At 47.5% G+C, this 144,179-nt stretch overlaps 3 protein-coding genes across 3 annotated transcripts; 1 reads left to right on the top strand and 2 right to left on the bottom strand.

The window, feature by feature from the left end:
* Positions 1-30,667: 30,667 nt before the first annotated feature.
* Positions 30,668-80,333, bottom strand: LOC137443486 (GDNF-inducible zinc finger protein 1-like). The gene is made up of 6 exons (XM_068143251.1): positions 80,294-80,333; positions 39,473-40,848; positions 38,232-38,326; positions 36,381-36,548; positions 34,847-35,004; positions 30,668-32,973 (listed from the first exon to the last, which is right to left on the bottom strand). Exons 2-6 carry the CDS (start codon positions 40,825-40,827, stop codon positions 32,638-32,640), a joined length of 2,112 nt encoding a protein of 703 aa, XP_067999352.1. The 5' UTR covers positions 40,828-40,848; positions 80,294-80,333; the 3' UTR covers positions 30,668-32,637.
* Positions 80,334-104,254: 23,921 nt separating this feature from the next.
* LOC137443487 (GDNF-inducible zinc finger protein 1-like) lies at positions 104,255-135,258 on the bottom strand. Its single transcript, XM_068143252.1, has 2 exons — positions 135,221-135,258; positions 104,255-104,930 (listed from the first exon to the last, which is right to left on the bottom strand). The coding sequence occupies exon 2, from the start codon at positions 104,927-104,929 to the stop codon at positions 104,369-104,371; it is 561 nt and encodes a 186-aa protein (XP_067999353.1). The 5' UTR covers position 104,930; positions 135,221-135,258; the 3' UTR covers positions 104,255-104,368.
* LOC137443485 (uncharacterized) lies at positions 128,242-133,065 on the top strand. The gene is made up of 2 exons (XM_068143250.1): positions 128,242-128,555; positions 129,082-133,065. The coding sequence occupies exon 2, from the start codon at positions 129,330-129,332 to the stop codon at positions 130,260-130,262; it is 933 nt and encodes a 310-aa protein (XP_067999351.1). The 5' UTR covers positions 128,242-128,555; positions 129,082-129,329; the 3' UTR covers positions 130,263-133,065.
* Positions 135,259-144,179: the final 8,921 nt, after the last annotated feature.

Genomic DNA, 144,179 nt, shown 5'->3' with positions numbered 1-144,179 from the left:
CCATTCAGAATCTGATTCGTCAGTTGGAAAGTCAGAAAGTCATCAGCAAAACTCATTCACCTTTCAACAGTCCAGTGTGGCCTGTGCGGAAGCAGAATGGAGACTGGCGTCTGACGGTAGACTACCGAGCCCTGAATGAAGTAACACCACCTATGAGTGCAGCAGTGCCAGACATGATGGAACTGCAGTATGAGCTGGAATCCAAAGAGGCTAAATGGTATGCTACCATAGACATTGCTAATGCATTTTTCTCTATTCCCATAGCAGAGGAATGCAGGCCTCAGTTTGCTTTCACCTGGAGAGGAATCCAGTACACTTTCAACAGGCTGCCAATGGGCTGGATCCACAGCTCAAGCATCTGTCATGCAGTGATCCATGATGCTCTGGAGAAAGGAGGTGCTCCAGAACACATCCAGTTCATCGATGATATCATCGTCTGGGGTAAAACTGCTGAGGAAGTCTTCAAGAAAGGTAACAAAATCATTGACATTCTTCTGAATGCAGGTTTTGCCATCAAGCGAGACAAGGTGAAAGGACCTACCACAGAGATTCAATTTCTGGGAGTGAAGTGGCAAGATGGACGCCGACACATTCCAGTGGATGTGGTAAATAGAGTCTCTACCATGGCAAGTCCCACAAACAAGCAAGAGACCCTACGTTTCTTGGGGATAGTGGGATTTTGGAGACTGCACATTCCTGGATACAGTCAGATTGTGAAACCTCTGTATGATGTGACTCGAAAGAGGAACCATTTCCAATGGGGACCTGAGCAACAAGCAGCCTTTGACCAGATAAAGCAAGAGGTAATTCAAGCAATGGGTCTGGGTCCTGTCCGAGATGGTCCAGACATTAAGAACATTTTGTACACGGCTGCAAGTGACAATGGTCCAACCTGGTGCTTGTGGCAAAAAGCTCCAGGAGAGACACGTGGACGACCTCTTGGTTTCTGGAGTCGAGGTTACAGAGGTTCAGAGGCTAATTATACTCCAACAGAGAAAGAAATTTTAGCTGCCTATGAAGGAGTGAAAGCATCTTCTGAAGTGATTGGAACTGAATCACAACTTCTCTTAGCTCCCAGATTACCAGTTTTGAATTGGATGTTCAAAGGCAAAGTCTCCACACCACATCATGCCACAGACTCAACCTGGTCTAAGTGTATGGCTCTGATAACACAGAGAGCTCGAATGAGAAATCTTGAAAGACCTGGTCTAGTGGAGGTGATCTCAAGTTGGCCTGAAGGTATCAACTGTGCTAAACCTCCAGAGGAGAAAGTAACTCGTGCTGAGGAAGCTCCTCCTTACAATGACCTTTCTGATGATGAAAAGAAATATGCTTTGTTCACAGACGGTTCCTGTCGTCTTGTTGGAAACAAGCGAAGGTGGAAGTCTGCAGTGTGGAGTCCAACACGCCGAGTTGCAGAGGCGAAAGATGGAGAAGGAGAATCCAGTCAGTTCGCAGAGGTAAAAGCTGTCCAGCTAGCTCTCGACGTAGCTGAACGTGAGAGATGGCCAAAGCTTTATCTCTACACCGACTCGTGGATGGTAGCCAATGCTCTATGGGGTTGGCTAAAGAACTGGAAGAAGAGTGGTTGGCAGAGAAAAGGAAAACCCATTTGGGCGGCCAACCTATGGCAGGACATTGCTGATCGAATCGAGAGAATTCCAGTGAAAGTGAGACATATCGATGCTCACATTCCTAAGAGCAAAGCTACTGAGGAACAGCAACACAACCATCAGGCAGATCTAGCTGCAAGAGTTTCTCAAGTAGACATGGACTCTAATCTTGATCTCGACTGGAAACACCGAGGTGAGATATTCTTAGCTCGGTGGGCTCACGATTCATCAGGACATCAAGGCAGCGATGCAACATACCAATGGGCTCGTGACAGATCCATAGACATTTCCATGGATGCTATCACACAAGTCATCCATGACTGTGACATTTGTGCTGCTATTAAGCAGGCAAAACGACTTAAGCCCTTGTGGTATGGTGACAGATGGTCCAAGTACAAGTATGGTGAAGCTTGGCAGATTGACTACATCACTCTACCACGTTCTCGTTCTGGTAAGCAATACGTGCTTACTATGGTAGAGGCAAACACTGGATGGTTGGAAACTTATCCAGTTCCACATGCAACTGCACGCAACACCATTCTCGGTCTGGAGAGACAAGTCCTGTGGAGACACGGAACTCCAGAGAGGATTGAGTCCGACAACGGAACTCACTTCAAGAACAACCTTGTAAAGAACTGGGCAAAAGAGCACGGTATTGAGTGGATATTCCACATTCCCTACTATGCACCGGCTTCAGGGAAGATTGAACGCTACAATGGTTTGTTGAAGACCACTCTCAAAGCCATGGGAGGTGGATCTTTGAAAAACTGGGAAAAACATTTAGCACAAGCAACCTGGCTGGTAAATAGTAGAGGTTCAGTGAACCGAGCTGGACCTGCACATTCAGATTTGCTACGGAAAGTAGAAGGTGATAGAGTTCCTGTTGTTAGAGAAAAGAATCTGTTAGGTAAAACTGTTTGGGTATTTTCACCCTCAGGAGAGGTTAAGCCTGTCCGAGGGGTGGTTTCAGCTGAAGGTCTGGGTCACACTTATTGGGTAATGCAAGAGAATGGTGAGATTCAGTGTATTCCACAAAGAAATTTAACTTTAGCTGAAAGAGGTTAATTTCGAACCACTGCACAGCTACATCGCGTCCAAAGGAAGAATCAACGAGGAATCTACGGTGCACGAACCCTGAGATCCCTGAGAGCCCTGAGTCAACTAAGAGACCCTGAGAAATCCCTGTTTCCCTTTTCTTCGCTTCGTCCGCGAAGAAATGAACTGTTTTCCATTTTTCTCATTTTCTGATTTTCTTGGACTTTTTAATCATCTACATCTGAGCATAGCCGGAATGGACTATGAACTTTACTCACGAACTGTAAATATCGTTTTGGATTGGATGGACAGTATGAACAGCCAATGAAATTGTTTAGAAGGGGTGGACTGTGGCCGGTTGACGTTGCCCCCTTAAGAAAGGGAACATGGTGGACGGAAGTTGGTAAACGGAAGGAATAGTCTAAACTAATTTCATTGGACGAGTGGGAGGAAGCACCTTCTGAAGTGGGAGTGAAGTGGACATTTCCAGCACTTCTCAGTCAGTCTTGCTTCCGCCTTTCTACGGTGCGGCTGCTCTTTGTCCCTGTGCTGGGCTTTCTGCCAAGGCTCCGGCCTTGAGAGAAAAACTGATAAGGCCTGTATTAACTCCTTTCCAATTAACACAAAACTGCTTTTAACTTCTTTCTTTCGCTCTCTCTCTCTTCTAACCTAATCTGGGGAAAGGGGGGAAAGAGGGGAAAGAGGAGGTGGGGAACCCCCCTCTCTGCCGAGAGGGGTTCACTCTCATTTCTGTGTTACTCTGTTGTATATCTTTGTATATATTGTAGATATTGTAAATTTGTAAATATCTCCCTGCAAACCCTACATCGCTTTGTAAATATAGCTCCACTGCTTTGCTAATTCAGCTTGCGAGGTTTTTTTCTTTTCCCTTCAATTTTTTTTTCCCTTTTACTTTACAAGGGGGAAGGGAGGAGGCTTCTTGGCCTTGCCCTTCCACCCACCACAGAGTCACTGGTGGATCTCAATAGTTAAGTAAGGTAGAAGTTAATATAAGTTTAACTGGTAAACAAGGGAGGAAACATGCAGTTGTGACCGGACCTGATGCACCTTGTATTTTGGGAATTGATTTTCTGAGAGAAGGGCGTTTCAAAGACCCTAGAGGTTACAAATGGGCTTTTGGAGTAGCTTCTATAGAAATTGATGGACAAAAATTGAAGCTGTCTATTAGACCTGAGCTTTCTGATGAATCTGCAGTTGTGGGACAACATAAGATACAGGACATTAAATTGCCAGTTGCTTCTCAGACTGTGCAGACAATACAGAACCAACCGTGACTCTTTGTTGCCCATTCAGAATTTGATTCGTCAGTTCGAGAGCCAGAAAGTCATCAGCAAAACTCATTCACCTTTCAACAGTCCAGTGTGGCCTGTGAGGAAGCAGAATGGAGACTGGCATCTGACAGTAGACTACCGAGCCCTGAATGAAGTAACACCACCTATGAGTGCAGCAGTACCAGACATGATGGAGCTACAGTATGAGTAGGAATCCAAAGAGGACAAATGGTATGCTACCATAGACATTGCTAATGCATTTTTCTCTATTCCCATAGCAGAGGAATGCAGGCCTCAGTTTGCTTTCACCTGGAGAGGAATCCAGTACACTTTCAACAGATTGCCAATGGGCTGGATCCACAGCTCAAGCATCTGTCATGCAGTGATCCATGATGCTCTGGAGAAAGGCGGTGCTCCAGAACACATCCAGTTCATCGATGATATCATCGTCTGGGGTAAAACTGCTGAGGAAGTCTTCGAGAAAGGTAACAAAATCATTGACATTCTTCTGAATGCAGGTTTTGCCATCAAACGAGACAAGGTGAAAGGACCTACCACAGAGATTCAGTTTCTGGGTGTGCGGTGGCAGGATGGACGCAGACACATTCGGGAGGATGTGGTAAATAGAGTCTCTACCATGGCAAGTCTCACAAACAAGCAAGAGACCCTACGTTTCTTGGGGATAGTTGGATTTTGGAGACTGCACATTCCTGGATACAGTCAGATTGTGAAACCTCTGTATGATGTGACTCGAAAGAGAAACAATTTCCACTGGGGACCTGAACAACAAGCAGCCTTTGACCAGATAAAGCAAGAGGTGATTCAAGCAATGGGTCTGGGACCTGTCCGAGATGGTCCAGACATTAAGAACATTTTGTACACGGCTGCAAGTGACAATGGTCCAACCTGGTGATTGTGGCAAAAAGCTCCAGGTGAGACACGTGGACGACCTCTTGGTTTCTGGAGTCGAGGTTTGTGATACAATGGGCAAAGGAAAGAGGCCTGCAGGACCATCTGGCCTTCTGATAAGATAAGGGATACCTGCAGGACTGCCTGGCGCCCTGCCAAGATAAGGAATGCCACAGAACATGATGGATGTAGCTGAATTATCACGAAGTGTCACAAGGGCACTGTAGTCATGTAATCGTGAGGGTCGTAAAACAAGTAGGGGGCTTATCCAAACAAGATGTGTGTGGCTAGCTGAAGTAGGATGCTAAAACCGCAAGAGGTGGGGTTGACATGTAATCTGTAGCCAATAGTATGTTACCAAGTAGGCATAATTATAGTAAACTGTATATAAGATGTGTCTGATGCTCAATAAAGTTGGATTCCGCTGATCACATTGGTCGTTGTAGCGGCCCCTTCTTGCAACAAATGGTGGAGAATGCGGGCAAGCTAATGAAGACAAAGGCTGGGGTCTAAGAAGTTCTTTGGGACTTGGGAGATTCGGAGTAAGCCTGGAGGCAAGAAGAAGGCCGGCCCGGGATAGCAGTACCGGAGGCTGCAAGAAAAGGGAAGACAGCCTTGAAGCCGAAGACGCTGTAGAGCCGGGAGCTGCTTAAACGAGGACTGTGCGCACAGGTATTAACGTTTAAATACGGATATGGATAGGCAGGCAGAGTATGAATTATTTAAATGCTTTTTAGAAAAGCGACAGTGTAAGTTAAATTTTTTAAAAAAAGGGAGTTAGTACCCATGTTAGAATATGCAGAGGAGGAATTTCCTCCATCGCCTCACTCTTCTGAATTGCCGAAGGGTGAAGAAGTTGTGGAGACAAAGGAAGTAAAAAGGGAAGAGGTTAACGATGATTTAGGACAAAGAAACAGAGATTATTGGAGAAGGGTTGCAGAGCATTTACACGAGGAGGGAGATGAAGAAGGAGAATGGTGTAAGTTAGGAGATAAGCTTTTTGACAAACTGTGGGACTGGGTTACCATCAAGCTGCAAAAGCCGTGGCGAGAATGCATGAACTGTGTTAAAACCTATGAACTGGAACAGCGAATGGCTGCTGCAGTTAGAGCAACTTTGTCAGGACGAGATGCAGCGCCAGGTGTATCTAAGTTGCGGCTGAAAGATGTGTCTGAGAACTATCGACTGATCGACCGGGGCCGCCCCCAATACATCTTGCGGCGACCACACTGCGTTTACCAGCCGTCACCACTGCCGTTTGCACACAGCGGGGAAAAAGCCGAAAAAAGGCAGCTCAGTGTGTTCGACCCCTTTTATCAACACCTTCCTCTGACATCGCCAGCGACGGCTCGGATTTGGAAGACAACACCGGCAGCGAGGAATTCAAACAGCGCCGACTTTGCTTTACGGCCCCTCTTAGAAAAAATGGAGCGCTTGGAGGCTCGCAATTACGGCTTTCTTATGGCCGCACTCCTCCCGCGAGCCCTGCCGGCCCCCGCGGATACCGACGGCTCCGACCAAGGCGGTACCGGCTGACGCACCACCGACACCGACAGCACCGACAGGAGCAGCAACCCAGCCACGGCCACGGCAGCAGCCCCCGCCCCTTTCCCCCGCAGCGGCTTTAGCCGCACTACTCTGCTCTGATTTAAAGCAACAGTACTCATTTTGTCATTTCTGATTGTAATGTCTTTCAGAGATTTGTTATTTACGAGTTTTGTTAAGTTTTTCTAATAAGCATAATGAATAAGTAAGCATTTGGTATTTACAGGTACTTGGTACATAGTAATTGCAGTAAGGTGTAAGTACTTTGTAATGAGTTTATATTGTATGATTTTCTTTTGGTTCGAACCTTTTTTAATTGTGTGCCTATAGGCTTTTCAAAGGAGCTCCATGTAATATAGTTAAGGACTGTGTAAACAGGTTTTAATTTTTGGAAAGTGTTTTTTAGTTAATGTAACAATTTTATTTCTTTTTAGACACTGATTTGATGGATTAATTTTAACATAGTTTTTTAAGGTTTTAAGGATTTTTGGTATTAGCATAAGTTAAGGGTTTGTTATAGGTATATTATGGAATGAGATTTTTGGTCTTATTTTGTATTTGTAATAGTTTTTTTTAAGGATTATATATATATAATGGTATCAATAAGAGATTAGCATTATTAGGATGAGCAAAAAGGCTATTAGGCAAAGCAATAAAGCTCTTTTGCTCTTGCTGTTTGCCTGCAAGTTTTCTGTCTGTGAAGCTAGAGCCTGGCCAGATCTACCTTTACAGATTAAAGAAATCTTGCTACTATTAAACAATTTATGATTTTTGACTATCCTAGAGAAAATAAAAATGCAACATACCCCTAAAGCAGATTGTAAAACAGTGTTAAGGATTGCATTTACGTTTTAATCTTTGCAATGTGTTCAGGCATAATCAAGTATTTTTTGTTAATAAGAGGAGTGAAATGCAAAGATCGAAACTATTAAGATCTAAATTTCTTTTTTACAATGTCTGTTATCTTTGACCAGGTATTATGCCAGCTTTTTTAAAACATTGTTATTAGTTCAACTTAAGCCTTGTACCTTGTTGGACAATAGACCACAAAAGATTTTAACTGATGTAAAAGGTCCCATTAAGATTAATGGACAACCGGTTGGAGCATGCTGTGACGCATGTTGAAATCAAGGCCATAACTAGCAAAAGGGTTTATGTCCTATATTATTGTTTTAATTGTGTTGTATGAATCTGTTAGATCACTTAGTCTCAATGCATAAGCATGTTCAAGAACTGGAATAGAGAGTAACACATTTGCAGATTGATAATAATGATTAGTTTAAAGAATTGTTTAACACTTAGGGCTGTATATCATAATTGTTCAATGATTGTATGATTAGAGAAAATGTTTATATGGATTTAAATGTTAACTCATCAGTTTGTTGTAATTTTAAATAGTTACAGGAAAAGTCAAAATCAATTATAGCACAAAATACATTTTAATGTTAGGTTATAAAAACAAAAGAGGGGAATTCAGGTATTATGTTATAAGAAAGAATAGTTAAAGCATACTATGTTCTCAAATTTTCATTTTATATGTGATTTAACAAAATTTAGAGAGGATGTAAGGATGTAAGAATTATGGAAGTTTTAGCTAGGAGAAACTTGAAATAAAAAGAAACAGCATTAGGCCAACGGTGAGCATTAATAGGACCCAGTACCTTTCCTTAGCAGAAACAAAACACCTTACGGGGTCCTTGACTCAAGCTTTAAAGAAAACGGGGGAAAAGAGGTCAGGAGAGTGTACAGACCTGAGTATTGGAATGGGTCTTTCCATCCTTACAACCACAACATACCATTTTTCAAACAATTTTTGAAGGTGCTCTCATTAAGACTGCACCTTTGCAAGATAAGATTTTAGGCTGGATGTCGCAGCAATCGTGGATTGGTATACCAAAATATAAGGAGTAACCAATTGTGGGTGCTCTGACAGTATTTACAGATGCAGGGAAGCGTTCCCGAAAAGCTGCAGTGACTTGGCAAGACAAGAGTATTAGCCAGAGGAGACATGTGATGTTAGAGGCAGAACCACAGGACTCACTTCAAACTTTGGAATTGTTGGCAGTGTTGTGGGAATTACAGCATTGGATGAGCCAACCTCTTAATAATAGTGTCAGATTCCATGGATGTTACAGGGGTTGTACAACAGATAGAGGATGCCCTGATTAAAGATGTAACAAATAAGATTATATTAGTTGATGTTGAGGTTACAACAAGCCCTAAGATGTGGGTCAGCATCATATTGTATTTTGCATATTAGAAGTCATAAGTTTGATGTTGGCCTGGGAGAAGGAAACGCTCGAGCAGATAAGTTGGTATCCTTATCTGTACCAGTCTCAGCCTCAGTAAAGGCCTGAGAAGCACATATGACCTTTCATCAAAATGCGAAAGGGTTGGCCAAGGAAGCATTGCGCTTTTTGTTTATTGTTATTATTATTATTATAGCTGCACGAATAATATTTAGATGTGTAATGAAACAGTTTGATCGTTTTACTGAATCTTTTGTAGTTGTTAAAGAAAACAGGGGAATTGTGGTACAATGGGCAAAGGAAAGAGGCCTGCAGGACCATCTGGCCTTCTGATAAGATAAGGGATACCTGCAGGACTGCCTGGCGCCCTGCCAAGATAAGGAATGCCACAGAACATGATGGATGTAGCTGAATTATCACGAAGTGTCACAAGGGCACTGTAGTCGTGTAATCGTGAGGGTCGTAAAACAAGTAGGGGGCTTATCCAAACAAGATGTGTGTGGCTAGCTGAAGTAGGATGCTAAAACCGCAAGAGGTGGGGTTGACATGTAATCTGTAGCCAATAGTATGTTACCAAGTAGGCATAATTATAGTAAACTGTATATAAGATGTGTCTGATGCTCAATAAAGTTGGATTCCGCTGATCACATTGGTCGTTGTAGCGGCCCCTTCTTGCAACAGAGGTTACAGAGGTTCAGAGGCTAATTATACTCCAACTGAGAAAGAAATTTTAGCTGCCTATGAAGGAGTAAAAGCATCTTCTGAAGTGATTGGAACTGAATCACAACTTCTCTTAGCTCCCAGATTACCAGTTTTGAATTGGATGTTCAAAGGCAAAGGCTCCACACCACATCATGCCACAGACTCAACATGGTCTAAATGGATGGCTCTGATAACACAGAGAGCTCAAATGGGAAATCTTGAAAGGCCTGGTCTAGTGGAGGTGATCTCAATTTGGCCTGAAGGTACCAACTGTGCTAAACCTCCAGAGGAGAAAGTAACTCGTGCTGAGGAAGCTCCTCATTACAATGACCTTTCTGATGATGAAAAGAAATATGCTTTGTTCACAGACGGTTCCTGCCGTCATGTTGGAAACAAGCGAAGGTGGAAGTCTGCAGTGTGGAGTCCAACATGCCGAGTTGCAGAGGTGAAAGATGGAGAAGGAGAATCCAGTCAGTTCACAGAGGTAAAAGCTGTCCAGCTAGCTCTCAACGTAGCTGAACGTGAGAGATGGCCAAAGCTTTATCTCTACACCGACTCATGGATGGTAGCCAATGCTCTATGGGGTTGGCTAAAGAAGTGGCAGATGAGGTTGCTAAACCCCTCTCTATTATATTTCAAAAGTCATGGCAATCTGGTGAAGTCCCCACAGACTGGAAAAGGGGAAACATTGCCCCCATCTTCAAAAAGGGCAAGAAGGAGGAACCAGGGAACTACAGGCCAGTCAGTCTCACCTCTGTGCCTGGAAAGATCATGGAACAGATCCTCCTGGAGTCACTACTCGCTCAAAAGAATAGTGAAGAGGTGATTGGGAGCAGTCAGCATGGCTTTGCCAAGGGCAAATCCTGCCTGACCAACCTGGTGGCCTTCTATGAGCAGGTGACAAAATTAATAGATGAGGGGTGAGCAACTGATGTCGTTTACCTGGACCTGAGCAAAGCCTTCGACACTGTCCCGCACCACATCCTGGTCTCCAAACTGGTGACACATGAGTTTGATGGGTGGACCACTAGATGGATAAGGAACTGGCTTGATGGCCGCACCCAAGGAGTGGCTGTCAATGGCTCCATGTCCCAGTGGAGGCCAGTGACAAGCGGAGTCCCTCAGGGATCAGTCCTGGAACCTGTCTTATTCAACATATTTGTGGGGCACATGGACAGTGGCATTGAGTGCACCCTCAGCAAGTTTGCTGATGACACCAAGCTGTGTGGTGCAGCAGACACACTGGAGGGAAGGGAGGCCATCCAGAGGGACCTTGACAGGCTGGAGAGGTGGGCACAAGCCAACCTCATGAAGTTCAATAAGAGCAAGTGCAGGGTCCTGCATCTGGGTCGAGGCAATCCCAGGCACAAATCCAGGCTGGGCAGTGACTGGCTGGAAAGTAGCGCTGAAGAGAGAGACTTGGGGGTGCTGGTGGACAAAAAGCTCAACATGAGCTCTCAATGTGCACTTGCAGCCCGCAAAGCCAATCAGATCCTGGGCCGCATCAGGAGAAGTGAGGCTAGCAGGTCGAGGGAGGTGATCCTCCCCCTCTACTCAGCCCTGGTGAGACCCCACCTGGAGTACTGTGTCCAGTTCTGGAGCCCCTATTACAAGAGGGATGTGGAGGTGCTGGAACGTGTCCAGAGAAGGGCCACGAGGATGATCAGAGGGCTGGAGCACCTCTCCTATGAGGACAGACTGAAGGAGTTGGGGCTGTTCAGTCTGCAGAAGAGAAGGCTCCGAGGTGACCTAATTGTGGCCTTCCAGTATCTGAAAGGGGCCTACAGGAAGGCTGGGGAGGGACTTCTCAGGATCTCAGGTAGTGATAGGACTAGGGGGAATGGAATGAAGCTGGAGGTGGGGAGATTCAGGCTAGATGTGAGGAGGAGGTTCTTCACCATGAGAGTGGTGAAACCCTGCAATGGGTTGTCCAGGGAGGTGGTCGAGGCCCCGTCCCTGGGGGTGTTTAAGAGCAGGCTGGATGAGGCTCTGTCCAGCCTGATCTAGTGTGGGGTGTCCCTGCTGTGACCAGTTGATGTTGCCCCCTTAAGAAAGGGAATATGGTGTACGGAAGTTGGCAAACAGAAAGAATAATCTGAACTAATTTCATTGGAAGAGTGGGAGGAAGCACCTTCTGAACTGGGAGTGAACTGGGCATTTCCAGCACTTCTCTGTCAGTCTTGCTTCCGCCTCTCCACGGTGCAGCAGCTCTATCTCTGCTCGGCTTTCTGCCAAGGCCTCAGCCTTGAAGACCAGATACAGGCCGGTATTAACTCCCTTCCAATTAACACGAACTGCTTCTAACATTTTTTTTTTTTCCCCTCTCTTTTCTTTCTCTTTCTATCCCATTCTGGGGAAAGGGGGGGGAGAGAGGGGAGAGCGGAGGTGGGGAACCCCCTCTGCCGAGGGGGGTTACTCTCATTTCTGTGTTACTCTGTTGTATATCTTTGTATATATTGTAGATATTGTAAATTTGTAAATATTCCCCTGCAAATCCTACACTGATTTGTAAATATAGCTCCACTGCCTTGCTAATTCGGCTTGTGAGTTTTTTTTTCCCTTCCCTTCAATTTTTTTTCCCTTTTACCTTACAAGGGGGAAGGGAGGAGGCTTCTTGGCCTTACCCTTCCACCCCACTACACCTGCCCATGGCAGGGGGGTTGGAACTAGATGATCCTTGTGGTCCCTTCCAACCCTGAATGAAACCATGAAACTATGAAACTATGAAACTGGAAGGAGAGTGGTTGGCAGAGGAAAGGAAAACCCATTTGGGCAGCCAACCCATGGCAGGACATTGCTGATCGAATCGAGAGAATTCCAGTGAAAGTGAGACACATCGATGCTCACATTCCTAAGAACAAAGCTACTGAGGAACAGCAACACAACCATCAGGCAGATCTAGCTGCAAGAGTTTCTCAAGTAGACATGGACTCTAATCTTGATCTCGACTGGAAACACCGAGGTGAGATATTCTTAGCTCGGTGGGCTCATGATTCGTCAGGACATCAAGGCAGAGATGCAACATACCAATGGGCTCGTGACAGATCCATAGACATTTCCATGGATGCTATCACACAAGTCATCCATGACTGTGACATTTGTGCTGCTATTAAGCAGGCAAAACGACTTAAGCCCTTGTGGTATGGTGACAGATGGTCCAAGTACAAGTATGGTGAAGCTTGGCAGATTGACTACATCACTCTACCACGTTCTCGTTCTGGTAAGGAATATGTGCTTACTATGGTAGAGGCAAACACTGGATGGTTGGAAACTTATCCAGTTCCACATGCAACTGCACGCAACACCATTCTCGGTCTGGAGAGACAGATCCTGTGGAGACACGGAACTCCAGAGAGGATTGAGTCAGACAACGGAACTCATTTCAAGAACAACCTTGTCAAGAGCTGGGCAAAAGAGCACGGTATTGGGTGGATATTCCACATTCCCTACTATGCACCAGCTTCAGGGAAGATTGAATGCTACAACGGTTTGTTGAAGACTACTCTTAAAGCCATGGGGGGTGGATCTTTGAAAAACTGGGAAAAACATTTAGCACAAGCAACCTGGCTGGTAAATAGTAGAGGTTCAGTGAACCGAGCTGGACCTGCACATTCAGATCTGCTACAGAAAGTAGAAGGTGATAGAGTTCCTGTTGTTAGAGAAAAGAATCTGTTAGGTAAAACTGTTTGGGTATTTTCACCCTCAGGAGAGGATAAACCTGTCCGAGGGGTGGTTTCAGCTGAAGGTCCAGGTCACACTTATTGGGTAATGCAAGAGAATGGTGAAATTCAGTGTCTTCCACAAAGAAATTTAACTTTAGCTGAAAGAGGTTAATTTCAGACTGTTGTACAGCTACATCGCGTCCAAAAGAAAAATCAACGAGGAAAATCTACGGTGCATGAACCCTGAGATCCCTGAGAGCCCTGAGTCAACTAAGAGACCCTGAGAATCCCTGTTTCCCTTTTCTTTGCTTCGTCCGCGAAGAAATGAACTGTTTTCCATTTTTCTCATTGTCTGATTTTCTTGGACTTTTGAATCATCTACATCTGAGCATAGCCGGAATGGACTATGAACTTTACTCACGAACTGTAAATGTCGTCTTGGATTGGATGGACAGTGTGAACAGCCAATGAAATTGTTTAGAAGGGGTGGATTGTGACCGTTTGACGTTGTCCCCTTAAGAAAGGGAATATGGTGGACGGAAGTTGGTAAATGAAAAGAACAATCTAAACTAATTTCATTGGTAGAGTGGGAGGAAGCACCTTCTGAACTGGGAGTGCAGAAGGGTATCCTGGGCATTCCAGCACTTTATCTTCAGTCTTGCTTCCGCTCCTCCGCAGGGCAGCAGCTCTCTGTGCTGGGCTTTCGGCCAAGGCTTTGGCCTTGAAACTGATAAGCTACCATGGCCTGTATTAACTGCTTTCCAATTAACACACAACTGCTTATAATTTTTTTTTTCTTTTCTCTCTCTTTTCTAACCTGCCCTGGGGAAAAGGGGGAGAGAGGGGGAGAGCGGAGGTGGGGAACCCCCTCAGCAGAGGGGGGGGAACTCTCATTTCTGTGCTACTTTATTGTATATCTTTGTATATATTGTAAATATTGTAAATTTGTATATATTTCCCTGCGTATCCTATATTGTTTTGTAAATATACAGCTCCACTGCTTTGCTAATTCAGCTGTGAGGTTTTTTTTCCCTTTCCCTTCAATTTCTCCTTCCCTTTACTTTACAGGGGGGAGGGAGGAGGCTTCTTGGCCTTACCCTTCCAACCCTACCACACAAAGGAAACCAATGCTGCCAGTACTGATAATGGGAATGCAGTGACATCTTCAGTGACTTAACTGCTGCACACTTTTTGCCATAGGCTGAGGTGGGGCCTCTGTCTCTGAGGAATTTCAAATGAAATAAAAAGCTACTCTTTGCCTAACTACAGGAAAGACATTGAGGTTCCACACAGGAGGTTCCACCTCTACATGAGGAGGAACTTCTTCCCAGTGAGGGTCACAGAGCACTGGAACAGGCTCCTCAGAGAGGTTGTGGAGTCTCCTTCTCTGGAGACTTTCCAGCCCTGTCTGGATGTGTTCCTGTGCAACCTGCACTGGATTCTGTGGTCCTGCTCTGGCAGGGGGATTGGACTTGATGATCTTTGAAGTCTTTTCTAACCTTATTGATTCTATGATTCTGTGATACATAGCACACTCACAGTACTCCTCTGTGGAGCTTTGAGTGCTGAGACCAGTCAAGCAAGACATTCTGTGCATGGAAGTCACTGAAATGGTCTCTGCTATGGCTGTGGCTTGTGGTTTCTGCTTTTAAAGCAGTCATGGAGGTGTTGGGTAGAAGGTTGGACTTGATGATCTTAGAGGTATTTTCCAACCTTAATGATTTAAATGTCTTTCGTGGAACACAGATTTAATCTATCACAGCAGTGGTGGAGCTTTAAAATGACCTCTGGGGACCATCTAGTCTAACCCCCCAGCTGGAGGTTGGTCCCCCACAGCAGATTTCCAGGATCACAAGAGCTGGAAATCTGGATGGGAAGGGAAGAGGATGGGAGGGGAAGAGGATGGAGCCAGACTCTTGTCAGTGGTGCCCTGTGGCAGGACAAGGGGCAGCAGGCAAAGGCTGGAACCCAGGAGGTTGTGTCTGAAGAGGAGGAGAAACTAGTTTAGTGTGATGGTATTGGAGCCCTGGAGCAGGCTGCCCAGAGAGGCTGTGGAGTCTTCTGGCCACCTGGCCATTGTGATCCTGGGCAAGCCTCTGTGGGTGCCCTCCTTTAGTGTGTGGGGGAGATGACACATTGGACTGGATGATCTCCAGAGGTCACTTCCAATCCCCACCATGATTCTTTGAAAATCCCAGTTCACAAAACATGTAGACATGGCACACCAGGATAGTCTGGCTGAAGGTAGTGCTGGGGGAAACTTCAACCCACCACAAGTTTAATGGCTTATGGTGGTGTTGGGTTGATGGCTGGACCTGATGACCTTAAAGGTCTTTTCCAACTGGAACAATCCTGTAATTCTTCTCTCTGCTGCCCACTGTCTCTTCTGGAGGTGCTATTTATTGCTTTGCAGCACAGACTAGGAAAGACAGACATCAGAGGAGGAAGAGAAGGGAGGAATGATGCCAAGCAGCCATTATTCTTCTTTTCATGCCAGAAGAAGAGGTAGGAAGAAATGCAGCTCACCTCTAGCATTGTGTTCACAGCTGTCAGCTTGGGAAAGTGAGAAAGGAGAGTTATTTTCTGCAAGCAGAGCATTGAAGACACCCTGGTTGGAGTCTGTTATAGACCACCCAACCAGGAGGAAGATGTTGACGAAGCATTCTATAGGCAGCTTAGGGCTGTCTCAAGATCTCCGGACCTTGTTCTCATAGGCGACTTCAACCTGCCTGACATCTGCTGGGATCTCAACACGGCAGAGAGGAGACAGTCTAGAAGGTTCTTAGAATGCATGGAGGACAGCTTCTTATCCCAGGTGCTGCGAGAGCCTACCAGGGGCAAGGCTATGCTTGACCTCCTCTTCACCAACAGGGAAGGACTGGTGGGCGATGTGGTGGTTGGAGGGTGTTTGGGGTCCAGTGACCACGAGATAATTGAATTCTCGGTTTTTGGTCAAGCCAAGAGGGGCGGCAAGAAGACCTCCACTCTGGACTTCCGGAGGGCAGACTTTGGGTTACTCAAGGAACTAATTCAGAGGGTTCCTTGGGATAAAGCCCTTAAAAACAAAGGGGTCCAGGAGAGCTGGACCTACTTCAATGAAGAATTGTTGAAGGCTCAGGGACAGGCTGTGCCAATGTGCCGGAAGATGAGCCGCCGGGGCAGACGGCCAGCCTGGATGGTTCATGAACTTTTAATGGAACTGAGGGAAAAAAAGAGGGTGTATCACCTTTGGAAGAGAGGGGAGGCAACCCACAGAATGTTTAAGCATGTTGCTAGGTCTTGTAGGAAGAGAATTAGGGAGGCAAAAGCACACTTGGAGCTTAAACTGGCCTCTACTGTGAAGGACAACAAAAAGTCCTTCTATAAATACATTAATAGTAAGAGGAAGGGGAAGGACAACCTCCACTCCTTGGTGGATACGGAGGGGAACATTGTAACAAAGGATAAGGAAAAGGCAGAGATACTTAACACCTTCTTTGCCTCAATTTTTACTAGAAGGGCAGAACATCTTCCTGACAGCTGGCCTGCAGAGCTGGCAGGAGCCAGGGAGCTGCACAGTTTCCCTATGTTCCATGAGGAGGTGGTTGGAACTCTCCTTAGCAGCTTGGATCCCCACAAGTCCATGGGACCAGATGGGATTCATCCTAGGGTGCTGAGAGAGCTGGCAGATGAGCTGGCCAAGCCACTCTCCATAATTTTCCAGCAGTCCTGGCTCACTGGCGAGGTCCCAGAGGACTGGAAGCTGGCCAACGTGGTGCCCATCCATAAGAAGGGCCGGTTGGATGAGCCAGGGAATTACAGGCCTGTCAGCCTGACCTCAGTGCCAGGCATGATCATGGAACAGGTCATCCTGAGTGCAATAACACAACACTTAGAGGATGGCCAAGGGATCAGGCCTAGCCAGCATGGATTTAGGAAGGGCAGGTCCTGCCTGACCAACCTGATCTCTTTCTATGATCAGGTGACCCGCCTGGTGGATGTGGGGAGGCCTGTTGATGTAGTCTACCTGGACCTCAGCAAGGCCTTTGACACCGTCCCCCATAGCAAACTGCTGGCCAAGCTGTCAGCCCATGGCTTGGACGGGAGCACACTGCGATGGGTTAGGAACTGGCTGGATGGCCGAGCCCAGAGAGTGGTGGTGAATGGTGCCACATCCAGCTGGCAGCCAGTCACTAGTGGTGTGCCCCAAGGATCAGTGCTGGGCCCCGTGCTCTTTAAAATCTTTATTGATGATCTGGATGTGGGCATTGAGTCCATCATCAGTAAATTTGCTGACGACACCAAGCTGGGGGCAAGAGTTGATCTGCTGGAGGGTAGAGAGGCTCTGCAGAGGGACCTCGACAGGCTGGACAGATGGGCAGAATCCAACGGCATGAGATTTAACACATCCAAGTGCCGGGTTCTGCACATTGGCCACAACAACCCCATGCAGTGCTACAGGCTGGGGTCAGAGTGGCTAGAGAGCAGCCAGGCAGAGAGGGACCTGGGGGTGCTGGTTGATGGTAGGCTGAACATGAGCCTGCAGTGTGCCCAGGCAGCCAAGAGGGCCAATGGCATCCTGGCCTGCATCAAGAACAGTGTGGCCAGCAGGAGCAGGGAAGTCATTCTGCCCCTGTACACTGCACTGGTTAGGCCACACCTCGAGTACTGTGTCCAGTTCTGGGCCCCTCAGTTTAGGAAGGATGTTGACTTGCTGGAACGAGTCCAGAGAAGAGCAACAAAGTTGGTGAGGGGTTTGGAACACAAGCCCTATGAGGAGAGGCTGAGGGAGCTGGGGCTGCTTAGCCTGGAGAAGAGGAGACTCAGGGGTGACCTTATCACTCTCTACAACTACCTGAAGGGAGGTTGTAGAAAGGCTGATGATGGTCTCTTCTCCCAGGCACCCAGTACCAGAACAAGAGGACACAGTCTCAGGCTGCGCCAGGGGAGGTTCAGGTTGGATGTTAGGAAGAAGTTCTATACAGAAAGAGTGATTGCCCATTGGAATGGGTTGCCCGGGGAGGTGGTGGAGTCGCCGTCATTGAAGGTGTTCAGAAGGAGACTTGATGGGGTGCTTGGTGCCATGGGTTAGCTGTTTGGGTGGGTTGGATTGGTTGATGGGTTGGACACGATGATCTTGAAGGTCTCTTCCAACCTGGTTTGGTTTATTCTAATAAAGGTTTATTCTAAAGTTTGCCTTGAGTGTGACTCATGAGTCAGGACCACCCTGGGCCCTGTGACAGAAGGAATCCACCACGTGACAAACCGTCACCCGTGGCAGGTTGCACTCCTCAAGTGGAGGTCACACATCTCTCACAGCCTTATAGAGCCTCTCTTCATCACCTTACATGGCAAGCACAGCTGGGCAGTGAGGGAGACAGGAGTGACACCTCTATATAATGAAGATTTGGGGGTGAATGCTCCTGAGATTTGCTGGGTGGGAGTCGTCTGCTCAGACAGAAGCGTTTGCATTTTGGCTTGTCACCTTGGTGTCACCTTAGGCCAATGGAAAGAAATGAGGAGTCAGAACAAGGAACATTCCACTCCCAAACTAAACATCTAAATTAGGACAGATGAATCATACCCTGAATGCACTTATTTCTCCCCAAAGACTAGAGAAGAGAGTGTGACTAGTTCAGATGCAGGTAGCTTCAGTGCTGATGTTTAAAACTACAGGAGACAACTCCCACCCAGCAAACCTGAGCAAGGGTTCTATCAAATCAGGAGTAGTTGGCGGAGGAAAAGAATTTGAACATCTCCATTTAGGAGTCTCCATTTAAGTGCTGATCTATGTGCACAGAGTGTAAGCTCCCACAGCCAGCATAAATCTGTCACAGCTGCCCAGAGCAGAGAGGCTGTGAAGCCTCCTCCTCTGAAAACTTTGAAGTCCCATCTGGATGCATTCCTGTGTGACCTGCCCTAGGTGATCCTGAATTGGCAGGGGGTTGAACTCAATGACCTCCAGAGATCCCTTCCAACTCATGATTGTAATAGTGGGTATGCCTCAGTACAGGCTGGTGTCACCAAACCCAGGCCATGCTTTGTCTGAACTATAGGGTCAGAGGACACCAACTTCTCATCTGTTAGCAACCAGCTTATTTCAACTCAAAATCCTGAAGCAGACTTGTCTCATGGGTCAGATTTGTTGATCTTGCACATCAAGAGCAAGTTCTTGACTCTGAGGGTGGTGAAACACTGGAACAGGTTGCCCACGGATGTGGTTGAGGACCCATCCCTGAAAACATTCAAGATCAGACTTGATGTGTCCCTGGGCATCCTGATCTAGGTGGAGGTGTCCCTGGTGAGTGCAGGGGGGTTGGACAAGACGACCTTTGAAGGTCCGTTCCAACCTGATACATTCTGTGAATCTCTGGTCCAGCTGGGGCTGTTCCTGCTTGCTGCAGGGAGGTTGGACCAGATGACCTTTAAAGCTCCCTTCCAACTCAGTGCTTCCTGTGAATCTATGATCTATGGAAAGTAACAGCTGTCTAAACTTAAAGGAGACTTGCTTAACTCATAGCATAAACTATTCATAGTGCCTCAGTGTGTCCAGCAGGTCTAGGGAGGTTGTCCTCCCCCTCTGCTCTGCCCTCATGAGACCAATCCTGGGATACTGTGTCCAGTTTGGGGCTCTCCAGTTCAAGACACAGGGATCTGCTGGAGAGGGCCCAGCAGAGAACTAGGAGGGTGACCGGGGGCTTGAACATCTCTGCTATGAAGGAAGGCTGAGAGCCCTGGGGCTATTTAGACTGGAGAAGTGAAGGCTGAGAGGGGATCTGATCAATGTCTATCAATATCTGAGAGGTGGGGGGCAAGATGAAGGGGCCAGGCTCTTTGCAGTGGTGCCCAGTGATAGGACAAGGAACAAGCTGGAACCCAGGAAGTTCCACCTCAACATGAAAAGCTTTTTTACTGTGAGGGTGCCAGAGTCCTGGATCAGGCTGCCCAGAGATGTTCTGGAGTCTGGTCTCCTTCTCTGGACACTTCCAAAACCCACCTAGATGCATTCCTGTGTGAGCTGCCCTCGGTGATCCTGCTTTGACAAGGGGGTTGGACTCGATCTCTGGAGGTTTCTTCCAACCCCTACCCTTCTATGATTCTATTTTCAAAGAATCCATTTCAATTGCCTGACTCAAAACCACAGCACAAGCAAACCACTTTCCAGGACAACACAGAATGGACTATTTAATAAAAATGCATCCTTAAGGGAGGTTGTAGCCAGGTGGGGGTTGGTCTCTTCTCCCAGGCAACCAGCACCAGAACAAGAGGACACAGTCTCAAGGTGTGTCAGGGGAGCTTTAGGGTCGAGGTGAGGAATAAATTCTTCACAGAGAGATTTGCCATTGCAATGTGCTGCCCAGGGAGGTGGTGGAGTCACCATCCCTGGAGGTGCTTAAAAAGAGCCTAGATGAGGCACTTGGTGCCATGGTTTAGTTGATGAGATGATGTTGGGTGATAGGTTGTACTCGATGATCTCTGAGGTCTTTTCCAACCTGGTTAATTCTGTAAATATTCATCTCACAAATTATTATAGACCAGAAATGTGTAGGAGAGAGGTGCCCATTACAGTAGCTCAGGCTTTGAATGACAGTGGTCAGAATGACAAGGCTAAGGAGCAGCAGTCCAGAAAGAGTAAGAGATAAAAGTGTTTGCATTGAAGACTTATTTTCTGCTCCAGGGCTTGATTCAGCCACCACCACCCCAAGTCATAGTTTCCCAGCATTAATACTTCATAGTTTTCATAATCAGGAAGAGTATCTCCTACTAAATGTTGCTCTTTCTGCTCCAGGACTTGATTCAGCCACTAACATCACAAGTCACAGACTTGTGAGACACCAGCACAGGTTGCACAGAAAGGTAGTGGAAGCCTCATCCCTGGAGGTTTTTGCAGCCAGGCTGGATGTGGCTCTGGGCAAACTGATCTATTGTGAGGTGTCTCTGCCCTTGGAAGGGGGCTGGAAGTGGATGATCCTTGAGGTCCCCTCCAACCCTGACAATTCCATGATTCTATAACTTTCTGTGCTGGGTTGAGGCAGCCCCCTTCCCCACCCCTGGCAACAATAAACACTCAGACAAACGGATTGCAAAAGTGATGGAAAGTTTAAATAGAAAGCAGTGAACTTTTACAGAAAAAGCAAAAGCACAGTGATAAAGAAAAATCCCAAAACAGACCCAGAGAGATCCCATCCCCACCTGAGGGTACACCCAAGACCCCCAGGGCTCCTCCTTCCCCCTCCCACTGCTAGGCTAGTCTCAGCTGGCCAGATCTGAGACTGTCCATCCCCCCGTGGCCTTGGGCCTAGCCAGGCCCAAAGCCAGGAGACATCTCCCCCAGTTACCGGCTGACGGAGGAGGAAGAAAAGAGAAAGTGCTAGACTCCGCACTGGATCTTATAGTGGTGCAAAGGATTGTGGTAGGAAATACTACCAACGTGGTCCCCATCCACAAGAAGGGTCGGATGGAGGAACCTGGAAACTACAGGCCAGTCAGCCTGACCTCAGTGCCAGGGAAAGTGATGGAGCAGATTATCCTGGCAGCAATAACTGCGCACCTGAAGGATGGCCAAGGGCTCAGGTCCAGCCAACATGGATTCAGGAAGGGCAGATCCTGCCTCTCCAACCTGATCTCTTTCTATGATCAGGTGACCCGCCTGGTGGATGTGGGGAGGCCTGTGGATGTGGTCTACCTAGACTTCAGCAAGGCCTTTGACACCGTCCCCCACAGCAAACTGCTGACTAAGCTGTCAGCCTGTGGATTGGACCACTACACTCTGTGCTGGGTTAGGAACTGGCTGGAGGGCCGGGCCCAGAGAGTGGTCGTGAACGGTGCCGCATCCAGCTGGAGGCCAGTCACCAGTGGTGTCCCCCAGGGATCAGTGCTGGGCCCTGTCCTCTTCAACATATTCGTTGATGATCTGGATGAAGGGGTAGAGTCAGTCATCAGCAAGTTTGCAGATGACACAAAGTTAGGGGCAGATGTTAGTCAATTAGAGGGTAGAAAGGCTCTGCAGAGGGACCTCGACCGACTGGAAAGATGGGCAGAGTCCAATGGGATGGCTTTCAACAAGTCCAAGTGCCGAGTGCTGCACTTTGGCTATGGCAATCCCATGCAGAGGTATAGGCTGGGGTCGGAGTGGCTGGAGAGCTCCCAGACAGAGAGGGACCTGGGGGTGCTGATCGACAGCCACCTGAATATGAGCCAGCAGTGTGCTCAGGTGGCCAGGAGGGCCAATAGCATTCTGGCCTGCATTAGGAATAGTGTGGCCAGCAGGAGCAGGGAGGTCATAGTGCCCCTGTACTCTGCTCTGGTTAGGCCGCACCTTGAGTACTGTGTCCAGTTCTGGGCTCCTCAGTTTAAGAAGGACATTGAGACACTTGAGCGTGTCCAGAGAAGGGCAACAAGGCTCGTGAGAGGCCTTGAACACAAGCCCTATGAGGAGAGGCTGAGGGAGCTGGGATTGTTTAGCCTGGAGAAGAGGAGGCTCAGGGGTGACCTTATTGCCCTCTACAACTACCTGAAGGGTGGTTGTAGCCAGGAGGGAGTTGGCCTCTTCTCCCAGGCAACCAGCACCAGAACAAGGGGACACAGTCTCAAGCTGCGCCAGGGGAGGTTCAGACTCGAGGTGAGGAGGAAGTTCTTCACCGAGCGAGTCATTCGGCATTGGAATGGGTTGCCCAGGGAGGTGGTTGAGTCATCGACCCTGGAGGCGTTCAAGGGGAGATTGGACGTGGCACTTGGTGCCATGGTCTAGTCATGGGGTCTGCGGTGTCAGGTTGGACTCGATGATCCTCGAGGTCCTTTCCAACCTAAGTGATACTGTGATACTGTGATACTGTGATACTACGTAATTTCCTGTGTCCACCCCTCTGGGCTGGACTTCTGGACACAGGAAGTAAACATTGCAGGGGGGCACCCAGCTCAAACTGCAACACGCCACCCCTTATTTCATACCACAATCTTTGCACCCAAACACATCATTAAATCAGAAATCTTCCAATGACGTGTTCGGCGAAGTCCATATCTTCATCTGGGCGTCCACCCAAACAGTCTCTCATTCGGGCTCTAGTGTCTGTCCATTCCAGTTCTTCTTCCCTCATCTAGTAGAACCTCTCAGCGATGTAGAGTTCACTCTTCTGTGGTGCAGGCTCTTCATGGATGCGTTGGACATCCTGGTCACCTGGAAAGAACCTCACAACTTCTCAACCAAACCTTTATTCCCATCTCTATTTACTCAGTGGCATATTTCCACCCCTGGGGCAAGCCAGTCAGAACAATCAGGCTCTAACTGCTTCTCCACCCCTCCAGGAAAACAGCACGCTGAGCCTTCCACAACCCTGCACGGACCTATCCCAAGCCCAGTGCTGACCGCTTCCAGCCACGGCCCAAAGCTCTACAGATGCATATCACAGTACACCGCCATCCCGCTAGGCATTCGCATACCAAAACGTGACAGCATCCAACAACTTAATCCTCCCCTGGCAGAGGGAGGGGCTGCACCACAACCTAGTGAGAAGAAGGGAGGTGGAGCCAGGTGCTCGGCGCCATTTTCGGAACTCGTCCGAAAAGGTCGGGGAAGAGACTAGGGCCGGCCCTGCCGCAGCCCGAGCGCACGGCCGTGCTCACCGCCGCCGCCGCTCCAAGCGCACGGCTATGCTCACCGCTGCCGCAGCTCGAGCGCATGGCCAGGACCGCCGTCGCCGCTCTGAGCGCATGGCCGTGCTCACCGCCGCCGCAGCCCGAGCACATGGCCGGTCCCGCCACCACCGCATCTCAAGTGGATGGCTGGGGGCCACCGGCGCCGCTCCAAGCACACAGACAGTCCCGCAGCCGCAGCCCAAGTGGACGGCCGGGGGCCACCGGCGCCGCTCCAAGCGCACGGCCGGGCCCGCCGCCGCCCAAGCATACAGGAGGGCTCCGGCCGTCTCTATCGCCATGGTACAGAATCAAAATCGCCTCCACCCCTCGGGCATTCAAACGCCTCCTCCAGCAAAAGCCATAAGCACGTCCTCAGGGCCCTTGAGAACAGCTTTCAGCTGGAGTCCCCGTTCGCCCATAGAGAGCCGAGCTCGCCCGCTCGCCGCGGCTGACCCTACCCCGCAGCGAGAACGGACCTGACTTTGATCTGCTCGCCGCTGCCCCTCCCCCACTTCACTCCCTGCCGCTTCTACCGCTCCGCAGAGAATAAAGGTGGAGGAAGGCAGGTCCCGCATTCTCAAGCGGTGCCTCCATTCCGATGGTTAAGAACCACCCCTGCTTGAAATAGTGGGAGGGACTCTGTGCCACCGGTCACGCACCAGGTGTCCCCCTGCAATCCACAAGAACTTAACACAATCACCCCAACACAACACATGAGCCCCCAACTGAAAAAAAACAAAACGATGCCCAGAACTAAATTTAAACTCCCTTATCTTTTGCAATCCGATCTGCAGAGTAGCCACAATAACCAACTCCTACTCCTGGCTGGCTCCGCCAGGAATGTAAAGGGGTTGGGGGCAGATCCTCTGCCCACCTTAACCATCCTCTGCTACCAAGAATGTGCTGGGTTGAGGCAGCCCCCTTCCCCACCACTGGCAACAATAAGCACTCAGACAAACGGATTGCAAAAGTGATGGAAAGTTTAAATAGAAAGCAGTGAACTTTTACAGAAAAAGCAAAATCACAGTGATAAAGAAAAATCCCAAAACAGACCCAGAGAGATCCCATCCCCACCTGAGGGTACACCCAAGACCCCCAGGGCTCCTCCTTCCCCCTCCCACTGCTAGGCTAGTCTCAGCTGGCCAGATCTGAGACTGCCCATCCCCCATGGCCTTGGGCCTAACCAGGCCCAAAGCCAGGAGACATCTCCCCCAGTTACTGGCTGACGGAGGAGGAAGAAAAGAGAAAGTGCTAGACTCCGCACTGGATCTTATAGTGGTGCAAAGGATTGTGGTAGGAAATACTACATAATTTCCTGTGTCCACCCCTCTGGGCTGGACTGTTGAGGATTGTTTTGAGCAAGAGGGGCCTTGGGTCCCAGGAACGCCTGTGCAATTCAGGCCTTGAAGAATTCTCTGTTGATAATATAGTGGCGCCGTAAGAGATGTGAGAAAGTGCTGATTGCTTGGTATGCTGAAGTCCAGCTGCCCCTGAGATGGGAGGCAAGCAAGATAAGGAGGAGGCGAGATCTGGGGAAGAGAGCAATTAGGCCGGATAGAAGAATTCCACAGAGTTGTGAAAACAATGATGTAACCTTTTAGAGAGCAACCAATAGTATGTTGCCAAGTGGGCATAATTATAGCAAACTGTATATAAGATGTGTCTGATGCTCAATAAAGTTGGATTCCGCTGATCAAATTGGTCGAATAGTGGCCCCTTCTTGCGGCAAATGGCGCTTGAACACGGGACCCTAATGAAGACAAAGGTTTAGGGTCTAAGAAGTTCTTCGGGACTTGGGAGATTCGCAGTAAGCCGGAGGCAAGAAGAAGGCCGGCCCGGGATTGCAGTACCGGAGGCTGCAAGAAAAGGGAAGACAGCCTTGAAGCCGAAGACGCTGTAGAGCCAGGAACTGCTTAAATGAGGACTGTGCACACAGGTATTAACGTTTAAATACGGACATGGATAGGCAGGCAGCGTATGATTTATTTATATGCTTTTTAGAAAAGCGACAGTGTAAGTTAAATTTTACAAAGGAGTTGGTGCCGCTGTTAAGCTATGCAGAAGAGTTAGGATATTTTAAGGATCCAAATGAGGTGTTTGAAAGATTGCAGTGGAAAAAGTCTGGACAAGACTTGTGGCTGCATGGGTTAGATGATGAAAAACGAGCAAAGAAGTGTGGAAAATGGTGGAAGATGGTTATGACAGCATTGGATCAGCATCATGCTGAGCAAATGGCAGCTTATCAAGCCAGGGTACGATTAGATCATACGGACCCAAATGGAGCAAGTGTTACACATGCTGGGTTGCCTTTGTCAGAAGAGGTTCAGGATTATTTAAGAAAGGAGAAGGCTGCGTGTGTAAAAGGGCTAGGTGGCAGAGTTGAATTACAATCTGTAACACAGGACTCTGCTGAGGAGCCTTCCCCGTCTCTTTTAGCTGAGCAAATTGTACAGGAGAAGAAAGTAGGTGAGGGAGAGGAGACAAACAGGGCGGTAGATCCATGAGGTGGTGTTAAAGATCATGCAAGAAAGCACGCAGAGTATTGGCGAAAGGTTGCAGAACACTTAAATGCCGAAGGAGATCAGGAAGGGCTTAGCCGGCTGGCTGCTTCACATCAAGCTTTTCCAGTAATGTATACACAGGTCCCTGGGGAGCAAAATGTTGTTCAGGCTGATGTAACTCAATTGCCATGGAAATTGTTATCTCAATTAAGACAGACTGCGAGTCAGTTTGGGGTTCAATCTGAACCAGCTAGACAGATGATTGATTTTATTTATATGAACTATAATATGTTACCTAGAGATTCTTATAATGTTATGAAGCTGATCCTAACAGCATCTCAATTTATGACATTTTTGAATGAGTGGGAACACCTAGCTAGACAATCAGCTGGAGTACAAAGACAGCAAAACGATCCATTATTTGGTGTAACAGTAGATCAGTTGTGTGGAACGGGACGGTATGAGAGACCAGAGTTACAGGCACTTTTACAGCCGCCTGTTTTGCAAGCATCAGCCCAGATAGCAAGGAGGGCTTTTGAAAAGCAGAAGGATGGAAATGCAAATCCTCACTATATGGGAATTAAGCAAGGTAGACAGGAACCTCTTGGTGAATTTGTAGATAAGTTGCTTGCCGCACTTAGAGCAGCAAGCGTAGGAGAAGGTATCCGAGAGGCAATTTTAAGGCAGTGTTTAATGCAGAATGGGAACCAGCAGACGCAACAGCTTATTACATCAGCAGATCCTAGATGGACGGTAGCCGAATTGTTGCAGAGGGCTCAGGACTTGCCAAGCAATCCGATGGCCATGTTGACGGAGGTGATTGATAAGGGATTACAAAAACAGGCTGAGGTGTTGTCAATGACAATGACAAAACAGCTTGAGCATAGTCAACAGGTTATGGCAGCCTTAGTACATTTGCGCACAAACTCCAAAGGGCAAGGCCGACCCTATAAGCAGTCATCAGACGAAATACAGTGTCATCGAAAAGCGTAAGGCGGAGATATCGTCTAAAGTAATGCCTGGACTTTTGGCCCATAGATCCGCTTTAGGGCATTTCCCTAACGGAGATAGTTATTTTGATGAAGCTTGTTGGAGAGAATACAGGAACAAGTTGTGGGACTTGGTTATAGATGGTGATAAAACTGCTATAAAGCTGCAAAAGTCGTGGCGAGAATGCATGAACTGTGTTAAAACCTATGAACTGAAACAGCGAATGGCTGCTGCAGTTAGAGCAACTTTGTCAGGACAAGATGCAGCGCCAGGTGTATCTGAGTTGCAGCTGAAAGATGTGTCTGAGAACTATCGACCGATCGACCGGGGCCGCCCCCGATACATCTTGCGGCGACCACACCGCGTTTACCAGCCGTCACCACTGCCGTTTGCACACAGCGGGGAAAAAGCCGGAAAAAGGCAGCTCAGTGTGTTCGACCCCTTTTTATCAACACCTTCCTCTGACATCGCCAGCGACAGCTCGGATTCGGAAGACAACACCGGCAGCGAGGAATTCCAACAGCGCCGACTTTGCTTTACGGCCCCTCTTAGAAAAAATGGAGCGCTTGGAGGCTCGCGGTTACAGCGTTCCTGCCACCGCACTCCTCCCGCGAGCCCTGCTGACCCCCGCGGATACCGACGGCTCCGACCAAGGCGGTACCGGCTGACGCACCACCGACACCGACAGCACCGACAGTAGCAGCGGAGCAGCTGCCACAGCAGCAGCCCCCACCCCTTTCCCCCGCAGCGGCTTTAGCCGCACTACTCTGTTTTGATTTAAAGCAACAGTACTCATTTTGTCACTTCTGATTGTAACGTCTTTCAGAGATTTGTTATTTAGAGTTTTGTTACGTTTTTCTAATAAGCATAATGAATAAGTAAGCATTTGGTATTTATAAGTACTTAGTACATAGTAATTGCAGTAAGGTGTATGCACTTAGTTAAGAGTTTAAATTGTAAGATTTTCTTTTGGTTCGAACCTTCTTAGTTGTCTGCCTAGGCATTTCAAAGGAGCTCCATGTAATATAGTTAAGGAATATATAAACAGGTTTTAATTTTGGAAAGTGTTTTTTAGTTAATGTAACAATTTTATTTCTTTTTAGACACTGATTTGATGGATTAATTTTAACATAGTTTTTTAAGGTTTTAAGGATTTTTTGGTATTAGCATAAGTTAAGGTTTGTAGTAAATAGGTATTAATTTTAACAACTATTCCTTCACTAATGTGCAGAAGAATCAAGACTAAGAGGAAACAGCATTTCCCATGAAGTCGAACATCGATCACAATAACTGTTATGATAATCTGGGGTCAAAAGCAGCAATCAAAAAAAATATTTTGTCCTGAATGCTGAATCTGAAAATAGGCAGTTTGGGCTGGTAAATACAGAAAACCTATTTTCTGGTGAGAAAAAGGATTTAAATCCCCATGGAAAATTATTGAAAGGGATTGGCATAAGTGGGAAATAAAGACTAGAGAAATTTTACTTGGGAAGTATCAGGAATAATTAAAAGGATTAGTAAAAGGAAAAGTAAGAGACATAAGATTTTGAAGGAAGAGGAATTGAAATAACAAAAGCACAATGGGAAATGGTAAACAAACTAACCAAGGAAGTAGAGAAGAGACTCCAAATGGAATTTTGAAGTGGGTTGAGGAGTTAAAATCTGTAGGGCTCCTGAAGAATGTAACTGCTGCCGAGAAGAAAAAACACCCGGCTGCTGGTTGCACCCCAGCAGGCCGAGGAGGCAGAGTTAACATATACTGGTGGAGCCTAATTTTGATCCTAACCCTATTTGCACATAAGGAGTCCAATCGAAATCAAAAACCACGTTCCCATGTGTGGAATCTTGATCAGACCGGAGAGAAAAGACTTGAACTTGAAAAAGCAATGGTAAATTTTTCTGCTACAGTTGAAATCATGGTAAATGCAAGCACAGATGCAATAAAAGCACAGCAAATTGAAATCAATAGTCTCTCGAAAATATCTACTCCGAATAGATTAGCTTTGGATTTTTTATATGTTAAGGAAGGGGGTGTATGTGTAGTCATAAATGTAAGTTATTATAGTTATGTTAATCTAGATAAACGAGTGGAAACAGATTTACAGGCGATTGTAAACCACAATCAGATATTACATCAGATTTCTTTAGATGATACTTCTTGTGGATTTAAAGAAATATGGGATAAATTAACTTTCTGGTTACCAAATCTAAATTGGCTTAAACATTTGTTTGTAATATTCGTTGGAATAATTGTAATATTGCTATGCATAATACTCTGCAATTGTTGTTACAAAATACTAAGACCTTTAAGTAAGATTGCTCATGTCAACGAGTTACAAGTAGAGAATTATGATCAGAATGTGATCAGAACAGATGAACTTAATTATGATCCAATTAAGAAGGTTCTGAAATATCTGGAAATTTTAACACAAATCAATGGTGACAAAAAAAAAAAAAAAAAAAAGGGGGGGAATTGTGATGAATATACTGGTGATTTGTGTCAAAATTGTAAGACTTAGAGTGCACTGGGATTAAGGGTCAGGATCTTGTGAGGCCTGTTTAGAGGGTAAAGGGAAAGAAACCTATCTTGCAGACTTGCAAGGACACTGTCTGGTTAATTGGAGACACCACGGCTGAGAAGGAGCTGTCTTAAAGATAAACATTCAGAACTAGGAATTTGTTTTCTTCAGATAAGAAGCCTGCACAATTGGGCATGCGTGAAAGTGGATGCTTTGACCCTTACCACACTAAATGTAGGGAGAAGGGATTTAAATGTTATCTCACCAGTTTGCTATAATTTTACACACCTAGAGGGAAAATCAAAATTCATAACAACACAACATGCATTTTCATTTTCGGTTGAAAACATCAACAAATGGTACCAACAAGAGATCAGTATTACTAGGATGAGCAAAAACACATTATTATGGGTAATTTTATATTGGGCAAAGCAATGAAGCTCTTTTGCTCTTGCTGATTGCCTGCAAGTTTTCTGTCTGTGAAGCTAGAGCCTGGCCAGATCTACCTTTACAGATTAAAGAAATCTTGCTACCATTAAACAAATTATGATTTTTGACCATCCTAGAGAAAATAAAGATGCAACATAACAGGTAATAATGAATTGATTAAACTTTTTCAGACGTGTCTGATAGGGATACCCAGACTTAATGTAAATATGTTTGTTAATTATAGTAGTAAGTTTTAAGGTTCTTAGGCATTATTGTACTCATTTTTGATTATTGTTAAACTTGTTTATAATTGTATTATGCAAAGTGTTCAAGGAATAACCTCCAAGGCCTTACTTGCACAAAAGAAGAACGGGGGAATTGTTGAGGATTGTTTTGAGCAAGAGGGGCCTTGGGTCCCAGGAACGCCTGTGCAATTCAGGCCTTGAAGAATTCTCTGTTGATAATATAGTGGCGCCGTAAGAGATGTGAGAAAGTGCTGATTGCTTGGTATGCTGAAGTCCAGCTGCCCCTGAGATGGGAGGCAAGCAAGATAAGGAGGAGGCGAGATCTGGGGAAGAGAGCAATTAGGCCAGATAGAAGAATTCCACAGAGTTGTGAAAACAATGATGCAACCTTTTAGAGAGCAACCAATAGTATGTTGCCAAGTGGGCATAATTATAGCAAACTGTATATAAGATGTGTCTGATGCTCAATAAAGTTGGATTCCGCTGATCAAATTGGTCGAATAGCGGCCCCTTCTTGCGGCACTGGACTTCTGGACACAGGAAGTAAACATTGCAGGGGGGCACCCAGCTCAAACTGCAACACTTTCCCAGCATTAATACTTCATCATTTTCATCATCAGGAAGAATATCTCCTACTAACTGTTGCTCAAACTCTCTACTGCTTTGTGTTCAGAGGGTTTAGTGTCCCAGCCATCCCAGAAAGAGAAATCAACTCTGGTGTCCAGCTTTTTTTTTTTGTATGGCAGCAAACCAACTAAATTCTCCCTCAGATCACTTTTTCCTCTTGGAAATTAAGACATAAAAATAGAATAGTTAGACTATATTAAGCATCACACTGCTGCTGACAGGATGTAAAACATTAACAATCATGTAAAAAAACAATTAAATCCCTTTGTGGGTCAAGATGAAGCTTCAGAAGTGAGGAAGAAACACCTTGGGGAAACAAAGATCTACTTCAGCACTGAGCTGCTTTGTCCATTCTGAACCTGCATCTGCATGGACAATAAATTCTTTTAGTATCACTGTAGGTCACTTTTCACCCCAAACTGTGACAAAGAAGCCCAAGCAGCTGCTATTTGATAATGCACATCTGAACTAGCATTTCCTGAGCTTATGAAAAATAGAGCACTCCAGTTTATTTATAGGACTAAAGATGCTTACAGCCCATACATAAATATTAATTTTTTTTTCTTTACACTTCTGTGACATAAACCAGTTGAAACCTCATAGCCAGGGAGTTCTGCTGCTTACCTGCAACCTGTCCTGACCCCATTTTGGGGGGGGTTTATCATATCAGCTGTCAGGGCACAGCAAGGACTGAGCTGATCTATGAGGGATGGTGAACCAGGAGCCAAGCAGGGTAACAAGACAGGGGGGAGCAGCAGCTCTTTTCACCATGGAGGCAGGATGTGGAATGACAAATCTGGGTGGCAACCAGGCTCAGACATCATCCAGTGCTCTCCTGAGATGTCCACAATGACACAGGGCTCCCACTGGCAAAATCCCCCTGGATTCAGCCAGCTAAACACTAACTTTGCTAACTCATCTTCCAGAAGAGGAATGCACCTCTGGCACTGACATCTCCCTGAAGGCTTTCAAGGCCAGCTTGGATGAGGCTTTGATCAACCTGGTCCAGTGGAAGGTGTCCCTGCCCATGGCAGGGGGGTTGAGACTGGATGATCTTTAAGGTCCCTTCCAATCCAAACCCTTCTATGAATCTGTGAATCCACCCAACACTTCAGTCAGCAGGAACACCTCCATCAGGCTGCCCAGGGACACATCAACTCTGACGTGGAATGTCTCTAAGGATGGGGCCTCAACTACATCCCTAGGCAACCTCTTCCAGTATTTCACCACTCCCATGGTAAAGAACTTCCTCCTGTTGTCCAACCTAGATCTCCCCTGCTCCACTTTGAAAGCATTGCCCCTCATCCTATCACTCCAAGCCCTTCTAAACAGACCTTCCCCAGCCTTCCTGTAGGTCCCCCTTCAGATACTGAAATGCAGCTCTAAGGTTTCCCTGGAGCCTTCTTTTCTCTAGGATACACAGCCCCAATTCTTTCAGCCTGTCTTTAATAGCAGAGGCTGCCAGTGACCTTCTGGGCTGCCAGTGCCCACTGCTGGCTCATGTCCAGCTTCTCATTCACCAGCACCCCAACCCCTTTTCTGCTCTCAATCCCATCATCTCCCAGCTTCTATTGGTATGGAGGACATGCTGGAAATTCCTTGCTGGAATCCAGTTCTAGAAATCACATCTAGTCCTCTTCCTTCTCCTAGCTCCCACCACAGGATATTGCCATAGGGCTGTACAAAGGGTGTATAAAGAACCAACTCATTCCATATTGACCAGGGCATGAAGCTGTGGCTGAACAGAGTTGCTCTGCATGTGCAGCACTGTCAGCTCGCTCAGAGTGGTAGCCATGAGAGCTTCCTGTGGTCGCGGTGTCCCAGTGGACTTGCAGTCTGTTCCTGTGGCAGAGCTGTGTTCATGCAGAGTGATGACACTGCCTGGGACAATAGCCAGGCTCTGGTAGTGGCCATTCTCTGGGAGTTTGGGTGACATGTCATACTCTTCATCAGGAAGCTCTGTTTTGTGACATTCATTGGTCTTAGCTGCTCCTTCGACGATGACGAGGAAGGACTTCCAGGGAGTGTTTTTGTCGTGTATCTGAAACAAAACCAGACAAGAAACAGGAGGCTGAAATCATGGTGACTTGTTTGGGCTTCAAGAGCTTGGATTCAGCTCGTGCTTGATGCTGGATCAGAGGGCTGGAGCACCTCTCCTATGAGGACAGACTGAAGGAGTTGGGGCTGTTCAGTCTGCAGAAGAGAAGGCTCCAAGGTGACCTCATTGTGGCCTTCCAGTATCTGAAGGGGGCCTACAAGAAGGCTGGGGAGGGACTTCTCAGGATCTCAGGTAGTGATAGGACTAGGGGGAATGGAATGAAGCTGGAGGTGGGGAGATTCAGGCTGGATGTGAGGAGGAGGTTCTTCACCATGAGAGTGGTGAAACCCTGGAATGGGTTGTCCAGGGAGGTGGTTGAGGCCCTGTCCCTGGAGGTGTTTAAGACCAGGCTGGACGAGGCTCTGGCCAGCCTGATCTAGTGTGGGGTGTCCCTGCCCATGGCAGTGGGTTTGGAACTAGATGATCCTTGTGGTCCCTTCCAACCCTGACTGATACTATGATACTGATACTATACTATACATCCCACATAATGTCCCTCATCTCTGCTCTGGTGAGACTCCACCTGGAACACTGAGTCCAGCTTTGGACACCTCAGCACAAGAACAAGAACCTGATGAAGCTGGCCCAGAAGAGGCCACAAAAATGATCTGAAGGCTGGAACCCCCTCTGCTGTGAGGACAGTGTGAAAGAGTTGGGGTTGTTCAGCTGGAGAAGAGAAGGGTGAGGTCCCTTCCCACCCTAACAATTCAATGATTCTATGATTCATTATGGCTCTGGGCAACTTGATCTACTGCAAGATGTCCCTGCCCATGGCAGGTGGGTGGAAGTGTGTGACCGTTTGAGGCTGTCCCCTTAAGAAAGGGAATATGGTGGTTGGATGTTTGTAAACGAAAAGGTGGATCTAAACTAATTTCATTGGTAGATTGGGAGGAAGCACCTTCTGAACTGGGAGTGCAGGAGGGTATCCTGGGCATTCCAGCACTTTATCTTCAGTCTTGCTTCCGCTCCTCCGCAGGGCAGCAGCTCTCTGTGCTGGGCTTTCGGCCAAGGTTTTGGCCTTGAAACTGATAAGCTACCATGGCCTGTATTAACTGCTTTCCAATTAACACATAACTGCTTCTAATTTTTTTCTCTTTTCTCTTTTTCTAACCCTCTCTGGGGAAAGGGGGAGAGAAGGGGGAGCAGAGGTGGGGAACCCCCTCAGCAGAGGGGGGGGGACTCTCATTTCTGTGCTACTTTATTGTATATTTTTGTATATATTGTAAATACTGTAAATTCTGTATATTCCCCTGCATATCCTATATTGCTTTGTAAATATACAGCACCCACTGCTTTGCTAATTCAGCTGTGAGGTTTTTTTTCCTTCACTTATCTGGGGGGAGAAGGTCTTTCTCTCCCAACCCCATGAAGTCCCTTCCAACCCTAACATTTCTATGATTCTCTGTGGCTCTGAGCAGCCTGATGTGGTGTGAGGTGTGTCTACCCCCAGCAGGGGGGTTGCAACTGGATGATCCTTGAGGCCCTTTCCTACCCTAACAATTCTATGATTCTATGTGGCTCTGAGCAGCCTGATGCACTGTGAGGTGTCCCTGCCCACAGCAGGGGGCTTGGAACTGGATTATCCTTGAGGTCCCTTCCAACCTTAACAATTCTATGATTCTATGATGTGGTTGGTGTGAAGTGTCCCTGCCCACAGCAGGGGGGTTGCAACTGGATCATCCTAGAGGTCCTTTCCAACCCTGACAATTCCATGAAACTCCACAAAAAACCCAGCCTGAAGGCCCCTTCCAGGCCTGAGACAGTTAACCCAGGGGTAGGAGGGTGGCTGCCGGGCCAGGAGGGGAGAGGCTCTCACCGAGGTGTGGCGCCGCAGGGTGGACTTGTCGGTGAAGGTCCTGCCACAGGCGTTGCACATGAAGGGCTTCTCGCCGGTGTGGATGCGGTGGTGCCGCTGCAGCGCGTTCAGCTGGGTGAACTGCTTCCCACACTGGTCACAGCAGTAGGGACGCTCCCCTGCAAGCACAGCACCACGGGGGGCATGCACCAGCAAAGTCATTCTGCCCCTTTGCTCTGCCCTCTCCTGAGACCCCATCCCAAGCACTGAGTCCAGCTCTGCTGTCCCCAGCTGGGGAGGGGTTTGGAGCACAGCCCTGTGAGGAGAGGCTGAGGGAGCTGGGGTTGCTTAGCCTGGAGAAGAGGAGGCTCAGGGGAGACATTTAGGCTGGAGATCTGAAAGAAATTCTTTCCTGTAAGGGTGGGAAGACACTGGAATGGGTTGTCCAGGCAGGTCATGGATGCCCTCTCCCTGAAGGTGTTCAAGGCCACGTTGGATAAGGCCCTGAGCAGCCTGGGCTAGTGGAAGGTGTTCCTGTCTATGGCAGGGGGGTCAGAACTAGATGATCTTTAAGACCTCTTCCAACCCAAACCATTCTATGAATCTATGTTGGGCTGTTAGAGGTGCTGCTCACTGAGGAACCTCAGGTAAGCCTTCTGCTTCATGGAACAATGAGGCACACACAAACCTTCACAGAAAAAAATCTCTCACAGCCAATTTTGACAGGCTTGAAGCAAGCAGGTACTGCATAAATGTGAGCAGCCACTGAAGCCTCCCCATCTTTTCAATGTATTTTCCACCAGCACCCAAAACCCTGTCCCACAACAGAAGTTTTCCCCATTACCAGGTGAGCATGTACCACAAGGCTCTCCCCAAACACATCACCAACTGCCTTGCTGCAGTCACTGTATTGAGTTCTCCTTGAAACAACCACTTGGCTGAGATGGAATCATTTGGGTTGAAAAAGGCCTTGAAGATGATACAATCACAGAATGGTAGGGATTGGAATGGACCTCTGAAGATCACCCCCTGCCAAAGCAGGACCACCTAGGGCAGGTCACACAGGATGGGTCTTGAAAGTCTCCAGAGAAGGAGTCTCCACAATCTCTCTGGGCAGCCTGCTCCAGGGCTCCAGCACCCTAACAGTAAAGTCTTTCCTCATGATGAGGTGGAGCTTCCTATGTTCCAGTTTGTATCTGCTGCCCTTGTCCTATCCCAGGGCACCACTGAAAAGAGCCTGGTCCCTTCTTCTTGACACCCACCCTTCAGATACTTATAAACATTCATAAGATCTCCTCTCAGTCTTCTCTTTTAAGCAGCCCCAGGTCTCTCAGCCTTTCCTCAGACAGATGTTCCAGTCCCTTCATCATCCTCACAGCCCTCCCAGCACAGCACAGCCAGGTCACCACTAAACCACATCCCCCAGCACCACATCTACACATAACCATAGAACCCATCCCAAAGAGAGACACCCACTGGAGGAATCCCTTGTCTGCATAAATGGAGCTGTGAGATCCACAGCTTTCCAATCCTGAGACACAAAAGCACCTCCCACCTGTGTGGACTTTAATGTGCTGGTAAAGGGAGTTCCTCTGGGCAAATGTTCTGAAGCAAACTTCACATTTGAAGGGTTTAGATCCGGTGTGGATTCTGTTGTGGTGTTTCAGGTACTCCTTAGAGGCAAAGCTCTTCCCACAGGTTTCACACATAAAAGGTCTTTCCCCTGCAGCAAGGGTGAGGAGGAGGAGAAGAAGAATTAAACATCACATGAATATAATCAGAGAATGCACTGGTTTGGAAGGGACCTTTAAAGCTCACCTAGTCCAACCCTCCTGCAGTAAGCTGGAAGTGTTTAAGAGGGGACTGGATGAGGCACTTGGTGCGATGGTTTAGTTGATCAGATGGTGTTGGGTGATAGGTTGGACATGATGATCTCCAAGGTCTTTTCCAACCTGGTTAACTCTATTCTATTCTGATCAGGTTTTGCTCAGAGCCCCATCAAGCCTCACCTTGAATGTCTCCAGGGATGGGGCCTGCACCACCCACGCTGTAAAAAACTTCTTCCTAATGTCTTACCTAAATCTATCCTTCTCTAGTTCCAAACCACTGCCTCTTGTGCTATCACAACCAGCCCTTGCAAAATGCCTTTCCCCAGCTTTCCTGTAGGCCCCCTTTAGAATAGAATAGAATTAACCAGGTTGGAAAAGACCTTGGAGATCATCGAGTCCAACCTATCACCCAACACCATCTAATCAACTAAACCATGGTACCAAGTACCTCATCCAGTCTCTTCCTAAACACCTCCAGTGATGGTGACTCCACCACCTCCCTGGGCAGCACATTCCAATGGCCAATTACTCTTTCTGGGAAGAATTTCTTCCTAACATCCAGCCTAAACCTCGGCTGCTCTAAGGTCTTCCCAGAGCCTTCTCTTCTCCAGGCTGAACAACCCCTACTCTCTCAGCCTGTCCTCACAGGGGAGGTTTTCCATTCTGATCATTTTTGTGGCCCTCTGTAAATCCAGACTACTGCTGTGTACAGCTCTGATGAAAGGCCTCCAGGGGTAAGCAGGCAGTTTTAGTAAGACACAAGTCAAAAAGTGTTCTTTGAATTATCTCTCATTGTCTTTTAATGGGTTTTTGCCATCCCCATTAGGGACAAGTCAGTGGCAGCAGGTCCATGAAGAGATGTAAAAATGCAACACAGCTCAAAGGTGATACAAAGGGTTGCCTCCAGGCAGTTTACAGCCTGGACAGAATCAGAGAATCATTTTGCTTGGAAAAGACCTTTAAAGATCATCCTACCATGACCTAATCCTGCCAAGGCTGCTGCCAAACCCTGTCCCTTAGCACCATGTCCAGGCATGGCAACACTACCACCTCCCTGGGCAGCCTGGTCCAGTGTTTTGAAAACCCTTCCAGTGAAAAAGATTCTTCTACTATCCAGCCTAAACCTGGTTATTGAGGACCATGCAAAGCAGCCTGTCCCTATATCCCAGCCAGCTGGGAACTCCTTCTCTTTCACAGATTCATAGAATGGTTTGGTTGGGAAGGGACCTTAAAGATCACCTAGGTCCACCCCTCCCTGCCATGGGGCTAGGATACCTTCCACTAGACCAGATTGCTCAAGGCCTCATCCAACCTGGCTCTGTCCCCCTCTCTTCCTCCACTCTGTCCCCCTCTATTCCTCCACTCTGTCCCTTTACTCTTCCCCACTCTCTGTCTATCTTCCTACAGGAGCCTCTCTCAGTAAAACTGTCTAGGAAGGAGAACATCTGATTTCATATTAAAAAAAAAAAAAATCCACACCCAGCACCACAAAATCATTTTCTAGTTGTAAAGAAGATCTCCTGGTTGCAGAGCAGGGTCTCCTCCTGTAGACAGCAGATGCCAAGAGCCAGCCTTACCTGTGTGGCAGCGTTTGTGATACACAAGCATGTGATTCTGAGTGAACCTGGCCCCACACTCATCACAGACAAAAGGTTTTTCACCAGTGTGGATTCTGAAATGAGAGAGCAGCATTAGAGCACCCAAGAACCTCTCTGTCCTTTGCAGCACAACACAGGCTGTCTTTACTCTGGCTGCTCACAGGTCAGTACCTGTGCAAGAACCCAGTGCCCTTCAAAAGACAGAAAGGGCAGTGTAGAGCATTGTTGCTGCCTAAGCCTGTACCCCACTTGAAATGCCAGCTGAAATTCTGAGCCCACTCAGAGCCTCAGGGACTCTTCTGAAGATTGCTGCAGGAGCACAGCCAACACAGGCCAGTTTTCATGGCAGTACACCAACAGAAGGAGCAGAGATGTCAAAACACATACAGAAAGATAAGCAACTCCCACCACAAACTGGCATGAGATACCAGTTAGGACAGCACTGAGCTTCCAGCATTCACAACCTGATGGAAGAGTTGCAGGGGAGCAACTCATGGCAAAAAATAATAGGAGAGTGGCAAAGGTAGGGTAAACCTGTCAACAGCTACAATTTTTGCCTTGATAAAGACCTCTTGCCCATGAACCTTCGAGATGGTGCATCTGGGTCTCACCACAGCTGATTCCATCAGCCCTGCGTGGGTGTCTTCAGAAGTTCACTCACCTCCAGGGCTGTGTCAGCCTCTTTGTAGGCACACAGCAGCTGTTTTCTGTGCTTGGCACCCAAATCTGGTGCTCTCCCAAGTTCACAAATGGGCAAACCTTAGTACTTTCACATTTCTTGCAAACCATTGAAAAACTGCTTATCAAGAAGCATCAAATCAGCTGAAACAATGACAGCCCTAACCCTGCAAAGAACTCAGCAGGGGGCTGGGAGGTTGTTTTCCTCACTTGGACCATCCCACAGACTCTTTCCCAGGGCTGCCCTCATGAGGAAAGTTCTCTGTGCCCTTCAGCTGCAGCACCCACAGGCCTCTACTTCTGCCTTAAAGAAAATGACAGCAACCCCCTGAACCTGAAAAGCAGGGGGGGGGGAGGGGGGGGAAACCTCCAAAACAACCAAGCTGAGAAAAAGGGGGAGGAAAAAAAACCCAGAAATATGGACACTTTCTGGTCAGGCACATTTGACACCCCCACTTCACTTGAAGGCTCAAGGTGTGGTTCAGGGGGGACTCTGATTCTCCCCCCAAAATCTAACAAGGCTGCTCAAGTCCAGTTCATACCTCATGTGTGTTTTAAGTGCAGAGGGCTGAGAAAACTTAGCCTCACACTCTGTGCACCCATAAGGCTTGTCCCCTGTGTGCGTCCTCTCATGGAGCCTCAAGGCAGTTTTGGAGCTCAACCCCTTTCCACACTGCAGGCACTGATGACGCTCCCCACCACCCTCATGAACCTGGAGAATGTGCCTCTTGACGTCCTTCTTCCTCTTGAACTTCTTCCTGCAGAGCTCGCAGGGGAAGTGGCGCTCGCTGCTGTGGACATGCCGCTGGTGGCTTTTGAGGTTGCAGCGGTTGGAGAAGGTCTGGCCGCAGGTGTCGCAGCGGTGGACGATCTCGGCGGCGATGCCGTGGCTGTGCTTGATGTGCTTGAGGAAGCTCTTCTCGTAGAGGAACTCCTTCTCACACCTGCTGCACTTGAAGTTGCTGCCTCGCCTCTTCTTCTCCTCCTCTTCACACTTCGGCGGGCTTCCTTCTGGCTCGAAGCCGCCACCTTCACCCTTGGCTTTGTTGCCATTCCCCAACTGCTCCTCCTCCTCATCATCCTCCTCCTCCACATCACACGCCTCTTGCTCTTGAGGATGCTTCTTTTCCTCCACAGCAACCTCTCCACCCTTCTGCTGCTCCATCAGCCGCCTCACGTATTTCTTCTTGGGGATCTCCACAAAGACTTTCCTCCCAGCCAGTCTCCCGCTCGACCTTCTGATCTGGCCGTAAGGAGGCTTGGCCATGTCCTTCTTTTTGTACGCTTTGTCTTTTGGTTTGGCAGCTGGGATCTCAGGAGGCACCCTGCTGCTGGGCCTGGCTGCTGGGGAATCTGGAGGAGCCAAAGGACAGGCTCCCCGGTCAACTTCTGCCACAGCAGCCGCTTTGGAGGCCAGCGGAGCGCTTGGTGGGGTGGAACTCTCTTCCTCAGAGTTCTGTGACTCAGAGAAGTTCTGCAGCTCCAACAGCACTGACTCAAGCATCTGCTTCTTCAGCTGAAAGCAGGTTTCTGAGAGATCCAAGCACTTCAGCTTGTCAGCTATTTCTAGCATGCGCTGCACTCTGTCTTCTTCCACCTCCACCTTAGCAGTGTAGACAAACTCCAGATACGAAGCAAAATCATCAACCTGCACCTCGTTCAGGAACACAATGGTCCTGGGGCTGTCCACAGCGCTGTCGTTGAGGAACACCTCCTTGAAGAACTTGCTGGTGGCTGCCAAGACAGCCTTGTGGGCCACAAACTCTGCCCTGACCCCTTCGTACTCCACGCTGACCGTCACGTCGCAGAGATGGCCCAGGAGACGCAGCTGATGCATTTCGTTCAGCAGATTGATGGGAGAGGACTTGGATTCCAGCAGCACTGCATTGCTTTCCATCTTTCCTCTCTCTGTGAAAGGCTGTAAATGACAATAGCACCTTAGCTATTTGCACCAAACCTAGTTAATCTATGAGACACCAACACTAGAGACAGAGACCTGCTGGAGTGGGGCCAGAGGAAGGGATAGAATAGAATAAACCAGGTCAGAAAAGACACTGAGATCACAGAGCCCAACCTATCACCCAACACCATCCAATCAACTAAACCATGGCACCAAGTGCCGCATCTAGACTCTTCTTAAACACCTCCAGGGATGGTGACTCCACCACCTCCCAGGGCAGCACATTCCAATGGCCAATCTCTCTTTCTATGAAGAACTTCTTCCTCACCTCCAGCCTAAACCTCCCCTGGCACAGCTTGAGACTGTGTCCTCTTGTTCTGGTGCTGGTTGCCTGGGACAAGAGACCAACCCCCACCTGGATACAACCTCCCTTCAGGCAGCTGTAGACAGCAAGAAGGTCTCCCCTGAGCCTCCTCTTCTTCAGGCTAAGCAACCCCAGCTCCCTCAGCCTCTCCACACAGGGCTGTGCTCCAGACTCCTCCCCAGCTTTGTTGCCCTTCTCTGGACACCTTCCAGCATCTCAACATTTTTCCTAAATTGAGGGGCCCAGAACTGGACACAGGACTCAAGGTGTGGTCTAACCAGTGCTGAATGCAAAGAGTGCTCCAGGCCTCTGAGCAATCTCCTATTGAAAGACTTGTGGCTGTTCAGCCTGGAGAAGAGGAGGCTCTGGGGAGACCTTAGAGCTACATATCTATCAATATCTGAAGGCTGTGGCAATGCCAGTGACGAGCAGTGTGAGCAATCTGGCAGTGCAGGCCTAGAGCCTGACATGGTGGTAGGCCATGCTCAGCATAAGCGCAGAGCCAGCTAGCAGTGTAGCAAAACAGTGCTGTGCCTGCAGCATGTAACTAAAACAGGGCACTGGTAGCTATAAACACAGAAAGTTATCTTGGGACAACAGGACATGCACCTGCATCAACAAACCTAGCGTGTCATTAGTAGTTGGACCAATAATCTATAATAGTGTGATGTGTGGTCACTCCTAGGGAGCCAATGAAGCCATGCCAACAAGGCACTCCAGGTTTATATAAGTTGTAGAAGTTCCCTTCCTACGCACTTCCGCCTTTCCTTTCCCTTCTTCTTCTGTGCTTTGCTTTACTGTGCTATACTCGCACCATAGGTCTGCACCATAGGCCTGCCAATACTGGAACAATAAAGGAACAATACTCAATCATATTGGTCAGTGTCGTAGTTTGGGCTGGGTGCCCTCTGCTACAGGGGTGTTTCCTGTGTCCAGAAGTCCAGCCCAGTGGGTGGACACAGGAAATTAGGTTATTTCCTACCATGATCCCTTGCACCACTATAAGTTTTACGGCGGGGTCTGGCATTTCCTCTTTCCTTCCTCCTCGCCACCTGGTAACTGGGGGAGAGATCTCCCGGCCATGGGCCTGGTTAGGCCCAAGGCCACGGGGGGATGGGCAGTCTCAGATCTGGCCAGCTGAGACTAGCCTAGCAGTGGGGGGGGGAAGGAGGAGCCCTGGGGGTTTGGGTGCACCCTCAGGTGGGAATGGGATCTCTCTGGGTCTGTTTTGGGTCTCTCTCTCTCTCTTGTCACTGTGTTTCTAGTTCTCTGCACGCATTCACTGTTCTGTTTAAACTTTTCATCACTTTTGCAATCCGTTTGTCTGAGTTGTTATTTCTGCGCGTGGTGGGGAGGGGGTCTGCCCTAACCCATTACATTTTGGCGCACCAACGTGGGGCTGGCTGTTGTGCCCACTCTGCAGATCGATTGCAAAGGATGGAGAGTTTAAATTCAGTTCTGGGCGTCGGTTTGGGTTTGGCAGTTGGGGGCTCAAGTGATGTTGCCGGGGCGACCGTGTAAGTTCTTGTGGATTGTGGGGGGATAACTGGTGCGCTGCCGGTGGTGCGGACCCTCTCCTGCTATTTCAGGCAGGGGTGGTTCTCGATCATTGGCATCGGGGGTACCGCTTGAGAACGTGGAACCTGCCCTTCCTCCGCGGCGGGGAGCGAAGTGGGGGAGGGGCAGCGGCGAGCAGATCAGAGTCAGGTCCGTTCTCGCTGCGGGGATAGAGCCAGCTGCTGCGAGCGGGCGAGCCAGCTCCCGAAGCCCCGGGGGGCTGACGGGGACTCCAGCTGGAAAGCTGTTTTCAAGGGCTCTGAGAACGCGTGCATGGCTTTCGCTGGAGAAGCCGTTTGAGTGTCCGAGGGGTGGAGGTGATTTTGATTCTGTGCCGCGATGGCAGAGGTGGGCGGAGCCCTGCTGCGTGGCGAGTGGCGGTGGCGGAACCGGCCGTGCGCTCGGGCTGCGGCGGGGCCGGCCCTAGTCTCTTCCCCGACTTTTTCGGACGAGTTCCGAAAATGGCGCCGAGCACCTGGCTCCACCTCCCTTCTTCTCAGTGAGCTGTGGTGCAGCCCCTCCCTTTCCAGGGGGGGTGTGCAGCCGGATGCTGTCTTGCTTTGGTACGGGTACACCTAGTGGGGGGGCGGAGTACCTCGGACATGCATCCGTGTAGTTTGGACCGCAGTTGGAAGCGGTTGATTGCGGCACCCTGGATGGATTGACAAAGGCAGTCGTGGGTTGGATTGTTTCGACTGGCCTGCCCCAGGGGTGGAGAATATGCCACTGAGTGATTATACGTGAAAAGTAGAGGCTTGGCTGAGAAGTCGTGAGGCTTTTCCAGGTGACCAGGATGCCCAACGGATCCATGGAGAACTTGCACTGCAGGAGAATGAGCTCTGCATCGCCGGGAGGTTCCACTGGATGAAGGAGGAAGAACTGGAATGGACAGACACTTGAGCATGACTGAGAGACTGAGTGGACGCCCAGATGAAGACACGGACTTCGCCAGACATGTCATCAGTTTTCTGATTTGATGATGTGTTTGGGTGCAGGGATTATGATATGAAATAAGGGGTGGCTCCTGTCGTAGTTTGGGCTGGGTGCCCTCTGCTACAGGGGTGTTTCCTGTGTCCAGAAGTCCAGCCCAGTGGGTGGACACAGGAAATTAGGTTATTTCCTACCATGATCCCTTGCACCACTATAAGTTTTACGGCAGGGTCTGGCATTTCCTCTTTCCTTCCTCCTCGCCACCTGGTAACTGGGGGAGAGATCTCCCGGCCATGGGCCTGGTTAGGCCCAAGGCCACGGGGGGATGGGCAGTCTCAGATCTGGCCAGCTGAGACTAGCCTAGCAGTGGGGGGGGGGGAAGGAGGAGCCCTGGGGGTTTGGGTGCACCCTCAGGTGGGAATGGGATCTCTCTGGGTCTGTTTTGGGTCTCTCTCTCTCTCTTGTCACTGTGTTTCTAGTTCTCTGCACGCACTCACTGTTCTATTTAAACTTTTCATCACTTTTGCAATCCGTTTGTCTGAGTTGTTATTTCTGCGCGTGGTGGGGAGGGGGTCTGCCCCAACCCATTACAGTCAGCTGTATTGACTCCAATCTCCATCGTCTATAAGTGGCACCCAAATATACATGGATTCTTGGGATCCTCGGAGTACGATGCTGCTCGACTCAGCGTAAGAGATATGTCCGAGCAATACGGAAAGCCAGTCAAACCAGCACTGCCCTGGTGCTGACAAAATAAGCAGCGTGCGCTCAGAAAAGGAAGCGAATCTCACCTGGGCCTGGTGAGCGACCAGGGAAGGGCAAGGGGAAGCACTCCATGAAACAGAAGAGGCTGTGCTAAACGCCCTCCACCTATCCTCTCCATGAGAGGTATTATTGGCGATTCTGGGATCTTAAAAGGGCTATTAGCCTGGGCCCAGAATCATCCCCACGGCAACTAAGCTTTTACTTCTGAAGCACGGGACGAAATTGCAGCCCAGCTGTGGGATGAGGTGCTAAATATTTAAAAAGAAGTTTTTCACTATAGCACTGTGTGGCAGACTGTCACATACATTGCAATCGAAAAAAGCAGAGCAGTCTACTCCCAGTTCAGCTGCTGCGGCATTGGTTCTAACCGAGATGAAATAGGGAGACTCGGAAGGCACCCCCCGCCCTCTGCCCCCCTCCTCTCTCCCTGCACATCATCTGCCGCTCCGTCAGCATCCACCTCACCATTTCAATTGCCCGCTATTCCTCCCTCTACACGAATCGTGGCTCTCTTATTACCGTCCTTTTGTGTGAAAAAATCTGCTTCTGCTACGTCAATAGCGGTAGAAGCGAATCCTGATCAAACTGATAAACTGATAAGGCGTGCAAAATCAAAATGGAGGTCACTATGCATTAAGAATTAGACAAAGAAGATGCCACGTCCGCCATCTTGGCGAGCACACCGTGTTTATTAGACACCACCACTGCTGTTCACACCCAGCAGGGAAACCGATAAAAAGGCAGCAAAACCTGTGATTCAGCGTTTTCGATCCACTTCATCAACAACTTCTTCTAATGCCACCAGTGACGGCTTGGACTTGGAAGCCAAGAGGACCGATGCTGGGAGGCTGGACAGTGCCGGCTCTGCTCTACAACTCCATTTGGAAAAAATGGAGCACTTGCAGGCTCACGATTGCGGCATTCTTGCGACCACACCCTGCCTGCAAGCCCCAGCCACCCCGGTGATGGTTCCCACCCCATCAGCGCCCGTCCTAGCAGCACTCATCCCGGCGCCCTCATCCCGGCAGCGCCCATGCCAGCGACACCCCCACCCCAGCAGTTCTCCTGGCGACGGCTCCCACGAGCCCCCACAGCCCCCACGGCACCGACGGCTCCCACCGATACTAGCACCAACACCGGCAGCAGCCCCAGCAGCAGCCGTCCCCATGGTGGCGGCAGGAATGGCCCGCACCAGCGGCCCCTTCCCCCCCGCGGTTTCAGCTGCGCTACACCACCATCACCCCCCCCCGCCTCCTACATTCCAGACATTATCAGCAGAGTATAGCACTCCGACGAAGGTTCCATTCGAGTTCCGATAGGATGATCAGGAGGTGGGAGGGTCAGGGAACTGTCCCACTGTGCTAGTGGAAAGGTATTGTGGGAAATATAGTCACAGATGGAGAATCCTGTATATGGATTTCCTGTGGTATTAGAAGGTCAACAACGACTATGGCAATCTCTGGACTGACAAATGTTAAAGGAAGCTAGACAAGCCATAGCTACCTATGGGCCACAGTCAGGATACACAACAGCTGTAATCAATCAGTTGTTTTCAACACATTTGTTAATCCCTTTTGACATACCTATGTCAGCAAATGGTGTTTATTATCTGAGAGCAATCGATCATGGAGGAGATGGGTGCCTTACAACCTGGCCTCCCAACTCCCAATCCCGCCAAATTGGGACCTGATTATTACTGATTTGAAGGATTGTTTCGTTACAATTTACTTATATCCAGAGGATTCAAAAAGTCTGCAGTTAGTGAGTCATCGGTTAAGGCAGACTTCACCCACTGGTATCAATGAGTAGCCTCAAGGCATGCCAGAATTCTCTGGCTTGGTCTTTGTTCCCATTTAGACAGAATCATTGTGACTTTCTCATCTATAAGTCTATGGATGATATCCTGATTGTAAAAAAAAGTTACATCCTATGACAATACTCTCTGAGTTTCAACCCATGTCAGCAAGCAGAGGGTTGAAAATAACACCATGCCAGACCTTGCAACTTCTCGATTAAGTGGCAATTCACTTAGAAGCCATGCCCCGGCAGCCATCAGACTCTTTACAAGGTGTCACTGCTAACCACCTCGATGGGGCGAGACCTTTGCTAGACCATATCAGCAAACCCAACTTCCTGATAAGGCTTTGCAATTAAGTCAGGATATAGCAATCAAAGAGTGGTCCAGAATCCAGGACAATAAATCTGATCCTGTGCTTCTCACTACTCAGCAGGGTCTAACAGGGCCATTTGGTTCCTTTGTCGACACCATACATAAGGCATTCCTTCCAACATATCATAGTATCAGTCAGGGTTGGAAGGGACCACAAGGATCATCTAGTTCCAACCCCACTGCCATGGGCAGGGACACCCCACACTAGATCAGGCTGGACAGAGCCTCATACAGCCTGCTCTTAAACACCTCCAGGGATGGGGCCTCAACCACCTCCCTGGACAACCCATTCCAGGGCTTCACCACTCTCATGGGGAAGAACCTCACCTCCAGCCTGAATCTCCCCACCTCCAGCTTCATTCCATTCCCTCTAGTCCTATCACTGCCTGAGATCCTGAGAAGTCCTTCCCCAGCCTTCTTGTAGGCCCCCTTCAGATACTGGAAGGCCACAATTAGGTCACCTCGGAGCCTTCTCTTATCTTCTCTTCTCCAGACTGAACAGCCCCAACTCCTTCAGTCTGTCCTCATAGGAGAGGTGCTCCAGCCCTCTGATCACCCTCGTGGCCCTTCTCTGGACACCTTCCAGAACCTCCACATCCCTCTTGTAATAGGGGCTCCAGAACTGGAGGCAGTGCTCCAGGTGGGGTCTCACCAGAGCTGAGTAGAGGGGGAGGATCACCTCCCTTGACCTGCTGGCCACACTTCTCCTGATGCAGCCCAGGATCTGATTGGCTTTGCGGGCTGCAAGTGCACATTGAGAGCTCATGTTCAGCTTCTTGTCCACCAGCACCCCCAAGTCTCTCTCCTCAGGGCTGCTTTCCAGCCAGTCACTGCCCAACCTGGATTTGTGCCTGGGATTGCCTCGACCCAGATGCAGGACCCTGCACTTACTTTTGTTGAACCTCATGAGGTTGGCTTGTGCCCACCTCTCCAGCCTGTCAAGGTCCCTCTGGATGGCCTCCCTTCCCTCCAGCGTGTCTGCTGCACCACACAGCTTGGTGTCATCAGAAAACTTGCTGAGGGTGCACTCAATGCCACTGTCCATGTGCCCCACAAATATGTTGAACAAGACAGGTCCCAGGACTGATCCCTGAGGGACTCCGCTTGTCACTGGCCTCCACTGGGACATGGAGCCATTGACAGCCACTCTTTGGGTGCGGCCATCAAGCCAGTTCCTTATCCATCTAGTGGTCCACCCATCAAACCCATGTGTCACCAGTTTGGAGACCAGGATGTGGTGCGGGACAGTGTCGAAGGCTTTGCTCAGGTCCAGGTAAATGACATCAGTTGCTCGCCCCTCATCTATTAATTTTGTCACCTGCTCATACAAGGCCACCAGGTTGGTCAGGCAGGATTTGCCCTTGGTGAAGCCATGCTGACTGTTCCCAATCACCTCTTCACTATTCTTCTGAGCCAGTAGTGCCTCTAGGAGGATCTGCTCCTTGATCTTTCCTGGCACAGAGGTGAGACTGACTGGCCTGTAGTTCCCTGGTTCCATTCAATACTAATTCAATTTGATTCACAATATGAAGGTAAAAATGCTGGATATTTTGACATTTGACAATGCTAATGAAGAAACTAAACAGGTTCTCAGCATTTTATCAACAGGTGCCACTGTCTCATGATTGCTGGACATAACAACAAATGAAGCACCGACAAACAGCAATGTATCTAGCCACGGCCATAGAAGCAGTCCTGAAACCACCAGTACGACGACCACACAAGGGAAACAACCTGGGTGGAAAACATCATGCTTCTGGGAAACCTAGGTACCTTAAATTAAATTGCCTGACTGCTGAACAGACTTGAAAGTGCTGTGCTCACTGTCACAGACCTAATCATCTTACTCCAGATTGTCATAGGCAGGGAAATTGCTCCCGCAGCACAAGTACACACTGCACAACGACACCAAACCAGGGTGCTTGGACAGTGTGCACCTTCACCCCCCTCGCAGCCCCCCTCTGGCAGTGCATAGCGGACCTCACAACAGCCGCATATCACTTTTGAATCCACAAAGCATTGTCGAGTTCAACTGGCACGGTCCTTTGGGTCACAGACCCTGTGCTCTGTTAATTGGCAGATTGTCTACCTCTAGACAGGGCATCCTTATAATTCCTGGTTCAATACATTCTGAGTATGACTGGGCTATGAAAATTATGCTCTATACCATTGCCCCTCCTGTTAGCACTCCTGTTGGCACAGAAATTACTCAGCTAATACCATCTGAGTCCCGAGTGCCTAAAATTTCTAAGAGGGTACAAGGGCAAGAAGGCTCGGGTTCCACCGATATGCCTAATATCTTATTAACCCTAGAAATCCAAAAGGGACAACTGGAACAGATTGCAACTGTGTGAGAGACTAAAAGTTGGCTTTCCTGGTGTGACTCAACAAAGATAAAATCACTTGCTGCTTGCCCAGACAATATGTGTCGGGCAGAGCCACTGGAAGGAAGGTGCAAAGATCATGTAGGAATCCTGTCTACCAATCCTGGATGCAAAGCACCTTGCTATTGCATCGTGAATAACACTGGACTGCAGCTGGCCTACAACAATGGCCCAAGGACCCAGCCATCAAGCCTTCAGGACAAGATCATTTTCCAGCCATCAGATACCCCAGCAAGGGAGGATGGTGAGACAATGGATTCACCACCTGTTTCCTGATGTGTAAGGTGTGTGTGGGCAGGTAGATGGAGGAGGCGGAGCCCCCCCTCCATCCAGACCTCTGACCAAACACACAGGAATGCACAGAAAGATTTCCTGGGGAACGATACCTGGATATTTGCCTAAGGATGATTTCCTGGCTCTGGAATTCCTGAGGGACAATACTTGGACACATACCTAAGGACTAAAAACTGTATAAAAGACTTGAGCAACTACTGGCTTAGAAGAAGAAAAACGCAGGAGAAAAATAGAGATGAAGGAAAACACAAGAGAAGGACCATGCCACCGAGAAGGAAAAGCCCGGGACAATGCTGCTCCGGAGAAAAGAGGCCGTGGAGCCTGGAAGAAGCAGACTGAACCCTCTCTCCGTGTCCTAAGTTCCGCCTGCTGCAACTCATGGAGCTGAAGAGGCTGCCCAGAGGACCACATCTCTTCTCCAGCCAAAAGCCTCAGCACCGTTTGTCTACAAAACCAACATCTCCTGCAGCACCTTTCCTCCACACTCTTTATTAGAAAAAACCTTTATTAGAATAAACCAAACCAGGTTGGAAGAGACCTTCAAGATCATTGTGTCCACCCCTTCAACCAATCCAACCCACCCAAACAGCTAACCCATGGCACCAAGCACCCTGTCAAGTCTCCTTCTGAACACCTTCAATGACGGCGACTCCACCACCTCCCCGAGCAACCCATTCCATAGTGCAATCACTCTTTCTGTATAGAACTTCTTCCTAACATCCAACCTGAACCTCCCCTGGCGCAGCCTGAGACTGTGTCCTCTTGTTCTGGTACTGGGTGCCTGGGAGAAGAGACCATCATCCGCCTGTCTACAACCTCCCTTCAGGTAGTTGTAGAGAGTGATAAGGTCACCCCTGAGTCTCCTCTTCTCCAGGCTGAGCAACCCCAGCTCCCTCAGCCTCTCCTCATAGGGCTTGTGTTCCAAACCCCTCACCAACTTTGTTGCTCTTCTCTGGACTCGTTCCAGAAAGTCAACATCCTTCCTAAACTGAGGGGCCCAGAACTGGACACAGGACTCGAGGTGTGGCCAAACCAGTGCAGCATACAGGGGCAGAATGACCTCCCTGCTCCTGCTGGCCACACTGTTCCTGATGCAGGCCAGGATGCCATTGGCCCTCTTGGCTGCCTGGGCACACTGCAGGCTCATGTTCAGCCTACCATCGACCAGTACCCCCAGGTCCCTCTCTGCCTGGCTGCTCTCCAGCCACTCTGACCCCAGCCTGTAGCTCTGCATGGGGTTGTTGTGGCCAATGTGCAGAACCCGGCACTTGGATGTGTTCAATCTCATGCCGTTGGACTCTGCCCATCTGTTCAGCCTGTCGAGGTCCCTCTGCAGAGCCTCTCTACCCTCCAGCAGATCAACTCTTGCCCCCAGCTTGGTGTCGTCAGAAAATTTACTGATGATGGACTCAATGCCCTCATCCAGATCATCAATAAAGATGTTAAAGAGCACAGGGCCCAGCACTGATCCTTGGGGCACACCACTAGTGACTGGCTGCCAGCTGGATGTGGCACCATTCACCACCACTCTCTGGGCTCGGCCATCCAGCCAGTTCCTAACCCATCGCAGTGTGCTCCCGTCCAAGCCATGGGCTGACAGCTTGGCCAGCAGTTTGCTATGGGGGACGGTGTCAAAGGCCTTCCTGAGGTCCAGGTAGACTACATCAACAGGCCTCCCCACATCCACCAGGCGGGTCACCTGATCATAGGAGATCAGGTTGGTCAGGCAGGACCTGCCCTTCCTAAATCCATGCTGGCTAGGCCTGATCCCTTGGCCATCCTGCAAGTGCTGTGTGATTGCACTCAGGATGACCTATTCCATGATCTTGCCTGGCACTGAGGTCAGGCTGACAGGCCTGTAATTCCCTGGCTCATCTAACCGGCCCTTCTTATGGATGGGCACCACGTTGGCCAGCTTCCAGTCCTCTGGGACCTCGCCAGTGAGCCAGGACTGCTGGAAAATGATGGAGAGTGGCTTGGCCAGCTCATCTGCCAGCTCTCTCAGCACCCTAGGATGAATCCCATCTGGTCCCATGGACTTGTGGGGATCCAAGCTGCTAAGGAGAGTTCCAACCACCGCCTCATGGAACATAGGGAAACTGTGCAACTCCCTGGCTCCTTCTGCCAGCTCTGCAGGCCAGCTGTCAGGAAGATGTTCTGCCCTTCTAGTAAAAATTGAGGCAAAGAAGGTGTTAAGTATCTCTGCCTTTTCCTTATCCTTGGTTACAATGTTCCCCTCCGTGTCCACCAAGGAGTGGAGGTTGTCCTTTCCCTTCCTCTTACTATTAATGTATTTATAGAAAGACTTTTTGTTGTCCTTCACAGTAGAGGCCAGTTTAAGCTCCAAGTGTGCTTTTGCCTCCCTAATTCTCTTCCTACAACACCTAGCAACATCCTTAAACATTCTGTGGGTTGCCTCCCCTCTCTTCCAAAGGTGATACACCCTCTTTTTTTCCCTCAGTTCCATTAAAAGTTCATGAACCATCCAGGCTGGCCATCTGCCCCGGCGGCTCATCTTCCAGCACATTGGCACAGCCTGTCCCTGAGCCTTCAACAATTCTTCATTGAAGTAGGTCCAGCTCTCCTGGACCCCTTTGATTTTAAGGGCTTTATCCCAAGGAACCCTCTGAATTAGTTCCTTGAGTAACCCAAAGTCTGCCCTCCGGAAATCCAGAGTGGTGGTCTTCTTGCTGCCCCTCTTGGCTTGACCAAAAACCGAGAATTCAATTATCTCGTGGTCACTGGACCCCAAACACCCTCCAACCACCACATCGCCCACCAGTCCTTCCCTGTTGGTGAAGAGGAGGTCAAGCATAGCCTTGCCCCTGGTAGGCTCTCGCAGCACCTGGGATAAGAAGCTGTCCTCCATGCATTCTAAGAACCTCCTAGACTGTCTCCTCTCTGCCGTGTTGAGATCCCAGCAGATGTCAGGCAGGTTGAGGTTGCCCATGAGAACGAGATCCGGAGATCTTGAGACAGCCCTAAGCTGCCTATAGAATGCTTCGTCAACATCTTCCTCCTGGTTGGGTGGTCTATAACAAACTCAAACTGTCTTGGGGGGGTTGGGGGTGAGGGGGATGGTAATATAATTCCTTTCCTCTTCTCTCTCTCTTCTCTCTCTCCCTCTCCATTTTCTCCCTCTCCCCTTCTTATTTCCACTTTATTTATATAATCAATAGCCTAGCTGTTGATATTTTGGCCTCATTTGTGCCTCTAATTTCACAACACAGGAATATTCAAAAGAACTTAGTCTCTTTCCCTCTCCGGACCGAGACAAACTGTCAGACACCCTTGTGGACAAATTATACAATCTTCAATGATTGTGGATACTGGAGATGGTGTCATCATTATACCTAGTCACAAATGGAATGGTCACTAGCCATTGCTCATGGCAAATGCTGAAGTCATGGGTTTAAAAGGTATCCAAACAACCTGGGTTAGCAAAGAGCCAGTGCAATTAGCTTTTAATGATAGCAAATCAATCACTGTAAGACCGTACATGTTAACCCTTCCAGTTGCTCTGTTGGGCTGAAATGCCTTAAGTTAGCTAGGAGCAAAACTCGTTACTGTTCCCTTTCTGTAGCGGCTACTAGTCAGCAACCAACCCTCAAATTAAAATGGAAAACAGATAATCCAGTATGGGTGGAACAATGGTCGCTCAGACACAATAGGCTGCAAGTCGTTAAGACCCTAATACGGAAACAAAGGCAACTATGGCACACCTTGCTAGCCACCCTCAACCCACCCCTACCCCCACCCCCAGAAAAGGGAGGATTTTCTGGTACGACTCTTGTCAGACCTCTGCTCTGATTTAAAGCTACAGTGCTAATTTCTTCATTTCTGATTGCAATGTCTTTTAGAGATTTGTTATTTCGAGTTTTGCTAAGTTTTCTTGGTAAGCATAATGAATGGTAAGCATTTGGTATTTACAGGTACTTAATACATAGTAATTGTAGCAAGGTGTAGGTACTTAGTAATAAGTTCACATTGTAAGATTTTCTTTTGGTTCAAACCTTCTTAGTTGTGTGCCTAGGCATTTCAAAGGAGCTCCATGTAATATAGTTAGGGTTTGTAGTAAATAGGTATTAATTTTTAAAAGTATTCCTTATCTAAGGTAACGTCTTTATATTTCCTTCTTAGACATAGACTAGAAAAAATAAATTAAAAAAAGCACAAAGAAAACAAGTACCAAAGAAATTTAACACTACAAATATATAACAAAATAAACCCAAAAGCTGCAACTTAGATACAAAAGTACATATAAAAAACAGTAACAAAAAGTACAAAAAATCTGGATACAAAAAACAGAGTACTAAATAACAGAATAATAATAAAAAATAAGAGCAACAATAAAAACAAAATAATAAATCCAAAATATGAAAAATTGGAAATTATAAGGATTATTAACAAAAAATAGCTATTAACAAAAAACATAGGAATTGTTAGCAAAAAATAAAAATAAGGATTATCAAGACTACTAGATTAAAACAAAAAAAACTATGAAAAGAAAAAATCAAGAAAATTAAAATTAAAAATGATAATAAAAAGAATAGAAAAGAAGGTTAAATATAATAAACCAAAATCAAAATTAAAATAGAAAATAGATTAAATACAGTAAGAAAACAAAATAAAAAATAATTATAATAAAGAATATAAGATAAAAAATGTTAAAAACTAGATAAAAAATTTATATAAAAGAAATTTTAAAAAAATATTAGAATAACAAATTAAAAAACAGATTAAAAAATTACAATAACAAAATAAAAATAATAAGGAAGGTAAAAAAGAAATAAATTTTAAAATTACAAAAGTTAAAAATAATAATAAAAATGTAAAGAATACAAAAAAAGAATTTCAAATAAAATAGAAAATAACAAAAAAAATTAGAAAAAATATCAATATTAGATTAAAAGTAGCAAAAAAAATTAACAAAAAATAATTTAAAAGTATACATAAAAATAAAATACAATAAAAACATTAAAACTGTATAAAAATAATTAAAAAACAAAAATAAAAAATTAATTAGAGATTAAACAAAAATATAGCTTAAAAGTAAAAATATTAAACATATTAAAAAAATAATAAATTTGGAATAGAAAATAATAGCTAAACAATGAAATAAAATAACAAAAATAATAAATAATAAAAGAAACACATTCAAAATAAAATAAAAAATGAAACTACTCAAATTAGAATTAAAAAGAAAAAATATAAAAATAATTTATAAAAAAAAAAATAGAAATTAAAAAGTTAAACAAAACCAATTGCAAACATGTAAAAATAATGGAAAAAAATACATTAAAATTAAACTTAGAAAAATATATATATATAAAATCAAATCAACACAAAAGGAAACAGATTTATTTAAAATAGTTTTTAAAATACTAAAAATGAAACAGAAAATTAATTAAAAATTTAAAAATAGCTCACATTAAAAACAAACAAAAAACAGTCAAAATTAGTTACAGAATATGTGGAAACATAGACTCATAGAATGAGTCAGGGTTGGAAAGGACCACAAGGATCATTTAGTTCCAACCACACTGCCATGGGCAGGGACACCTCACACTGGATCAGGCAGGCTAGAGCCTCGTCCAGCCTGGTCTTGAATACCTCCAGGCATGGGGCCTCGGCCACCTCCCTGGACAACCCATTCCAGGGCTTCATCACTTTCTTAGTGAAGAATTTCTTCCTCACATCCAGCCTGAATCTTCCCATCCGCAGCCTTGTTCCATTCTCCCTAGTCCTGTCATTTCCTGACACGCTAGGATGTCCCTCCCCAGCATTCTTGTAGGCTCTCTTCAGATACTGGATGGCCACGATCAGGTCACCTCGAGCCTTCTTTTCTTCTAACTGCAATCATCACAATAAACAACAGCAGAAGAATCAAGACCATGAGGACACAGCATTTCCCATGAAGTCGAACATTGATCACAATAACTGCTATGATAATCTGGGATCAAAAAGCATCACTCAGAAGAATGTACCACAGCACCATGTGAATTAGGACAGAATATTACGGTTGTTTGATAACTTTGTCTTCTCTCTTGTTAACTAAATATGCCTCTGAATGCAGACATCCTACAGGGTAAAGTTTCATCTTTACATTTTGCTTATTTGAGATTATTAACAGGAGAAACAAAAAAGAAAAAAAAAAAAGGGGGGGGAGAGGAAGAGAGAATACTCCCATAGCAAAAAAATTAGCTCATGGTAACCCAAGAAATGCTGTAACCCTAGAAAGATTAACTTTGCAATGTGCTGTAACCCTCTCGCCACAAGACAGCACAAACACGGCACAACTGTCATGAAAATGACAATCAGCAAACCTGCTTAGCACTGACCTCAACGACTGTCATGATAAACCAAGATGTTAACAGAAAGCATCTAACTTATAACTGGGTGTCATAACTGCTTAACTGTTGTGTGAACATTAAGAGATTAGAATTACTAGGATGAGCAAAAATGAGGGGCTTGTAGTGATAAAATGAGGGGCAATGGTTTGAAATTGGAGCAGGGGAGATGTAGGCTGGACATTAGGAGGAAGTTCTTTATAATGAGAGAGGTAAAATACTGGAAGAGGTTGCCCAGGGATGTGGTTAAGGCCCTGTCCCTGAAAACATTCAAGATGTGACTTGATGCATCCTTTGCAGCATAACACAGGTTGTCTTTACTCTGGCTGCTCACAGGTGCAAGAATTCAGCGCCCCTAAAAACAGCCTGGGCAGCCTGCTGTAGTTGGAAGTGTCCCTGCTGACTGCAGGGGTGTTGGAGAAGATGGCCTTTCAGGGACCCTTCCAACCCAGTGCAATCTGTGAATCTGCAAACTCAAAGATTTCAGTACTCCGACTCTTGAGAGTGCTTCACTTTTAGCACTTGAGATGCATGAGGACAAAACAGCATTGTGAAAGGTCTGGCTAGAAGCAGAGATTTCCAAGCACATCATACCTAAGGCCACACCATCAGACCAAGAGATTTCTCTGAAGTTAACTTAAAGCCCCACCGTAATTTCACCTGAAACACTAGAGACCATCAGAAGCCATAATGGGGACAAAGCAAACAGAGGAAGACTGTGACCGTTTGAGGCTGTACCTTCAAGAAAATAGACAGTGCTGGGACACTATGGCTGAATGTTTTGGAAGGTTAACAAAAACAATCAGATATTCTAAACTAATTTCATTGGTGGATTGGTAAAAATGCAGTTTTAAGCTTAGGGGCAGCTGGGACTTTCCTCAGTTCGCTCCTTTCCTTTCCCCTTTCCAGCTCGTCTGCTTCTGGGCTCCCTGCCAGAGTGACCTTGGACAGATAAGCAACTAAGGCCTACTAATATACTTTGCTTTAATTAATAGCTGCTCTTTTTCTCTCCTTCTAACCCTCTTTGGGGAAAAAGGGGAGAGAAGGGGGTACAGGGGGGGAACCCTGCTCCAGAGGAGGGAATTTCGTTTCTGTATTATTGTTTCTTTTTTTACCTTACTATATATTTCTGTGTATATATTGTAAATACTGTAAATTGTGTATATATATCCTGCATTCCCCAAAATTGCTTGTAAATATAGAATTTTTTCCCCTTTTGATTCTCTGGCAGGCTAGCTGTGGCTTCTTTTTTCCTCTTTGTGGGGGGGAGAACGCTCAGCCCTTCTCTCAAACTCACCACATTTCTTTTTGGCCACCCACCTCGGGGATGAGTATAATTAGCTTGATTTATTGCTTGCTTGAGTCAGACTAGCGAACATAAAGGTGTTTTGGATTTTGGAGCATCTGTTTTTCTCAATTTTTGGGGTTCTGATCCACAGATATTGTTTGGGTTTGATTATGGATTACCTAGGTAAATATTTGATGCAGAAAATATATTTGTGGTTTATGTATAAAATATGGCTTCTGTACGAGCGCTGTCTGGGATTCTTCTGGCCTGCCAGATACAGGAATGTGGCCTCTAGCACTCTCCCGATTGAGATAAGGGAGTTTAAGATCCCAGTAGATGAAAGGGTAATTTTAAGTGATGGCCGGGATCCAAAGGTGATTTATTTGATGTGTGTAATCCTGCTGCTGGTGATAACTAATGTATATCTGCTGTTTTCCTTGCGCCGGGAGAAAAAGGTGTCCAGAGAATGTTTCATTGTTTCATTATTAAGCATAGATCAAAGAGGAGGAGGCATACCTCTGGGTCACCCCCAGAGATGTCCAGTGATGAGGAGAATGGAGAATCTGTGTCAGTTAAAGATAAAGCTAAAAAGTCTATTGGAAAAGCTGCTCTGAACGGTTCTGTTGCTGATTCTGGCAAGCTGTCAGGGGCGGCGGCAGCTGCCAACATGGCGGCTCCCTCGGCTCTGGCTGTAGCCACCATTAACGAGGCAAAGTCATTTCCGCCTCCTTGCACGGGAGGACTGGAAGCCACTTCCACAGCAGCTGATCTGTCTCAAAACCTGTCAGCTTCTGTCAAGGTGGCTGTAAATTCAAACACAGCTCAAATTGAGCAAGAAGCACTTTTACAGACTAGAAGTAGAAAGGCCAAAGCTCATGCAGGAGCTAATGGAGAAGAACAGCAGGAGACTGATCCTGGGGAGGGACCCTCTACTAGAAAAGATCCTGCTGAGGAGGAAGAGAAGATAAAAGGCAGCACACTTCTGGCTTCAGCCCTTTGCAGGATTCAAACCCATGATCTCAACACTCAGAGTCTCATGCACTACCAACTGAGCCACAGTAGACTACCTTGCCCTGAATGAAGTAACACCACCTATGAGTGCAGCAGTACCAGACATGATGGAACTGCAGTATGACCTGGAATCCAAAAAGGCCAAATGGTATGCTACCATAGACATTGCGAATGCATTTTTCTCTATTCCCATAGCAGAGGAATGCAGGCCTCAGTTTGCTTTCACCTGGAGAGGAATCCAGTACACTTTCAACAGACTGCCAATGGGCTGGATCCACAGCTCAAGCATCTGTCATGCAGTGATCCACGATGCTCTGGAGAAAGGCGGTGCTCCAGAATACATCCAGTTCATCGATGATATAATCGTCTGGGGTAAAACTGCTGAGGAAGTCTTCGAGAAAGGTAACAAAATCATTGACATTCCTCTCAATGCAGGTTTTGCCATTAAGTGAGACAAGGTGAAAGGACCTACCACAGAAATTCAGTTTCTGGGAGTGTGGTGGCAAGATGGATGCCGACACATTCCAGTGAATGTGGTGAATAGAGTCTCTATCATGGCAAATCCCACAAACAAGCAAGAGACCCTACGTTTCCTGGGGACAGTGGGATTTTGGAGACTGCACATTCCTGGATACAGTCAGATTGTGAAACCTCTGTATGATGTGACTCGAAAGAGAAACAATTTCCACTGGGGACCTGAACAACAAGCAGCCTTTGACCAGATAAAGCAAGAGGTAGTTCAAGCGATGGGTCTGGGACCTGTCCGAGATGGTCCAGACATTAAGAACATTTTGTACACGGCTGCAAGTGACAATGGCCCAACCTGGTGCTTGTGGCAAAAAGCTCCAGGTGAGACACGTGGACGACCTCTTGGTTTCTGGAGTCGAGGTTACAGAGGTTCAGAGGCTAATTATACTCCAACACAGAAAGAAATTTTAGCTGCCTATGAAGGAGTAAAAGCATCTTCTGAAGTAATTGCAACTGAATCACAACTTCTCTTAGCTCCCAGATTACCAGTTTTGAATTAGATGTTCAAAGGAAAAGGCTCCACACCACATCATGCTACAGACTCAACATGGTCTAAGTGGATGTGGCCGGTTGACGTTGCCCCCTTAAGAAAGGGAACATGGTGGACGGAAGTTGGTAAACGGAAGGAATAGTCTAAACTAATTTCATTGGACGAGTGGGAGGAAGCACCTTCTGAAGTGGGAGTGAAGTGGACATTTCCAGCACTTCTCAGTCAGTTTTGCTTCTGCCTTTCTACGGTGCGGCTGCTCTCTGTCCCTGTGCTGGGCTTTCTGCCAAGGCTCCGGCCTTGAGAAAAAAACTGATAAGGCCTGTATTAACTCCTTTCCAATTAACACAAACTGCTTCTAACTTTTTTTTCCTTTCCTCTCTTTCCTTTCTCTTTCTATCCCATTCTGGGGAAAGGGGGGGAGAGAGGGGAGAGCGGAGGTGGGGGACCCCTCTCTGCCGAGAGGGGTTACTCTCATTTCTGTGTTACTCTGTTGTATATCTTTGTATATATTGTAGATATTGTAAATTTGTAAATATCTCCCTGCAAACCCTACATCGCTTTGTAAATATAGCTCCACTGCTTTGCTAATTCAGCTTGCGAGTTTTTTTTTTCCTTTCCCTTCAATTTTTTTTTCCCTTTTACTTTACAAGGGGGAAGGGAGGAGGCTTCTTGGCCTTGCCCTTCCACCCACCACATTTTTTTATTGGCGCCCAACGTGGGGCAGATAATTAGTTCAATTTATTATTTGATTGATTTAGTGTTTTCCAGCTGAATTAGCAAACATGAAGGTATTGTGGTTTGTGGAGCGATTGTTCTTTTCAATTTTTGGGGCTCTGATTTACAGATATTGTTTGGGTTTGATTTTGGATTACCTGTGTAAATATTTGGTGCGGACAATTTATATGTGGGTTATGTATAGAGTTAAATCATGGTATGGAAAATGTATTAATTTATTATGGCCAGTGAGATACAGGAATGTTACCTCCACCACTCTCCCAATTGAGATAAAGGGTTTTAAGATTCCGCCTGAGGAGACAGTAACTTTAGGTGATGCCTGGGATCCAAAGGTGATTTATGTGATGTGTATAATCCTGCTGCTGGTGATAACTAATGTGTTTTCTCTGTATTCCTTGTGGCGAGAGAAAAAGGTGTCCAGGGCGTGTTTTGTTATTAAAACTAGATCAAAAAGAAAACGCCGTGGCTCTCGATCAGTCCCAGAGTCATCTAGTGACGAGGACTGTGGAGAACCCGTGTCAGTCAAAAAGAAGGCTAAAAAGTTAATTGGTAAGGCAGCTCTAAATGACTTTGCTGATTCTAGCAAGCAGCCAAGGGCATCGGCTGGTATCAACATGGCACCTACTCCTTCTCCCACTCCTTCTCCTTCTTCTTCTTCTCCGTCGGCCAGTAATGGAGCAACGTCACTTCCACCCACTCCCTCGGTGGGACCGGAAGTCACTGCCCCAGCAGCTGATTTATCTCAGGACCTGTCAGCTTCCATTAAGGTGGCTGTAAATTCAAACACAGCTCCAGTTAAGGTGGCTCCTTTAAAGACTAGAGCTGGAAAGGCCAAAGATGGAGAAGAAGAGGAGGAGACTGATCCTGGTGAGGGGCCCTCTACTCTAAAAGATCCTGCTCAGGAGGAAGAGAAGGTTTGTTTTAAAGATCTAGCTAACCTAGTGAGATCAAAGCAGGATAGAGATGAAGCTAGGAAAGCAGCTGGCAAAGGTGGTTCTCAGCTTAAAGAGATCCTTAGGAGAATGACAGCAGGATTTTACGGGCAAAGAATTCAGGGAGATGAAGATCAAGATGATATTACGGACTGTTCGTCACCACGGGAGGAATTGAGAAATGTCCGTAAAGATTTCACCAGGGCAGATAAGGAGCCAGTTCTAGCTTGGCTTAGTAGATGTTATGATACAGGTGCTTCAGCTCTAACAGTTGGAGACAAGTCAGCAGCTCAGTTAGGAACTCTCTCAAGGGACAATGGAATAGATAGACATCTAGGTGAAGCTCTCGGTAAGGTTAATCTGTGGATACGCCTTTTAATAGCGGTTGCCCTGAGATACCCTTCCCGAGATGATCTCCCATGGAATCCTAAACCCTGGACTACCATAGATGAGGGAATTAAGCGCTTGAGAGAATTTGCTGTTAGAGAGCTACTCTATGGTGAACATGAAACTCTGAATCCTGATGACATTCCTGTGGGTATTGGTCTTGCTAAAAAGATCATCAAACTTGCTCCTTCCAATTATGCAAACATTCTGGCAAGCAGAATTGTGTCAAGAAGTTATGGTGGAGCTTCTCCTACAGTTGGCCAATTCAGTGATCAAATGAGACAATTGGAGGATAGCATGACACGTGGTTCTTTGGTTTCAGCCATTGAAACTCTGTCTGGAAAGATTGAGAATTGCATGAAGGATCTGGAAGATTCCATATACCAATTGGCACAAAGGGATAATTTCAATTCTTCCTCCAGGTGGGTACAAGTCTCATCTGTGAGGAATACACGTCCTCCAAGGAGGTCATTCCAAAACAGGTCATTCCAAAACAGGTCATTCCAAAACAGACCACCAAGGCAATCACGTAGAACTATTTGGATAACTCTGCGTGATCAGTTTGGTGAGAACATGAACCGCTGGGATGGCCAACCAACTTCTAATCTTTTCAGGAGACTGAGGGAATTGCAAAGTGGCAGAACCCAAGGTAGCAATACCAGAAGGGTAGCTGTTACTTCCACAGTTCCCCAGAACGACTCTTATGGCTCCAACAGTGGCTCCAGTTATAACATGCAAAGTTATAACCCTGCACAATATGTGCAATGCACATGTGCGCATGTTCCCCATAACTAGGGGTGCCCTGCCTCCCGCCAGGGGGAGGAGAGGGATAACAGAGATAACAGAATCTATTGGGATGTGTACATCCAGTGGCCTGGCACTTCACAATTTCGGAAGTACAGGGCCTTGGTTGACACAGGAGCTCAGTGCACCATAATACCATCAAATTATCAGGGATCAGAGTCTATAACTATTCTGGGAGTCACTGGTGGATCTCAAGAGTTAAGTAAGGTAGAGGTTAATATAAGTTTAACTGGTAAACAATGGAGGAAGCATACAGTTGTGACCGGACCTGACGCACCTTGTATTTTGGGAATTGATTTTCTGAGAGAAGGGCGTTTCAAAGACCCTAGAGGTTACAAATGGGCTTTTGGAGTAGCTTCAATAGAAATTGATGGACAAAAATTGAAGCTATCTGCTAGACCTGAACTTTCTGATGAATCTGCAGTTGTGGGACAACATAAGATAGAGGACATTAAATTGCCGGTTGCTTCTCAGACTGTGCATCACAGACAATACAGAACCAACCGTGACTCTTTGTTGCCCATTCAGAATCTGATTCGTCAGTTGGAGAGTCAGAAAGTCATCAGCAAAACTCATTCACCTTTCAACAGTCCAGTGTGGCCTGTGCGGAAGCAGAATGGAGACTGGCGTCTGACGGTAGACTACCGAGCCCTAAATGAAGTGACACCACCTATGAGTGCAGCAGTACCAGACATGATGGAGCTACAATATGAGCTGGAATCAAAAGAGGCCAAATGGTATGCTACCATAGACATTGCTAATGCATTTTTCTCTATTCCCATAGCAGAGGAATGCAGGCCTCAGTTTGCTTTCACCTGGAGAGGAATCCAGTACACTTTCAACAGATTGCCAATGGGCTGGATCCACAGCTCAAGCATCTGTCATGCAGTGATCCACGATGCTCTGGAGAAAGGCAGTGCTCCAGAACACATCCAGTTCATCGATGATATCATCGTCTGGGGTAAAACTGCTGAGGAAGTCTTCAAGAAAGGTAACAAAATCATTGACATTCTTCTGAATGCAGGTTTTGCCATCAAGCGAGACAAGGTGAAAGGACCTACCACAGAGATTCAATTTCTGGGAGTGAAGTGGCAAGATGGACGCCGACACATTCCAGTGGATGTGGTAAATAGAGTCTCTACCATGGCAAGTCCCACAAACAAGCAAGAGACCCTACGTTTCTTGGGGATAGTGGGATTTTGGAGACTGCACATTCCTGGATACAGTCAGATTGTGAAACCTCTGTATGATGTGACTAGAAAGAGAAACCATTTCCACTGGGGACCTGAACAACAAGCAGCCTTTGACCAGATAAAGCAAGAGGTAGTTCAAGCAATGGGTCTGGGACCTGTTCGAGATGGTCCAGACATTAAGAACATTTTGTACACGGCTGCAAGTGACAATGGTCCAACCTGGTGCTTGTGGCAAAAAGCTCCAGGTGAGACACGTGGACGACCTCTTGGTTTCTGGAGTCGAGGTTACAGAGGTTCAGAGGCTAACTATACTCCAACAGAGAAAGAAATCTTAGCTGCCTATGAAGGAGTAAAAGCATCTTCTGAAGTGATTGGAACTGAATCACAACTTCTTCTAGCTCCCAGATTACCAGTTTTGAATTGGATGTTCAAAGGCAAAGGATCCACACCACATCATGCCACAGACTCAACCTGGTCTAAGTGGATGGCTCTGATAACACAGAGAGCTCGAATGGGAAATCTTGAAAGACCTGGTCTAGTGGAGGTGATCTCAAGTTGGCCTGAAGGCATCAACTGTGCTAAACCTCCAGAGGAGAAAGTAACTCGTGCTGAGGAAGCTCCTCCTTACAATGACCTTTCTGATGATGAAAAGAAATACGCTTTGTTCACAGACGGTTCCTGTCGTCTTGTTGGAAGCAAGCGAAGGTGGAAGTCTGCAGTGTGGAGTCCAACACGCCGAGTTGCAGAGGCGAAAGATGGAGAAGGTGAATCCAGTCAGTTCACAGAGGTAAAAGCTGTCCAGCTAGCTCTCGACGTGGCTGAACGTGAGAGATGGCCAAAGCTTTATCTCTACACCGACTCGTGGATGGTAGCCAATGCTCTATGGGGTTGGCTAAAGAACTGGAAGAAGAGTGGTTGGCAGAGAAAAGGAAAGCCCATTTGGGCAGCCAACCTATGGCAGGACATTGCTGATCGAATCGAGAGAATTCCAGTGAAAGTGAGACACATCGATGCTCACATTCCTAAGAGCAAAGCTACTGAGGAACAACAACACAACCATCAGGCAGACCTAGCTGCAAGAGTTTCTCAAGTAGACATGGACTCTAATCTTGATCTCGACTGGAAACACCGAGGTGAGATATTCTTAGCTCGGTGGGCTCACGATTCGTCAGGACATCAAGGCAGAGAAGCAACATACCAATGGGCTCGTGACAGATCCATAGACATTTCCATGGATGCTATCACACAAGTCATCCATGACTGTGACATTTGTGCTGCTATTAAGCAGGCAAAACGACTTAAGCCCTTGTGGTATGGTGACAGATGGTCCAAGTACAAGTATGGTGAAGCTTGGCAGATTGACTACATCACTCTACCACGTTCTCGTTCTGGTAAGCAATACGTGCTTACTATGGTAGAGGCAAACACTGGATGGTTAGAAACTTATCCAGTTCCACATGCAACTGCACGCAACACCATTCTCAGTCTGGAGAGACAGATCCTGTGGAGACACGGAACTCCGGAGAGAATTGAGTCAGACAACGGAACTCATTTCAAGAACAACCTTGTAAAGAACTGGGCAAAAGAGCACGGTATTGAGTGGATATTCCACATTCCCTACTATGCACCAGCTTCAGGGAAGATTGAACGCTACAACGGTTTGTTGAAGACCACTCTCAAAGCCATGGGAGGTGGATCTTTGAAAAACTGGGAAAAACATTTAGCACAAGCAACCTGGCTGGTAAATAGTAGAGGTTCAGTGAACCGAGCTGGACCTGCACATTCAGATTTGCTACGGAAAGTAGAAGGTGATAGAGTTCCTGTTGTTAGAGAAAAGAATCGGTTAGGTAAAACTGTTTGGGTATTTTCACCCTCAGGAGAGGCTAAACCTGTCCGAGGGGTGGTTTCAGCTGAAGGTCCGGGTCACACTTATTGGGTAATGCAAGAGAATGGTGAAATTCAGTGTATTCCACAAAGAAATTTAACTTTAGCTGAAAGAGGTTAATTTCAAACTGTTGTACAGCTACATCGCGTCCAAAGGAAGAATCAACGAGGAGTCTACGGTGCACGAACCCTGAGATCCCTGAGAGCCCTGAGTCAACTAAGAGACCCTGAGATTTCCCTGTTTCCCTTTTCTTCGCTTCGTCGGTGAAGAAATGAACTGTTTTCCATTTTTCTCATTTTCTGATTTCCTTGGACTTTTGAATCATCTACATCTGAGCATAGCCAGAATGGACTATGAACTTTACTCACGAACTGTAAATATCGTTTTGGATTAGATGGACAGTATGAACAGCCAATGAAATTGTTTAGAAGGGGTGGACTGTGGCCGGTTGACGTTGCCCCCTTAAGAAAGGGAACATGGTGGACGGAAGTTGGTAAACGGAAGGAATAGTCTAAACTAATTTCATTGGACGAGTGGGAGGAAGCACCTTCTGAAGTGGGAGTGAAGTGGACATTTCCAGCACTTCTCAGTCAGTTTTGCTTCCGCCTTTCTACGGTGCGGCTGCTCTCTGTCCCTGTGCTGGGCTTTCTGCCAAGGCTCCGGCCTTGAGAAAAAAACTGATAAGGCCTGTATTAACTCCTTTCCAATTAACACAAACTGCTTCTAACATTTTTTTCCTTTCCTCTCTTTCCTTTCTCTTTCTATCCCATTCTGGGGAAAGGGGGGGAGAGAGGGGAGAGCGGAGGTGGGGGACCCCTCTCTGCCGAGAGGGGTTACTCTCATTTCTGTGTTACTCTGTTGTATATCTTTGTATATATTGTAGATATTGTAAATTTGTAAATATCTCCCTGCAAACCCTACATCGCTTTGTAAATATAGCTCCACTGCTTTGCTAATTCAGCTTGCGAGTTTTTTTTTTCCTTTCCCTTCAATTTTTTTTTCCCTTTTACTTTACAAGGGGGAAGGGAGGAGGCTTCTTGGCCTTGCCCTTCCACCCACCACAGTGGATGTCTCTGATAACACAGAGAGCTCGAATGGGAAATCTTGAAAGACCTGGTCTAGTGGAGGTGATTTCAAGTAGGCCTGAAGGTACCAACTGTGTTAAACCTCCAGAAGAGAAAGTAACTCATGCTGAGGAAGCTCCTCCTTACTGATCCTCCTTACCTTTCTGATGATGAAAAGAAATATGCTTTGTTCACAGACGGTTCCTGTCGTCTTGTTGGAAACAAGCAAAGGTGGAAGTCTGCAGTGTGGAGTCCAACACACCGAGTTGCAGAGGCAAAGCATGGAGAAGGAGAATCCAGTCAGTTCGCAGAGGTAAAAGCTGTGCAGCTAGCTCTCGACGTAGCTGAATGTGAGAGATGGCCAAAGCTTTATCTCTACACCGACTCATGGATGGTAGCCAATGCTCTATGGGGTTGGCTAAAGAACTGGAAAAAGAATGGTTGGCAGAGGAGAGGAAAACCCATTTGGGCAGCCAACCTGTGGCAGGACATTGCTGATCGAGTCAAGAGAATTCCAGTGAAGGTGAGACACATTGATGCTCACATTCCTAAGAGCAAAGCTACTGAGGAACAGCAACACAACCATCAGGCAGATCTAGCTGCAAGCGTTTCTCAAGTAGACATGGACTCTAATCTTGATCTCGACTGGAAACACCGAGGTGAGATATTCTTAGCTCGGTGGGCTCATGATTCGTCAGGACATCAAGGCAGAGATGCAACATACCAATGGGCTCGTGACAGATCCATAGACATTTCCATGGATGCCATCACACAAGTCATCCATGACTGTGACATTTGTGCTGCTATTAAGCAGGAAAAATGAATTAAGCCCTTGTGGTATGGTGACTTATGGTGCAAGTACAAGTATGGTGACAGATGGTCCAAGTACAAGTATGGTGAAGCTTGGCAGATTGACTACATCACTCTACCACGTTCTCGTTCTGGTAAGCAGTACGTGCTTACTATGGTAGAGGCAAACACTGGATGGTTGGAAACATCCAGTTCCACATGCAACTGCACGCAACAGTGAAGAGGTGATTGGGAACAGTCAGCATGGCTTTGCCAAGGGCAAATCCTGCCTGACCAACCCGGTGGCCTTCTATGAGCAGGTGACAAAATTAATAGATGAGGGGCGAGCAACTGATGTCGTTTACCTGGACCTGAGCAAAGCCTTCGACACTGTCCCGCACCACATCCTGGTCTCCAAACTGGTGACACATGGGTTTGATGGGTGGACCACTAGATGGATAAGGAACTGGCTTGATGGCCGCACCCAAAGAGTGGCTGTCAATGGCTCCATGTCCCAGTGGAGGCCAGTGACAAGCGGAGTCCCTCAGGGATCAGTCCTGGGACCTGTCTTGTTCAACATCTTTGTCAGTGACATGGACAGTGGCATTGAGTGCACCCTCAGCAAGTTTTCTGATGACACCAAGCTGTGTGGTGCAGCAGACACGCTGGAGGGAAGGGAGGCCATCCAGAGGGACCTTGACAGGCTGGAGAGGTGGGCACAAGCCAACCTCATGAAGTTCAATAAGAGCAAGTGCAGGGTCCTGCATCTGGGTCGAGGCAATCCCAGGCACAAATCCAGGCTGGGCAGTGACTGGCTGGAAAGTAGCCCTGAGGAGAGAGACTTGGGGGTGCTGGTGGACAAAAAGCTCAACATGAGCTCTCAATGTGCACTTGCAGCCCGCAAAGCCAATCAGATCCTGGGCTGCATCAGGAGAAGTGTCGCTAGCAGGTCGAGGGAGGTGATCCTCCCCCTCTACTCAGCCCTGGTGAGACCCCACCTGGAGTACTGTGTCCCGTTCTGGAGCCACTATTACAAGAGGGATGTGGAGGTGCTGGAGCGTGTCCAGAGAAGGGCCACAAGGATGATCAGAGGGCTGGAGCACCTCTCCTATGAGGACAGACTGAAGGAGTTGGGGCTGTTCAGTCTGCAGAAGAGAAGGCTCCGAGGTGACCTAATTGTGGCCTTCCAGTATCTGAAGGGGGCCTACAGGAAAGCTGGGGAAGGACTTCTCAGGATCTCAGGTAGTGACAGGATTAGGGGGAATGGAATGAAGCTGGAGGTGGGGAGATTCAGGCTAGATGTGAGGAGGAGGTTCTTCACCGTGAGAGTGGTGAGGCACTGGAATGGGTTGTCCAGGGAGGTGGTTGAGGCCCCGTCCCTGGAGGTGTTTAAGAGCAGGCTGGATGAGGCTCTGTCCAGCCTGGTCTAGTGTGGGGTGTCCCTGCCCATGGCAGGGGGGTTGGAACTAGATGATCCGTGTGGTCCCTTCCAACCCTGAATGAAACTATGAAACTATGAAACACCATTCTCGGTCTGGAGAGACAGATCCTGTGGAGACACGGAACTCCAGAGAGGATTGAGTCAGACAACGGAACTCATTTCAAAAACAATCTTGTAAAGAGCTGGGCAAAAGAGCAGGGTATTGAGTGGATATTCCATATTCCTTACTATGCACCAGCTGCAGAGAGGACTGAACACTACAACAGTTTGTTGAAGACCACTCTTAAAGCCATGGGGAGGTGGATCTTTGAAAAACTGGGAAAAACATTTAGCAGAAGTAACCTGGCTGGTAAATAGTAGAGGTTCAGTGAATCGAGCTGGACCTGCACATTCAGATCTGCTACAGTAAGTAGAAGTAAGTAAAAGGCTCTGCTGCGGCTTGGGGGGCTCTCTTTGTCGGGCAGCTTCCTCGGGACAGTACCCAGACCAGCAACCACCGGGGACCAGCCGTTGCTCTCCTGTTCGGGCTGCGGGAATCACCATCGCTGCCGAGTTTTGTCGCGGGGAAGGAGCAGCCGCCCTTTCACGTGGTCAGACTCATGATCCCAGCGGCGGGAGCGGCTGAATTTAAAAGGCTCTGCTGCGGCTCGCATGAGGTCTCTTCGTCGGGCAGCCCGTATTCTCTTGTACTCTCACGCGCCACCCTTTTTTTTTTTTTTTAAATTGGCAGTAGGTGCTGTGGCCAGGGACAGCCATGGTTGTAACTCGCAGCAAAATCTCCCTAAAAAAATCAGTGTCGACCCAGACCGAGGTAGAACAGAAGCAGGTAGCTGCCCAGGTATCTGGCTGTAGAGAATGCTGGAGCCTGGCACTTGAGACGCAGGGTAGTGGGGGCAACTCTTGTATAAGGTGTGAGCAGGTTGACTATCTGCTTAATATGGTGGCCAGACTGAAGGATAAGTTTGCTAGCCTTAGAAATGTAAGGAAATGTAGGAAAGAGATGAACCAGAGGAGGAAGGAGATGGACCAAAGGAGGAAAGAGGTGAATCAGAAGAGGAAAGAGCTGAATCGGAGTAAGCAGGCTCTGCAGGCTCCCCCAGCAGAGGCTGGTTATTCAAAAAGCAGAGGTGAATGGACGCAGGTTCCTCTCAAAAGACGCAAAGTTAAACCTCCTTGCCTCCCCTCACCTTCCCCGCTGCTCTTGGAAAACAGATATGGAGCACTGGAGACTGAGGGTGAGGTGGTCCTGATGCCGGAGGGGTTCTACCTGAGGCTAAGCAGCCTAAGGTTAAACAGCCTAAGGCAAAGCAGCCTAAGGTCAAACAGTCTTCCGCTGGCATCAGGACCTGTTCCCACAAAAAAAAAGAGGAGGGTAATTGTTATTGGTGATTCCCTTCTGAGGGGAATGGAGGGCCCTATATGTCGGCCTGACCCATCTCATAGGGAACTCTGTTGTCTGTCAGGAGCCCAAGTTAATGATGTTACCAGTAGGCTGCCTAGACTGGTGCAGCCCTCTGACTACTACCCTTTACTAGTTATGCAGTTAGGGAATGATGATGTTGCAACCAGAACTCCCAGGGCTATCAAAGATGACTTCAGGGCCCTGGGAGACCTGGTTGAGGGGTCAGGGGCACAAATAATTTTTTCATCAATACCCTTAACTGCAGGAGGGAATACAGTAAGGAACAGGTCAGCAGCTATAGTTAACAAGTGGCTTAGAGGCTGGTGCAGTCAAAAGAATTTTGGTTTTTTTGATATTGGGAAACTTTCTACTGCACCAGGCCAGCTGGCAACAGATAGAGTACATCTGTCCCAGAGTGTGGAAGAATGGTTAAGAGCAAAAGGAGTAGAAGACTGTGTTGCATTTGCAGATAAAAATATAAGGCGACACAGGACCCAGTGGATATGACAAGCATATGAACCGTTGCAATAAGCAAAGACGCTGAGCAAGGACTTTTGTCCCTGAAATAGTCTGGACTTGTTCAAAAACAGGATACATCTGTTGGCCTGTCTGAGCAAGGAACCAGGACGTGCAACCGCAGGAGGTGGGGTTGTCCCAGAGAAGGGGAAAGATCACTGTATATGAGAACGGACTGTCCCCCAAAGGTAAAAAGATCCTGGGAAGGGAATTGGCCGGTCTCATCAACAGGGCTTTAAACTAGTTTCGAAGGGGGAAGGGGCTGAAAATAGTCCTCTCAGACAAGAGTCTGGGGGCGACAAGCTAGAGTCGGAGGTGAAACCAGCAGCCCAGCTGAAGTGCATGTACACTAATGCACGAAGCATGGGCAACAAACAAGAGGAGCTGGAAGCCTTGTTGCAGCAGGAAAATGATGATGTAGTTGCCATCACAGAGACGTGGTGGGACGACTCACATGACTGGAGCACTGCAATTGACGGTTACAAGCTCTTCAGGAGAGACAAGCGAGGAAGAAGGGGTGGAGGGGTGGCCCTTTACATCAGGAAGGCACTAGATGCCATTGAGATGGAGATTAGGGACGATCGGGTTGAATGCTTGTGGATAAGAATTAGAGGGAAGACCAGCAGGGCAGACACCCTGGTTGGAGTCTGTTATAGACCACCCAACCAGGAGGAAGATGTTGACGAAGCATTCTATAGGCAGCTTAGGGCTGTCTCAAGATCTCCGGACCTTGTTCTCATGGGCAACTTCAACCTGCCTGACATCTGCTGGGATCTCAACACGGCAGAGAGGAGACAGTCTAGAAGGTTCTTAGAATGCATGGAGGACAGCTTCTTATCCCAGGTGCTGCGAGAGCCTACCAGGGGCAAGGCTATGCTTGACCTCCTCTTCACCAACAGGGAAGGACTGGTGGGTGATGTGGTGGTTGGAGGGTGTTTGGGGTCCAGTGACCACGAGATAATTGAATTCTCGGTTTTTGGTCAAGCCAAGAGGGGCGGCAAGAAGACCTCCACTCTGGACTTCCGGAGGGCAGACTTTGGGTTACTCAAGGAACTAATTCAGAGGGTTCCTTGGGATAAAGCCCTTAAAAACAAAGGGGTCCAGGAGAGCTGGACCTACTTCAATGAAGAATTGTTGAAGGCTCAGGGACAGGCTGTGCCAATGTGCCAGAAGATGAGCCGCCGGGGCAGACGGCCAGCCTGGATGGTTCATGAACTTTTAATGGAACTGAGGGAAAAAAAGAGGGTGTATCACCTTTGGAAGAGAGGGGAGGCAACCCACAGAATGTTTAAGGATGTTGCTAGGTGTTGTAGGAAGAGAATTAGGGAGGCAAAAGCACACTTGGAGCTGTGGCCGGTTGACATTGCCCCCTTAAGAAAGGGAATATGGTGGACGGAAGTTGGTAAACGGAAGGATTAGTCTAAACTAATTTCATTGGGAGAGTGGGAGGAAGCACCTTCGGAACTGGGAGTGAACTGGACATTTCCACGACTTTTCTGTCAGTCTTGCTTCCGCCTTTTCTTCGTGCAGCATCTCTGTCTCTGTGCTGGGCTTTCTGCCAAGGCCTCGGCCTTGAAGACAGATAAAGGCCGGTATATTAACTCCCTTCCAATTAAACAAACTGCTTCTAACCTTTTTTTCCTCTCTTTTCTTCCTCTTTCTATCCCATTCTGGGGAAAGGGGGGGAAGAGAGGGGAGAGCAGAGGTGGGGGACCCCTCTGCCGAGGGGGGTCACTCTCATTTCTGTGTTGCTCTGTTGTATATCTTTGTATATATTGTAGATATTGTAAATTTGTAAATATTCCCCTGCATTCCCTACATTGCTTTGTAAATATAGCTCCACTGCTTTGCTAATTCAGCTTGTGAGTTTTTTTTTCCTTTGCCTTCAATTTTTTTTTCCCTTTTACTTCACATGGGGGAGGGAAGAGGCTTCTTGGCCTTACCCCTTCCAAACCCACCACAGGAGCTTAAACTGGCCTCTACTGTGAAGGACAACAAAAAGTCCTTCTATAAATACATTAATAGTAAGAGGAAGGGAAAGGACAACCTCCACTCCTTGGTGGATACGGAGGGGAACATTGTAACAAAGGATGAGGAAAAGGCAGAGATACTTAACACCTTCTTTGCCTCAATTTCTACTAGAAGGACAGAACGTCTTCCAGACAGCTGGCCTGCAGAGCGGGCAGAAGGAGCCAGGGGGCTGCACAGTTTCCCTATGTTCCATGAGGAGGTGGTTGGAACTCTCCTCAGCAGCTTGGATCCCCACAAGTCCATGGGACCAGATGGGGTCCATCCTAGGGTGCTGAGAGAGCTGGCAGATGAGCTGGCCAAGCCACTCTCCATAATTTTCCAGCAGTCCTGGCTCACTGGCGAGGTCCCAGAGGACTGGAAGCTGGCCAACATGGTGCCCATCCACAAGAAGGGCCGGTTGGATGAGCCAGGGAATTATAGGCCTGTCAGCCTGACCTCAGTGCCAGGCAAGATCATGGGACAGGTCATCCTGAGTGCAATCACACAGCACTTGCAGGATGGCCAAGGGATCAGGCCTAGCCAGCATGGATTTAGGAAGGGCAGGTCCTGCCTGACCAACCTGATCTCCTTCTATGATCAGGTGACCCGCCTGGTGGATGTGGGGAGGCCTGTTGATGTAGTCTACCTGGACCTCAGGAAGGCCTTTGACACCGTCCCCCATAGCAAACTGCTGGCCAAGCTGTCAGCCCATGGCTTGGACGGGAGCACACTGCGATGGGTTAGGAACTGGCTGGAGGGCCGAGCCCAGAGAGTGGTGGTGAATGGTGCCACATCCAGCTGGCGGCCAGTCACTAGTGGTGTGCCCCAAGGATCAGTGCTGGGCCCTGTGCTCTTTAACATCTTTATTGATGATCTGGATGAGGGCATTGAGTCCATCATCAGTAAATTTGCTGACGACACCAAGCTGGGGGCAAGAGTTGATCTGCTGGAGGGTAGAGAGGCTCTGCAGAGGGACCTCGACAGGCTGGACAGATGGGCAGAGGCCAACGGCATGGGATTTAACACATCCAAGTGCCGGGTTCTGTACATTGGCCACAACAACCCCATGCAGTGCTACAGGCTGGGGTCAGAGTGGCTGGAGAGCAGCCAGGCAGAGAGGGACCTGGGGGTACTGGTCGATGGTAGGCTGAACATTAGCCTGCAGTGTGCCCAGGCAGCCAAGAGGGCCAATGGCATCCTGGCCTGCATCAGGAACAGTGTGGCCAGGAGGAGCAGGGAGGTCATTCTGCCCCTGTACACTGCACTGGTTAGGCCACACCTCGAGTACTGTGTCCAGTTCTGGGCCCCTCAGTTTAGGAAGGATGTTGACTTGCTGGAGTGTGTCCAGAGAAGAGCAACAAAGTTGGTGAGGGGTTTGGAACACAAGCCCTGTGAGGAGAGGCTGAGGGAGCTGGGGCTGCTTAGCGTGGAGAAGAGGAGACTCAGGGGTGACCTTATCACTCTCTACAACTACCTGAAGGGAGGTTGTAGACAGGCGGATGATGGTCTCTTCTCCCAGGCACCCAGTACCAGAACAAGAGGACACAGTCTCAGGCTGCGCCAGGGGAGGTTCAGGTTGGATGTTAGGAAGAAGTTCTATACAGAAAGAGTGATTGCGCTATGGAATGGGTTGCCCGGGGAGGTGGTGGAGTCGCCGTCATTGAAGGTGTTCAGAAGGAGACTTGACAGGGTGCTTGGTGCCATGGGTTAGCTGTTTGGGTGGGTTGGATTGGTTGATGGGTTGGACACGATGATCTTGAAGGTCTCTTCCAACCTGGTTTGGTTTATTCTAATAAAGGTTTATCCTAATAAAGGGGATAGAGTTCCTGTTGTTAGAGAAAAGAATCTGTTAGGTAAAACTGTTTGGGTATTTTCACCCTCAGGAGAGGCTAAACCTGTCCGAGGGGTGGTTTCAGCTGAAGGTCCGGGTCACACTTATTGGGTAATGCAAGAGAATGGTGAAATTCAGTGTATTCCACAAAGTAATTTAACTTTAGCTGAAAGAGTTTAATTTCAAACTGTTGTGCAGCTACATCGCGTCCAAAGGAACAATCTACGAGGGCTCTACGGTGCACAAACCCTGAGAACCCTGAGAGCCCTGAGGCAACTAAGAGACCCTGAGAATCCCTGCTTTACTTTTCTTCGCTTCGTCGGCGAAGAGACAAACTGTTTTCCATTTTTCTCATTTCCTGATTTTCTTGGACTTTTTGAATCATCTACATCTGAGTATAGCCGGAATGGACTATGAACTTTACTTAGGAACTGTAAATATTGTTTTGCATTGGATGGACAGTATGAACAGCCAATGAAATTGTTTAGAAGGGGTGGACAAAAGATAATTCCAATGACCACTGCAGGAAAAGAAATGTGGTGGGTTTGAGAGAAGGGCTCAGCCTTCTCCCCCCCACAAAGAGGAAGAAAGAAGCCACAGCTAGCCAGCCAGAGAAGCAAAAGGGAAAAAAATTCTATATTTACAAGCAATTTTGGGGAATGCAGGATATATATACACAATTTACAGTATTTATAATATATACACAGAAATATATAGCAAGGTAAAAAAAGAAACAATAATACAGGAACGAAATTCCCTCCTCTGGAGAAGGCTTCCCCCCCTGTACCCCCTTCTCTCCCCTTTTTCCCCAAAGAGGGTTAGAAGGAGAGATAAAGAGCAGTTATTAACTAAATCAAAGTATATTAGTAGTCCTTAGTTGCTTATCTGTCCAAGGTCACTCTGGCTGGGAGCCCAGAAGCAGACGAGCTGGAAAGGGGAAAGGAAAGGAGCAAACTGAGGAAAGTCCCAGCTGCCCCTAAGCTTAAAACTGCATTTTTACCAATCCACCAATGAAATTAGTTTAGAATATCTGATTGTTTTTGTTAACATTCCAAAACATTCAGCCATAGTACCCCAGCACTGTCTCTTTTCCTAAAGGCACAGCCTCAAACAGTCACAAAGACCAAAAAAAATGTTCTCATTAAAGCATGTGGAATGAGGGAATGATTCTCCCTCCTACCCAGGCAGCAGGAGACAGGTAAGATTAAGTAAAAGTTCACTGCCAGACCAAATAAACACTTCCTCAAAGAGACTTTTGAGAGAAGAATTTTAAACAGGACTGGGATCAAACCTGAAATGCTTAACCAACTAAAGCCCAGGAGCCTGCCCAAGCACACTGCAACTGTGACAAATGCAAACAAATGTCAGAAGAAAATTCATCACCCAGCCTGGCAGCCTCTTGATTCTGAGTGCCCACTTACAGCCCTACATCAGCTCCATCATTTCCACTCCCATTTAGGTCAGGTCACATTCCCCAGGAATGTTTTCAGCTCCTCCAAAGACCTCCGAAGAATGGAGTTGTTGTGGCCAAAAAGTTTGATCCCACAGCACTCCTGTAAGCTTTAAAGATGCTCTGAGTAGCACCCCCCTACAATCTACTTGCTTTCACCATGTTCCCAACTCCATATCAGCATTGATTCACAGAATGGGTTGGGTTGGGAGGGACCTCAAAGATCATCCAGTTCCAACCCCCCTGCCATGGGCAGGGACACCTTCCACTAGACCAGGTTAATCAAAGCCTCATCAAAGCTGGCCTTGAGAATCTTCAGGGAGGGGGCATCCACAACCTCCCTGGGCAATCTATTCCAGTGTCTCCCCACCCTCACTGTAAAAGGTATCCTTCCTGATTATACAAGTGATTAAGTACTAATGCTGGGAAACTCAATGACTTGTGATGATGGTGGCTGAATCAAGTCCTGGAGCAGAAAATTAGCTTGCAATGCAAACACTTTTCTCTAGACTCGGTCCCTTGCTCTTCCTGGACTGCTGCTCCTTAACCTTAAGATCAAGCATACTGCTCACTCAGCTCCGTGGATAAAGCTCTGCAGAGTTTGTCACAGATTCACAGAATGGTTTGGGTTGGAAGGGACCTTAAAGATCACCCATAGGCTAAAACTACAACACAGTCCCAACCCCCCTGCCATGTGCATGGACACCCCACATTAGCCCAGGTTGCTCAAGGACTCATCTAAGCTGGCCTTTATTTAGAATAAACCTTTATTTAGAATAAACCAAACCAGGTTAGAAGAGACCTTCAAGATCATCGTGTCCAACCCATCAACCAATCCAACCCACCCAAACAGCTAACCCATGGCACCAAGTACCCCATCAAGTCTCCTCCTGAACACCTCCAGTAACGGCGACTCCACCACCTCCCTGGGCAGCTCATTCCAATGGGCAATCACTTTTCTGTATAGAACTTCTTCCTAACATCCAACCTGAACCTCCCCTGGCGCAGCCTGAGACTGTGTCCTCTTGTTCTGGTACTGGGTGCCTGGGAGAAGACACCATCATCCGCCTGCCTACAACCTCCCTTCAGGTGGTTGTAGAGAGTGATAAGGTCACCCCTGAGTCTCCTCTTCTCCAGGCAAAGCAATCCCAGCTCCCACAGTCTTTCCTCATAGGGCTTGTGTTCCAAACCCCTCACCAACTTCATTGCCCTTCTCTGGACACGATCCAGCAAGTCAACATCCTTCCTAAACTGAGGGGCCCAGAACTGGACACAGTACTCGAGGTGTGGCCTAACCAGTGCAGTGTACAGGGGGAGAATGACCTCCCTGCTCCTGCTGGCCACACTGTTCCTGGTGCAGGCCAGGATGCCATTGGCCCTCTTGGCTGCCTGGGCACACTGCAGGCTCATGTTCAGCCTACCATCAACCAGCACCCCCAGGTCCCTCTCTGCCTGGCTGCTCTCCAGCCACTCTGACCCCAGCCTGTAGCTCTGCATGGGGTTGTTGTGGCCAATGTACAGAACCCAGCACTTGGATGTGTTAAATCCCATGCCGTTGGCCTCTGCCCATCTGTCCAGCCTGTCGAGGTCCCTCTGCAGAGCCTCTCTACCCTCCAGCAGATCAACTCTTGCCCCCAGCTTGGTATCATCAGTAAATTTACTGATGATGGACTCAATGCCCTCATCCAGATCATCAATAAAGATGTTAAAGAGCACGGGGCACAGCATTGATCCCTGGGGCACACCACTACTGACTGGCCGCCAGCTGGATGTGGCACCATTCACCACCACTCTCTGGGCTCGGCCATCCAGCCAGTTCCTAACCCATCGCAGTGTGCTCCCGTCCAAGCCATAGGCTGACAGCTTGGCCAGCGGTTTGCTATTAGGGACGGTGTCAAAGGTCTTGCTGAGGTCCAGGTAGACTACATCAACAGGCCTCCCCACATCCACCAGGCGGGTCACCTGATCATAGAAGGAGATCAGGTTGGTCAGGCAGGACCTGCCCTTCCTAAATCCATGCTGGCTAGGCCTGATCCCTTGGCCATCCTGCAAGTGCTGTGTGATTGCACTCAGGATGACCTGTCCCATGATCTTGCCTGGCACTGAGGTCAGGCTGACAGGCCTATAATTCCCTGGCTCATCCAACCGGCCCTTCTTGTGGATGGGCACCATGTTGGCCAGCTTCCAGTCCTCTGGGACCTCGCCAGTGAGCCAGGACTGCTGGAAAATGATGGAGAGTGGCTTGGCCAGCTCATCTGCCAGCTCTCTGAGCACCCTAGGATGAATCCCATCTGGTACCATGGACTTGTGGGGATCCAAGCTGCTGAGGAGAGTTCCAACCACCTCCTCATGGAACATAGGGAAACTGCAGCTCCCTGGCTCCTTCTGCCAGCTCTGCAGGCCAGCTGTCAGGAAGACGTTCTGTCCTTTTAGTAAAAATTGAGGCAAAGAAGGTGTTAAGTATCTCTGCCTTTGCCTCATCCCTTGATACAAATATCAAATATCCCTTGAATACCTCCAGGGAGGGGGTATCCACAACCTGCCTGAGCAACCTGTTCCAGTGTCTCCCATCCTCACTTGAAAGAATTTCTTCCTGATCTCCAGTCTAAATCTGCCCTCCTCAAGCTTTAATCCATTCCCTCTCATTCTTCTGGGTTGCATCAAGAGAAGCGTGGCCAGCAGGGCAAGGGAGGTGATTCTCCCCCTCTACTCAGCTCTGGTGAGACCCCACCTGGAGTACTGTGTCCAGTTCTGGAGCCCCTATTACAAGAGGGATATGGAGGTGCTGGAACGTGTCCAGAGAAGGGCCACAAGGATGAGCAGAGGGCTGGAGCACCTCTCCTATGAGGACAGATTGAAGGAGTTGGGGCTGTTCAGTCTGCAGAAGAGAAGGCTCCAAGGTGACCTCATTGTGGCCTTCCAGTATCTGAAGGGGGCCTACAAGAAGGCTGGGGAGGGACTTCTCAGGATCTCAGGTAGTGATAGGACTAGGGGGAATGGAATGAAGCTGGGGGTGGGGAGATTCAGGCTGGAAATGAGGAGGAAGTTCTTCCCCATGAGAGTGGTGAAGCCCTGGAATGGGTTGTCCAGGGAGGTGGTCGAGGCCCCGTCCCTGGAGGTGTTTAAGCCCAGGCTGGATGAGGCTCTGGCCAGCCTGATCTAGTGTGGGGTGTCCCTGCCCATGGCAGGGGGGTTGGAACTAGATGATCCGTGTGGTCCCTTCCAACCCTGACTGATACTATGATACTATTTTAAAACGTCTCTCCCCAGTTCTCTTGTAGACCCCCTTCAGGTACTGAAAAGCTGCTATAAGTCTCCTTGGAGCTGTCTTTTCACATCCCACTTCTCAATTTCCACCTTCTGTGTAATGTTCCAACATGTGCTTTGTCTTTTTCTTCTAGTCACTGCCCTCACAGGGGAGCAGGTCCAGAGGATGCCATTAAGATGGTCAGAGGGTTGGAACACCTCCAGCAGCTCAGTGTCCTTCTACTGGAGGCACCAGAACTGGACACAGTAACATAGCATCTACAGAATCAAAAGCCACTGTGGGAACACACTGCCTGTCTGTCTGCCACTGGTTTGGAATGTGTCTCAGAGGAAGAGCAGGCATTCAACACAAGATGTGCTGTGAAGACTTTTCATGGCCACTCCTGGGACAAGATACCAACCTGCTGAGTGTGGGGACTGCCAGGACATCTTCAATACAAATGTGACACATTCATCTTAAAAGATAAGTCCTGAAAATCTGAAGGCTGAGCCTACTTGCTAGGACTGGCCTGTAAAATTGAGATAAAGAAAAGCAACCCTTTCATAAGGCTGCCCAGGGAGGTTGTGGGGTTCCCTCCCCCGGAGGCTTTCAAAACCAACCTGCATGCATTCCTGCACAGACCACCCTAAGTGATCCTGCTTTAGCAGGGGGGGTGGACTGGATGATCTCTCGAGGTCCCTTCCAACCTCTGATATACTGTGATAAGGTCACTCACTGTGTGTGTGCTCCCTTCCAGAGAAAAAAAACAGTTGAAAAGAGATAAAGAGACAGCTAAATAAAATAGATTGAGGATCCTCAGGTTTCTCTGTTCTTCTGCACCAAATCCATGCATATTAGCAAGAGAGGTTCTTGCTAAAAACCCAACCTGCTTCTTTCAGGATGCTCCAGCTATTGAAGCTAAAATGGCACCACAACAGGCACAGTCTGCATCGTGAAGCACAACTTAAAACAACAAATTAAAGTTGAAAAGACAAAGGAAAGGTCAGCACACTGCAGCAACCCCCCAGCTCGACTTTTAGGTAAGAGGCAAAAGAACCCCACAAAGACGCAGCAGCCCCTGCTCAGGGGCATTTAGAGACACACACTGACCCCGGACCAGGGCAGGGGGTCTCTTGCGTGGAAGGATGGGGATGCACTGATGCGGCCAGACGCCCTCATCCTCTTGCTCGGCGCCTGGGGATCGCCTGCAGCACACGCGCATACAGAGCCCAAAAAACAGGCGGCAGCCCTGAAGGGGAACTGGGAAGGGTCTGCCCGCACCCAGAGCGGGCGATCAGGGGGAGCCCACCCATCTCCCTGCCACAACGAGATGTATTACAGAAAGCACGCCCCGCCGCCTCCCTACGGCAGGGGCAGCTGCACGCCGAGGGGAGAGAGTCGAGGCCCACAGAGGACACTTGGCTGTGAGGGGAAAGGTAGCGGCCCGTGGCTGCGGGAGGCAGGAAAGCCGCGGTGGAGCCGCGGTGGAGCCGGGGCCGGCCCGGCCCCGCCCATATCTGCGCCCCGGCCCCGCCCATACCTGCGCCCCGGCCCCACCCATACCTGCGCCCCGGCCCCGCCCATACCTGCGCCCCGGCCCCGCGAGCCCGGCAGCCCGCGTAAGGCCCCTCCCGAAGGCGACTCACCGAGCAACCCTGCAGCCGACGCGGGCCGGGCCGCTCCTCACCGGGCACGTTGCGGGCGGCGGCCGGAAGCGCTGCCGGACCTAGCCCCGCCCTCCGCAGGCCCTCACAACGGTCGGGGTTGGCTACTGGCCAGGCACGGCGGAGGCGCGCGGGAAGTGACATCACTCGCACGCGACCGCTGTTGCCGGGCAACGCGGCCCGGCGCCGGCCCCGGGCGGACCACAGGACTGGGGTGGAAGCATAGAATTGTCAGGGCTGGAAGGGACCTCAAGGATCATCCAGTTCCAGCCCACCTGCATGGCCAAGGACACCTCACATTACATCATCAAACTCCAAGCATCAAACACCAGTGACGTGTTCAGGGCAGAATGAATTACTCTTGTCTTGGGTGACAGGTTGGACTTGATGATCTTTGAGGTCTTTTCCAACCTCATTGATTCTATGATTCTACTCACACAGTTGATTGGCAACACATACAAATCCTGGCTACTTACTGGCATGTAGAGGCCAAGCCCTGGGCTTATTTTTAAGCAGTTGGAGTTTCATGCAAATCTATGCAAAATAGAATCATGGAATTGTCAGGGTTGGAAGGGACCTCAAGGATCAGCCAGTTCCAGCCCCCCCTGCCATGGCCAGGGACACCTCACACTACAGCAGGTTGCTCACAGCCACATCCAGCCTAACTGCAAAAACCTCCAGGCATGAGGCTTCCACCACCTCCCTGGGCAACCTGTGCCAGGCTCTCACCACCCTCATGGGGAACAACTTCTTCCCAATATCCAATCTCAATCTCCCCACTTCTAGTTTTGTTCCATCCCCCCCAGTCCTATCACTCCCTGACACCCTCAAAAGTCCCTTCCCAGCTTTCTTGGAGCCCCCTTCTGATCCTGGAAGGCCACAATAAGGTCTCCTTGGAGCCTTCTCTTCTCTAGACTGAACAACCCCAACTCCCTCAGTCTGTCCTCGTAGCAGAGCAGCTCCAGCCCTCTGCTCATCCTCACGGTCCTTCTCTGGACACCTTCCAGCACCTCCAGATCCTTCCTGTAATTTGAGCTCCAGACACAGTGCTCCAGGTGGGGGTCTCACAACTGTAAGTAACAAAATTATGGCCAAGTATGTTATGAGCACATCTTTATTAAAGAAAAAAATAATAATCAAAGTTCAAAATGGACAACCAAAGCACCACACCAGAGTCTATACACGGAAATATGGTGGGTTTTTTTCAGATAATTTACCCTAATTTGAGCAGGAGAGGCAAGTTTCTGGCGGTGACGTCAGAAGTACACAGGGGAGCGGTCTTTGTCTTCTGCGTTGCTACCGCTAGATGGCGCCGGTTCCGCTTTTTTTCAGCGCGCCAGTCTCGGGTTCATGAAGTTTACCTTGGCCAAGCGACCAAATCTCGGGGCCAGAGCCTTCATCCAGGCGGGCTTCTGAAAAGGTCTCGATTTTGGACCAGTTGTGGTCTTTTTTGGTCGTAAGGTCTATTAAGAAACTTCTCCAATGAGCATTCCGGTCATTATAAGAGAGTTTTTTTCCCCTAACAATGACTTTCATAAGTGAAGGTTTCATCCAGGGGAAAACAAATCAGACAGCATCAGGGTTAACTCTGATAATGCACTTGAGGACAAAAGCCTCATCCCTGGAAGTTTTTGCAGACAGGCTGGATGTGACTGTGAACAACCTGCTGTAGTGTGAGGTGTCCCTGCCCATGGCAGGGGGGCTGGAACTGGCTGATCCTTGAGGTCCCTTCCAACTCTGACAATTCTGTGATTGTATGAAGAGCTGAACTCTGCAAGGTAAGAACAAGTCCTGTGGACACAATCCTGAGATACCTGCTCTAGGTGAATCTGCTTTAGCAAGGGGTTGGACTAGATGATCCCCAGAGGTCCCTTCCAACCCCTACCATTCTGTGATTGATTGGTGAGACACTGGAACAAGTTGCCCAGGGAGGTTCTGGATGCCCCCTGTCTGGAAGCTTTCAATGCCAGGTTAGATGTGTCCTTGAGCAACCTGGTCTAGTGGAAGATGCCTCTGGTCATGGCAGGGGGGTTGGAACTAGATGATCTTTAAGGTCCCTCCCAATACAACCCATTCTGTGAATCAATGCTGATACAGCTGGATGTGGCTGTGAGCAACCTGCTGCAGCATGAGATGTCCCTGCCCCTGGCAGGGGGGGGTGGAACTGGATGATCCTTGAGGTCCCTTCCAACTCTGACAATTCTGTTTCTATGAATCTCCTCTCAGGAGCTCTGTGGCAGCAGCGCGGGCTGCCTGCAGGGGCACAGCGTACCAGGACGTGTCTGCGCAGGGTGGACATGTCAGTGAAGGTCCTCTCGCAGGCTCGGCACTTGTAGGGCTTCTCGCTGGTGTGGATGCGCTGGTGGCGGTGGAGCTCACCCTGCTGGGTGAAGGTTTTCCCGCACTGCTCGCAGAAGTAGGGACGGGTCGCTGAACACACAAGGAACCAACCAAGAGTTAGAAGGCACGTTCTTCTGGCCTGTATTTCACAGGCTCATAAAGAGCTTTTCTCACTGAAATGAGTCCAAGATCATTCTGCCCTGTGCTCAGCAGGGCTCATGCCAGGATTCGGCGAGCTGAACATGAGCCATCAGTGTGCCCACGTGGCCAAGAAGGCAAATGGCATCCTGGCCTGCATCAGAAACAGTGAGGCCCCCAGGAGCAGAGAGGTCATTCTGCCCTGTACTCAGCACTGGTTAGGCCGCACCTTGAGTCCTGTGTCCAGTTCTGGGCTCCTCAATTTAAGAAGGACATTGAGACTCTTGAATGTGTCCAGAGAAGGGCAACAAAGCTGGGGAGAGGTCTGGAGCACAGCCCTGTGAGGAGAGGCTGAGGGAGCTGGGGTTGCTTAGCCTGGAGAAGAGGAGGCTCAGGGGAGACCTTCTTGCTCTCTACAACTCCCTGAAGGGAGGTTGTAGCCAGGTGGGGGTTGGTCTTCTCCCGGGCAACCAGCACCAGAACAAGAGGACACAGTCTCAAGCTGTGCCAGGGGAGGTTTAGGCTGGTGGTGAGGAGAAAGTTCTTCCCAGCAAGAGAGATTGGCCATTGGAATGTGCTGCCCAGGCAGGTGGTGGAGTCACCATCCCTAGAGGTGTTCAAAAAAGGATTGGATGTGGCACTTGAAGCCATGGTTTAGCTGTCAGGAGGTGTTGGGTGCTAGGTTGGACTGGATTGTTATAGATGACTCCTGGTAAAAGTTTTTGGTAACAGTTTTATTGGCACTAAAAGATCTTAAGATGGTAATAAAAGGCAATAAAAGCAATAAAACCAAGCAAAGCAACCGGTTGGGTGTAGACGACGGAGATTGGGAATCAATACGGCTGACCAATGTGATCGAGTATTGTTCCTTTATTGTTCCAGTGTTGCAGGCCGATGGTGCAGGCCTGAGGTGCAGGCCTACGGAGCAGGCCTGTAGTGCAAGTCTAGCACGGTAAAGTGTAGAAGAAACAGGAGACAGGAAAGGCAGAAGTGCGTAGCAAGGCAACTGCTACAACTTATATAAACTTGGAGTGCCCTGTTGGCATAGCTCCATTGGCTCCCTATGAGTGACCACACATTGCACTATTACAGATTATTGGTCCAACTACTAATGACACAACGAGGTTGTTGATGCAGGTGCAAGTCCTGTTGTCCCAAGATAACTGTCCATGTTTATAGCTACCAGTGTCTTGTTTTAGTTACATGCTGCAGGCACAGCACTGTTTTGCTCCACTGCTAGCTGACTCTGCATTTATGCTGAGCATGGCCTACCAGCATGTCAGGCTCTAGGCCTGCACTGCCAGATTGCTCACACTGCTCGTCGCTGGCATTGCCACAAATCCCCCTTTTTGTTTTTGTGAGCAATCTGGTCATGGGAGTTGTTCTCATCCCATACAAGATGCTACTGCAAACACAGAAGCAAACAAGGTAAAGCTAAGCTGTGTAGCAAAAGCAAGAGTTCTGTAGTGCAGCATGTCTAACAGACTGATGTAACCCATACAAGGCACAAAGCTTAAGTTGAACTAGTTACAATGCTCTACAGAGATGGCATAATACATGGTCAAAGATAAACATTGTAAAGAAGAACTTAGATCTTAACAGTTCCGATCTTTACATTTCATTCCTCTTATTGACAGAGAAGACTTGATTATGCCTGAATGCATTGCACACAGAGATTGAGGCACAAATGCAATCCTTAGCACTGTCTTTTGCGATCTGCTTTAGGATTATGTTGTATCTTTATTTTCTCTAGGATGGTCAAAAATCATGAATTGTTTAATGGTAGCAAGATTTCTTTAATCTGTAAAGGTAGATCTGGCCAGGCTCTAGCTTCACAGACAGAAAACTTGCAGGCAAGCAGCAAGAGCAAAAAGAGCTTCATTGCATTGCCCAATATAAAATTACACAGAATAATGTGTTTTTGCTCATCCTAGTGATTCTGATCTCTTAATGTTCACACAACAGTTAAGCAGTCACAACACTCAGTTATAAGTTAGATGCTTTCTGTTGACATCTTGGTTTATCGAGACAGTCATTCTGGTCAGTGCTGAGCAGGTTTGCTGATTGTCATTTTCATGACAGTTGTGCCGTGTTCGTGCTGTCTTGCAGTGAGAGGGTTACAGCACATTGCAAAGTTGATGTTTCTAGGGTTACAGCATTTTCTAGGGTTGATATTTCTAGGGTTACAGCATTTCTAGGGTTGCCATGAGCTAATTTTTTGCTATGGGGTATTCTCTCTTTTCCCCTTTTTTTTTTTTTTTTTTTGTTAATAATCTCTACTAAGCAAAATGTAAAGATGAAACTGCATCCTCTAGGATGTCTACATTCAGAGGCACACTTAGTTAACAAGAGAGAATACAAAGTTATCAAGCAACCACAATATTCAGTCCTAATTCACATGATGCTGTGGTACATTCTTGAGTGATGCTGTTTGATCCCAGATGATCATAGCAGTTATTGTGATCGGTGTTTGACTGCATGGGAAATGCTGTGTCCTCATGGTCTTGATTCTTCCGCCGTTGTTTGTTGCGATGATTGTAGTTAGCAGAAAAGAAGGCTCAAGGTGACCTGATCGTGGCCATCCAGTATCTCTTTTATTATTTATTTTTTGTTTCATTTTGTTATTTTATTTAATTTTTAGTTATTGTTTTCTATTGTGAATTTATTATTTTGATGTGTTTAATATTTTGACTTTTAATCTAATTCTTTTGTTTAATCTTTAATTAATTTCAATTTTTGTTTTTTAATTATTTTTATACTGTTTTAATGTGTTTTTTTCTTCATTGCATTGTATTATGTATTTTTTTTCTGCACTTTTTAATTATTTTTTGTTAACTTTTTTGTTTGTTAATTTTAATCTAATTTTATATATATTTTATTCAATTTATTTTTGTTATTTTGTATTTTAATTTTTCTTCTTTAAATTTTTATTTTTTTTAACTTACTTTTTGTAATTTTTAATTTATTTCTTTTTTACCTTCTTTATTATAATTTTTATTTTCTTATTGTAATTTTTTTAATCTGTATTTTAATTTGTTATTCTAATCAATTTTTTCATTTTCAATTTCTTTTATTTTTGTAATTTCTACTTTTTCTTTTTATCTAGTGTTTAATCTTTTATTTTTTATCTTATAATCTTTATTGTAATTATTTTTTATTTTGCATGTTTGTTTTATTTAATCTATTTTCCATTTTAATATTTATTTTTACTTTTTTTTTTTAACCTTTTCTATCAATTCTTTTTTATTATCATTTTTCATTTTAATCTTCTCGATTTTTCTTTGTATAAATTTTTGTTTGTTTGAATCTAGTAGTCTTGATAATCCTTATTTTTATTTTTTGCTAACAATTCTTATGATTTTTTTTCTGTTAATAGCTATTCTGTGTTAGTAATCCTTATGATTTTTCAGTGTCATATTTGTTTTTTAATATTTTTTTTATTGTTGTTCTTCTTTTTTATTACTATTCTGTTATTTAGCACTCTATGTTTTGTATCCAGAGTTTTTGTGCTTTTGTTATATATTTCTATGTTTACAGTTTTCTTTGCACATGTTACCTTTTTTTTTGCATTTTTTTTGTATTTTTTGTATTTTTTTCTAGCTTATGTCTAAGAAGGAAATATAAAGACATTACCTTAGCTAAGGAATACTTTTTAAAATTAATACCTATTTACTACAAGTCTTAACTATATTACATGGAGCTCCTTTGAAATGCCATGGCACACAACTAAGAAGGTTCAAACCAAAAGAAATCTTACAATGTGAACTCATTACTAAGTACTCACACCTTACTACAATTACTATGTATTAGGTATCTGTAAATATAAAATGCTTACCATTCATTATGCTTAACAGGAAAACTTAGCAAAACTCTAAATAACAAATCTCTTAAGGACATTGCAATCAGAAATGAAGAAATTAGCACTGTAACTTTAAGTCAGAGAAGAGCTTTGGTTGGCAAGAGTAGTACTAGAAAATCCTCCCTTTTCTGGGGGTGGAGGTAGGGGTGGGTGGCTAGCAAGGTGTGACCTAGTTGCTATTGTTTCTGTATTGGGGTGTTAACGACTTGCAGCCTATCGTGTGTGAACGACCATTGTTCCACCCATACTGGATTACGTGTTTTCCATTTTAATTTGAGGGTTGGTTGCTGACTTGTAGCCACTACAAAAAAGGAACGGTAACAAGTTTTGCTCCTAGTTGACTTAAGGCATATCAGCCCAATAGAGCAACTGGAAGGGTTAACATGTACGGTCTTACAGTGATTGATTTGCTATCATTAAAAGCTAATTGCACTGGCTCTTTGCTAACCCAGGTTGTTTGGATACCTTTTAAACACATGACTTCAAAATTTGCCATGAGCAATGACTAGTGACCATTCTGTTTATGACTAGGTATAATGATGACATCGTCTCCAGTATCCATAATAATTGAAAATTGTATAATTTGTCCACAAGGGTGTCTGACAGATAAAATCTGTTCCAGTTTTCTCTTTTGGATTTTTAGGGCTAATAAGGTATTAGGCATATCGGTGGAACCCGAGCCTTCTTGCCCTTGGATCCTGTTAGAAGTTTTAGGCACTCGGGACTCAGATGGTATTAACTAAGCAATTTCTGTCCCAACAAGAGTGCTAACAGGAGAGTCAATGGTATAGAGCATAATTTTCATAGCCCAGTCATAATCAGAATGTATTGAACCAGGAATTATACGAATGCCCTGTCTAAAGATAGACTGTCGTCTGCCAATTAACAGAGCACAGGGTCTGTGATCCAAAGGACCATGCCAGTTAAACTCGACAACGCTTTGTGGATTCAAAAGGAGATATGCAGCTGTTGTCAGGTCCGCTGTGCGCTGCCAGAGGGGGCGGGGGGGGGGAAAGGGGAGGGGAAGGTGGGGGGCGCGGTCCAGGGACCCTGGTTTGGTGTCGTCGTGCGGGGTATATTCACGCTGCAGGAGCAGCTTCTGCGACGATCTCGAGTAAAATGATTAGATTTGTGACCCTTTCGAGTCTGTCCAACAGTCAGACACTTTAAGGTACCTAGGTTTCTCAGAGGCACGATGATTTCAGGACTGCTTCTATGGCCGTGGCTAGATACATTGCTGCTTGTCGATGCCTTCATTCATTGTGGTCCTGCAGTCATGAGGCAGTGGCACCTGTTGGTAAAATGCTGAGAACCTGTTTAGTTTCTTCATTAGCATTGTCAAATGCCAAAATATCCAGCATTTCTACCTTCATATCGTGAGTCAGGTCTGAATTAGTATTGAATGCTGTATGTAAGGGATGGTATTGACAAAGGAACCAAGTGTCCCTGTTAGACCCTGCTCAGTAATAAGAAACACAGGATCAGAGTTATTGTTCTGGATTGTGGACCACTTTGATTACTAAATCCTGACTGTAGCCCATAGGTAGCTATGGCTTGTCTAGCTTCTGTTAAAGAACATTAGTCAGTTCAGATTACCATAGTCATTGTTAACCTTCTCCATCAGTGACTACATTTCCCACAATACCTTTCCACCAGCTCAGCGGGACAGTTCCCTGTCCCTCCCACCTCCTGATCGCCCCATCGGGACTCAATTGAAATCTCCGTCCGAGTGCTGAATGTAGGAGGCAGGGGGGTGTAGCGCAGCTGAAACCGCTGGGGGTAAGGGGCCGCTGGGGCCGTTCCTGCCGCTGCCGTGGGGGTGGCTGTTGTCGGCGGTGCGTCGGTCGATGCCGCTTGATCGGAGCCGCTGGTACTCGCGGGGCCATGGGGGGTCGCGGGAGGCGTCGCCGGGAGAACTGCCAGAGTGTGGGGCGCCATCAGGCTGAGGGCTGCCAGGCTGAGGGCTGCCGAAGTGAGCGCTGCCGAGATGGTGGGGGCCACCATCGGGGCGGACGGGGCTCGCGGCGGGGCGGGGGTGCAAAAATGCCGTGATCGCGAGCCTGCAAGCGCTCCAGGAGTTCTAGGGCAGAGTTCGCACTGTCCGGCTTCCAAGGCCAAGCCATCGCTGGCGGTATCAGCTCAACATCTATGCTTGTATTCATAATAATTTCAGCTGTAGCAGAAAAATTTACCATCGCTTTTTCAAGTTCACTAACCCCAAGCCAAGGTAGAAACCTCCTAGCAAAACTATGAAACTTGCTATGCCTGGTTGGTAGTGGATTTGCTCCCCTCTTGGTTCATCTTGCAAAGCTCCTGAGTAATTCCTGTGGCTGATTTACTATAAAGATATGAGGATAGGCCAGTCCTATAGCACATCTTCCTTACCAGTCTAAGGGTAATACCTTATAAGCATTTTTACCACATATCCAATACCATCCTGACCCAATAGGTATCAGCCATCCTTTAGGTATGTGTCCTTTCTTTCTGGTCTGATCATGGCTCCCCATATTTCCTTCTTCCTAACTAATAAATTGTGAACACTTTGAATACTGCCCTATAAAAATTACATTCCCACATCCAGGGTCAGTCCTATTTCCCCCTTTATTCCTGCCTATAGTTGTCTCCCAACATTGCTGGATACAAGGTACAGGCATATTTACATCCAAGGGTTCTTCAAATTGTAATCTCCCCCTTAACTGAGATTGTGGAATCTTGGTACAATCCTCAAGTTGCTGGGCTTTTGGAATGCTTTTTGTATTTCTGTTACATCAGGAAAGACTGTCCCTATCAAAGGAAACCTGTATGCTGAATTCTCAGGTAGCTGGGAACATATCCAACAGTAAAAGGACACTACTGCCTGTCCGCTGCAGGCTTGAACCCATGACACTGAGATTGAGAGTCTCATGCTCCACTGACTGAGCTGACTGTGCTCCCTTTCAACAAGTGCAGATAAGTGTTCTGTTCTCATACCTTTACTTCAGATGATGTTATAATCTTAGCTCCATAATGGCCTTTCAACCTACCTATCATTACTAATATTGGAAGAGAATTTATCCACACATGAGAACATGGTCTTTGATTTTGATTGGACTCCTTATACAAAAATATGGTTAGGATCAAGATTAGGCTCCACCAGTATATGTTAATTCTGCCTCCTTAGCCTACTGGCTGCCACCAGCAGCCAGGTGTCATGTCTTCTTGGCAGCAGTTACATTCTTCAGGAGTCCCACAGATTCCTTAACTCACTTTAAGATTTCATTCGGAGTCTCTTCTCCACTTCCTCAGTTAGCTTGTTTACCATTTCCCATTGTGCTTTTGTTATTTCAATTCCTCTTCCCTCAAAATCCTCTACAATAATTTTTCTTATGTCTTCCTTACTTTTTTCCTTCTACTAACCCTTTCAATTTCAAAAACCTGATCTCCTCCTATGATCAGGTAACCCGCTTGGTGTATGTGGGGAAGCCTGTGGATGTGGTCTACCTGGACTTCAGCAAGGATTTTGACACTGTCCCCCACAGCAAACTCCTGGCCAAGCTGTCAGTCCATGGCTTGGACAGCAGCACTCTGAGCTGGGTTAGGAACTGGCTGGAGGCCGAGCCCAGAGAGTGGTGGTGAATGGTGCCACATCCAGCTGGCAGCCAGTCACTAGTGGTGTGCCCCAAGGATCAGTGCTGGGCCCTGTGCTCTTTAACATCTTTATTGATGATCTGGATGAGGGCATTGAGTCCATCATCAGTAAATTTGCAAACGACACCAAGCTGGGAGCAGCAGTTGATCTGCTGGAGGGTAGAGAGACATTGCAGAGGGACCTTGACAGGCTGGACAGATGGGCAGAATCCAACGGCATGAGATTTAACACATCCAAGTGCCGGGTTCTGCACATTGGCCACAACAACCCCATGCAGTGCTACAGGCTGGGGTCAGAGTGGCTGGAGAGCGGCCAGGCAGAGAGGGACCTGGGGGTACTGGTCGATGGTAGGCTGAACATGAGCCTGTAGTGTGCCCAGGCGGCCAAGAGGGCCAATGGCATCCTGGCCTGCATCAGGAACAGTGTGGCCAGGAGGAGCAGGGAGGTCATTCTCCCCCTGTATGCTGCACTGGTTGGGCCACACCTTGAGTACTGTGTCCAGTTCTGGGCCCCTCAGTTTAGGAAAGATGTTGACTTGCTGGATCGTGTCCAGAGAAGGGCAATAAAGTTGGTGAGGGGTTTGGAACACAAGCCCTATGAGGAGAGGCTGAGCGAGCTGGGATTGCTTAGCCTGGAGAAGGGGAGACTCAGGGAAGACATTCTTGCTCTCTACAACTACCTGAAGGGAGGTTGTAGACAGGCGGAGGTTTGTTCTGACCCCCAGTTCCAGTACACTCTAAATTCTCTGCCTTTAACACAAATCACAGAATCACCAGTATATTCATAACAGGATGATCTCTGAGGTATTTTCCAACCTTATTGTTTCTATGATTCTAAGATAACCAAGTCCAAGCATTATCCATCTCTACCAAGGCTGAACTTCATCCTTTAGCATCACATCTCTGCCTCTTTGAAACACCTCCAGGGCTGGGGATTCAACCATCTCCCTGGGAAGCCTGTTCCAGTCTTTGAGAACTCTTTCAGTCAACAAGTTTCTTCTAATTTCTAATCTAAACCTCCCCTGGTGCAATTTGAGGCCATTTCCTCTCATTCCATCTCTTGTTACTTGGGAGAACAGACCAACCCCCACCTGGCTACAGCCTCCTTTGAGCAGACAAAGATCACTACTGATGAAGTGGTGGACACAGGAGATACAGTCTTGAGGGCCTGGATTACATGATAGAATGTTTCACTGCTGCAAGGAAACAGCTTCCTGATCTACAAGGGGAATTAGCAGCAACTCCAACATCTCTCTGCTCCTTCAATAGCATGAAACAGGCCACAGGCTTTGGGGCAAGAATCATCTGATATGATACAAAATCTGATCACCCTGAGGGTGGTGAGACACTGGCACAGGTTGCCCAGGGAGGTGGTGTAGAAACCTCATCCCTGGAGGTTTTTAAGGCCAGACTGGATGTGGCTGTGTGCAGCTTGATCTAGTGTGAATTGTCCCTGCCCATGGCAGGGGGGTTGGACCTGTATGATCCTGGAGGTCCCTTCCAACCCTAACAATGCTATGATAAGATAATATAACCTGAAAGGAGATCGGAGGAAGCTGGGGGTCAGCCTCCTTTCCAAGTAACAAGTGGTAGGACAAGAGGAAATGGCCTCAAGTTGCACCATGGGAGGTCTAGGTTGGAGATGAGGAAGCATTTCTTCCCCAAAAAGGCTGTCATGCAGTTAACAGAGTGCCCAGGGCAGTGGTGGACTCACCATCCCTGGGACAGTCTACAGGATGTGTAGACGTAGTGCCAAGTGACACTGCTCACTGATGACTTGGCATGAACAGTTGGACTTGATGACCTGAAATATCTTTTCCAACCTAAGCAGTTCCTGGATATCATGCACTGCTGAACATGACAGGCTCAGCATGATCCCTGCTTCTCCTCCTCACCTCATCTAAGGAGCTCACAAAAGCAGTGGTTTCACCACCCAAAGCGGGAAGTGCTTCAGACCCAAGCTTTTGGTGCCATTTATTTTCCCAGCCCCTCCAGGTTTGCTGTGTTACCTGCATGGATATTGCTGTGCTGGGCCAATGAAGCTCTCAGCCCAAATGTCTTCCCACAGACCTCACACTTGTAGGGCTTGGCACCCATGTGGCAGCGCATGTGGCACTTCAAGTACTCGTTGGTGGCGAAGTGCTTTCCGCACACATCGCACTTGAAAAGGCGCTCTCCTGGGGGAGGAGGAAAAGGCAGTCTCAGGTCAGACACACTGCTGGAGTGGGACCAGAGGAGGCCACAGAGATGAGGGTTAGAGCACCACCCTATAGACGACAGAGATTGGAATCAATATGGCTGACCAATATGATCGAGTATTGTTCCTTTATTGTTCCAGTATTGCAGGCCTATGGTGCAGGCCTATGGTGCAGGCCTATGGTGCAGACCTATGGTGCGAGTATAGCACAGTGAAGTAAAGCACAGAAGAAGAAGGGAAAGGAAAGGCAGAAGTGCGTAGCAAGGGAACTTCTACAACTTATATAAACTCGGAGTGCCTTGTTGGCATGGCTTCATTGGTTCCCTAGGAGTGACCACACATCACACTATTATAGATTATTGGTCCAACTACTAACGACACGCTAGGTTTGTTGATGCAGGTGCATGTCCTGTTGTCCCAAGATAACTTTCCATGTTTATAGCTACCAGTGCCCTGTTTTAGTTACATGCTGCAGGCACAGCACCGTTTTGCTACACTGCTAGCTGGCTCTGCGCTTATGCTGAGCATGGCCTACCACCATGTCAGGCTCTAGGCCTGCACTGCCAGATTGCTCACACTGCTCGTCACTGGCATTGCCACACAACCCTGACTGATACTATGATACTATGACAGGGGAGTTGGAACTAAGTTGGATCTTTAAGGTCCCTTCCAGCCCAAACCATTCTATGAATTCTTTCAGCAGAATTGTGCATCTCAAAGTCAGCTTTCAAACACTTTTTCATCTCCAGCAGCTCCCTCCTGGTACTTGAAGCCTCTTCTGTGAGTTACAAAAATAAATGGGCACCTCCTTCCAATCCAAACTCACAATTTTTAGTATTATGAAGGCAGAAGATGAGAGAAACCAGATGGAAGGAGCAGAAATAGTCAGTGCCTACCCGTGTGGGTCCTTTTGTGGCCAGTGAGCTTGCCTTTATTGGAAAAGCAAGCCCCACAGTCTTCACAAATATATGGCTTTTCCCTTGTGTGGGTGTGGTGAAGGCACATTATGCCCCGATACTGAATCTTGTCCCAGCATGTGGACATGTTCCCCCTCCTCCAGGAGGAAGACAAAAGCCAAGGCATTAGCCAGGCCAGCACGCACCCAGCGCATGCAGTGCTCGTGCTGACACCAAGTATGGGCATAATTCTTGCTTCATGCTTTCTATAGGTTGAAGCCAGTTGTTTATGAGAGTGCCCATTGGTCAAGCCCAACCTCGAGGAATCTATAAGTATCACCCCAGTTGGTAAACAAGTTGCCCCCTCTTTCACTTTGTCTCTGTGCTTGCTCGAGAGAGCAACTCTTGAGCTGCAGCCTCTGCCATTGAGCTTATTGTTGCTAGCTTCTGTTATACATGCACGCATACTGAAAGCCCCTGCATGGTGAGAAGCACAGAGGGAGGACCTTCGCTGTTTCTGAGGAATCCAGCGTCGCTACAGCCAGTCGTACCGACCGGGAGAGCCCACCGTGCCACCAGAGGACTGGACCAACCCCCCGAGGGTAAGATCTGCCCAGTTGCTGGGGAGAAGGGACTTGATCGATACTGAGTCCACGTATGCCTAGCCCCGCCATTGCGGGAGAGGAGCCGCCGTATGCCGCTCTGAGCCCCGTGAATCTCAGGGAAGACTAAGGCGTTGTTCGTGCCTATACTGCACCGAACCTGGGGCCACTCCGAGAGTCCCGCTGCTCCTTTAAGCTCAGTAAATGAGAATCCGACGCCTAACACAGCCGCATTCTCTCCCCGAGGCTGTTCGCATCAGCCCCAAGAATCGCCGTGGTTGGGCCGACCCTGTAGCTTTGCCTGCTGCGTCGTCCGAGCCCACCTACCGGCAACTGTCGTCCCGCCCTGCCGTGCGAGCTGACTTTGAGGGCCGACCCCACGGGCCGACCCCGACCAGGACCGATCCCTGTTGTCTGGAGGGAACAGAATATCATTCACGTGCTTTCCATCCACTAGCACTCAGTTCAAAGTATCTGCATCTAGCAGAGTAAGCGCTGACGCATAGAAAGATTGTAATATTGCTGTGTATAGCCAGAAGCCGCCTGCGTCCCGCCGAGTCACCATCTAGTGGCCAAGCGGCAGAACTGCACCCTTTGTTATGTAAATATAGAAATAGTCTGTAACTAGTTCAATTAAGTTATAATCATAACACTAAGCCACTTGTGGAATCTATTTCTCGAACGTGCACTAGAACATGTATATAAGTTGGTGATTTATCAGTTATTAATAGTTTGATAATTAATAAAAATATTTTCATAATTCATATTTCATATTAATAAATTTAATAACTTCTTCACCACAGTGGGACCTAAAGTGAAACAAAGCAGAGGTATTAATAAATCAGCTCCTGTGGCACATTAAAATGATGTATTGGAAATCACATTTTACAGGCAGCACACTTAGGTTTTTTTTTCAATTAAACTGGAAAATGCACATTCTGCTCACTCAGGAAGGTGTCTGAGTGGAGGGGCTGCACTAAAACTCTCACTGAAGATTTATCTTTGCCTCACTCTACACAACCCACCTTTCTTTCCTGAGTTATGGTACTGCAAGAAGGGGGCCGCTTTAATGACCAATTTGATCAGCGGATTCCACTTTATTGAGCATCAGACACATCTTATATACAGTTTGCTATAATTATGCCCACTTGGCAACATACTATTGGTTGCTCTCTAACAGGTTACATCATTGTTTTCACAACTCTGTGGAATTCTTCCATCCGGCCTAATTGCTCTCTTTCCCAGATCTCGCCTCCTCCTTATCTTGCTTGCCTCCCATCTCAGGGGCAGCTGGACTTCAGCATACCAAGCAATCAGCACTTTCTCACATCTCCTACTCCGCCAGTATATTATCAACAGAGAATTCTTCAAGGCCTGAATTGCACAGGTGTTCCTGGGACCCATGTCCCCTCTTGTCCGACAACATTATGGCTCCTAATATCAGCATCAGAAGGGAGAAAGCAGGGATGATGACAGGCTGCTGCTGTGATAGAGACTGCAAGTGCATCCAGATTGCCTCTTGGGACAGCCTGGTCCACATTCTTGGCTTCCTGCCATCCCTCATAGCCTCCTGTCCCCTGCCCTGCAAGTTTTAATTGGCAGGATATTGCCATTTGTAAAACAAAAAGCACTGAGGCAAGCAGTGTTTCTGGACATCTGACTTCAAACCAGCTCAAAGCAGAGAAAAATCTGAGCCTAGCATTGGGTTTTAACTCTGTGCTGACCTCCCTGAATCCAGCCCAAAGGGTGCACCGTGCAAACACCCTGATCTTTTCTGAGCTGTCAGGCAAAATGCTGCAAAGATGAGCCAGACAGTTCCCCAACCCAAACCACATGAGTCACCAGTGTTTTGCAGTCACACTGAAGCTCTGCTGTAATTCAGCTGACAGATTACTGTGACGTCTCAGATGTTCTTCTGGTCCTGAATCAGAAGGCCTCAGAAGGTTTTAAAATCCCTGTAAGAAGACTTCAGAGGCTGAAGAAAACTCTCTCTGTTGTATGGATCCTATGGCTTCTAACAATGGGATTCCTCTTGCCTCTGACAGTTAACAAGCTATCTGCTTGGAGCAAGATGGGAAATTCCATGGAATGATTCACTCTCTCCTGGGAGAAGACACATTTAACACAGGCACCACCAGAGTGTGATTCATGCAGTGACTACAGAGGGAGCCCAGCTTCTCTGGTGGGTACAAGACGTGAAATCCCACACTGAACAACTTGCACAGGGCGATAAAGAGTGAGCAGGGCTCAGCATCTGGGTCTCTGAGGTCCCTGACTAATTCTCCAGCCCATGCTACTGTTCGTCAGTGAAGATCATCTGACACTGAAGGCTGTCTCAAAAGACAGCTTACAAGTTGGGACAGAGCACGTTTCAAAACCCTTACTCTAAGTAATGCAAGGAGCAGCTGCAGGCAGAGAAAAGAATTAATCCTTCTCTCCTCTGGAGGCTTTCAAGACCCATCTGGATGTGCTCCACTGTGACCTGTGCTAGATTTTACGGTCCTGCTCTGGCAGAGGGTTGCTTAGTCTGGAGAAGAGGAGGCTCAGGGGAGACCTTCTTGCTCTCTACAACTCCCTGAAGGGAGGTTGTAGCCAGGTAGGGGTTGGTCTCTTCTGCCAGGCAACCAGCATCAGAACAAGAGGACAGTCTCAAGCTGTGCCAGGGGAGGTTTAGGCTGGAGGTGAGGAGAAAGTTCTTCCCAGAAAGAGCAATTGGCCATTGGAATGTGCTGCCCAGGGAGGTGGTGGAGTCCCTATCCCTGGAGGTGTTCAAGAGGGGACTGGATGTGGCACTTGGAGCCATGGTTTAGTTAGTCATAAGGTGTTGGGTGATAGGTTGGACCTGAGAATAGAATAGAATAGAATAGAATAGAATAGAATAGAATAGAATAGACCAGACCAGGTTGGAAGAGACCTTCAAGATCATTGTGTCCAACCTATCATCCAACACCACCTAATCAACTAAACCATGCAAGCAAGCACCCTATCAAGTCTCCTCCTAAACGCCTCCAATGATGGTAACTCCACCACCTCCCCAGGCAGCCCATTCCAATGGGTAATCACTCTCTGTGTAGCATTTCTTCCTAACCTCCAGCCTAAACCTCCCCTGGCACAGCTTGAGACTGTGTCCTCTTGTTCTGGTGCTGCTTGCCTGGGAGAAGAGACTAACCCCCATCTGGCTACAACCTCCCTTCAGGTAGTTGCAGAGAGCAAGAAGGTCTCCCCTGAGCCTCCTCTTCTCCAGGCTAAGCAACCCCAGCTCCCTGTGACCGTTTGAGGCTGTGCCTTTAAGAAAGGGAATATGGTGGATGGATGTTGGTAAACGAAAGAAGAATCTAAACTAATTTCATTGGTGAAGTGGGAGGAAGCACCTTCTGAACTGGAAGTGCATGAAGGTATACTGGGCTTTCCAGCACTTTTCTGCAGTCTTGCTTCCGCTTTCCCTTCGGGCAGCAGCTTGCAGCTCCTGGGCTTTCTGCCAAGGCTTCGGCCTTGAAACTGATAAAGGCCTGTATTAACTCCTTTCCAATTAACACAAACTGATTCTAAGTTTTTTTTCCTCTTTCTCTCTCTTTTCTAACCTACTCTGGGGAAAGGGGGGAGAGAGGGGAGAGCGGAGGTGGGGAACCCCCTCTGCTGAGGGGGAAACTCTCATTTCTGTGTTACTTTATTGTATATCTTTGTATATATTGTAGATATTGTAAATTTGTATATATTCCCCTGCATATCCTACATTGCTTTGTAAATATACAGCTCCACTGCTTTGCTAATTCAGCTGTGAGGTTTTTTTCCTTTCCCTTCAATTTTCTTTCCCTTTACTTTACAGGGGGGAGGGAGGAGGCTTCTGGGCCTTACCCTTCCAACCCTACGACATTTTTTTTCTTGGCGCCCAACGTGGGGCTCGATAATTAGTTTAATTTATTACTTGATTGATTTAGTGTCTTCTAGCTGAATTAGCAAACATGAAGGTATTGTGGTTTGTGGAGCGATTATTCTTTTCAATTTTTGGGGCTCTGGTTTACAGATATTGATTGGGTTTGATTTTGGATTACCTGGGCAAATATTTGGTGCGGACAATTTATATGTGGGTTATGTATAGAATTAGACTATGGTATAGAAAATGCATGGATTTCTTATGGCCAGTGAGATACAGGAATGTTACCTCCACCACTCTCCCAATTGAGATAACAGGTTTTAAGATTCCGCCTGAGGAGAGAGCAACTTTAGGTGATGCTTGGGATCCAAAGGTGATTTATTTCATGTGTACAATCCTGCTCTCAGTGATAATTAACCTGTATCTGCTGGTCTCTTTGCGGCGAGAAAGAAAGGTGTCCAGAGCTTGTTTTGTTATTAAAACTGGATCAAAAAGAAAACGCCGTGGCTCTGGATCAGTCCCAGAGTCATCTAGTGACGAGGACTGTGGAGAATCTGTGTCAGTTAAAAAGAGGGCTAAAACGTTAATTGGTAAAGCAGCTCTAAATGACTTTGCTGATTCTGGCAAGCAGCCAAGGGCATCGGCTGGTATCAACATGGCGCCTACTCCTTCTCCCACTCCTTCTCCTTCTTCTTCTTCTCCGTCGGCCATTAACGGAGCAACGTCATTTCCGCCCACTCCCTCGGTGGGACCGGAAGTCACTGCCCCAGCAGCTGATTTATCTCAGGACCTGTCAGCTTCTATTAAGGTGGCTGTAAATTCAAACACAGCTCCAGTTAAGGTGGCTGTTTTAAAGACGAGAGGTGGAAAGGCCAAAGATGGAGAAGAAGAGGAGGAGACTGATCCTGGTGAGGGGCCCTCTACTCTAAAAGATCCTGCTCAGGAGGAAGAGAAGGTTTGTTTTAAAGATCTAGCTAACCTAGTGAGATAAAAGCAGGATAGAGATGAAGTTAGGAAGGCAGCTGGCAAAGGTGGCTCTCAGCTTAAAGAGATCCTTGGGAGAGTGACAGCAGGATTATATGGGCAAAAAATTCAGGGAGACGAAGAGCAAGATGATATTTCAGAGTGTTCGTCACCACGGGAGGAATTGCGAAATGTCTGTAAAGATTTCACCAGGGCAGATAAGGAGCCAGTTCTAGCTTGGCTTAGTAGGTGTTATGATACAGGTGCTCCAGCTCTAACAGTTGGAGACGAGTCAGCGGCTCAGTTAGGAACTCTCTCAAGGGATAATGGAATAGAAAGACATCTAGGCAGGGCTCTCGGTAAGGTTAATCTGTGGATACGCCTTTTAATGGCGGTTACCCTGAGATACCCTTCCCGAGATGATCTTCAATGGAATTCTAAACCCTGGACTACCATAGATGAGGGAATTAAGCGCTTGAGAGAATTTGCTGTTAGAGAGCTACTCTATGGTGAACATGAAACTCTGAATCCTGATGACATTCCTGTGGGTATTGCTCTAGCTAAAAAGATCATCAAACTTGCTCCTTCTAATTATGCAAACATTCTGGCAAGCAGAATTGTGTCAAGAAATTATGGTGGAGCTTCTCCTACGGTTGGCCAATTCAGTGATCAAATGAGACAATTGGAGGATAGCATGACACGTGATTCTTTGGTTTCAGCCATTGAAACTCTGTCTGGAAAAATTGAGAGTTGCATGAAGGATCTGAAAGATTCCATATACCAATTGGCACAGAAGGATAATTTCAATTCTTCCTCCAGGTGGGTACAAGTCTCATCTGTGAGGAATACACGTCCTCCAAGGAGGTCATTCCAAAACAGGTCATTCCAAAACAGGTCGTTCCAAAAGAGACCACCAAGGCAATCACGTAGAACTATTTGGATAACTCTGCGTGATCAGTTTGGTGAGAACATGAACCGCTGGGATGGCCAACCAACTTCACAGTATCACAGTACCACGGTATCACTTAGGTTGGAAAGGACCTCGAGGATCATCGAGTCCAACCTATCAACACAGACCCCATGACTAGACCATGGAACCAAGTGCCACGTCCAATCTCCCCTTGAACGCCTCCAGGGTCGATGACTCAACCACCTCCCTGGGCAACCCGTTCCAATGACGAATGACTCGCTCGGTGAAGAACTTCCTCCTCACCTCGAGTCTAAACCTCCCCTGGCGCAGCTTGAGACTGTGTCCCCTTGTTCTGGTGCTGGTTGCCTGGGAGAAGAGGCCAACCTCTTTCTGGCTACAACCACCCTTCAGGTAGTTGTAGAGAGCAATGAGGTCACCCCTGAGCCTCCTCTTCTCCAGGCTAAACAATCCCAGCTCCCTCAGCCTCTCCTCATAGGGCTTGTGTTCAAGGCCTATCACCAGCCTTGTTGCCCTTCTCTGGACACGTTCAAGTGTTTCAATGTCCTTCTTAAACTGAGGGGCCCAGAACTGGACACAGTACTCAAGGTGCTAATATTTTCAGGAGACTGAGGGAATTGCAAAGTGGCAGAACCTGAGGTAGCAATACCAGAAGGGTAGCTGTTACTTCCACAATTCCCCAGAACAACTCTTGTGGCTCCAACAGTGGCTCCAGTTATAACATGCAAAGTTATAACCCTGCAAACTATGTGCAATGCACATGTGCGCATGTTCCCCATAACTAGGGGTGCCCTGCCTCCCGCCAGGGGGAGGAGAGGGATAACAGAGATAATAGAATCTATTGGGATGCGTACATCCAGTGGCCTGGCACTACACAATTTTGGAAGTACAGGGCCTTGGTTGACACAGGAGCTCAGTGCACCATAATACCATCAAATTATCAGGGATCAGAGTCTATAACTATTCTGGGAGTCACTGGTGGATCTCAAGAGTTAAGTAAGGTAGAGGTTAATATAAGTTTAACTGGTAAACAATGGAGGAAACATACAGTTGTGACCGGACCTGACGCACCTTGTATTTTGGGAATTGATTTTCTGAGAGAAGGGCGTTTCAAAGACCCTAGAGGTTACAAATGGGCTTTTGGAGTAGCTTCTATAGAAATTGATGGACAAAAATTGAAGCTATCTGCCAGACCTGAACTTTCTGATGAATCTGCAGTTGTGGGACAACATAAGATACAGGACATTAAATTGCCGGTTGCTTCTCAGACTGTGCATCACAGACAATACAGAACCAACCGTGACTCTTTGTTGCCCATTCAGAATCTGATTCGTCAGATGGAGAGTCAGAAAGTCGTCAGCAAAACTCATTCACCTTTCAACAGTCCAGTGTGGCCTGTGCGGAAGCAGAATGGAGACTGGCGTCTGACAGTAGACTACCGAGCCCTAAATGAAGTGACACCACCTATGAGTGCAGCAGTACCAGACATGATGGAGCTACAGTATGAGCTGGAATCCAAAGAGGCCAAATGGTATGCTACCATAGACATTGCTAATGCATTTTTCTCTATTCCCATAGCAGAGGAATGCAGGCCTCAGTTTGCTTTCACCTGGAGAGGAATCCAGTACACTTTCAACAGACTGCCAATGGGCTGGATCCACAGCTCAAGCATCTGTCATGCAGTGATCCACGATGCTCTGGAGAAAGGCGGTGCTCCAGAACACATCCAGTTCATCGATGATATCATCGTCTGGGGTAAAACTGCTGAGGAAGTCTTTGAGAAAGGTAACAAAATCATTGACATTCTTCTGAATGCAGGTTTTGCCATCAAACGAGACAAGGTGAAAGGACCTACCACAGAGATTCAGTTTCTGGGAGTGCGGTGGCAGGATGGACGCCGACACATTCCAGTGGATGTGGTAAATAGAGTCTCTACCATGGCAAGTCCCACAAACAAGCAAGAGACCCTACGTTTCTTGGGGATAGTGGGATTTTGGAGACTGCACATTCCTGGATACAGTCAGATTGTGAAACCTCTGTATGATGTGACTCGAAAGAGAAACCATTTCCACTGGGGACCTGAACAACAAGCAGCCTTTGACCAGATAAAGCAAGAGGTAGTTCAAGCGATGGGTCTGGAACCTGTCCGAGATGGTCCAGACATTAAGAACATTTTGTACACGGCTGCAAGTGACAATGGTCCAACCTGGTGCTTGTGGCAAAAAGCTCCAGGTGAGACACGTGGACGACCTCTTGGTTTCTGGAGTCGAGGTTACAGAGGTTCAGAGGCTAATTATACTCCAACAGAGAAAGAAATTCTAGCTGCCTATGAAGGAGTAAAAGCATCTTCTGAAGTGATTGGAACTGAATCACAACTTCTCTTAGCTCCCAGATTACCAGTTTTGAATTGGATGTTCAAAGGCAAAGGCTCCACACCACATCATGCCACAGACTCAACATGGTCTAAGTGGATGGCTCTGATAACACAGAGAGCTCGAATGGGAAATCTTGAAAGACCTGGTCTAGTGGAGGTGATCTCAAGTTGGCCTGAAGGTGTCAACTGTGCCAAACTTCCAGAGGAGAAAGTAACTCGTGCTGAGGAAGCTCCTCCTTACAATGACCTTTCTGATGATGAAAAGAAATATGCTTTGTTCACAGACGGTTCCTGTCACCTTGTTGGAAACAAGCGAAGGTGGAAGTCTGCAGTGTGGAGTCCAACACGCCGAGTTGCAGAGGCAAAAGATGGAGAAGGAGAATCCAGTCAGTTCGCAGAGGTAAAAGCTGTCCAGCTAGCTCTCGACGTAGCTGAACGTGAGAGATGGCCAAAGCTTTATCTCTACACCGACTCATGGATGGTAGCCAATGCTCTATGGGGTTGGCTAAAGAACTGGAAGAAGAGTGGTTGGCAGAGGAAAGGAAAACCCATTTGGGCAGCCAACCTATGGCAGGACATTGCTGATCGAATCGAGAGAATTCCAGTGAAAGTGAGACACATCGATGCTCACATTCCTAAGAACAAAGCTACTGAGGAACAGCAACACAACCATCAGGCAGATCTAGCTGCAAGAGTTTCTCAAGTAGACATGGACTCTAATCTTGATCTCGACTGGAAACACCGAGGTGAGATATTCTTAGCTCGGTGGGCTCATGATTCGTCAGGACATCAAGGCAGAGATGCAACATACCAATGGGCTCGTGACAGATCCATAGGCATTTCCATGGATGCTATCGCACAAGTCATCCATGACTGTGACATTTGTGCTGCTATTAAGCAGGCAAAACGACTTAAGCCCTTGTGGTATGGTGACAGATGGTCCAAGTACAAATATGGTGAAGCTTGGCAGATTGACTACATCACTCTACCACGTTCTCGTTCTGGTAAGCAGTACGTACTTACTATGGTAGAGGCAAACACTGGATGGTTGGAAACTTATCCAGTTCCGCATGCAACTGCACGCAACACCATTCTCGGTCTGGAGAGACAGATCCTGTGGAGACACGGAACTCCGGAGAGGATTGAGTCAGACAACGGAACTCATTTCAAGAACAACCTTGTAAAGATCTGGGCAAAAGAGCACGGTATTGAGTGGATATTCCACATTCCCTACTATGCACCAGCTTCTGGGAAGATTGAACGCTACAACGGTTTGTTGAAGACCACTCTTAAAGGTAAAACTGTTTGGGAATTTTCACCCTCAGGAGAGGCTAAGCCTGTCCGAGGGGTGGTTTCAGCTGAAGGTCCGGGTCACACTTATTGGGTAATGCAAGAGAATGGTGAAATTCAGTGTATTCCACAAAGAAATTTAACTTTAGCTGAAAGAGGTTAATTTCAAACTGCTGTACAGCTACATCGCGTCCAAAGGAAGAATCAACGAGGAATCTACGGTGCACGAACCCTGAGATCCCTGAGAGCCCTGAGTCAACTAAGAGACCCTGAGATTCCCTGTTTCCCTTTTCTTCGCTTCGTCGGTGAAGAAATGAACTGTTTTCCATTTTTCTCATTTTCTGATTTTCTTGGACTTTTGAATCATCTACATCTGAGCATAGCCGGAATGGACTATGAACTTTACTCACGAACTGTAAATGTCGTCTTGGATTGGATGGACAGTGTGAACAGCCAATGAAATTGTTTAGAAGGGGTGGACTGTCACCGGTTGGGGCTGTCCCCTTAAGAAAGGGAATATGGTGGACGGATGTTGGTAAACGAAAGAAGAATCTAAACTAATTTCATTGGTGAAGTGGGGGGAAGCACCTTCTGAACTGGGAGTGAACTGGGCATTCCAGCACTTTTCTTTCAGTCTTGCTTCCGCTTTTCCTTCAGGCAGCCGCTTGCAGCTCCTGGGCTTTCTTCCAAGGCTTCGGCCTTGAAAACCCATAAGCTACCAGGCCTGTACTAACTGCTTTCCAATTAACACAAAACTGCTTTTAACTTCTTTCTTTCTCTTTCTCTCTCTCTCCTAACCAGCTCTGGGGAAAAGGGGGAGAGAGGGGGAGAGTGGAGGTTCTGGTGGTATCTGTCTTGCTGCACTTCAGCAGCTTTGCTGTCCTGGATCTTGGGGCTGGCAAAGCAGTGTCCTCTTGCTCCAGGCTTGCTGGCTGGCCTTCAATGAGCTCATAGCCAGACAGTAACTTGTTATGCTTTTTGCCTATCCCAAAGCTTCCTCTGCACAGGTACTGCCACAGCTTGGGAAGAGTTACTCTGTTTATGGTTCTCCTGTTGCTGGATATGAGCCCACCGTGCCCCTGCATTTTCACACAGCTGCCCTTTCAGATGGAGGCTCAAATCCAAACCCTTCCTGCCCTCTGCCTTCACTTCTTCACAAATGTCCAGTAAATCCTTGCATTCAAGTCTTTCAGCTATTTTTTTCATCCTCTGAAGCTTTTCTGCTTCAATCTCCACTTCTGCAGTGTAAACGAACTCCAGGAAGGAAGTGAACTCCTCCGTGTAAATGTCTTGCAGGGTCACCATGCATTTCTTGGTGTCCATCATCTCATTGTGCAGGAAAAGTCCCTTGAAATAGTTGCTGGAAGCTGCCAAGACAGCTTTGTGAACCAGAAATTCCTCCTGGATTCCCAGGTGTTGTGTGTGAACAGTCACATTGCAGAGGTGACCGAACTGGTACAGAGAATGCAGGGCCCGCAGGAGGTTGGGAGCAGCTACCTTGGACTTCATCCGAATTTTCTTCTTCTCCATCCTGCCAGGAAAACAGACAAACGTTTCAGCACTTGCTCTCCCTTTTTCATTCAGAGTGGTAGAATACTGGAACAGGCTGCCTAGGGATGTGGCTGAGGCTCCGTCCCTGCAGACATTCAAGATCAGACTTGATGTGGCCCTGGGCAACCTGATCTAGTTGGAGGTGTCCCTGCCCACTGGAGGGGTGTTGGGATAAGATAACCTTTGAAGGACCCTTCCAAACCAATGCAATCTGTGAATCTGAACAGCCTCAATTCTTTCAGCCTGCCTGTGTTTTCAGACTCCACTCCCTGAACCAGAGCAGGGGAGAAATCTTTGGATCTGGTTCTATTTAGCTGCTGCGTTTTGTTTGTTTGGGTTTTTCTTCTCCACATAAGCTACCAGATTGAGGGAGTTAATAATGACAGTTAGTAAGCTTCTACTGTCTTTGGTGATTTACTACCAAGCTCCAGAGAAGACACTAGCTGTTCCTGCAGTAAATAGTACCCAAGAATGCTGTGGCTTTCCTGTCTCAATCCGCACACCACCAATTTCTCTGGAACAAGCCTCCCTTACCCTTGTTCGTAAAGCACAAACAATGCTGTCAACCTTCCTGAGCCCTTTGGATGCTCAGATCTGATCCTCTAAGCTGATCCTCCTGATCTAGCAGGGTTTTTTAATGCCTGTTACTCAGAACATGCTTACAAGAGCTTTGTAATCAAGGGAAGAACATTAGGCCAAAACAAACAGCCAAAGCAGCTTGCTATTGCTGGAAGGCTCCATTTGAGCTTGGCTTTGCTCTGCTTCCCTCTGACAGTGGTAATGGCTGCCAAAAAATGACACCAAACCCAAGCTTTCACTTCTCAACTCACTTGTGTTTGACATTATATTAAATATATCCCTGGCAGACATAAATCTGGCTGATTAAAGAAAGCAATGCACCTTCAACATAAAGCAGCAGGAAGTGGAATACAAGGCACAGGCTGGAGCAAATAGGTTCAAACAGCCAGCTCGAGAGAGAGCTTTGAGAATTCTCTTCCTGTTACAAGCTACTGCAGATAACCATCATCTAATCTGCAAGGCACAAGGCACTCAACCCTTGTAACATCCCAAATAATGGTTTTAAAGCTGCATTTAAAGATTTACAGTGATTTTCTGGCGACCCCAATGAGTGTGCTGGAATGTGTGCATAGCTAGGACACAACAGGACCTGCAAGAGCTATGAAATGACTGCCAAGGAGTTATGCAGAACTTGAACTATTTGTACTTCACTGGGAGGCTGATGCTGAGTAGACAAGGAGCAAGTTCCACTGTAACCAATTGGGCTGTTTGTACCTTCACAATAAGGGTGGTGAGACACTGGAACAGGTTGCCCAGGAAGGCTGTGGATTTCCCTTCCCTGGAGGTGTTCAAAGCCAGGCTCATCTAGTGGAAGGTGTCCCTGCCAATGGCATAGGGGTTGGAACAGCATGATCTTTAAAGGTCCCTTCCAATCCAAACAACCTTATGAATCTCAAAGCTTCCTGCTGCCAGCAAGGTCAGAGAAAACAAAAGTATTGCTACAGGAAAAAAGGGAGAAGTGACTAGAAGGAAAAGATAAAGCAGGTGTTGAAACATCTCACAGAAGGTGGAAATTGAGGAGTGGGATGCGAAAAGACAGCTCCAAGGAGACCTTATAGCAGCCTTCCAGTACCTGAAGGGGACCTACAAGAAAGCTAGAGAGGGACTTCTGACAAGGGCTTGCAGTGATAGGGCAAGAGAGAATGGATTAAAGCTTGAGGAAGGCAGATTTAGACTGGAGATTAGCAATTCTTTACAGTATGGGTGATGTTTCACTGGAACAGGCTGCCCAGGGAGGCTGTGGACGCCCCCTCCGTGGAGGTGTTCAAGGCCAGATTGGATGAGGCCTTGAACAACCTGACTTACTGGAAGGTGTCCCTGCCCATGGCAGGGGGGTTGGAACTAGATGATCTTTAAGGTCCCTTCCAGCCCAAACCATTCTGTGAATGTATGAAAATAGTGTTATCTCAGTTAGATCAGAAAAGGGCTGCTCACACCTGGACTCCTATGTAACTATCAGTCTCTGCCTCATGAATTACAGCCAGCAGGCATCTTTGAATGCTTCCAACTCAACTTCTGCCAGCTACTGGCTCCCAGTGATCACCAGCTCTGCTGAGACATAATCCTAATAGCAAGAAGCAGCACACACCTGGAGGTTAATACCTACATTCAGTCCCCAGTCCCCAAATTCCCAAAAGCTTCCACTTCCTCTGTCCCCTGGCTTCTCCAACAGGATATCCCTGCTCAGGGCTGACCTCCAGGCTGCACAGCTTACTGATCAGTAGCATTTAAAAGAAATCAATGAGCAGAGCATGGGCTAATTTCCTCCCAATCCTCCTTGAGATTCCCATCTGTGATAAACTCTTGATACACACTCCCATGTGAGCTCTTACACTGGTATCTGACACCATGTCAAAGAGAGAGGCACATTCCAACATCATCTCTGGTTCATCTGGTTCTAGTTCCAATCAACCCAGAAATGCTTTGCTGAAATCTCTTTCCAACCAAAACACCACAAATTAATTACTCTCAGTAACTTTTTTTTCCCCCTCAAAAAAACCCACACCCATGGAACTGCGCTTTTTGTTATCCTTGTTATACTTTTCTGAAGTGCTGATGACTAGATTTTGTTTTCCTGTTCTACACAGAATTACAGAATGGCAGGGGTTCGAAGGGACCTCTAGAGATGATCTAGTCCAACCCCCCCCCGCCACAGCAGGCTGCACAGGACAGCATCCAGATGGTTTTGAATAACTCCAGCAACAGAGACTCCACAATGTCTCTAGGCAGCCTGGTCCAGGGCTCCATTATCCTCAAAGTAAAGAAGTTCCTCCTATGTTTAGACAGAACTTCCTAGGTTCAAGTTTGTGCCTGTTACCTCATCCTGTCACTGGGCACCACTGACTGGCCCCATACTTCTGACAACCATCCTTTAGAATTTATGATATAGAATACAGAATTAACCAGGTTGGAAAAGACCTTCGAGATCATCAAATGCAACCTATCACCCAACACCATCTGATCAACTAAACCATGGCACTAAGTGCCTCATCCAGGCTCTTCCTAAATACCTCCAGTGATGGTGACTCCACCACCTCTCTGGGGAGCACATTCTAATGGCAAATATCTCTCTCTGTGAAGAATTTCTTCCTAACATCCAGTCTGGGAGAAGAGACCAACCCCCACCTGGCTACAACCTCCCTTCAGGTAGCTGTAGAGAGCAATAAGGTCTCCCCTGAGCCTCCTCTTCTCCAGGCTAAGCAACCCCAGCTCCCTCAGCCTCTCCTCACAGGGCTGTGCTCCAGACCCCACCCCAGCCTCATTGCCCTTGTCTAGACACATTCCAGCATCTCAATGTCCTTCTTAAACTGAGTGTGACCGTTTGTCCCAGAACTGGACACAGGACTCAAAGTGTGGCCTAACCAGTGCTGAGCACAGGGCAGAATGACCTCTCTGCTCCTGATGGCCACACTATTCCTGATGCAGGCCAGGATGCCATTGGCCCTCTTGGCCACCTGGGCACACTGCAGGCTCATGTTCAGCCTACTATCAACCACTACCCCCAGGTCCCTTTCTGCCTGGCTGCTCTCCAGCCACTCTGACCCCAGCCTGTAGCACTGCATGGGGTTGTTGTGGCCAATGTGCAGAACCTGGCACTTAGATGTGTTCAATCTCATCCCCTTGGCCTCTGCCCATCTGTCCAGCCTGGCAAGGTGCCTCTGCAGAGCTCTCCTACCCTCCAACAGATCAACACCAAGATACCACAGCAGACCACATGTCACAGGTGGAAGAGCCCCAACACTCTGTGAGAAACGAACTCACTGCTGAAAATTTATAACCAGTTTATTATAAAATAAAGGCAACACAGCGCTGGGCGCATAGCGAGTTTGCTAGAGGCACACCCCAACAACACGATGTGAACTGATATAGACGGCAAACATACATATTAATATATTAAAACGTACATATTCATATATTCCCCAGCACGCTCCCACCCCTCTCCATCAGGACAGACAAAACCTGCACTTTTGACCTGGCCAGTCTTTAGACCTGTTGGCACCTCCCCTTTCTCTCCCAATACCCCACACAATACAGACCATCAGCCCAACGATCCAGGCCAACGATCGGGCCGCCTGGTCCCCAGTAATTCCCCTTGCGAAAGCCAAATATTATAACCAGTTTCTCACAATCCCTCCCCTTCTTTTTACTACATTTGGCTTGAGCCATAATTACTTATTCCCAATTTCAACTTCCTGGTAAAGGAATGGGATAACAACTGATGTTCCTTGCCTGAAAATACTTCCTCTTTTACTTTAATAGGTACTCTCTGGGTGACACCTTTCTCCCTCCGAGTGGTTAATCCTGGGAATTAGGAGTCCGGTTTGACTTGCAACTCCACTCACATGGCCTATGGGGTTGCTGCCCACAGCCATGGTTCTAGATCTTCTTCGTGGCAATTACAGAGGTCTACCTGGCCTTGCCTCCTTCAATCCCACCAATGCTCTGCTTGGACCATGTCTCCTTCCCTTGTCCAGGGAGGTTGTACCAATTTTGAACCCTGACCTGTTTCTAATTTGTGATGTTTTCAGGCAAGGACCGTTACCACTCCTATTCTGATACTGGAACTCATCCTCATGTCCTCCATTTGGGGTACCACGGTCCATTCAGTGGATGGATCCACCAGTCCTTTAACTCTGGTTGCAGTCTCTGTGGTCCCACTAGCCGAACACAGTTTTTGGTACTTTAACACAAAAAACACAGATGAATCCTCTGTCCTAGTCACTTCAAATTATAATTACAACAGCATACATTTATAACCACACACACTCTCAGCACATCATTATAGTGCAGCAGGAAAATTTACCATCACTTTTCTAAATAACCAGTTTACCATTACTATTGCACTTTACCCACCCCCAATGACATCAAGTCCCAGGATCTTTTATACACAGAATTAAATCCTTGGCATTTTCTTGCAATGCAGATTCAGATGTTTCAAAAGGTGGGTTTGTCTCGCTAGTTCCAGAGCCTTCAGACTGAGGTGTTCCTGAAGTGGTCCTTTTACTCACGAAGCATGTGTCCACCCTTGTTTTGCAGTACGGACAGCTGTATCTGTTGTTAACAAAACCAAGAAAAGATCCTTCCTGGGGGGAAATTAGTGACTCTCCTTTCCCAGTTGTTATTAACACTTTACCCCCAGCTTCAATCCCATATACATCAGGAATCCCAAAGGTGGGATCTGAGACCAGAACAAAACAAAAAGCTGCTTTCTGGGCCTCCTCTACTAATAAAGGCCGCTGATAAGCAAATTGGCCCTCACCTACTTACAGAATCTAATAACTTGGATAAGTATGCTACTGGTTTACGTGACCCTCCCCATTCTTGAGTCAGAACTCCATAGGCCACCCCTCCTTCCACATTAACAAAGAGTTGGAATGGCATATCCAGGGAAGGGAGGCTCAAAACTGGAGCAGTAGTCAAAGCCTTTTTAATTGTTTCAAATTTCTCCTCATCTTCCCCTGTCCAAACAAAGTTATCTCCTACTAATTTTTCATATAAAAACTTGACTAACTGGCTATATCTCTCAATCCATAATCTACAATATCCTAGTAACCCTAATAATCTTCTGACTTGTTTCTTTGTTTTAGGGGCTTAGAGAGATATAATCCCTTCTACTCTTATTTGCTTTTAGATACCCTTAATCCCGAATTTCCCAGGAAATTCAAGAGGTTTATGGTGGTCCTTCTAACTTCAACTGCCCCTTCTCCTGAAATTAATAAATCATCTACATATTGTGTGATTAAAACATCCTTTTCCTGTGGAAATGACAATAACAATTTTTCCAGGTTTTGACAAAACAGATTGGGAGATTCTGTAAAACCTTGGGGCAATCTGGTCCACCTCAATTGTTGCTTTCTCCTGGTGACTGGATCTTCCCATTCAAAGGCAAAGATATCTCTACTGTTTTCAGCTAATGGGCAGGCCCAGAAGGCATCTTTAAGATCTATTACACTATACCATTTATGATTTGGAGGTATGTGACTCAACAATGTGTAAGGATTAGAAACTACAGGAAACCGAGTCACAGTTCTCTTATTGACCTCCCGTAGGTCTTGCACCAACCTGTAAGTTCCATCCTCTTTCTTTACTGGTAGTATGGGGGTGTTATGCGGGGACATACAAGGTTACAAGGTCCCCTCTTTAAGGAGGCGGTCTATAACTGGCTTTAATCCCTCTCTCCCTTCTTTAGATATGGGATACTGTTTTACTCTGATAGGACGTTCTGGTTGCTCTATAGTAACTTGTATAAGCCACCCCTCCTTCCACATTAAGCTCCCTCTATTTTCTTCACTGGCCCAGACTACTGGGTTAATCCCTGCCTCATCCTCAGTGTTTAACTGTAATATTCTGACCCTCATCTGCCCCTCTTCTGGAACTACCCCTATGCCCAATTGAACTTGTAAGTCTCTCCCTAGTAAATTACATCCTGCACTTGGCACTAACAAAATATCTCCTACCCCAATTCTAGCCTTAGTTTCTAATTAACATCCTTAACTACAGGGACTTTAAACCCTTCCCCCTTTGCCCCTAAAACCTTTACAGTATTTTTACTAAAAATTCTAAAATTTCTTCCTGGGGTCCTACTTTTAATTTTATCAAGGGCTCCTGTTGGTATTTTTGCCCCAGGTAAAAGAGCCCCTGACATCCCTATTGCTGATCTTCCTCAAAAACTTTAAGATCTCTCTTCCTCATTTGACAATCTTGTTTAAAATGTCCAATTTTCCCACAATAATAACATTCAGTACCCTTACTTCCAGTTTGAGCATTCCCCAGGTCCCAGTGAGGCCTGGGGGTTTTATCCCTCATAGGTCGAGGAGGTGGAGGGTGGGAGAATTGTGTTTTCTTCTCAGGTTTCCCCACCTGACCTGCTTCCCTCATGCTGGCTACCATAATTTTGGCCTTAGCTTTTGCTTTTTCCTCATCTCTACGCACATACACCTTCTGCGCTTCCCTCAAAAACTCTTGAAGTCCTCTATCTTGCCAATCTTCTATTTTTTCCAGTTTTGTTCTAATATCTGGCCAGGAATGAATGACAAAATTTACCTTTAACAATATCTGGCCATCCTGACTGCTGGGATCTATTCTTGAATATTGCTGTATATTTTTCCGTAACCTCTCAAGCCAATCAGTAGGGGTTTCCTCCCTTCCCTGTTGACTATCAAATGCTTTTTTTGTATTTTGCCCCCTGGGTATTGCTTCCTTTATGCCTCTAATAACCAAGGTTCAATATTCATTCATGTTTTGTCTGCCCCTATCATCATTATGGTTCCAATTAGGAGAAGCTAGGGGCATCTTTTGATCACCTGGAGGTCCCTGCTGATTTTCCCTTTCCCAAATTCTCATTCCAGCTGTTCTAATCATCTGTCTTTCCTCTGAAGTAAAAAGGATTCCCATGACTGATTGCATTTCTTCCCACGTGTAAATATTTGGCCCCAAAAATTGATCAAATTGTTCTGCTACTCCAATTGGTCTTCCAGGAGACCTTTTAATTCCTTCTTAAAGTTTCTCACCTCAGTAGAAGCGAGAGGGGCATTTACATATCCAATTCCCCCATTCGCTCCCCCCAGGGGCACCTCTCTCAAAGGATATAATGGCACTCCTTCATGTGGATTGTCTGAGTCAGTAGGCTCTTCCTCTAAAACCATGACATTTGCCTGTCTTCTAGTTTGCCTACCTCCTCTCCTTTGGCGGGTGGATTTGCTAGTGTGTCCCTCTGCAGGGGGGGCGGGGGCCATTGCTGCCGAGGGGAGGGGGGCTGCCGAGGGGAGGGGGGCTGTAGGAAGGACGGGGGCTGCAGGGAGGACGGGGGCTGCTGGTACTGCAGGGTTATAAGGTGGGGGTAAGTGATTCAGTGGTTCCCACTTTTCAGGTTCTGGCTCTTCCTCTTCCTCCACTTTAAAAACCGTTACTGCCGCTGCTGACCAGACGCTGCCTTTCCAGCAAGCGGCATATTCACTCTCCTCCTGATTAAAAGGCTCCTTACTGTTAACATAAAGGTTGAGAGCCTGACAGATCCATCCTTCCGAGGACCCATATTGGGTCCAAAATAAATTGTCTGATCTGATCTTCTCTCTAGCCCATTTCTCCATACAATAATATATCATTGTTCCCTGATCTTTATCCCGCGTATTAGGATTCTCTTCCCAATACGCTAATTGTAACCCCAGAGGGCTGTCCGGGGCTATATCCCTGGGTACCCTTTCACTCCCATTTTTCCCGGGGCTGGTCTGTTTACCCGACCCCTGCCCCATTTCCCGAGGTCCACGCTTTCTGTCCCCAATCGCTTCGTCCCTTCACTGGCCAAGTCCCTCGCGAGAGCTTGGAAACGCAGTTAGAAGGACTCCACACTCACTTCGTGAGACTGGACTGTCCAGCTCACGTCTCATGCACACACTCTCACTGACCTCAATACCCTTTATTAGAATAAACCTTTATTAGAATAAACCAAACCAGGTTGGAAGATGTTGGGGTTTGTTTTGAGCAAGAGGGGCCTTGGGTCCCAGGAACGCCTGTGCAATTCAGGCCTTGAAGAATTCTCTGTTGATAATATAGTGGCGCCGTAAGAGATGTGAGAAAGTGCTGATTGCTTGGTATGCTGAAGTCCAGCTGCCCCTGAGATGGGAGGCAAGCAAGATAAGGAGGAGGCGAGATCCGGGGAAGAGAGCAATTAGACCGGATAGAAGAATTCCACAGAGTTGTGAAAACAATGATGTAACCTTTTAGAGAGCAACCAATAGTATGTTGCCAAGTGGGCATAATTATAGCAAACTGTATATAAGATGTGTCTGATGCTCAATAAAGTTGGATTCCGCTGATCACATTGGTTGTTAAAGCGGCCCCTTCTTGCAGTAAGTGGCGCTCGAACACGGGACCCTAATGAAGACAAAGGTTAGGGTCTAAGAAGTTCTTCGGGACTTGGGAGATTCGCAGTAAGCCGGGAGGCAAGAAGAAGGCCGGCCCAGGATAGCAGTACCGGAGGCTGCAAGAAAAGGGAAGACAGCCTTGAAGCCGAAGACACTGTAGAGCCAGGAACTGCTTAAACGAGGACTGTGCGCACAGGTATTAAAGTTTAAATACGGACATGGATAGGCAGGCAGCGTATGATTTATTTAAATGCTTTTTAGAAAAGCGACAGTGTAAGTTAAATTTTAAAAAGTAGTTGGTGCCGCTGTTAAGCTATGCAGAAGAGTTAGGATATTTTAAGGATCCAAATGAGGTGTTTGAAAGATTGCAATGGAAAAAGTTTGGACAAGACTTGTGGCTGCATGGGTTAGATGATGAAAAACGAGGAAAGAAGTGTGGAAAATGGTGGAAGATGGTTATGACAGCATTGGATCAGCATCATGCTGAGCAAATGGCAGCTTATCAAGCCAGGGTATGATTAGATTATACGGACCCAAATGGAGCAAGTGTTACACATGCTGGGTTGCCTTTGTCAGAAGAGGTTCAGGATTATTTAAGAAAGGAGAAGGCTGCGTGTGTAAAAGGGCTAGGTGGCAGAGTTGAATTACAATCTGTAACACAGGACTCTGGTGAGGAGCCCTCCCCGTCTCTTTTAGCTGAGCAAATTGTACAGGAGAAGAAAGTAGGTGAGGGAGAGGAGACAAACAGGGCGGTAGATCCTGGAGGTGGTGTTAAAGATCATGCAAGAAAGCACGCAGAGTATTGGCGAAAGGTTGCAGAACACTTAAACGCCGAAGGAGATCAGGAAGGGTTTAGCCGGCTGGCTGTTTCACATCAAGTTTTTCCAGTGATGTACACACAGGTCCCTGGGGAGCAGAATGTTGTTCAGGCTGATGTAACCCAATTGCCATGGAAATTGTTATCTCAATTACGACAGACTGCGAGTCAGTTTGGGATTCAATCTGAGCCAGCTAGACAGATGATTGATTTTATTTACATGAACTATAATATGTTGCCTAGAGATTCTTATAATGTTATGAAGCTGATCCTAACAGCATCTCAATTTATGACATTTTTGAATGAGTGGGAACACCTAGCTAGACAAGCAGCTGGAGTACAAAGACAGCAAGACGATCCACTATTTGATGTAACAGTAGATCAGTTGTGTGGAACGGGACGGTATGAGAGACCAGAGTTACAGGCACTTTTACAGCCGCCTGTTTTGCAAGCATCAGCCCAGATAGTGAGGATGGCTTTTGAAAAGCAGAAGGATGGAAATGCAAATCCTCACTATATGGGAATTAAGCAAGGTAGACAGGAACCTCTTGGTGAATTTGTAGATAAGTTGCTTGCTGCACTTAGAGCAGCAAGCGTAGGAGAAGGTATCCGAGAGGCAATTTTAAGGCAGTGTTTAATGCAGAATGGGAACCAGCAGACGCAGCAGCTTATTACATCAGCAGATCCTAGATGGACGGTAGCCGAATTGTTGCAGAGGGCTCAGGACTTGCCAAGCAATCCGATGGCCATGTTGACGGAGGTGATTGGTAAGGGATTACAAAAACAGGCTGAGGCGTTGTCAATGACAATGACAAAACAGCTTGAGCATAGTCAGCAGGTTATGGCAGCCTTAGTACCTTTGCGCACAGACTCGAAAGGGCAGGGCTAACCCTATAAGCAGTCATCAGACGAAATACAGTGTCATCGTTGCGGCAAAATGGGACATGTGCGGAGAAGATGTAAAATTTGCTCTGTGTGGTGCCAGAAATGCCAGTCCGACAATCACAACACGGTGGTCTGTCGGAGATCGGGAAACTCCCCGCGGAGCGCGAAAGGCCGCCGCGCTATGACACAAATGGTGACCAGCTCCGGAGGAGGCAACAACAGCAACCACAGCTCCGACCAGCCACAGGAGGGAGCCTCGGCTTGGACCTGGCGACCGCAGTAGATGTGACACTAACCAGCAAAGAGCCGCAAAGAGTGGCAACAGGGGTTTTTGGACCTATCATGATTAATGGACAGCCGTGTGGGTGCTTATTGATTGGAAGATCATCAGCCTCTATGGCTGGAATTATTGTATTAACAGGACTGATTGATGCAGACTTTACTGGAGAGATTCAGATTATGATACAGACAATATTTCCGCCTCTTGTTGTCCCATCACAAAGTAAAATAGCACAATTGATTCCATTGCCCCACCTGGCAGCAGGATTGCAGCCCTATAATCGCCAGAGTAGAGGAGATGGGGGTTTTGGATCCTCCACGGCTCCTTTGACTCTTTTCACCGCAGCTATGGACAAAAGGCCACAGATAAAAGCAAAAGTTGCTTATGGTGACGAAACAATACGTCTTATGGCACTGATGGACACGGGAGCTGATGTGTCGGTAATATCACATTCTTGTTGGCCATCTATGTGGCCTACAACTACTGCAACGGCCTCGTTGGCAGGTGTTGGAGGTGTAAAAGTAGCAGCAACTTCACCCCCATTGCGGGTGACTTGTGATGGGAAAACAATGACTGTGGTTTGTTCTGTTTTGCCCTTGCCCTCACCTGTACAAATGCTGCTGGGCAGAGATATTTTGGGTCAACTAGGCGCTATCTTAACAACAAAAAACGTACAGTAGCGGTCACTGCATGGACTTTCCCGATTGCATTACAATGGCATAATGATAATGCCATATGGATCAAGCAATGGCCACTTAAGGAGGAAAGTCTTCGAGCTGCCCACCAGTTGGTTAAAAAACAATTACAGCAAGGGCATTTAAAGTGTTCCACTAGCCCATGGAACACTCCTATTTTTGTGATCAAGAAAAAATCTGGGAAATACCGGCTTTTACATGACTTACGAGCCATCAATAAACAAATATGGGCCATGGGCGCTTTACAACCCGGTTTACCATGTGCATCCATGTTACCAGCCACTTGGAGTTTATTGGTGATTGATTTAAAGGACTGTTTTTTCACCATTAAGTTACACCCACAAGATACTTGTCGATTTGCTTTCACCTTACCATCGATCAATTGACAGGCACCAGCAGCACGATATGAATGGCTGGTGTTACCACAAGGAATGAAAAATTCGCCGACCCTGTGTCAATTATATGTTGCAGCGGCATTACAACCATTGCGCACAGCATGGCCTGACACAATCATATATCACTATATGGACGATATTTTGTTATGTCAGCAACAACAGTTTAGTAACCAACAAATGCAACAACTGCAACAAAGTCTAGAAGCTATGGGCCTATTTATAGCCACAGAAAAGATTCAAAGGACGATGCCTATTAAATATTTAGGATGGACAATTACGGAACAACAGATTAGCCCACAAAAGTTGCAATTGCACACAGAACTTAAAACATTAAATGACGTACAAAAATTTATGGGAGATATCCAATGGTTGAGACCTGTGACAGGAATTACTAATGACATGTTGGAACCCTTAAAACCCTTATTGAAAGGTATTGACCCTGCACAACCGGTTGTGGTATCGACTGATCAACATGATGCAATCCAACAAATTGTTCAACATATTACTAACGGTTGTGTATCCCGCCGTGATCCTGATGTACCCATAGATGTTACTATACTTCTGGGACGACAACACTTAGTGGGTGCTCTCACTCAAGATTTAAAGAAAACGGGGGAGAGTACTAGGGATTTGGAATGGATATTTCCGCCTCTGCAACCAAAAAGAACAATACAACAACAAAAAATTTTAATTTTAGCGGATCTGGTAAAGACATGTCGTCTCAGATTGTGTAGCATCTCTGGTTGTGAACCAAGTACCATTTATGTCCCTCTGAAAAAGGAGGACTTAGAATGGTTTTTGGGAAACTGTGATGACCTGGCAGCGGCTTGTCTTGCCAATGGAGCAGACATTGTAGCAGCACCACTGAAAAACAAGGTGTTGAATTGGATGTGTAATTATGAATGGATACAGAAACCAAAATTTAGGGAACAGCCAATTAAAAATGCATTAACAGTATTTACAGATGCCGGCAAGAAATCGATGACAGCGGTAGCAACATGGAAAGAAGAACGCACATGGAGACAGCGAGTGCTACCTGCGGAGAAGGGTGACTCTCTACAGACTCTAGAGCTTAAGGCTGTGGTTTGGGTGTTGCGAAACTGGATAAAGAAGCCTGTTAATGTGGTTTCGGACTCGATGTATGTTGTGGGGCTTGTTGCGAGAATTGAGGACTCGGCAATCAAAAGAGTTGCCAATGAAAGACTGTGGGAACTGTTATGGGAATTAAGAAGGGTCGTTAAGTTGAGGACTGAAGAGTATAGCATCATACATATTCGAAGCCATAAGTTTGCCCACGGTTTAGGAGAGGGGAATGCAAGAGCAGATAGATTGGTATCTGTGACTGCACCAGTACCAAGATTTATTAGAGCCCGAGAGTCACATGGAATGTTTCATCAGAATGTGAAAGGTTTGGTGAGAGGTTTTCAAATACCTTATGCTGAGGCTAAAGCTATTGTGCAAGCATGTCCAATTTGTAGTCACATAAATAGAGGACTGGGTCTTGGTGTAGGAGTAAATCCCAGAGGTCTGACAAGCAATGAAATATGGCAAATGGATGTTACTCATGTACCTGAATTTGGCAGGCAGAGGTATGTACATGTAACCATAGATACCTTTAGCCATATGATGTGGGCTTCAGCGCTAACAGGAGAAAAAGCAAAGGATGTTAGAAAACATCTGATAGCATGTTTCGCAGTAATGGGAGTTCCACAAACCATTAAGACAGATAATGGGCCAGCATATGTTAGTAAGAGTTTACAGGAATTTATGCAGTTATGGGACATCAAGCACATTACAGGGATTCCCCATTCTCCAACGGGACAGGCAGTGATAGAAAGAGCAAATCAGACATTAAAACAGTATTTACAAAAGCACAAGGAAGGAGAACCCTCTTCTCGGGTAAATAGGGTGTTGTTTGTGTTGAATCATCTGTGTATCTTTGGATCTGAGGAGATACCTCCAGTAGTAAAACATCAGCAGCAAGGAGGTTTAAGGTCTATACAGATGAAAGTACTTTATAGGGACCAACAAACAGGGCAGTGGTTAGGACCCGTAGATGTGTTGTTTATTGGTAGAGGTTATTTTTGTGTGTCCACAGCAGAAGGACCTCGTTGGATCCCGAGTCGGTGGATAAGACCAGCCCCAGTAACGGCAGACAATACGATAACACCCAGTGACGGTAGACAATACAACGACCTGAAAGATGAAGAGGGCAATCATTGTGCTGATAATGGAACTGATAGGATGTGCTGCGATTTATGATATAAATCCTAGAACTAACATGTGGGTGACCTGGGCCAATATGACAGGACAATCAGAGTTTTGTCTATCACTGCAGTCAGCTGGGGATCCTTTTAGGACATGCTAAGAATCAATTTGCAGCATATTCTACAGGGGTTTGTCTAAAGGCTGATAAGGAATCTGAATGTACAGCGAAATTAGTACAAGGCTTAAATACCGCATTGTCTTGGCCCCCTCAAGAGTTGGAGTTATTAGGAGCAATGAAAGTTAAAAATGAGTCTCAGACGTGTGTGTATTTTGGGGGGTTTTATGAGCAACGCAAAAAATTGGAGAACCAAGCTAATCTGTATTTAACCGCGTTTGGTAATGTACAATTAAGGGATTGGTTTAATCAGATGTTGCAGCAAGCTAGAAGCAAGGCTTTTGCACAATAATAAAATAATAAAAGGCTCTGCTGCGGCTCGGGGGGTTCACTTCGTCGGGCAGCTTCCTCGAGACAGCACCCAGACCAGCAACCGCCGGGGACCAGCCGCTGCTCTCCTTTTCGGGCTGCGGGAATCACCATCGCTGCCGAGTTTTGCCGCAGGGAAGGAGCAGCTGCTCTTTCACGTGGTCAGACTCGTGGTCCCAGCGGCGGGAGCGGCTGAATTTAAAAGGCTCTGCTGCGGCTCGGGGGGTTCACTTCGTCGGGCAGCTTCCTCGAGACAGCACCCAGACCAGCAACCGCCGGGGACCAGCCGCTGCTCTCCTTTTCGGGCTGCGGGAATCGCCATCGCTGCCGAGTTTTGCCGCAGGGAAGGAGCAGCCGCTCTTTCACGTGGTCAGACTCGTGGTCCCAGCGGCGGGAGCGGCTGAATTTAAAAGGCTCTGCTGCGGCTCGGGGGGTTCACTTCGTCGGGCAGCTTCCTCGAGACAGCACCCAGACCAGCAACCGCCGGGGACCAGCCGCTGCTCTCCTTTTCGGGCTGCGGGAATCGCCATCGCTGCCGAGTTTTGCCGCAGGGAAGGAGCAGCCGCTCTTTCACGTGGTCAGACTCATGGTCCCAGCGGCGGGAGCGGCTGAATTTAAAAGGCTCTGCTGCGGCTCGAGGGGTTCACTTCGTCGGGCAGCTCTCCCGTGTTCTCTTGTACACTCACGCGCCGCCCTTTTTTTTTTTTTTTAAATTTTTTTTTGTTTTGTTTTTGTTTTTGTTTTTACATTGGCAGTAGGTGCTGTGGCCAGGGACAGCCATGGTTGTAACTCGCAGCAAAATCTCCCTAAAAAAATCAGTGTCGACCCAGACCGAGGTAGAACAGAAGCAGGTAGCTGTCCAGGTATCTGGCTGTAGAGAATGCTGGAGCCTGGCCCTTGAGACGCAGGGTAGTGGGGGCAACTCTTGTATAAGGTGTGAGCAGGTTGACTATCTGCTTAATACGGTGGCCAGACTGAGGGATAAGTTTGCTAGCCTTAGAAATGTAAGGAAATGTAGGAAAGAGATGAACCAGAGGAGGAAGGAGATGGACCAAAGGAGGAAAGAGGTGAATCAGAATCAGAAGAGGAAAGAGTTGAATCGGAGTAAGCAGGCTCTGCAGGCTCCCCCAGCAGAGGCTGGTTATTCAAAAAGCAGAGGTGAATGGACGCAGGTTACTCTCAAAAGACACTGTTACAGTTTGAGCTGGGTGCCCCCCTGCAATGTTTACTTCCTGTGTCCAGAAGTCCAGCCCAGAGGGGTGGACACAGGAAATTATGTAGTATTTCATACCACAATCCTTTGCACCACTATAAGATGCAGTGCGGAGTCTAGCACTCTCTCTTTTCTTCCTCCTCCGTCAGCCGGTAACTGGGGGAGATGTCTCCTGGCTTTGGGCCTGGCTAGGCCCAAGGCCACGGGGGGATGGGCAGTCTCAGATCTGGCCAGCTGAGACTAGCCTAGCAATGGGAGGGGGAAGAAGGAGCCCTGGGGGTCTCGGGTGTACCCTCAGGTGGGGATGGGATCTCTCTGGGTCTGTTTTGGGATCTTTCTTTGTCACTATGCTTTTGCTTTTCTGTAAAAGTTCACTGCTTTCTATTTAAACTTTCCATCGCTTTTGCAATCCATTTGTCTGAGTGTTTATTGTTGCCAGGGGTGGGGAAGGGGGCTGCCTCAACCCAGCACATTCTTGGTAGCAGAGGATGGTTAAGATGGGCAGAGGATCTGCCCCCAACCCCTTTACATTCTTGGCGAGCCAGCCAGGAGTAGGAGTTGGTTATTGTGGCTACTCTGCAGATCGGATTGCAAAAGATAAGGGAGTTTAAATTTAGTTCTGGGCGTCATTTTGTTTTTTTGGCAGTTGGGGGCTCGTGTTGTTGTTGGGGCGACTGTGTTAAGTTCTTGTGGATTGCAGGGGGACTCCTGGTGCGTGACCGGTGGCAGAGAGTCTCTCTTGCTATTTCAAGCAGGGGTGGTTCTTAACCATCGGAATGGGGGCACCGCTTGAGAATGCGGGACCTGCCTTCCCCCACCTTTATTCTCTGCGGAGCGGTAAAAGCGGCAGGGAGTGAAGTGGGGGAGGAGCAGTGGCGAGCAGATCAAAGTCAGGTCCGCTCTCGCTGTGGGGTAGGGCCAGCCGCGGTGAGCGGGCGAGCTCGGCTCTCTATGGGCGAATGGGGACTCCAGCTGAAAGCTGTTCTCAAGGGCCCTGAGGACGTGCTTATGGCTTTCGCTGGAGGAGACGTTTGAATGCCCGAGGGGTGGAGGCGATTTTGATTCTGTACCGCGGCGGCAGAGGTGGGCGGGACCAGCCGTGCGCTCGGAGCGGCGACGGCAGTCCTGGCCGTGCGCTCGGGCTGCGGCGGCGGCAGGACCGGCCGTGCGCTCGGAGCGGCGCCGGCGGTCCTGGCCGTGCGCTCGGGCTGCGGTGGCGGCGGGACCGGCTGTGCGCTCGGAGCGGCGGCGGCGGTCCTGGCCGTGCGCTCGGGTGCGGCGGGGCCGGCCCTAGTCTCTTCCCCGACTTTTTCGGACGAGTTCCGAAAATGGCGCCGAGCACCTGGCTCCACCTCCCCTCTTCTCACTAGGTTGTGGTGCAGCCCCTCCCTCCGCCAGGGGAGGTTAAGTTGTTGGATGCTGTCACGTCTGGGTACGCGAACGCCTAGCGGGAAGGCGGTGTACTGTGACAAGCATCTGTAGAGCCTCGGGCCGCGGCTGGAAGCGGTCAGCACTGGGCTTGGGATAGGTCCGTGCAGGGTTGTGAAAGGCTCAGCGTGCTGTTTTCCTGCAGGGGTGGAGAAGCAGTTAGAGCCTGATTGTTCTGACTGGCTTGCCCCAGGGGTGGAAATATGCCGCTGAGTAAATAGAGATGGGAATAAAGGTTTGGTTGAGAAGTTGTGAGGTTCCTTCCAGGTGACCAGGATGTCCAACGGATCCATGAAGAGCTTGCACCGCAGAAGAGTGAACTCTGCATCGCTGAGAGGTTCTACTAGATGAGGGAAGAAGAACTGGAATGGACGGACACTAGAGCCTGAATGAGAGACTGTTTGGGTGGACGCCCAGATGAAGATATGGACTTCGCCGAACATGTCATCGGAAGATTTCTGATTTGATGATGTGTTTGGGTGCAAAGATTGTGGTATGAAATAAGGGGTGGTATGTTACAGTTTGAGCTGGGTGCCCCCCTGCAATGTTTACTTCCTGTGTCCAGAAGTCCAGCCCAGAGGGGTGGACACAGGAAATTATGTAGTATTTCATACCACAATCCTTTGCACCACTATAAGATGCAGTGCGGAGTCTAGCACTCTCTCTTTTCTTCCTCCTCCGTCAGCCGGTAACTGGGGGAGATGTCTCCTGGCTTTGGGCCTGGCTAGGCCCAAGGCCACGGGGGGATGGGCAGTCTCAGATCTGGCCAGCTGAGACTAGCCTAGCAATGGGAGGGGGAAGAAGGAGCCCTGGGGGTCTCGGGTGTACCCTCAGGTGGGGATGGGATCTCTCTGGGTCTGTTTTGGGATCTTTCTTTGTCACTATGCTTTTGCTTTTCTGTAAAAGTTCACTGCTTTCTATTTAAACTTTCCATCACTTTTGCAATCCGTTTGTCTGAGTGTTTATTGTTTGTCAGGGGTGGGGAAGGGGGCTGCCTCAACCCAGCACAGACACAAAGTTAAACCTCCTTGCCTCCCCTCACCTTCCCCGCTGCTCTTAGAAAACAGATATGGAGCACTGGAAATTGAGGGTGAGGTGGTCCTGATGCCGGAGGACACACCATCTGGGGTTCTCCCTAAGGCTAAGCAGCCTAAGATTAAACAGCCTAAGGCAAAGCAGCCTAAGGTCAAACAGTCTTCTGCTGGCATCAGGACCTGTTCCCTCAATAAAAAGAGGAGGGTAATTGTTATTGGTGATTCCCTTCTGAGGGGAATGGAGGGCCCTATATGTCGGCCTGACCCATCTCATAGGGAACTCTGTTGTCTGCCAGGAGCCCAAGTTAATGATGTTACCAGTAGGCTGCCTAAACTGGTACAGCCCTCTGACTACTACCCCTTACTAGTTATGCAGTTAGGGAATGATGATGTTGCAACCAGAACTCCCAGGGCTATCAAAGATGACTTCAGGGCCCTGGGAGACCTGGTTGAGGGGTCAGGGGCACAAATAATTTTTTCATCAATACCCTTAACTGCAGGAGGGAATACAGTAAGGAACAGGTCAGCAGCTATAGTTAACAAATGGCTTAGAGGCTGGTGCAGTCAAAAGAATTTTGGGTTTTTTGATATTGGGAAACTTTCCACTGCACCAGACCAGCTGGCAACAGATAGAGTACATCTGTCCCAGAGAAGGGGAAAGATCACTGTATATGAGAACGGACTGTCCCCCAAAGATAAAAAGATCCTGGGTAGGGAATTGGCGGGTCTCATCGACAGGGCTTTAAACTAGTTTCGAAGGGGGAAGGGGCTAAAAAGAGTCCTCTCAGACAAGAGTCTGGGGGCGACAAGCTAGAGTCGGAGGTGAAACCAGCAGCCCAGCTGAAGTGCATGTACACTAATGCACGAAGCATGGGTAACAAACAGGAGGAGCTGGAAGCCTTGATGCAGCAGGAAAATTATGATATAGTTGCCATCACAGAGACGTGGTGGGACGACTCACACGACTGGAGCGCTGCAATTGACGGTTACAAGCTCTTCAGGAGAGACAGGCGAGGAAGAAGGGGTGGAGGGGTGGCCCTTTACATCAGGAAGGCACTAGATGCCATTGAGATGGAGATTAGGGACGATCGGGTTGAATGCTTGTGGATAAGAATTAGAGGGAAGACCAGCAGGGCAGACACCCTGGTTGGAGTCTGTTATAGACCACCCAACCAGGAGGAAGATGTTGACGAAGCATTCTATAGGCAGCTTAGGGCTGTCTCAAGATCTCCGGACCTTGTTCTCATGGGCGACTTCAACCTGCCTGACATCTGCTGGGAACTCAACACGGCAGAGAGGAGACAGTCTAGAAGGTTTTTAGAATGCATGGAGGACAGCTTCTTATCCCAGGTGCTGCGAGAGCCTACCAGGGGCAAGGCAATGCTTGACCTCCTCTTCACCAACAGGGAAGGACTGGTGGGTGATGTGGTGGTTGGAGGGTGTTTGGGGTCCAGTGACCACGAGATAATTGAATTCTCGGTTTTTGGTCAAGCCAAGAGGGGCAGGAAGAAGACCTCCACTCTGGACTTCCGGAGGGCAGACTTTGGGTTACTCAAGGAACTAATTCAGAGGGTTCCTTGGGATAAAGCCCTTAAAAACAAAGGGGTCCAGGAGAGCTGGACCTACTTCAATGAAGAATTGTTGAAGGCTCAGGGACAGGCTGTGCCAGTGTGCCAGAAGATGAGCCGCCGGGGCAGACGGCCAGCCTGGATGGTTCATGAACTTTTAATGGAACTGAGGGAAAAAAAGAGGGGGTATCACCTTTGGAAGCGAGGGGAGGCAACCCACAGAATGATTATGGATGTTGCTAGGTCTTGTAGGAAGAGAATTAGGGAGGCAAAAGCACACTTGGAGCTTAAACTGGCCTCTACTGTGAAGGACAACAAAAAGTCCTTCTATAAATACATTAATAGCAAGAGGAAGGGGAAGGAAAACCTCCACTCCTTGGTGGATACGGAGGGGAACATTGTAACCAAGGATAAGGAAAAGGCAGAGATACTTAACACCTTCTTTGCCTCAATTTTTACTAGAAGGGCAGAACGTCTTCCTGACAGCTGGCCTGCAGAGCTAGCAGAAGGGGCCAGGGAGCTGCACAGTTTCCCTATGTTCCATGAGGCGGTAGTTGGAACTCTCCTTAGCAGCTTGGATCCCCACAAGTCCATGGGACCAGATGGGAATCATCCTAGGGTGCTGAGAGAGCTGGCAGATGAGCTGGCCAAGCCACTCTCCATAATTTTCCAGCAGTCCTGGCTCACTGGCGAGGTCCCAGAAGACTGGAAGCTGGCCAACGTGGTGCCCATCCATAAGAAGGGCCGGTTGGATGAGCCAGGGAATTACAGGCCTGTCAGCCTGACCTCAGTGCCAGGCAAGATCATGGAACAAGTCATCCTGAGTGCAATAACACAGCACTTAGAGGATGGCCAAGGGATCAGGCTCAGCCAGCATGGATTTAGGAAGGGCAGGTCCTGCCTGACCAACCTGATCTCCTTCTATGATCAGGTGACCCGCCTGGTGGATGTGGGGAGGCCTGTGGATGTAGTCTACCTGGACCTCAGCAAGGCCTTTGACACCGTCCCCCATAGCAAACTGCTGGCCAAGCTGTCAGCCCATGGCTTGGACGGGAGCACACTGCGATGGGTTAGGAACTGGCTGGAGGGCCGAGCCCAGAGAGTGGTGGTGAATGGTGCCACATCCAGCTGGCAGCCAGTCACTAGTGGTGTGCCCCAAGGATCAGTGCTGGGCCCTGTGCTCTTTAACATCTTTATTGATGACCTGGATGAGGGCATTGAGTCCATCATCAGTAAATTTGCTGACGACACCAAGCTGGGGGCAAGAGTTGATCTGCTGGAGGGTAGAGAGGCTCTGCAGAGGGACCTCGACAGGCTGGACAGATGGGCAGAATCCAACGGCATGAGATTTAACACATCCAAGTGCCGGGTTCTGCACATTGGCCACAACAACCCCATGCAGTGCTACAGGCTGGGGTCAGAGTGGCTGGAGAGCAGCCAGGCAGAGAGGGACCTGGGGGTGCTGGTTGATGGTAGGCTTAACATGAGCCTGCAGTGTGCCCAGGCAGCCAAGAGGGCCAATGGCATCCTGGCCTGCATCAAGAACAGTGTGGCCAGCAGGAGCAGGGAGGTCATTCTGCCCCTGTACACTGCACTGGTTAGGCCACACCTCGAGTACTGTGTCCAGTTCTGGGCCCCTCAGTTTAGGAAGGATGTTGACTTGCTGGAACGAGTCCAGAGAAGAGCAACAAAGTTGGTGAGGGGTTTGGAACACAAGCCCTACGAGGAGAGGCTGAGGGAGCTGGGGCTGCTTAGCCTGGAGAAGAGGAGACTCAGGGGTGACCTTATCACTCTCTACAACTACCTGAAAGGAGGTTGTAGACAGGCTGATGATGGTCTCTTCTCCCAGGCACCCAGTATCAGAACAAGAGGACACAGTCTCAGGCTGCGCCAGGGGAGGTTCAGGTTAGATATTAGGAAGAAGTTCTATACAGAAAGAGTGATTGCGCTATGGAATGGGTTGCCCGGGGAGGTGGTGGAGTCGCCGTCATTGAAGGTGTTCTGAAGGAGACTTGATGGGGTGCTTGGTGCCATGGGTTAGCTGTTTGGGTGGGTTGGATTGGTTGATGGGTTGGACACGATGATCTTGAAGGTCTCTTCCAACCTGGTTTGGTTTATTCTAATAAAGGTTATTCTAATATGTTAAATCATTATCAAGTAAAGGCTGGATGGACTTGACACCCAAAGAGTTAGCAGATTATAATGCTACTGGGGATTTTTGTGGGTTTGGTCAAAGTAAACCACTAGGAGCATATGGGATTAATGGCAAACGGTCCTTATGGAACAACAATACGGCAAAGGCATTACCACCAGGCATATTTTTGATATGTGGAGCACGAGCTTGGCAGGGAGTTCCTGCTAACATATTTGGGGGACCATGTTACTTAGGCCGTTTGACCTTAATGGCTCCGAGCTATCGGCAATGGTTGAATGTTAGCCAAGAAAAACGAACAAAAAGAAGCTTAAAAACCTTAGGTAAAAATTGTAAGGATGAAGTGGAATTATGGTCCAAGCCAGCAAACGCGTTTGCATCGATATTAGCGCCAGGAGTTGCTGCTGCACAAGCATTAAGACAGATAGAAAAATTAGCTTGTTGGTCTGTCAAGCAAGCCAACGTAACGAATGTTGTATTGCAGGAATTACTGATGGACCAAGATAGCATGAGGCATGCGTTATTGCAAAATAGAGCAGCTATAGATTTTTTGCTTTTGGCCCAGGGGCATGGTTGTGAAGATGTAGAAGGTATGTGTTGCTTTAATTTGTCAGATCATAGTTTGTCAATCCATAAGGAAATAGATTGGCTAAAAGAACATACCAAAAAGATCAAGCAAGATGATAATGTAATTGATATGTGGTTAAAGGCATTATTGGGTTCTTGGGCGGGTATATTCCTGCCGATTATTAAGGAAGCTGTTAGAATATTGATTATTGTGGTAATTGTTATTATTGTTGTTAAGATTGTTTATAATTGTATTATGAATAGGATTAATAAGTTATCAGGAAGCTTTGTAGTTGTTAAAGAAAACGGGGGAATTATTGTGGAGGAATGGATCGCTCAGAAGGGTCCCGATACAGCAACAGACTTCTCAGAACATGACCTGCAGAAGCATCGAACCCGTGCTCGGACTACCAGAGACTTGATTGAACTAGTGTAACCCTGAAAGCTGAGAATAACCCTTGAGTTGTTTACGACCCTGAGAGCTCTGGAGAGCCCCGAAGAACTGATAAGCAGAAACTTGTGATCAGCTGTGCCAGGGTGTGTAAACTGCAAGAGGAGGAGTCGACGTCAGTTATGTGCCAGTAAGATAATGGCTAGTAGGCATAATTAGCTGAAACTGTACATAAGCTTGTCTGACGTTCTAATAAGCAAGAGAGAGAGAGTATCCCATAGCAAAAAAAAAAAAAAAAGGTTTTTTTTTAATGGTACCAATAAGAGATCAGTATTACTAGGATGAGCAAAAACACATTATTGTGGGTAATTTTTATATTGGGCAAAGCAATGAAGCTCTTTTGCTCTTGCTGATTGCCTGCAAGTTTTCTGTCTGTGAAGCTAGAGCCTGGCCAGATCTACCTTTACAGATTAAAGAAATCTTGCTACCCTTAAACAAATTATGATTTTTTACCATCCTAGAGAAAATAAAGATGCAACATAACAGGTAATAATGAATTGATTGAACTTTTTCAGACGTGTCTGATAGGGATACCCAGACTTAATGTAAATATGTTTGTTAATTATAGTAGTAAGTTTTAAGGTTCTTAGGCATTATTGTACTAATTTTGATTATTGTCAAACTTGTTTATTGTGGTACAATGGGCAAAGGAAAGAGGCCTGCAGGATCATCTGGCCTTTTGATAAGATAAGGGATACCTGCAGGACTGCCTGGTGCCCTGCCAAGATAAGGAATGCCACAGAACATGATGGATGTAGCTGAATTATCACGAAGTGTCACAAGGGCACTGTAGTCATGTAATCGTGAGGGTCGTAAAACAAGTAGGGGGCTTACCCAAACAAGATGTGTGTGGCCTGCTGAAGTAGGATGTTAAAACTGCAAGAGGTGGGGTTGACATGTAATCTGTAACCAATAGTATGTTACCAAGTAGGCATAGTTATACTAAACTGTATATAAGATGTGTCTGATGCTCAATAAAGTTGGATTCCGCTGATCACATTGGTCGTTGTAGCGGCCCCTTCTTGCAACTAATGGTGGAGAATGCGGGCAAGCTAATGAAGACAAAGGCTAGGATCTAAGAAGTTCTTTGGGACTTGGGAGATTCGGAGTAAGCCTGGAGGCAAGAAGACGGCCGGCCCGGGATAGCAGTACCGGAGGCTGCAAGAAAAGGGAAGACAGCCTTGAAGCCGAAGACGCTGTAGAGCCGGGAACTGCTTAAACGAGGACTGTGCGCACAGGTATTAAAGTTTAAATACGGATATGGATAGGCAGGCAGCGTATGATTTATTTAAATGCTTTTTAGAAAAGCGACAGTGTAAGTTAAATTTTTTAAAGAAAAGGGAGTTAGTACCCATGTTAGAATATGCAGAGGAGGAATTTCCTCCATCGCCTCACTCTTCTGAATTGCCGAAGGGTGAAGAAGTTGTGGAGACAAAGGAAGTGAAAAGGGAAGAGGTTAACGATGATTTAGGACAAAGAAACAGAGATTATTGGAGAAGGGTTGCAGAGCATTTACACGAGGAGGGAGATGAAGAAGGAGAATGGCGTAAGTTAGGAGATAAGCTTTTTGACAAACTGTGGGACTGGGTTACCATCAAGCTGCAAAAGCCGTGGCGAGAATGCATGAACTGTGTTAAAACCTATGAACTGGAACAGCGAATGGCTGCTGCAGTTAGAGCAACTTTGTCAGGACGAGATGCAGCGCCAGGTGTATCTGAGTTGCAGCTGAAAGATGTGTTTGAGAACTATCGACCGATCGACCGGGGCCGCCCCCGATACATCTTGCGGCGACCACACCGTTTACCAGTCGTCACCACTGCCGTTTGCACACAGCGGGGAAAAAGCCGAAAAAAGGCGGCTCAGTGTGTTCGACCCCTTTTATCAACACCTTCCTCTGACATCGCCAGCGAGGGCCCGGATTCGGAAGACAACATCGGCAGCGAGGAATTCAAACAGCGCCGACTTTGCTTTACGGCCCCTCTTAGAAAAAATGGAGCGCTTGGAGGCTCGCAATTACGGCTTTCTTATGGCCGCACTCCTCCCGCGAGCCCTGACGATCCCCGCGGATACCGACGGCTCCGACCAAGGCCGTACCGGCTGACGCACCACCGACACCGACAGCACCGACAGGAGCAGCGACCCAGCCGCGGCCACGGCAGCAGCCCCCGCCCCTTTCCCCCGAAGCGGCTTTAGCCGCACTACTCTGCTCTGATTTAAAGCAACAGTACTCATTTTGTCATTTCTGATTGTAATGTCTTTCAGAGATTTGTTATTTACGAGTTTTGTTAAGTTTTTCTAATAAGCATAATAAATAAGTAAGCATTTGGTATTTACAGGTACTTGGTACATAGTAATTGCAGTAAGGTGTAAGTACTTTGTAATGAGTTTATATTGTATGATTTTCTTTTGGTTCGAACCTTTTTTCTAATTGTGTGCCTATAGGCTTTTCAAAGGAGCTCCATGTAATATAGTTAAGGAATGTATAAACAGGTTTTAATTTTTGGAAAGTGTTTTTTAGTTAATGTAACAATTTCATTTCTTTTTAGACACTGATTTGATGGATTAATTTTAACATAGTTTTTTAAGGTTTTAAGGATTTTTGGTATTAGCATAAGTTAAGGGTTTGTTATAGGTATATTATGGAATGAGATTTTTGGTCTTATTTTGTATTTGTAATAGTTTTTTTTTAAGGATTATATATATATAATGGTATCAATAAGAGATTAGCATTATTAGGATGAGCAAAAAGGCTATTAGGCAAAGCAATGAAGCTCTTTTGCTCTTGCTGTTTGCCTGCAAGTTTTCTGTCTGTGAAGCTAGAGCCTGGCCAGATCTACCTTTACAGATTAAAGAAATCTTGCTGCTATTAAACAATTTATGATTTTTGACTATCCTAGAGAAAATAAAAATGCAACATACCCCTAAAGCAGATTGTAAAACAGTGTTAAGGATTGCATTTACGTTTTAATCTTTGCAATGTGTTAAGGCATAATCAAGTATTTTTTGTTAGTAAGAGGAGTGAAATGCAAAGATCGAAACTATTAAGATCTAAATTTCTTTTTTACAATGTCTGTTATCTTTGACCAGGTATTATGCCAGCTTTGTTAAAACATTGTTATTAGTTCAACTTAAGCCTTGTACCTTGTTGGACAATAGACCACAAAAGATTTTAAATGATGTAAAAGGTCCCATTAAGATTAATGGACAACCGGTTGGAGCATGCTGTGACGCATGTTGAAATCAAGGCCATAACTAGCAAAAGGGTTTATGTCCTATATTATTGTTTTAATTGTGTTGTATGAATCTGTTAGATCACTTAGTCTCAATGCATAAGCATGTTCAAGAACTGGAATAGAGAGTAACACATTTGCAGATTGATAATAATGATTAGTTTAAAGAATTGTTTAATACTTAGGGCTGTATATCATAATTGTTCAATGATTGTATGATTAGAGAAAATGTTTATATGGATTTAAATGTTAACTCATCAGTTTGTTGTAATTTTAAATAGTTATAGGAAAAGTCAAAATCAATTATAGCACAAAATACATTTTAATGTTAGGTTATAAAAAAAAAAGAGGGGAATTCAGGTATTATGTTATAAGAAAGAATAGTTAAAGCATACTATGTTCTCAAATCTTCATTTTATATGTGATTTAACAAAATTTAGAGAGGATGTAAGAATTATGGACGTTTTAGCTAGGAGAAACTTGAAATAAAAAGAAACAGCATTAGGCCAACGGTGAGCATTAATAGGACCCAGTACCTTTCCTTAGCAGAAACAAAACACCTTACGGGGTCCTTGACTCAAGCTTTAAAGAAAACGGGGGAAAAGAGGTCAGGAGAGTGTACAGACCTGAGTATTGGAATGGGTCTTTCCATCCTTACAACCACAACATACCATTTTTCAAACAATTTTTGAAGGTGCTCTCATTAAGACTGCACCTTTGCAAGATAAGATTTTAGGCTGGATGTCGCAGCAATCGTGGATTGGTATACCAAAATATAAGGAGTAACCAATTGTGGGTGCTCTGACAGTATTTACAGATGCAGGGAAGCGTTCCCGAAAAGCTGCAGTGACTTGGCAAGACAAGAATATTAACCAGAGGAGACATGTGATGTTAGAGGCAGAAACACAGGACTCACTTCAAACTTTGGAATTGTTGGCAGTGTTGTGGGAATTACAGCATTGGATGAGCCAACCTCTTAATAATAGTGTCAGATTCCATGTATGTTACAGGGGTTGTACAACGGATAGAGGATGCCCTGATTAAAGATGTAACAAATAAGATTATATGAGTTGATGTTGAGGTTACAACAAGCCATAAGATGTGGGTCAGCATCATATTGTATTTTGCATATAGAAGTCATAAGTTTGATGTTGGCCTGGGAGAAGGAAACGTTCGAGCAGATAAATTGGTATCCTTATCTGTACCAGTCTCAGCCTCAGTAAAGGCCTGAGAAGCACATATGACCTTTCATCAAAATACGAAAGGGTTGGCCAAGGAAGCATTGCGCTTTTTGTTTATTATTATTATTATAGCTGCACGAATAATATTTAGATGTGTAATGAAACAGTTTGATCATTTTACTGAATCTTTTCTAGTTGTTAAAGAAAACAGGGGAATTGTGGTACAATGGGCAAAGGAAAGAGGCCTGCAGGATCATCTGGCCTTTTGATAAGATAAGGGATACCTGCAGGACTGCCTGGTGCCCTGCCAAGATAAGGAATGCCACAGAACATGATGGATGTAGCTGAATTATCACGAAGTGTCACAAGGGCACTGTAGTCATGTAATCGTGAGGGTCGTAAAACAAGTAGGGGGCTTACCCAAACAAGATGTGTGTGGCCTGCTGAAGTAGGATGTTAAAACTGCAAGAGGTGGGGTTGACATGTAATCTGTAACCAATAGTATGTTACCAAGTAGGCATAGTTATACTAAACTGTATATAAGATGTGTCTGATGCTCAATAAAGTTGGATTCCGCTGATCACATTGGTCGTTGTAGCGGCCCCTTCTTGCAACAGTTTATAATTGTATTATGCAAAGTGTTCAAAGAATAACCTCCAAGGCCTTACTTGCACAAAAGAAAACCGGGGGAATTTGTTGGGGTTTGTTTTGAGCAAGAGGGGCCTTGGGTCCCAGGAACGCCTGTGCAATTCAGGCCTTGAAGAATTCTCTGTTGATAATATAGTGGCGCCGTAAGAGATGTGAGAAAGTGCTGATTGCTTGGTATGCTGAAGCCCAGCTGCCCCTGAGATGGGAGGCAAGCAAGATAAGGAGGAGGCGAGATCCGGGGAAGAGAGCAATTAGGCCGGATAGAAGAATTCCACAGAGTTGTGAAAACAATGATGTAACCTTTTAGAGAGCAACCAATAGTATGTTGCCAAGTGGGCATAATTATAGCAAACTGTATATAAGATGTGTCTGATGCTCAATAAAGTTGGATTCCGCTGATCACATTGGTTGTTAAAGCGGCCCCTTCTTGCAGTAGGAAGAGACCTTCAAGATCGTGTCCAACCCATCAATCAATCCAACCCACCCAAACAGCTAACCCATGGCACCAAGCACCCCATCAAGTCTCCTTCTGAACACCTTCAATGACGGCGACTCCACCACCTCCCCGGGCAGCCCATTCCATAGCGCAATCACTCTTTCTGTATAGAACTTCTTCCTAACATCCAACCTGAACCTCCCCTGGCGCAGCCTGAGACTGTGTCCTCTTGTTCTGGTACTGGGTGCCTGGGAGAAGAGACCATCATCAACCTGTCTAAAAAAAAAAATGCCGCCCCCCCCCCCCGCACCGGTGCTCAGTGCTCTGCCCCCTCTGTGCCCACCGCCCGCAGCGGGGGCGCCGCCGCCCCCCCCTCATCCTGCGCCAGTGGCCGGGCCAGGCTCAGCCGGCTCCTGGCCGGCGCCTCGCCCTCGGCGGCCGCCACGCAGCTGAGAGGCCGCAGCCGGAGCCGGAGCGGGGCCCTGTGGCCCGCCCAACCGGACAATACTTACAGCCCTTTTCTTGCCTGGGTCTTTGTGCACTAGAATTACAGGCAGTCGCGACAGTTGGGAGCTCCTTCCCTTGCCTTTATCTTACAACTTTTGGCTGAATCTACCCGTGTTCTGAGAGGCTTCCAGGATCCCTCTTCCGGGCCACCGAAATCGGCGGGGGCGCCCCCCCTTCCAAAGGGTCCGTGAAGTCGTCCCAGGCAGGGTAATCACGTCGGATCACCAAATTGTGAGAAACGAACTCACTGCTGAAAATTTATAACCAGTTTATTATAAAATAAAGGCAACACAGCGCTGGGCGCATAGCGAGTTTGCTAGAGGCGTACCCCAACAACACGAGGTGAACTGATATAGATGGCAAACATACATATTAATATATTAAAACGTACATATTCATATATTCCCCAGCACGCTCCCACCCCTCTCCATCAGGACTGACAAAACCTGCACTTTTGACCTGGCCAGTCTTTAGACCTGTTGGCACCTCCCCTTTCTCTCCCAATACCCCACACAATACAGACCATCAGCCCAACGATCCAGGCCAACGATCGGGCCGCCCGGTCCCCAGTAATTCCCCTTGCGAAAGCCAAATATTATAACCAGTTTCTCACAACTCCCAACCCTATCCAAAAGGTACCTCGCAGTGCTGTTCCTTAAACCACTACAAAACACAGCTGTGATCATCTTCTGGCTCTCATCGTTTGTGTGCCCAGCACATTCCTAGGTGTGTAGAGGCCTGCAGCATCCAGAAAGCCCCACAGCCCCTGCAAGGACTCCAGACACCAAAGCCACTGTCGCCTGTGTTTGGCAGCAGCGCATCTCCTCACGGCATGACCTTCGTCCCACAGCAGGGCTGAGACCTGGGACAGGCCAGATGTCACCCATCACCCGCACAAGGGATATGCCGCCACCCCCCCCATGGACTGCCCACGGGCGATGCCTCGCCCCTGCCATGCCTGCCCGAGAGGCGTCGAGGTTGTGCCCCAAGGACAGTGAGCACCCTCCCGCCCCATGGGGCAGGGCGGGGCAGGGCGGGGCAGGGCTGGCAGCAACCAGGCTCCCATCCCACCCTCCTCAGGGTCCTCCCCAGTAGCTCCCAGGGCTTCTCCCCACTACCCAGCCCCTCAGCGTCCCTGCCCAGCCTTACCCTGCCAGGCGGGCCGGGCCACCCCGCTCCCGCCTAAGCCACGCTCCTCCCGCCTGGGAGCCCGCCCTGGGCGAAGCCACCCCTGCCCCCTCCCCTCTTCTCTCCCTTTCTGCCGCAGCTGAATGGTACAGCCTGGCAGGGCCCTGCTGCCCGACAGCAACATGGCCGCCACAGCCTCAACGCGCTGGACTGCTTGGCTTTAGCGGCCATGTTGAGTGAGGGAGGTGGCGGGCCGGAAGCCGTCTGCCATGGCGGCAGTGGGCAGGGTGTTCCCGCTCTGCCCGGGCAGAGGCATGCGGGGCGCCTTCTCCTGCCACATCCCTCAGAATTCTGCAGAGCCGCGGGCAGATGCGAGTTTGACCCCATTCATTGCAGTGTCTCCCGCTGCGTTGCTGGTTATTTTCCCTGAAGAAGCTGCAGCAGCTCCCTCATTAAGTCAGGAATACCCCAGGGTGCCAGGCCGTGCTTATTCCTGCTTGCGTAGATTTGAGAAGGGCACCTGCCTCAGGCAGAAGGAAAAGCTACATGTCTATACAAGTTCTTAGTGCTCCAGGTCTCACAGATGAGGTTGCAGGGCTTCAGACCTGAAAACCTACTCTGAGCTGAAAGCCCATTCATTCAACCTGGCTGCCAGGACTCGATTCATTCAGCTGCAAAATAAACAATTCCTGTGGGAATCACACAATCACAGAATGTGAAGGGCTGGAAGGGACCTCAAAAGCTCATCCAGTACACCCCTGCTGCCAGAGCAGGGTCACCTAGGGCAGGTCACACAGGAACACATCCAGGCAGGCATGGTGGGTTTGAGAGAAGGGCTCAGCCTTCTCCCCCCACATAAAGAGGAAGAAAGAAACCACAGCTAGCCAGCTGGAAGAGCAAAGGGAAAATGCTATATTTACAAGCAATTTTGGGAAATGCAGGATATATACACAATTTACAGTATTTACAATATATACACAGAAATATATGGCAAAACAAAAAAGAAACAATAATACAGGAACGAAATTCCCTCCTCTGGAGGAGGGTTCCCCCCCTGTACCCCCTTATCTCCCCTTTTTCCCCAAAGAGGGTTAGAAAGAGAGAAAAAAAGCAGTTATTAATTAAAGCAAAGAATATTAGTAGGCCTTAGTTGCTTATCTGTCCAAGGTCAGTCTGGCAGGAAGCCCAGAAGCAGACAAGCTGGAAAGGGGAAAGGAAAGGAGCGAACTGAGGAAAGTCCTAGCTGCACCTAAGCTTAAAACTGCATTTTTACCAATCCACCAAAGAAATTAGTTTAGAATATCTGATTGCTTTCATTAATATTCCAAAACATTCAGCCATAGTGTCCCAGCACTGTCTCTTTCTTAAAGGCACAGCCTCAAACAGTCACAGCAGGTCTTGGATATCTCCAGAGAGGGAGACTCCACATTCCCCCTTGGGCAGCCTGTTTCAGGGCTCTGTCACCCTCACAGTAAAATAATTCTTCCTCCTGTTTCCATGGCACTTCCTCTGCCTCAACTTCCACCACTGCCTCTTGTGCTGGCATTGGGCATCACCCAGCAAAGCCTGGCTCCAGCCTCTGGGCACTCACCCTGCATATCTTGATCAACAGCAATGAGGTCACCTCTCAGGCTCCTCCAAGCTAAGAGCCCTCTGCTCCTTCAGTCTCTCCCCATAAGGATAATGTTCCATTCCCTTCATCATTTTTGTGGTTCTACACTGGACTCTCTCAAGCAGTTCCCTGAGGTCCTTCCTGAACTGAGGGGCCCAGAACTGGACACAATATTCCAGATGTGGCCTCACCAGGGCAGAGTAGAGAGGGAGGAGAACCTCCCTCAACCTACTAACCACAGACCATCTAATCCACCTTAGGATGCCCTTGGCCTTCCTGGCCGCCTGTGGTGGGTGGAAGGGTAAGGCCAAGAAGCCTCCTCCCTTCCCCCTTGTAAGGTAAAGGGAAAGAAACTTGAAGGGAAAGGAAAAAAAACTCACAAGCTGAATTAGCAAAGCAGTGGAGCTATATTTACAAAGCAGTGTAGGATTTGCAGGGGAATATTTACAAATTTACAATATCTACAATATATACAAAGATATACAATAAAGTAACACAGAAATGAGAGTAGCCCCCCTTGCCGAGGGGTTCCCCACCTCCGCTCTCCCCTCTCTCCCCCCCCCTTTCCCAAGAGTAGTTCGGAAAAGAGGGAGAAAAAAGAGAAAGAAGTTAAAAGCAGTTTTGTGTTAATTGGAAAGGAGTCAATACAGGCCTTCTATCTTATCTTCAAGGCCGAGGCCTTGGCAGAAAGCCCAGCACAGAAAGCTGCAGCACGAAGAAGAGGCGGAAGCAAGACTGACTGAGAAGTGCTGGAAATGTCCAGTTCACTCCCAGTTCCGAAGGTGCTTCCTCCCACTCTCCCAATGAAATTAGTTTAGATTATTCCTTCCGTTTACCAACTTCCGTCCACCATATTTCCTTTCTTAAGGGTACAGCCTCAAACGGTCACACCGCCAGAGCACATTGCTGACTCATGGTCACCCTTCCATCCACCAGGACCCCCAGGTCCTTTTCCCCTTCACTGCTCTCCCACAGGTCAGTCCCCAGCCTATACTGGTGCATGGGGTTGCTCTTTCCCAGGTGAAAGATACTACTCTTGCCCTTGTTGAACCTCATTAAATTTCTCCCTGCCCAGCTCACAGCCTATCCAGGCAGAACACTCCTGTGTCAGCTGCTGCTCCCAGTTTGGTGCCATCAGCAAACTTGCTGGCAGTGCCCTCTGTGCCCTCATCCAGGTCACTGATGAATATACTGAACAGCACTGGTCCCAGCACTGACCCCTGAGGGACTCCATTAAATAGAGGCTTCTGTCGTAGGGTTGAGGGAAAGGCCAGGCCCTTTCCCCCGCCCTGTGAGTAGAGGGAAAGAAAGTTGAAAGGGAAAAAAAAAATCTCACAGCCGGATTAGCAAAGGAGTGGGTGCTGTATATTTACAAAGCAGTTTAGGAAAATGCAGGTTTATGTACAGAATTTACAGTATTTACAATATATACAGAAATATACAACAAAGTAGCACAGAAATGAGAGTTCCCTCCTCTGCTGAGGGGAGTTCCCCACCCCTGTATCCCCCTTCTCTCCCCTTTTCCCCAGAAAGGGTTAGAAAGAGAGAGAGAAAAAAAACAGTTGTTAATTGGAAAGCTGTTAATACAGGCCTTGCAGTATATCAGTTTCAAGGTCAGTTTGGCCGAAAGCCCAGAAAACTGAGAGCTGCAAGCCACCAAAGGAGGGGAAGACAGACTGACCAGAAAACTGCTGTACTCCCAGTTCAAAAAGTGCTTCCCCCCAATCTACCAATGAAATTAGTTTAGATCCATCTTTTGTTTACAAACATTCCACCACAATGTCCCCTTCCTTAAAGGGACAGCCTCAAACGGTCACAGGCTTCCAACTAGACTCTGTCCCACTGACCAAAACTCTCTGACTTCTTCCCTTCAACCAGTTCCCTTCCACCTCACTCCCTGTTCATCCAGACCACAGTGCCTCAGCTTAGCTGCGAGGATGCTGTGGGAGACAGTGTCAAATGCTTTACTGAAATCAAGATAAACCATAAAGACTGGCAGGGCAGACACCCTGGTTGGAGTCTGTTATAGACCACCCAACCAGGAGGAAGATGTTGATGAAGCATTCTATAGGCAGCTTAAGGCTGTCTCAAGATCTCCGGACATTGTTCTCATGGGCAACTTCAACCTGCCTGACATCTGCTGGGATCTCAACACAGCAGAGAGGAGACAGTCTAGGAAGTTCTTAGAGTGCATGGAGAACAGCTTCTTTTTCAGGTGCTGCGAGAGCCTACCAGGGGCAAGGCTATGCTTGACCTCCTCTTCATCAATAGGGAAGGGCTGGTGGGTGATGTGGTGGTTGGAGGGTGTTTAGGGGCCAGTGACCATGAGATAATTGAATTTTCAGTTTTTGGTCAAGCTAAGAGGGGTAGCAAGTAGACCTCCACTCTGGACTTCCGGAGGGCAGTCTTAAGGTTACTCAAGGAACTAATTCAGAGGGTTCGTTGGGATAAAGCCCTTAATAATAAAGGGTGTAATGGGTTGGGGCAGACCCCCCCTCCCCACCACGCGCAGAAATAACAACTCAGACAAACAGATTGCAAAAGTGATGGAAAGTTTAAATAGAACAGTGAGTGCGTGCAGAGAATTAGAAACACAGTGACAAGAAGAAACCCCAAAACAGACCCAGAGAGATCCCATCCCCACCTGAGGGTGCACCCAAAACCCCCAGGGCTCCTCCTTCCCCCCCCCCCCCCCCCCCGCTAGGCTATTCTCAGCTGGCCAGATCTGAGACTGCCCATCCCCCCGTGGCCTTGGGCCTAACCAGGCCCATGGCCGGGAGATCTCTCCCCCAGTTACCAGGTGGCGGAGAGGAAGGAAAGAGGAAGTGCCAGATCCCACCGTGAAACTTATAGTGGTGCAAGGGATCATGGTAGGAAATAACATAATTTCCTGTGTCCACCCACTGGGCTGGACTTCTGGACACAGGAAACACCCCTGTAGCAGAGGACACCCAGCCCAAACTACGACAAAGGGGTTGAGGAGGACTGGACCTGCTTCAAGGAAGAATTGTTGAAGGCGCTGGGACAGGCTGTGCCAATGTGCCAGAAGATGAGCCACCGGGGCAGCCAGCCAGCCTGGATGGGTAATGAACTTTTAATAGAACTAAGGGAAAAAAAGAGGGTGTATCACCTTTGGAAGAAAGGGGAGGCAACCCACAGAATGTTTAAGGATGTTGCCAAATCATGTAAGAAGACAATTAGGGAGGCAAAAGCACATTTGGAACTTTAACTGGCCTCTGCTGTGAAGGACAACAAAAAGTCCTTCTATAAATATATTAATAGCAAGAGGAAGGGCAAGGACAACCTCCACTCCTTGGTTGACATGGAGGGAAATGTTGTATCAAGGGATGAGGAAAAGGCAGAGATACTTAACACATTCTTTGCCTCAATTTTTACTAGAAGGACAGAATGTCTTCCTGACAGCTGGCCTGCAGAGCTGGCAGAAGGAGCCAGGGAGCTGCACAGTTTCCCTATGTTCCATGAGGCGGTGATTGGAAGTCTCCTCAGCAGCTTGGATCCCCACAAGTCCATGGGACCAGATGGGATCCATCCTAGGGTGCTGAGAGAGCTGGCAGATGAGCTGGCCAAGCCACTCTCCATAATTTTTCAGCAGTCCTGGCTCACTGGCGAGGTCCCAGAGGACTGGAAGCTGGCCAACGTTGTGCCCATCCACAAGAAGGGCCGGTTGGATGAGCCAGGGAATTATAGGCCTGTCAGCCTGACCTCAGTGCCAGGCAAGATCATGGAACAGGTCATCCTGAGTGCAATCACACAGCACTTGCAGGATGGCCAAGGGATCAGGCCTAGCCAGCATGGATTTAGGAAGGGCAGGTCCTGCCCCTCCAACCTGATCTCCTTCTATGATCAGGTGACCTGCCTGGTGGATGTGGGGAGGCCTCTGGATGTAGTCTACCTGGACTTCGCCAAGGCCTTTGACACCGTCTGTAGAGGAATGGTCAAAGGAAAAAGGCCTGCAGGACTGTTTAGCCTTCTCTGATAAGGATATAGAACGCCAGAGAACACAATGGATTTAGCTGAATCATCAGGTAGTAACGCAAGGGCACTGTAACCTTGAGGGTCGTAAACAAGTAGGGGACTGCAAAAACAGGATGTTTGTGGTTAGCTGAAGCAGGATTTTAAAACCGCAGGAGGTGGGGTTGACATGTAACCTGTAACCAATAAAATGTTGCCAAGTGGGCATAATTATAGTAAACTGTATATAAGATGTGTCTGATGCTCAATAAAGTTGGATTTTGCTGATCACATTGATCATATGTCGACTCCTTCTTGCGGCAGTGGCGCCCGAACAGGGACCCTCAGATGGGTCCACAACCTTCTACTTAGAAGATAGCGGAGGGCGTAACACGGAGTCCGCAAGTCGTAGACCGGCCCGGGACGGCAGCACCGGCAGCAAAGGCTCGGACAAAGAGGGAGCCTGGCTGACAGCCGAAGACGTCGCGTAAGCCTAGGAGACTGCCTTAGCGCGCGCAGGTACTAACGCTTAACTTACAAGGAGAATGGAAAGGCAGGCGGCGTACGATTTGCTTAAGTGTTTTTTAGAAAAACGAAAGGTTACAGGTATTGACTTGAAAAAGGAATTAGAAGGGCTGTTGTGTATAGCCCATCAGTGGGGGTTCTTTCAGGACCCTAATGAGGTGTTTGAAAGGGAAGAATGGAGAAGATTAGGTGCTAAGCTGTGGGATAAGGTGATTGACGATGAAAAAGTAGCAAAAAGGTTAGCAAATCCTTGGAGGATAGTAACGAATGCCCTAGGTCAACATGCCTCAGAGCATAAGGTTGTTATGCAGGCAAGAATTCGACTTGGGGCTGGGGAAAATGAGGAAGGAGCCGCAAGCGCTCAGGCCACGACAGTACTTAGTCGGCAAGAGCTGCCTTCTTCGGTTGCCGCACAGCTCGTACGATCAGTACCAGCCAGAGTCCAAGGGCTCAGAGATACAGTGGTTAGTGAGAGTGTTGTTCCGTGTGCACAAAAACCAGAGTTTCCTCCCCCTCCGACGCCCTCTGAACCATCAGATATGTCAGAGGAGGAAAAACGTTGTAAAACTATGAAAAGTATGGAAGGAACCGTTACCAGGGATGATGCTAGACAGGCATTTTGGAGAAAGATGGCGGAGGAATCAAAAGAACAGGGTGATGAAGAAATGTTTTTGCGTTTGGTAGAGGGGCCATTGGCTTGTCCGGTAGTATATACTCAATTGCGTAACGGTCAGATTCAGGCTGAATTGACCTCACTGTCCTGGAAATTTTTGGCTCAGCTGAGAGCAACGGTGGCTCAGAGTGGGATTCACTCTGAACCAGCACGTCAGATGTTATCATATATGTGGACAACGTATAACATGTTGCCAGGAGACACCAGAAATGTAATGAAATTACTGCTGACCAACTCGCAATTTATGCTCTGGGAAAGCCATTGGTCGAGACTTGCTGATGCTGTGGTAGCTGCTGTACGAGCACCGGACGATCCTCTTGTAGGGGTCACCAGAGATCAATTGTTAGACACAGGGGGTAATACGCGCTTAGAGATTCAGGCTGTTACGGCTCCAGTCATACTGCAGGCATCAGTGGATATAGTGAAAATGGCCATAGAGAAAATAAGGGATCCAGCGCAATCACCCTATTATATGGGAATTAAACAGGGGCGAGATATCCTGGGAGAGTTTGTTGATAAGCTAACGTCAGCTCTTAAGGGAGCCCAAGTGTCAGATGACCTACATGAAGCTATCTTGAAACGATGTTTATTGCAGAATGGTAATCAACAGACAAGGGGAATAATTGCCACCTTAGGGCCCGATTGGACGGTAACGGAAGTATTACGAAAAGCCCAAAATTTACCAGAGGGTCCTGTAGCAATGTTAGCAGAAGCTGTAAAAGATTTAAAATTGGGATTAGAAGAACAGGCAAAGGGAATGATGATGGCACAGGAACAAGTATGTGCTGCCTTATTACCTCTGCGCCAAAAGGAATGCCCTCAGCGTCCCCGCAATCCACCAAGTCAGCAACAGAGTCACGTCCAATGTTACCGATGTGGAGGATCTGGCCACATGCGGAAGACTTGTCGTGCTGTGGGGGTCTGGTGCCAAAACTGTCAAAGTGCCTCTCATGCTGAAAGCGTCTGTAAATGGCGTCAGGGAAACTACCAGCAGAGCGCGATGTCAGGACCCCGCGTGATGATACAAATGGCGGTCCCATCACCGGAACAACAGAACTCCGACCAGCAACAGCAGGCAGCCTCGGGTTGGACCTGGCAGCAGCAGTAAATGTTACCTTGCTAGACACAGTACCTCAAAAGATACCGACAGGGGTAAAAGGACCGATCATGATAAAGAGTACAGCCGTAGGATGTTTGTTAATTGGGAGATCTTCAGCAAGCATGTTGGGACTGAATGTTATAACAGGACTGATAGATGCAGATTATCATGGGGAAATATTTGTAATGGTGCAAACTATGTTACCACCTATGATCATCTCTAAAGGACAGTGGCTAGCACAGCTGATTCCCTCGCCACACTTGGCAGCAGGACTGCAACCATTTAACAGACAAGATAGAGGTGATGGGGGCTTCAGTTCCTCCACGGCACCTCTGACTTTGTTGACTGTGGGTATGAAGTCCTGCCCCCAGCAGTCTGTAACGATAACTTGGCAAGGCCAGCAGTAGTACCTTTGTGGGCTGTTGGACACCGGAGCCGATGTTACTGTCATTTCATCTTCGTATTGGCCATCTGCATGGCCGAAAGTGACATCATCAGCTGCAATAGCCGGAGTAGGAGGCTTAAAGATCGCTCAGTCAACGCCTCCGATAACTGTGTCACTGGATGGAAAAACAGTTTCTGCAGTCTGTTCGTTGTTACCCCTGCCGCACCCGGTACAAATGTTGATAGGTCGTGACATATTGAGACAGATTGGTGTTTTCTTAACTACTCAGCCAAATTTGGGCTAGCGGCCATTGCTAGGACTTTCCCGATCCCACTAAAATGGACAACGGATGAGCCTGTGTGGATTGAGCAGTGGCTGCTGAAGAGGGAAAGCCTACAACAAGCTCATCAACTGGTCCAAGAACAACTTGAACAAGGACATTTAAGGCCATCTGTAAGCCCATGGAATACACCAATCTTTGTCATTAAGAAGAAGTCTGGTAAATATCGTCTTCTTCACGATTTGAGGGCTGTAAATGATCAGATGCAAGCAATGGGAGCCTTGCAACCAGGTCTTCCAAACCCTGCAATGTTGCCAGAATCATGGAACCTGTTGATTGCAGATTTAAAGGACTGCTTCTTTACCATTCGGTTGCATGAAAATGACACCAGCAGATTCGCATTTACCTTGCCGGCATTCAATCGAGAGGCACCT

The sequence above is a fragment of the Melanerpes formicivorus genome, unplaced genomic scaffold (assembly GCF_026170545.1).
Source record: "Melanerpes formicivorus ecotype bairdi unplaced genomic scaffold, bMelFor1.0.p_v2 SCAF_9, whole genome shotgun sequence".
In the NCBI taxonomy this organism is placed as follows: domain Eukaryota; kingdom Metazoa; phylum Chordata; class Aves; order Piciformes; family Picidae; genus Melanerpes; species Melanerpes formicivorus.
Note: the sequence above shows the minus strand (reverse complement) of the source record. Positions and strands in the feature narration are given on the sequence as shown.

Coding starts and splice junctions, on each gene's coding strand:
- LOC137443487 (XM_068143252.1), bottom strand. CDS start 104,929: ATGGAGAAGAAGAAAATTCGGATGAAGTCCAAGGTAGCTGCTCCCAAC.
- LOC137443485 (XM_068143250.1), top strand. CDS start 129,330: ATGGATAGGCAGGCAGCGTATGATTTATTTAAATGCTTTTTAGAAAAG.
- LOC137443486 (XM_068143251.1), bottom strand. CDS start 40,827: ATGGAAAGCAATGCAGTGCTGCTGGAATCCAAGTCCTCTCCCATCAAT. Junction 38,327..39,472: donor GCACTTAAAACACACATGAG/GTATGAACTGGA, acceptor CTCTCATTTCAG/AATCCACACTGGTGAAAAAC. Junction 35,005..36,380: donor GCACATTAAAGTCCACACAG/GTGGGAGGTGCT, acceptor CTGTGCTTGCAG/GGGAGCGTCCCTACTGCTGT.